The sequence below is a fragment of the Panthera uncia genome, assembly GCF_023721935.1.
Source record: "Panthera uncia isolate 11264 chromosome B3 unlocalized genomic scaffold, Puncia_PCG_1.0 HiC_scaffold_1, whole genome shotgun sequence".
NCBI lineage: Eukaryota > Metazoa > Chordata > Mammalia > Carnivora > Felidae > Panthera > Panthera uncia.
In genome coordinates this window covers 14,387,922-14,523,050 of record NW_026057582.1, presented here as the reverse complement: position 1 = coordinate 14,523,050, position 135,129 = coordinate 14,387,922, and the positions used below count along the sequence as shown (strand labels likewise).

Genomic DNA, 135,129 nt, shown 5'->3' with positions numbered 1-135,129 from the left:
AAGGAGAAAGGAGAAAGGAGAAAGGAGAAAGGAGAAAGGAGAAAGGAGAAAGGAGAAAGGAGAAAGGAGAAAGGAGAGGGAGGGAGACAGAGAGAGGGAGGGAGGGAAGGAGGCAAAGGGAGAGAATCCCAAGCAGGCTCCACACTAAGTATAGAGCCCAACACAGGGCTTGCTCTCACAACCTGTGAGATCCTGACCTGAGCCGACATCAAGAGTTGGATGTTTAACCAACTAAGCCACCCAGGTGCCCCTCTCATACTCCTTATCAAGTCACCCTCACTCTCTTACACAGTCTCTTTGGGGTTACAAATATTACCCTTTCCAAGTGCATGCCATCTGAATCTAACATCCAGGTTTCTGATAGTATTTCTTACCATGCTAGTAGTGCCACCTTTGCTAAATAACATTGTCCACAAGTTAACTAATAATTAGAAAAGTCACATTGCAACCAAGTAATGATGACTAATCTATAGAGTCTGTAGTTAGTCATCACCTATGTTACAAGACTTAGAATGGCCTTTCACTTTCCACTCCTGGTTGGGTATTATGCCTTGCACCCTGATCAACCACCTGTAAAAATATGGACACTGAGGTGGTTAGACTTGGTTACATCATCATCTTGTGGCTAATTTAAATAATATCACGAGCAACATCATTCCAAGCAAAAACTGCAAAATTCTTAAGAGCAACTGCCTGTGGCAATTTTAATTATGCTCCACAGACTGAAATAAATATGTAATGAGAGCTTCCCCACCAGAGGCAGTGGTGTCTAGTACTGTATCTCCTAAGAAAGTCAGTCTCCCACAGAATTGAAAAGAGATTCCAATGGATTTGAAGCAGAAAATGGTTGTCCTCTTTGTTGGAGGTGAACTAGGTACATGATTCACAGGAAGAGCAGGAGCATTTCCTTGACAAGGAAGCTGCGCAGCTCAGTTCTTCTGATTTGGGGAATAGGCTATGTACACTTCTCTTGCCAACAATTTATTTCTGGTTCTTTAATTTCAATTAGGTACTCTCTGTTATGCCTCATATTCCATGCTTTTAAGCATCCATGACAATGATCTCTCCCTTTTTTGGGCTCCGTCAAGATGTTGACACCATCCATCCATAGCAATGATATAATCCAGAATTCTCACTTCATGTCCCATCTGTCTCTCTGCTTTATCCCTATTTTCCCCAGCCTCTGGATTAAAGTAAAACCAGATATTCTCCCCCCAGTTGTGAATAACAAGGTAACTTTTAGAGTGAAATCTGACTTAACAACTCCTACAATCAGAACTTCCTGTTTGCCAATCCAACATTATGAGCTGTCCATCCCAGAAGAAAAATAAATTAAGAATTTTGTGGTGTTATAATGAATTGAGCCTGCGTATGGACTCCAATCTTTTGTCCCATGTCTATCCCCTCATTCTAGTACTCAAGCAACACCAAGAAGTTAGTGTTTTTCCCCTATGCTTACTACCTCAGATGGACATGCATGCCAGTGTCTTAAGACAGGCACTATATTTCACTTGACGTTTTAACAATCCAATTCACCTTTAAATTACACTGGCCAACAGATGGTAATACTTTAGATAGGAAATCCAGGAGCTATGAAGGCCTTTGTACCCATTCTTGCAGTCTTTGGCCAATATGGTGATGCCATGAGCTACCTGTAATTAGAACATTTACCACAGTAACCAACGCAGCTTGTTTAGGCTGGTTAGGTGTAACCCCTTGCGAGTGTGCTATGCTGTCTCAGAATACTGATCCATACTGAGACACAATGAAGAACTTGCTGGCCTTACAGACTGAAGCCAGTCTGACTGCTCTTTAGTGGCTGCTTTATGCTTGGTTAACAGCAACATGTGGTCTCAAGCCCTTCAAAACACAGCATCCCACTACTTTTCTGACTGGACATGTACCTATTGTGTTATCTGAACTGTCTATGCAAATACATCCACTTTAGAATTTCACAGGGTAGGGATGATCTGTCCTTTTGATGTATTTATACGTCCTATCAAATATTAACATATTTGGTTTATTTCTGAGTGCAGATTCTGGCTCCAAAATGGAATTTATTAATGGACAATCTTGGTCTTTCCGTGGCCCAAATTACTCAGGCAGACCCACTGCAACTGTTCCTGGAGTCTGTTGAAATCACCATCTGATACATCATCTTGATACATCCAGGATGCACATAACTTTGCCCATTAAGTAAAGCTTTCAGGTCCCCAGTGAGTGAGCATTTTTCTGGACTGATGATGTATGATATCTTCCTTTTAATGTTTTAAGTCCCTGATGATACTGACCAGATCCATCAATAAACAGAAAACCATACTGAGGACTGCTTCCCCCCCCCCCCTTTTTTTTTTTGGTAATCTCCAAACATAGAGATTTATGCTGTCCAGCATGGGAGGTCCTTAGGCAACAAGTCAGGAGGTTTTTTGTTTTCTTTTGTTTTTTAATTTAAATTTTGGTTAACATACAGTGCAATATTGGTTTCAGGAGAATTCAGTGGATTCATCACTTACGTACAACACCCAGTGCTCATCACAAGTGACCTCCTTAATAACCATCACCATCTAGTCCATCTCCCACCCAATTTTCTCCATCAACCGTCAGTTTGTTCTCTACTGTAGTCCTCTAAGGGTCTCTTGTGGTTTGTTTTCCTCTCTCCTCTTCCCCGCCTTCCCATTTGTTCATCTGTTGTTGTTTTTTTTTTAATGTTATTTATTTTTGAGAGACAGAGCATGAACAGGGGAGGGGGAGAGGGAGATACAGAAATCTGAAGCAGGCTCCAGGCTCTGAGCTGTCAGCACAGAGCCTGATGCGGGACTCAGACCCATGAGCCGTGAGATCATGACCTCAGTCGAAGTTGGACACTTAACCGACTGAGCCACCCAGGCACCCCTCATCAATTTTGTTTCTTAAATTACACATGACTTAAGTCGCATGTTATTTCTCTTTCTCTTATTTCACTTAGCATAATGCATTCTAGCTCCATATCATCGCAAATGGCAAGATTTCATTCTTTCAATGGCTGAGTAATATTCCATTTTATATATATGCCACATCTTCTTTATCCATCAGTCAGTGGACTCTTGGGCTCTCTCCATAGTTTGGCTATTGTTGATCATGCTGCTATAAACAATCGGGTGCAAATGCCCCTTCAAATATGTATTTTTGTATCCTTTGTATAAATACTTAATAGTGCAATTGCTGGATCATAGGGTAGTTCTATCTTTAACTTTGAGGAAACTCCACACTGTTCTCCAGAGGGTCTGCACCAGTTTGGATTTCTACCAACAGTGTAAGAGAGTTCCCCTTTCTTTTCATCCTCACCAACACCTGCTGTTTCTTGAGTTAATTTCAGCCACTCTTACAGGTATGAGGTGTATCTCCTTGTGGTTTTGATTTGTATTTCCCTGATGATGAGTGGTGTCGAGCATCTTTTCATGTGTCTATTGGCCATCTGGATGTCTTCTTTGGAAAATTGTCTATTGATGTCTTCTGCCCATTTCTTAACTGGGTTATTTGTTTTCTGGGTGTTGAATTTGGTAAGTTCTTTATAGGTCTTGGATGCTAAACCTTTATCCAATATGTCATTTACAAAGATCTTCTATTCCATAGGCTGCCTTTTGGTTTTGTTGACTGTTTCCTTTGCTGTGCAGAGGCTTTTTATCTTGAGGAAGTCCCAATGCTTCATGTTTGCTTTTGTTTCCCTTGACTTCAGTGACATGTCTAGTAAGAAGTTGTTCCAGACGAGGTTAAAGAGGTTGTTGCCTGTGTTCTCCTCTAGGGTTTTGGTAGTTTCTTTTCTCATACATAGGTCTTTCATCCATTTTCAATTTATTTTTGTATATGGTGTAAGACAGCGATCCATTTTCATTCCTCTGCACATTTCCATCCAGTTTTCCCTGACACCATTTGCTAAAGACACTGCCTTTTTCCATTGGATATTCTTTCCTGCTTTGTCAAAGATTAGTTGGCCATACATTTGTGGGTCCATTTCTGGGTTCTCTATTTTGTTCCATTGATCTATGTGTCTGTTTTTCTGCCAGTACCATACTGTGTTGATGATTACAGTTTTATAATACAGCTTTAAGTCCAGAATTGAGATGCCTCCAGCTTTGGTTTTCTTTTTAACATAATTTTGGCTATTCCGAGTCTTTTCTGGTTCCATACAAATTAAAAAAAATTTTGTTCTAGCTCTGTGAAGAATTCTGGTGAATTCTAGTGAAGAATGCTGGAGTTATTTTAATAGGAATTGCATTGGGTAGTATTGGCATATTAACAATATTTATTCTTCTAACCCATGAGCCTGGAATGTTTTTCCATTCCTTTGTGTCTTCTATTCTTTCATCAGCTTTCTTTATTTTTCAGCGTACAGATCTTTTATCTCTCTGGTTAAGTTTATTCCTAGGTATTTTATGGGTTTTGGTGCAACTGTAAATGGGATAAATTCCTTGATTTCTCTTCCTGCTGCTTCATTATTGATGTATAGAAATGCCACAGATTTCTGTACATTGAGTTTATATCCTGCGACTTTGCTGAATTCGGAGTACAGATCTTTTACCTCTTTAGTTAGGTTTATTCCTAGGTATTACTGTTTTTGGTGCAACTGCAAATGGGATCAATTCCTTGATTTCTTTTTCTGCTACTTTGTTATTGATTTATTGAAATGTAACAGATTTCTGCAAACTGATTTTATATCCTGCAACTTTGCTGAATTCAACTATTAGTTTTAGCAATTTTTTGATGGAGTCTTTTGGGTTTTCTATATAGAGTATCACGTTGTCTCCAAATAGTCAAAGTTTGACTCCTTCCCTGCCCAACTGGATGCTTTCTGTTTCTGTTGTCTGATTGCTGTGGCTAAGACTTCCAGCACTATGTTAAATAGTAATGGTAAGAGTGAAGAGGTCTGAAGTTTTTAAAGGGATTTCAATATCTAGCAAATTATCCACATTGTTATATGTAATAGTAAGTGAATAAATAATAGTAAGTGAATAAATCTGACCAGACCTTAAGTTTTTTTCAGGTTGACTTCCTAGCCCACCAGCTAAACATGGATTAGTACTATATTTAGAACAGTGGTTTTCAACTCTGGTTGCATTAGAATCATCTGGGAAGCTTAAAATTTTTAAACAGAAGCAAACAACAACAAAGAAACTATACTTCGGAGCTATCCTAAACAAATTAATCAGAATTTGCAGGGATGAGACTCAGTCATTGGTGGTTTTATTATGTTTGCTTTGTTTTTTGACTGTCCAAGTGATTCTAATATGTAGCCAGGGCTGAGAATCAGGAATCTAGAGCAGTGTTTTCAAACTTAAACTACATCAGTATCATCTGGACGTGACTAAAATGGACTGCTGAGTCTTACCTAAAGTTCCTGATTAGGTAAGAATGAAGCCTGAGAACTGTAGTTCTAACAAGTTTTCAGGTGAGGCTAATGCTGCTGGTTAAAGGAACACACTTTGAAAACCAATGATCTAGAGCATGCTTTTCAAATTTTAATATGTTCACATACTACCTGAGAATGTTAAAATACAGAGCCTAGGGGCACCTGGGTGGCTCAGTCGGTTAAATGTTTGACTTCTGCTCAGGTCATGATCTCATGGTTCCTGGGTTCAAGCCCCATGTTGGGCTCTTTGCTGACAGCTCAGAGCCTAGAGCCTGCTTCAGATTTTGTGTGTGTGTGTGTGTGTGTGTGTGTGTGTGTGTGTGTGCGCGCGCGCGCGCGCCCCTCCCCTGCTCGTGCTCTCTCTCTCAAAAATAATAAATAAACATTAAAAAAAAAAAAAGAATAGTCCCTGGCAAATAACAGGTACTCAATAAATATTTGCTGAAAGAATAAGTAAACCAAGAAATACCTATGTCTACACTAAGATGTGTCCCAAACGCCACTGAAGAAAGTGTCTTAAGAGGTGAGAGTGACCAACTGTGGCAAATGATGATAAATCAAAAGATGAGAACAGAGAACCAGCCACTGAATGTGGCAATGTGGACATCATTGGTGACCCTGACAAGAGCTGCTACGGTGAAACAGAGAAGAGCCAGGACTGAATGGCAGAAAAAGAACTGAAGATAGCGAGTACAAATACTCTTTCAAATATTCTCTCTTAACACAAGACCACTGCATATGATATTACCTATTTCCATAATGCTACACCTTCACTCATTTCTTCTGATGACATGTCCTCCTGTTTTCCTTAAAGACCCAGTTTAGGTAATATATTCACTAGGAAACATCACTGTGAACTGTTATGTCCCCATGTGCATCCCAGATTACATGTACACCAATGCTACCCCTAGTACACGTAGTATTTTAAGTAATTCTTTAATTGACTGTGTCTTTAAACTCTGACTATCTTAAGACAGGACCTTTACACAAAACTAATGCTCAATAAATACAGGTACTCCCGCTTTTTGAAAGTTCATATTACACCACCTCTCTCTCACAAAAGACCTACACTAGTACCTGTTTCCGCTAACTGAAGAAATCCGAAAAGGAGTTCAGCTTTTACAAAAAAGGCAAGAAGCAAAACAGCATTCAGTGTTTGTTTTACTGCAAGCTGTTACAGAGCATGTACCCCAACCAGGGAGAGTGGCTCCACCAAGCTCCTTGCTTGGAACTACATTCAGCATCCTAGCATCAAGCTGTCATAGTTCTGAACTGTGACTGGGAGCATTTGTGCTTTATATCTCAATTTATCTTGTGCATCCATTAGCAAGATGTGTCCCAAGCATAGAAAACCAAAGAGAAGTTATTCTCTTTGCTTCAGAAAAGAAAAGAGAAGTTATTTTTGGGATCTAGGAATGCACAAAAATTTTTCCATATAAATGAATGGTGACTGCTTCTTCACTTTATGTCATTCTGGCTTATAAAAGGTTTCATAGGAACATGCTACTTTCAGATAGCAGAGGAAACCTGTATTTCTTTGAGGTATGAAAAGGCCTTGAACAGTAAGTTCTTAATAGTTCTAAGAATTTATTATTCCATGTTTTCCTTAATTTATATCCAAAATATATTTTGTTAGTTCCCTGCATATTCAATGAGGCATTATAAAACAATAGTTATTATAATGCAAACCTAAAAATCTGACTTTTCCCTTAAGTAAACAATAAAGACATTTAATTTACATTTATGATATCTTGAACTGTTATTCCAGATAATTCTTTTTAATTTTTTTCATTTTTTTTTTAATTTTTGAGAGAGAGAGAGAGCGTGAGCAGGGGAGGGGCACAGAGACAGAGGGAGACACAGAACTCAAAAGCAAGATCCAGTCTCCGTGCTGTCAGCACAGAGCCCAATGCAGGGCTTGAACTCACGAACTGTGGGATCATGCCCTGAGCCAAAGTCAGACACTCAACTGACTGAGCCACCCAGGTGCCCCCAGATAATTTCACCTTTCTCTGAAAACATCTCTTAATGTTATCCCTTAAACTATGCAGTGTTTGTAAAACAACCATAAATATTTTTATATTCAGAGACATAACATGAAATCTTACAGAATAGAATTATACTGTCTGTGAAAGTTAAACTCACCAAATTCTAGTAACTTAAACACAGGGACATTTTATGTCCTGTATATATTCTAGTGTATATTCTGTATACATTCTAGTATTTTTGGAATTACTGCTTCTAAATATTACACAGTGCTTAAGAAAATTATGGTACCAGCTTTGAAGGGAGGGTTTATACTCATTTTTCAAATTGCTTTTTTGTTGAGAATTCTAGTCATGCATGTTTTAGGATACAGACTGGCAGTTTGCTTCGCAAACAGGATTATCTGGGGCACTTTAAAAAGATTTCCGGGCTCCAACTATATATAGAGGATTCTGACTTAGTGCACCTAAGGAAAAGTCTAGAAAATTGGCAAAAAGCTCTTTAAAGGATTCTGATAATCAGCCTGGTTTGAGAAATATTGACCATATATCTGAAAACACATAAGGAGACAACAGGTAGATTTGTAGTAATTCCTTCCTGACCTTAAAAAGTTGTATCTTAAACCCATGAAAAGGTACAAAAAAAAACCCTGATCCACCATAAAATGATCAGACATTCTGAACTGCTTTTCCAACAAGAATTTGACTTGTATTATTTAATTTCTTTTTTTTAATGTTTATTTATTTTGAGACAGAGAGAGAGAGGAGAGAGAGAATCCCAAGCAGGCTCTGCACTGTCAGCATTCAGCTCCATGTGGGGATCAATTTCACAAACCCTGAGATCGTGACCTGAGCTTAAGTCGAGAATCAAAAGCTTAACCAATTTAGCCATCCAGGCACCCCGAATGAATTCAATTTCTATACCATAAATACAGAGCTGTTAAAAACCACTTTTACTAGATTACGGTGAGGCTTGATCAGTTTTTCCTTTTCTCTCCCCTCCCCACCCCCCCTCCCCAATCCATCAGAGTCCACTGCTCAGCCACCATTTGGGAGGGAAAGCTTTAAGGCCAGGCTTCTCCTCACTCACCAGGTTCTTACTGGTCACAGGTGGTCAGTTTCCTTTCTTAAGGACACCACCTACCACAATTGAAGGAAAGAGCTACTACACCTTTCATTTTGTCTAAAGAAAAAAAAAGTCATACTAGAAGCAATGAATAATTATCATTCTAAACTGCAACCATGTAATATGGTACTCCCTTCAAAGTATTTCAGATGCATTATGTAATTTGGTCTCATCATCACCTTGTGAGATACTTTCACCATGTTTAGGAAAAAAAAAAAACTTCAATTCTGTACCTAGAAAATATACAAACAATGGGCATAGGCTGTTCAATGTGGAGGTTCATGTGCACAAGAAAACCAGAATCAAGTAACAAAATGCACCAAACTAACTATAGTCCATCAGTGAGTGGTCTTCACTGGTGATAAGTGATTTGAAAACTGTCAATAATATTCATTTCAAGAACAAACGTGACAAAAAGTGTTGGGAAGTAACTAGCAAAATAAAATTTTAAAGTCATTTCATCCTTTGGGAAGAAAACTGGGAAAAGTTTCAAAATATAGACCAAGCTATAGATGTGCTTCTTGTGCTAAAACTGGCAGTAGTCTAGAATATTTTATAATTATTTTATTTTATAATTTAAACCTGTAATAAACAGTTAACAGCTGGAGAATTTTATCATTATCATTTTAACTTGAGACACAGTAGGGAGGGAAAAAAAAGAAAAAGTGATCTTAAAATTCCTGTATTATTTTTTTAAGATTTTATTTTTAGATAATCTTTACACCCAGCGTGGGGCTCAAACTTACAACCCTGAGATCAAAAGTCGCATGTTCTTCTGCCTGAGCCAGTCAGGTGCCCCTCCTATATGATTTCTGACAGTGAAATGAATTTCTACATAAATCTGTAGTACTAAAATAAATATAACTAAAGAATAAATTACAAGAGAAGTATATACACAGATATGGCAAAAAGAAGACAACTACAAGCAACACAGATAAAATAAGACAAGTCACATGGCACCACCACTGGCCATACTAGATGTAGTAAAATGGTGAGAGAACTGGTTAGCACATGACAGACTGGTCATGAATCAGTCTTTACAATTACTATAGCACCTACGTTTTCAAAATCTAAGAAGAACAATCTGCTCATTCTGGAATAATCTTAGCCCCAGACTAAGTCCTAGTTGACCAAATTCTACACAAGTTTCAACCAAATATGGAAACTAAATATAGTAAAAACAGTATTGACTTTTTTATTACTAAACCTAACTTTGCAGGAACATTGTTTTCCACCATGTATCACGTTTATGAGTATTACATTTTCTGCTATGACATAATTGAAAAGTTACTGGAGTAGTTTCTATACTTCTGCTTCAAACATTGAATTGAAAACAAATTGAAAGGTTTGAAAATCTGTTGGATCTATTTCACAAGAATGATTTGTGTCATTATTGGCTGAAATAAAATTTCCAGAGCCCTTTCATTCACTGATGTTTATGTTATAATCTTGATACTGTATTAAATATATGCCACCAATTTCAAGATACTACATGATTCAGATTTTAGTACCCCACTGCAATTTTTGGGGAAACCTTCTTGTTAGAAATTATTTTAAGGATGAATCATTTGCATAAAATCATAAGCATGCATCCATTTATGGCAAAAATTAGTCAGATATATATATGTTTACTGAAACACAATTATAAAAACTCAAGCAGTGTGACATATAATATAGCTTTAATTGCTGCAGGATAAACACAACATCATTTATCACTGTCAAATACACCATATGTAGTTTCAGAAGGCCTTAGTACCATCCTGCTCTCAACTACCAAGAAGTAAAAACAATAGAAGTGCACCATGAGAAGACCTCCAAATCCTTCACACCCATCACACCTACCGAATTCAACCCAACAAACATACTATCCGGAAGAAGGCTTCAGCTGAGGCTGCTTCAGCTAACTAAAGCTACCCTCCCTGTATTGTGAGAGACCCAACACAAGAAAAAAGAGAAAAAGCGGAAACTATTAGGGAAAACGACAAAGAACTGGGGCACATTCTACTCTTGGGGTGAATCACAAGCAACGAACAAAAATACCACCTCATTCCCTATTCCAGAATGTCAATTTCTGCTGTCCTTATCTTTACTCCATCTTGCTCTACCTTTAGGCCCCCTTTTCCCGTTTACAAACCACACAGGCACAGACATGCAAACTAGCAGTACAACTCTGTTATTTACAGAATTCAAGTGCCAGAGCATCTTGCCTACAAAACACCAAACCAAGCTACTGGATTTCAAATGCCCGATTTAAATCCTGTGGAACATAAAGAAGGGAGTATAACTTAGTAATCAAGTCAAATCACAGAATCTCTTGTTAAAAAAAAAAAAAAAAAAAAAAAAAGGCAGCAGCCCACAAACACATTCCCAGAATGTTTTAAAAGGTATTCTCCTGTCAAGGACAAAAATGCTGTGCTTGAAGCATAACCGATGGCCTAGGAGAATTTCTGCAGCTTTTAACTTTGTCGGAAAAGTCCTGCGGAGACACTGATTGGAAATTACATTTCAAATATACCGGCTCACTAAAATGTAAACAAGCATTGAAAACAGAATTACAACGCAAAAAAAAAAAAAAAAAAAGTGATTTAAATAAAAAACGCTAAATCTATTTAGGAGTCCTTGAGAGGAAATGAGAATTGGAAATCAGTAGACTCACTTTCAGCTGCTTGTTCAGCTGAACCCCTACCAAAGTGCCCTTAGGTGTGCAGATTTTTAATTTCCAATGAATCACCTGAAGGCTGCCGGGGTTTCTCTTCTATCTGATAACAGGAGGCAGTGAAACCCGAACTAATCATTATGGCCAGGAGGTGAGTGCCCTCCAGGATGCTACTGGGGGCGCTTCCCAGGACCAGTATTTGAGAGCCCACAGCTTGCGGTGCCTTTATCAGTTTCCCATTAGGTAAAGGATTTCTCCCGGGCCCTCTCGGAATTCGTTTAATAAGAAATCTCTGACGGGATTTAAAGGAGTAAACCGCTACCAAAATAACCTTTTTGCAGTTTTCATAAATTCGAAGGAGGGAGAAGGGCACAAAGCCATAAAACCGAACGCCCGGTGGCTCCGCACCGACGCAAGGGAGAGACTCTAGAACACCGAGACGGAAAGGGGTTCGCCGGGTGTCACCAGGGTGGATCCGGGACAAGACACTGGTGGGTTTCCGTCCGGGGTGATGCTCCCTGCAGCAGCGGGTCACCGCACCCGGAATGACGCGCAAGTGCCAACTCCGCGAGCGGTTCGCACGGGCGACGGCCGCCCCCCTCCCCCGTACCTGATGATGTCGTCGCTGTGGCCCCGGTAGAACTTCTGCCGGTGCTCCCGCGGGCTGTACACCACGCCGACGCCGGCCACGAAGTACACGATCTCCTTGGCCGCCGTGTAGTAGAGGTTGTTGCGGCACTGGTGGCCCCGGTAGCCGTACACCCACTCGAGTCGCAGGTGGCAGTTCGGGGCGCTCCGGGCCGCCATGTCGGGGCGCCCACCCCGCCGCTCCGGCTTGGGCCCGCGGCAGCGGCAGGCGGCCGCGGCCCGGCCAAGAAAGCCCTCCCGCTGGCGGCCGGGACTTCCCGCCTGCCGCGACCTCTAAGCCGCGCCGGACAGGTGCATGTCGCTCCTTCTGGCCTCTGCCGCCGCCGCCGCCTCAGCCCACGGGCGGGAGGAGAACCCTCGCCTCGCGGAACATTCTGAGGGCCGCGGGCGCCGCCGGCCGTCAAGTGGGGTGTCTCGCGCCCCTTCTCCCGCCTCAGCTCGGCTCGTCTCCGCAGCCCGCAGCGCCCAGGCTGTGAGCGGAGCCGAGCGCGGTTCCGCCCCCCGCCTTCACTCCTCAGCAGCCGCCCGCGCAGCCTGCTCCCCGCCCGGGTCACCTGCGGCGTTCGCGCCCGGCCGCGGCCTCTTTCCCCAGCCCGGCGGGCCCGCGCCGCGCGACCCCGAGCTGAGAAAAGCGGCGGCGCGGCCTCGCGCGGCCCCGCCCCCCGCCGCCGCCGCCGTCGCCGCCCGCGCCCGTTTCGCCCCGCCCTTCTCAACTGGGGACCGTAAGGGCACCGCTAGCTCCGGGGGACCTCAGCCGGGTCGCTCTTCCCCAGAGACTAGCACCCGAGCTTCCCCAGCCTCCTTCACGCGCTGAGCCCTTGCGAAGCTGCCCAGACCCCGCGCGGACCGTCGGCGACCCTCCGCCTCCTACTACTGGGAGTAGGGGAAGCGCCTGTCTCGAAAGGCCCTGTCTGGGCTATGTCTTTGCCTGGGAGAATCAACCCCAGGATGCTAATCTCATTTTTTCCCTGGTACTTAGCGCGGGTACGCGCGCGCGCGTGTTGTTTCTTTCTTATTGCTTCATGCTGCTGACTATACCAGACATTGGAGATAAAACCTCACTTTCTAAGTGTACATTTTCTTATTTGTGCAGGTGACCTTAAAACTGATGTAGATCATAAAATGACACACTAGGTCCGATTTCTTAATAAATAGCTATGGTACCTGAATTTATTTTTTAGTTCCTATTTTGCATACCAATAAACTGTTGATATTTCTTGCATTGTAGCAATGGTGAAGTAAGATGGCTTGAGTATTGTGATAATGGAGAATGTGACTGAAACAAAAATACTGGAAGCAGTGAATTCCTCACTATGTCAGTTCCTCTCCTACTCAGTTTTCTAAGTGCCCCCCCGCCTTACAGGATTACAATACTTGTAAAAATAATTTGAAATCCATATTTATTTAAAGGTTTTAAGTGCAGGATGATAGCCACAAGGTTTATAACAAAAAAATACTAATATGAGTCCTCTATGTCTAAAAAATCAGTTTCGGTTTCCCTGGGAAATACCAAAACTTGAAAATCTGACAAGAACTATAATAAACTAGTATCCTTTCAAGAAATGTGTCTACACAAAGGTGTTTCCTATAGGGTACCTGTACCTTGGAATGGATGTTACCTGCTTCCTCCGCTTCTTCAAAGATGCAAATTACCAACTTGAGACAAGAGATACCTTTCCACCTTTTGGTTGTGACTTCTAGTATACAGGCAGGGAAACACCATCTCAGAGCAAGGAATTTACACAAAGTTCATGAAAAGTAAATTCTGAAGGTTGAGCAGATTTGTGAACTCCCCCAGAAAGGTTGGAAGTAAAAATCAAATGCCCTGTATTTCACGATATGTCTAGGGTAGTGAGGGAGTGTGATGCAGGAAAGAAACACTGTAAGGACTTCATAAAGTTTCTGAGCTTTCAGAAGTCCTCAAGCTTGTTATTTTTGTTATTCTCAGTGATTAGCTATAAAACTTTTGTAATGAAATGGGCCCTTGTCCTAATTTCCAGGAGCAGCCAAAAATTAAAAGGGGGTGGTGAGCAAGCTTGGGGGGAAATGGGCCTCACTTCACAGCTTGTTTTTGACTCAGATAACAACAATCTCAGCAGAAGGAGAAGAGGAATTCAGATTGAACACCTGCTGGAAAGAAAAGAGAACTCGGGCCTGAGAAGTGGCTCTGAAGCCATAAAAAGTCCTCTATGAGGTTCTCTGGACAAAGGCACATACAATTTCTCTTTATCACCTGTATTTGTTTTGTTTTTTGTCTTTTTCTTAGGAATATGTTTGCTAACTCACTAGTGAGTTCCCTGAAAACCCCTGTTGAGAAAAAGAAAAACTTGCTGATTATCTAAATTTAAGCAGTGAACTTAGAAGAGACGAAATATTTTCTCGCTCTATATTTGTGGTACATCAATTGCTAGTTCTATGTAATTTTTATGAGATGCAGCATGGTGAAGGATAAGAAGTACTTTGTTCCGATTCAGATTTTTCAGTACAATGTCTTATGGATCCCGTGTTACATATTTAAATACTCATATTAATAACAGATTTAAATAATTTATTTTTCCATTATCATATTTTCCATAACAATTTTTAATGACCCAAGGGTGGAGTGTGAAGCAAAAACATTCTTAATTAAAGCATCCTCAACTGACAACTGAAGACCAAAAGAGACAGTTGAGGCACAAAGATGGCTAAAAAAAAAAAAAAGAAACCTTCATGGATATTACAGGAAAAAACCCAAACCTGATTAGTTCTTACTCCTACAACTTTATATAATCTGTTTTCACTAATATCACATCATAAAACTTAATCAAGCTTGTATTACTAGATAAGATGCCACACCATCAGTAACTTTTGAAGGTACTACAAATAAGGATGCAAGAGAAAGACCGACCCCCAAAACTCTATACATCAACAAGTGGACATTTATTAAACATTTTAAATAAAAGCTCCCATGCCCTTTGGTAATCTATGTCACGAAACTTGAGTTCTTAGTATGGAGCTTTATATTCCAAATATTTGAAATATTTCTAAAATTAAAGTAAACAACAAATTACTTGCTGGCTAATGATTTGAACTACCCTCAGGTTTACAAAAGAAATATAAGGCAAAATATACAAAATACAGAAGTCAAAATTTATGTTAATCGTAGCTAGCTAATTCAGCCCATTTATGAATTATTTTCATATTTTAATAAGCTGTACATAAATATATTTCTGTAACTATACCTTTAATTAACCTGTATAATTAACCTTTAATTAACTTATAATTAACCTGTACGTATAGAGCCTAACACAGTGCCTGGCACTACAGTAGACATTCCATACATTTCAGCCACTAAATATAAAAGAGAACACTTGTGTAGTCACAATAGGATTCTTCTTAGTTTTATCTTGAATTGTTGAAACTTTTGAAAACTTGAACCTTCTTCTGATCCCCTATACCATATTTGTCAGCACTTCTGTGGCTGTATATGACAGAAACCCACTCAAAATGGCTTAAGAAAAGGAATTTTAATGCCACATAGGACCGAAACTGTAACTGGCATCAATGCATTTGGATCTTAGGGCTCAAGTGACGTGTTTGGAGCCAGGTCATCCATTCTGTTTTCCTTTGGGTTGACTCCATTACCAGACAAGCAAAATAGCTGCCAACAGCTCCAATTCTACAACATATTTCCTTAGCAGTCCCTATGTAAAGAGCTTTTTTTTTTTTTTTTTTTTTTTTCAGTTCCCCTGGAAACTCCTAGACTTCAGCCCCATTGTCTCCAATTGGCTGAGTTTAGATACGTGCCCAACGCCTGGATCCATAGAGTAGTGCCAAGTGTGCTAAAACCATAGAAGGGGAGAATGGGAGAGGGTTAATGCTCCCAAGGAAAATTGAAGTCATTATTACCAGAATAAGAAGGAATGGAAGCCAGCAGTGGCTACCCAGGGTTGACTTGTTGCTTTAGTATTACCCAACATCCACTTACCTAACTAAATACACATGCAATCTAAATGTTTGAAAAATAACAGGTGTCTGGTAAATAAATGCATCTTTGAGACAAAACTTTTTCTAACAGATTGCCACCCAAATACCCTCCTCTAAAACAATTCTACAGATAGGCCCAGATGCCAAAGCAACAGATTTTGTCCATCAGCAACCATATTTCAAATACTTGGCTAGATTTCACCTAAAGCCTCTAAAAACTGGTATATAATTCAAGTAAAAGTAGTCTCCAACCAAATTGTCTTCTACACTTGTACGCACCTTGCCATCTTCTTTTGTTTAATGTTTATTTTTTCCTGAGAGAGAGAGAGAAGGCAGGGCATGGGCAGAGAGAGAGAGGGACAGAGAGAGAATCCCAATCAGGTTCCGTGCTGTCAGCACAGAGCCCAATGCAAGGCTTGATCTCACAAACCGTGAGATCATGACCTAAGCAGAAAACAAGTCAGATGCTCAATTAATTGAGCAACCCAGCCCCCATATCCCTCTGCCATCTTCTTTTTCTGTTTTAACAACATTGGTATTCCTCCAGTTAGGTGGGTTGGAAAACTAGGCATTTGTCTTTAGTTCCTTGCCATTTCTCATCTTCCATACCCAGTTACCAACTCCTTTCTACTCTATTTTAGAAATATTTCTAAACTCCATTCCCATCTCTATATCCACACCCTCTCAATATCCATTGCCATAGTTCAGTTCGAATTCTAATTATCCATTCCCTAGATTCTGCAACCTTTGTTATCTGCAAAAATCATGGATCTGATCAGGCCACTCCCATGTCAAAAAATTTTTCTAGAAGCAACTTAGACATCTTAAGACTTGAAATGTCCTTATCCTATGACTCACTAATTTCTCACCTAGCTAATGGTCATAGCAAAATAATAATAATAATAATAATAATAATAATAATAATAAAATGCAGATCAAGATTCGTGCACCAAAATATTTCCTATGGCATAATTTAGAACAATAAAATTAAAGAAACCTAACTGTCCAACCATAGGGAAAACTTTAAGTAAAAAGATTCAGCCCATATGAAAAATATTATAAACCATTGAAAATTAGGTTTTCAAATAAATTTTGGTAACATTGGAAATTTCCTGTAATAGAATATTGAAAAAGATTTTTTAAATCAGGATTTAGAAAATGGAGAGAAAAGAAGAAAGAGGAAAGAGGGGTCATTTATTTGTCCAGCCCCCTCCTCTCCCACTGGTTGAGGCTTACCTCATGGTGGGTATGCCCACACTTCCATGTTGCATCACCCAGCTTCTTCTGTGATCTCTGGGCCATGGGCTCAGAGAGCCCCAGTTCCCACAGAGTATCACAAAGGGGGCCCGATAGTAATTGCACACACAATGAGTTGCATTAAGGAGAGGAATTTCAACCAAGGTCAGAGATCCTAAGTCTATTATAATGGGCAATAAGCCTCTTTAACCCTTGTCCACAAGGGAGATGTGATCTTTACTATACTGGACAATAAATAAACCTGCCCTTTGCTCCAGAGAGAGAGATGCTGTCTTTATCTTCCAAGGTTGTTTACCACACAGACATCCCTGAGAAGCTAGTCTGGGACAAAGGCAGTCAGTGCCTCTGCAAACAAGATGTGCAAAAGCACAGGAGAACCATGAAATATTGTCTCCTAACATAGGTCCACCTGGCAGCAGCCAAGTGCTTACTTCCTGAGTGCAAATGCTACCAAACCATGATCAACACATAAAATATATTTCTGCAGCAATTGCGAACATTGACTTAAGCAGGTTATGCAATATATTATTGTCAAAGACAAACTGGACACTAGTTAAAGCAGTGAGGACAGATTTTATCAATAATATTATTGCAGTAGGGAAGAGGGTTCAGTGTATACTGAACTCAACTTCCCTGAAATAAAAGGATAGAGAATTTTTTAATGTTTATTTATTTGAGAGAGAGAGAGAGAGAGAGAGGGAGAGAATGAGTGGGGGAGGGGCAGAAAGAGAGGGACAGAAGATCCAAAACGGGCCCTGTGATGACAACAGAGAGCCAGACGTGGGGCTTGAACTCATGAGATCATGAACTGAGACGATGTCGGACGCTTAACCGACTGAGCCACCCAGGTGCCCCAGGATAGCGATTTTTTAAAAGTGTGCGTGTGCTAAGGAAAAGGAATGGCAGGGTGTTAAGAGGCATTAGTCCATATAACTAGGACACCTGGCTTTGTCAAGTGGAGCTTATTTGGAGGAGAAATAAACTTCTATCTTAAAAAAAATTTTTTTTAAACCTTTACTTAGAGAGAGAGAGAGAGAGAGAGAGGCACAGCATGAGCAGGAGAGGGTCAGAGAAAAAGGGAGACACAGAATCCAAAGGAGGCTCCAGGCTCTGCGCTGTCAGCACAGAGCCTGATGCAGGGCTCAAACCCATAGACTATGAGATCACGACCTGAGCCAAAGTCGGACGCTTAACCGACTGAGCCACCCAGGTGCCCCATTAAACTTCTATCTTTATGACAGGAGGTATCGGTACAAGTTGAAGCAAGGCAGGCACCAAAGTTAGTCCCTTATCCTCCATTTAATATTTATCATATTGAATTTTAGGAAATTGTTTATTTATGCAGATGCAGGGACTGAGGGTGAGAGTTGTCTCCCAGAATGCTTGCATTTCAAAGAGACGACTCTCCAGTCCTTGAGGAAATAATTTGGGGTGGTAGATTTACATCTCAAAGGGCAGAGAATGGACATATAATTGCAAGCTTTCTAAAGTAACTGCTCTAAGAGGGAGTACATGGCCCTATTACCAGGTGTTGGCTGGAACAAACAGTAAATACTGCTGGCAGCATTGAGCTTTCTCGGTCAGGCGTTTTAAGGGGGATGAGTAATTCTACAATCATGGTCTTAAACTATTAAAGCCATGCTAGAGTTTGTCAAGTCTCTTAGTGCAAAGATTTGGACAGCATAGTTACATGCCAAGTGTCCTGTGGTCCTCAGCACAGCAGTTGTATAACTAGCTACGATTAGGAAGTAAGATGCACATCTTAACATCAATCTGATAAAGAAAACGTGAGACCATTTTGCTCAATGAACTTTTAATAGAACACCTTCAAGGCCATAGATGCTTGCACAAATACTGAAAGATATTATTATATACAGTAGTACTGATTACTCTCTTTATTGTTGACTTGTTTCAAGGCGCTTCATGTTTGTAATGCCTTCAAATAGATCACCAAAACTTCCATTGTTCAAAAGCATGCCACAGGAAGAAAAAGGTTAAGAACCACTGCCATAATCATGGCGAAACATAAATGGAGCACCCATGTGTGAATCACTATGGTACTATGGAGGAGCGATCAAGGAAAATGAACCCACAGTCTGTGCTTTGAAAAATTTATGTTCCAAAGAAGAAAACAAGATAAAGACAGAAGTACCTTTAAAAACAAGTGAAAATGTATGTTAATAAGTGAATTATATATAAATATATATATACATTTTTTAATGTTTTATTTTTGACAGAGAGAGAGAGAGAGAGAGAGAGAGAGAACGTGAGCAGGAGAGGGATAGTGAGAGAGGGAGACACAGAATCTGAAGCAGACTCCAGGCTCTGAGCTGTCAGCACAAAGCCCAATGCAGGGCTCAAACCCACAAACCATGAGACCATGACCTGAGCTGAAGTCAGATGCTTAACTGACTGAGCCACCCAGGTGCCCCTATATACATTTTTTTTTTTAATTTTTTTTTTCAACGTTTTTTATTTATTTTTGGGACAGAGAGAGACAGAGCATGAACGGGGGAGGGGCAGAGAGAGAGGGAAACACAGAATCGGAAACAGGCTCCAGGCTCCGAGCCATCAGCCCAGAGCCTGACGCGGGGCTCGAACTCACGGACCGCGAGATCGTGACCTGGCTGAAGTCGGACGCTTAACCGACTGCGCCATCCAGGTGCCCCTATACATTTTAATAGATCAAATACCGTACCTAAAAATTACAAAATAATCATAATCACGCTCTTATCAAAAGAGACTTTATTGAATTCTACTAATCAACACCTACTCTATTTTTTTATTTTTATTTTTAAATGCTTATTTATTTTTGAGACAGAGAGAGACAGAGCATGAACAGAGGAGGGTCAAAAAGAGGGAGACAGAATCCGAAGCAGGCTCCAGGCTCCGAGCTGTCAGCACAAACCCGGATATGGGGCTCAAACTCATGGACCATGGGATCATGACCTGAGCCAAAGTCTGATGCTCAACTGACTGAGCCACCCAGGCACCCCACCTACTCTAATTTTAAAAAGAGATGTAAGAAAGAGAAGAAACAAAAGTAGATTTACTATAGGTTGTACAAAAAAATAAACTTAGCTGCCAAGTATTTATGAAAAGATTAGCCTGAAGCTGATTTTGATGTAGGAGGACATTTCCTGCTAAGGCAGCCACAGTCTGGTTGTAGATACTACAGTTCCAGAAAGAAGAGATATGATAATTGGAGCTAAAAGGAGATAAAGCCAGGATGTATAAAAGACAGGAGTAAAATACCATATATATTTCAAAGCCACAGAGTTTCCTATAGCAGGAAAGTACTTTAATCAGCAAATAAAACACTATCTCTAAGCAGTATCTTTACATTTTACATTATTTTGTTCTATGCACCCTATGAGATTCAATAAATATTTGATTTACATATTATGTAGCCCTTTAAAACTATACCTTACTTTAAAACTAAACTAAATGTTTCTGAATATAGATTTGCTGGTAATTTATTTCACGATATAAGGCCACGTAATTAAATGTGACTAAATAAGCTAATGTAAAATTTCTTTTGAATTACAACTTACCTCCATCTAATACAGTGTAGAGAGGTCACTTTCCAGTGCCCATTCTATAACTAAATACAAAATACTGGCATATCACTGAGTAGTTCGAATCTTATTTACTCTCTTATTTGTGGTTCCTTCTAGTACATTCTGGTTTATCTTCAAGAACTCAAAGGCTTCAATATGCAGAATACAAACATTGTAGGATCTGAACTATATGTTGCTTAAATATTAGTTTTTGCAAATCTCATTAAAATTACTCCCCCTACCACCACCAACACGAACTTGAAATTCTCCAGAGGCTTCCTACTGTTTTATTTTTATTTTTATTTTTTTTAATTTTTTTTTCAACATTTTTTATTTATTTTTGGGACAGAGAGAGACAGAGCATGAACGGGGGAGGGGCAGAGAGAGAGGGAGACACAGAATCGGAAACAGGCTCCAGGCTCCGAGCCATCAGCCCAGAGCCTGACGCGGCTCGAACTCACGGACCGCGAGATCGTGACCTGGCTGAAGTTGGATGCTTAACCGACTGCACCACCCAGGCGCCCCCCTACTGTTTTAAAAGACAGACCAAATCCTTAACTAGGCCAGGAAGCCCACTAGGGACTGGCTCCTATTTCTCCACCTTCATTTCACACCCTCTCCCACTCTCTTGGCCCTCCTGCCACTCTAGACTTCTTGTTTTCTTTTGTTTCCTAGAACAAGTCATGTTACCTTGCCACAGGGCTTTTCTATATGCTGATCTTCCTCTAGGCCCTTCATCTGGTTGACTGGTACTCTGTAGTCATTCCTGAGTCAATTCCTGAATAGCCTGAAGACATCATTCCTCTTCTTATACACTCTTATAACACCAGTTATAATACTTTGATAATACTTATCAAAGTCATGGGCACCTGGGTGGCTCAGTCGGTTAAACATCTGACTTCAGCTCAGGTCATGATCTCACTGCTCATGAGTTCGGGCCCCGCGTCTGGCTCTGTGCTGACAGCTCAGAGCCTGGAACCTGCTTTGGATTCTGTGTCTCCCTCTCTCTCTGCACCTCCCGTGTGCCCACTCTGTGTGTGTGTGTCTCTCTCTCAAAAATAAATGTTAAAAAAGTTTTTTAAAGACTTATCAAAATTGTAATTTTATACCTACTTGCACAATTCATTAATGTTGGACTCCCCTAGCAGCTATAAACTCCTTGAGGGCTTTCATGAGGAAGAAATCAGAGCAGGGGGAGAGCACGAAAATGGACAGTGGCCCCCTTTGTGGTACAGGCACACAGGCCTGATAGGTGGTTGGCTGCTGTTAGGGAACAGGCAGACAACTCTGCCCACTAACCTGGACCATGGGCCTTAGACAAAGATCCACTGCTGATCGGGGAGGGGTAGTTACAAAATCTATCAACTTTCAGGGAGGTGCAGGAAATCCACTTGGGTCCAGGAATACCGTATAAATACCAACACAAAGCAGAGGTCTGATACTACTGGGCTGGGAACAGAAAACTCCCCCAAATAAGATCAGAGATACAAGGTAGCATTTGACTGTCCTGGGGAGAGGGCAGGAGTACTAAAAAAGTCTAACTGCCAGGCCAGACTCACAGGCCTGACGAAGCCCAAGAGGCTGGACAAAAAGGACCAGGAACATCTCCCCTATTTCCCACCACAAGTTTATGAGTGACAAGCATCAGTGGTCGGCTGGGGCAAGGGCAAGAACATAGAGAGAGACCCCGTTCTGTTACAATCCTTCAGAGATTACTAAAAACAGAGGGTGGCGCAGGAGCAAATGAACATTGATACATTACTGTTATTTAATCTATAAACGTTATTCGAATTTTGCCCATTGTCCAATTAATGTCCTTTATAGGAAAAATTTAAAAATTTTTCAGTAGGATCCAGGATCCTATTCACATGTTGCATTTTTATTTCCATGTCTCTTTTAATCTGGAAAAGTTTCTGGGTCTTTTTTATCTTCCAACATTTTGACATTTTGAAGAATGCAGATTATTTTGTTGAATGTTCCTCAGTTGGGTTTGTCTGATGTTTCCTCATTACTAGATCACATTATACATTTTTAGCAGTAATAAAAGCAGTGTGTGTCCATCTTAGTACGTCATATCCAGAGGCAGATGATTTCTATTTGTTCTGTTATTGGTTATATCAACTTTGGTCACTTGGCTAAGTTGGTGCCTACCAGGTTTCTCCACTATAAAGTTGCAATTAATTACTGTCTTGTGGGGAGCTAATCAGAAAATTATACTATAAAGCTTTGATTCAGAAGGGTTGAAAAATAAATTGATAATTAATATTTGCAGTTTGGTTCACATAATTTTTCAAGGCATGCTGTTCATGAGAGGTGTTTGAGGGGTAATAAAAAGATTATAAACTACTGATTTAGAATATGTTATTTTGATCTCTGACAAAAATGCATATGACGGTATCTTTAGTTTGTTCACGATGTTCATTGAAGTCTATAGAGAATTTTCCATGAATGCTTACGATAAAAATCTTTCTTTAGAATAATTGGCTTTGTTCGAAGGACAGTCAACTAGTTTATTATATACTGAAATTGCTTTTTTTTTTAAAGTTCACAATGAAGCATTTTGAGCATTAGCACATCTTTTTTTTGTAGCAAAATAAGTTTATTAAAATATTTTGTTGTATATAAAACAGAAATATATCAAGATTATATACTTTAAATTTTACAATTTCATACTCCTGGTAAGAATTACCAAACAGAAGGAGCATGTATAAGAATCAGTTATTTGTATTCTGGACTATGTTCATGCATACTATATAAAATTTATAAATAGTTTTTGTCTACTAAGAATGGGCAAGTTACAAAATGTTTATGTCAAACCTAAAATGTTCATAGGCATATGGTTCAATTTTTAGTTATAAATGATTCTTAGACATAAATTAGAAGCTTTAATTTAATAAAAATAAAACTATTGGCTTAAAGTTTTGATAGCATGAGAGCAAGAACTCAAAATAAAACACGGGTTCTCCCATATGCTGGCTTTTTGGCCTTGGGCAAATTACTTTAGGGTATGTTTCTTTATCTGTAAAAAGTAGAAGTTAATACCTACTTCAGTAAGTGCTTGACCCACAACAGCTAACAAATTTCAGTGCTTACTAATACACGTACTCAAAAAGTACATGGCATTTTTATGTTGTGACTAAAATTTAATGCAACTTCAGCCTAAAGTTATTATGCTGTGTTTATTTCCATACCTCAATATGTCTCTCCCCTCCACCTCCATTAATACCCTCCAAATATTCTTTGCCCACACGACTGTTAATTGTGCTAGATAATTCTGATTCTGATCATAAATTTGATTTAATACAGCCAGCCATCTTTGTGTTAAGATTTATTCTCAGTAGGGGCACCTGGGTGGTTCAGTCAGTTGAGCATCTGACTTCAGCTCAGGTCATGATCTCATAGCTAGAGAGTTCAAGCCCCATGTCAAGCTCTATGCTGACAGCTCAGAGCCTGGAGCCGGCTCATGCTCTGTCTCTCTCAAAAAAATAAACACTAAAAAATTTTTTTAAATTAAAAATTAGGAGTATTTTAGAACTATAGCCGTATTAATTCATTATATTTTATATGTAATCTAGGACCAGGAGCATTCCCTAATAGGGCCTGAAAGTCTTTGAGCTAGGTAGGGCTCCTAGGGAATGGATCCAAGAGCAACAGCCAATTTGGAATTTCTGGAAAGCAAATAACCTTATACTTATGGTTCCATGGACAGAAGAGCCAAAAGTCCCTGTTAACAATAAGGGAACTAATCAAAGGGATTTGACTTAATAGCTACACAGACTCCCATTTAAGCAAAATTGAAGAAAAGATTAAATTATTGGTACTTTGATATTCACATAAGCAAATGGCAGAGAACTTAAGACCATTTTTAAGACAAATATAGTTAACATGGTGCCACCTAAATCAAATGAGGATGGAATACATCAACAATTATTCTAGTAATGTGTTTTCAGAGTTTTTATCCAAAAATGGATTTGACTGGCAAGACTAAATAAAGCACTAACCAAAAGTCAAATTTACACAAACCATAAAGTAAGATCATTATTTGAAAAGGTCATTGTTCCCTAACACATTTCCAAAATCAATAACTTGTTAGGAATGAATGTTGATAGATTTAATGCAATGTTTATCTAAAATACATTAATGTATCATGTATGTTTGATCAGAAATATCCTTAATGTATGCAATCCCTTACTACTTTTAGACTGCTGTTTGAATTAAAACCTCTACTCACCCTCCTTGTTTTGCCCATTTAGAGGCTTCGGGCCACATCAAAATAAAGGTATATATGCATTTTAACAATTTTGCCATCTTTTAACCTAAAAGCTATGTATACATAAAGAACTGCAACAGTAACCAACCACTGCAGCATATAATGCTAAAAGAAATAATCATGCTGAAAGACAGTATCGGTACAGAAGTGTTTCAAGGTCACAGGGATAAAGTCAGCCTCAATCAAATAAAATGGGATAGTGTATTAAATTAAGTAGTTACTAGATAATTATTCTAGTTTAGACACATTCTGTATCATTTCTAGCTCTGACACATTTTCATCTAAGAGAAGTATGGATGGTTTAACATTTCTGTGTATTTGTATTTGTTGCAACTCTGATAGTTTAGTTTGCTGTTTATCCATGCTACCCTATTTCTCCCTTTAGCAATGGTTGTTAGTCTCTGCTGTACAGAATAAGCCTATTTAAACAATTCAGGTTTGAATTTTCAACGAGAAACTATTTTCCACATGAATTCCTTCAGCAAATATAAAGTGTGACATAGCATATTCTTTAAATCATGCAAATTGTTAGATAAACTTTGGTAAAAAGATAGACTTCAGGTGATTATGTGTTGGTTAAAAAAGAGGATCAACACCAGTATCACTGAAATTAATGTAACTACAACGATGTTTAAAATCTTAAAAAATTCGACTTATTTTTCATCCTTATCAGGCCAGAAACATGGCATCCTCTTTGAAGAAATTTTCATTTCAGGATTGAGAAGTTTCTTAATTTGTACAATTTCTGTTCTGCTCCAATCTTCTTTCAATATTTGGCTCACTCGAGGATAAATTTCAACAGGGTGAACATCAGGAAGTGGTCTTTGTTTCAAAATCTGTACGTGTTGGCAGATATCATCAACTTTTCCAAGAAATTTCAGTGGAGACTCTTCCTGTAAAGATGTTGTCAGTGTCATCAATTCAAGCTGCTGCTCTCATATTTCTTTCATTCTTTCAATTTGTGGAGTGTATTCTTGATTAATCAGATTGCTAACTTTACCAAGAGCAGCTAAGAAAAAAATTTTTTTCTGTTCTAATGTATCACTAACTCCTTAAAATACTGGAGAACAACTTCCTTATCACTTTGGACCATCTTCTCTGAATGAGATTTCTGTTCTTCCAGTTTTTGGATAAGATGAGTAAGATCTGTCCAGTGTGTGTCAGTTAACTGTTCAAGCAGTTTTTGGGGTGTATCCTTTTCTTTCAGATAGGCACCTTGAAGATCATCTATGGGATGACCATGACGTTAACCTACGGTAAGGCAATGACCACGAACTAATTTTTTATCTAGGAGACAGTAAACACTTAATATTGTCTGTAAAGTTCGGGACAGGTAACGATATCTGGACGGACTTCTTGCTGGTACTTTTCCATAATAGCCCTTAATGCAAAATTAACAGGTAAAGATTCAATACCAGTTAGAGGAATTTCAATAATACTTCTGCAATTGGGGCACTTGAGTGGAATTCGTAAAGGTCTCCATATAAAAAGCTCCCGGATGTCTGAAGAATGTTTTCCAAGCAATTTCTACAAAATGTATGAGAGCATGAGTACACGAGGGTCTTCAAAAATACTGTTAACAAATGGGACATGTTAACTCATCCTCAAAATTGTGCCTTTCCTACTTTGTTGATCTTCTGGCTTAGTGACTAAATATACTTTATCGTCTCCAACTTGTTCAGATTCTTTTATTAGTATTCATGGGGAGGAAGAGACAGAGTTCCTCCACAGGCTTGAAACAGCTCTACTGAACATTGGCACATCTTAAAACACATCCTTTCCTGAAGATTAACTTTGTTGTTGATTTTTTTTATCCTTTCCTATTAATTTTTAAATATCAGATAATACCCAGTCCTGTGAGTAAAAATCTAATTATGGAGAGCGAACTTTATGAATATCTTATAATTTATGTTGATCCACATTCTAATGGGGTTGATATAGTGACAGGACTCTTGGAAGACCACAAGAGAAATAGGCCCATTTAAGTCATTATTCAGTGAGTTATCTGAGTTATTTCTTCCTTTCTTTTGATCAGGACTGGGGAAAAAATTTAAAATTAAAACTTCAAAACAAATTTGAACAATAACTTAGAACTTTAGCTGAAAAGTAGAGACATAAGCAGAGACTGGAGTGGATGACTAGACTAGACAGAATGGGGAAAGCTGTTAACATCTTGAAATTAGATGATAAACTTTATATGTAAGAAAAGCAGTGTTAACATTCTAACTTTGCTGCAGAAGTAGTTAAGTAGTTAAGTAAGTTAAGTAGTTAAGTAGTCAATTAAGAAGGCATATATGTAATATGCTCATTTCACCAAAGAGTTGTGGAACATTCCCCAGAAAAGGAATCATTTGGCTAATTAATAATCCTTCTCAAAACAGGAATTAAATAGAAAAAAAAAGTGATTTAATTGAAATAATTCAATGGCATTGATTGATTTGTTTGTTAGACAATAAGTGAACTTGACCTGGAAGATCAAAAAGAAGGCCAGCATCTCAAAAAGGTTTTAGAAAATGCTTATTATTATGTTGTTGTGGTGGTTGTTCTCAGACGTGAAGAGTAAAGGTTGTTTCAAACAATGTCACACACACACTGGTAATACATCTACATGAAAACCTGTGCCATACAATGCGAGTCCAAGTTAGTTACACGTTATCATGAGATGGGCCTTCTGGAAAAATAATAACAAACAAATAAAAAATGAGATGGGTTAAGTACTGATTTCAGAAAAAGTGACAGAAATAAAACATTCTGTACTTGGAAGAAAACAGGATGGTTCTCAACTCAATAATCATAAATTGAGGGGTTTATAGCCTTTGAATATAATATACCTTTAAGAAAAGCTTAGTAAGTGTACTGTTAAATCATTGACATCATCTGATATAATTTTTGAGCACCATTAATTTTTCTTATGATCATTCCTTCATATCCTGTGAAATACTGTGTAGACAAATTATAAGAGATTGACACATGATCATAGAGAGTGTCTTACTGTATGTAACGGAAACAAAACTAGATTTATGTTGTGTTTATATTTTATGTAAATAAAAATTAGTTGTCTTCCTTCCTAATAAAATTAGTGGCTTAATGTACAAGTTGATAAGTGATAGAAAAATACATGTTAGCTTTGAACCTTTCCAAATGTTCAATATTATAATGCTCTGTTGTCTTGAAATTCCGAAAATGAAAAACCTTGCATTTTCATTTTGCACTGGGAAAGTTATGTGACTAATTTTGGTGGTCAGGGATGATCATTCTAATAAGATAGCATTAGATGTAGAACATGAAGGAGGGGATGAAGCAATTCACGTGGATATCTAGGAAAAGAGCATTCTTGGTAGAGAAAAGAGTAAGTGCAAATAACCTGTTATGGCACCATGTTTGATCCACTTAAGGATTAGCATAGAAGCTCGAGTGACTCCGGTATAAGCTAACGTAAGGCGGCATTCGATAAGATCAGATCTTATCTAATGGGGTGGAAGAGGGGGCAGATCGTTTAGGGACTTATGAGTTAGCATTAAGAACTTTGGCTTTCAAATCCAGGTGAGATGGCCAACACTGGAGGGGTTTTAAGGAAAGAAGTGACATGATCTGATTTAGGATATTTTGAAAGAGTCACTTTGGCTGCTGTGTTGAGTAGTGTCAAAGGTCCCAAGAGCCTAAAGCAGTAATTGATACAAGAGATAAGGATAGTTGGGGCAAAACGGTTTAGTAGAGGTAGATTCTAGATCTATTTTTGAGGTAGAACTAACAGGCTTGGCTAATGAATTTGGATGTGTGTGTTTAAGAAAGAGAAGATAAGCATATATGTAAGGCTTTTGGTCTAGGCAACTGGAAAGATGGATGTACCATTTTCTGAGATCGGAATGATTTCAGAAAGAACAGGTTGGGTAGTGTTGGGAGGAACTACCATGTTTATCATCTGTTAAATCATCACATATATGTAGCCATTTCTGGCTTTTCTATTCTATTCCATCCATCTACTTGTGAACCTGTTCTAGTACCATCTTATTTTGATTACTATAGCATCCGTGTACATTTTTTAATATCTTGTAGGGCAAGACGGTCATTAGTATCATTTCTCAAAAATTTTTTGGGGGGGACTGTTCTTCCTGATGAATGTCAGATTCAACTATTCTAGTTGTTGAAAACACCCTGAATTTATAGGTTAATTTGAAGAGAACTGAAACTTTTCACTGTGTAATCTACCTATCTAGGAACATGGTATTTTTTTTATTTGTTTATTTTTCTTTTCATATGCCCTTCAGTAAAATTAGTAGTGTTCTTCATGTGGGACTTCTTCACATCTTGTTAATTTTGTAGAAATGGATATTTGAATTCTAATCATGGGAGAAAAAAGAAGAGTATGAAGATATTAGCTTTGCTGCAGTAACAAATGATCCAAGCATCTCAGTAGTTTACAATAACCAACATTTCTTTCCTGTTCACATTGTGGGTCAGGGTAGTTGTGGGTCAGCTACAGTGATGTGGCCTGGCTATACTTTGCTTTACATCTCTTCTCATTCTGGGTCTCAGGCTGAAGGAGCAGAGGGAAAAGAGCAAAGCCAACCACGGAAAGGCTCTTAAAGTTTTAGAGCATGTAGTATACTTTTTCTGCCCATGACCCATTGGTCACAGCAAGTCACATGGCCAGGTCCAATGTCAATGGGGGCCAACTCAGTGTTGAATCACATGGCAACAATGGGTGAGGATGTTAAATCTTCTTGCAAGGGAGGAGTGAATAAGTGGGGATAATAATATAATCTGTCATAATATCCCGAAGGAAAAGGAGTCGTGTAATGTAATTCACCACCCTACAAATGCTTAGAACTTTAGAACTTCCGGAGTGAAGTGGATAATTTTTTAGGATATTGAGGGAAGCAAGGGGAATGCCAGTAAGCATAAATATGATACTTTCACAAGAAGACAAAATATGTTCCTCCATGCACCTCTAGCCATCCTCCTCTTCTCAAGGGTCAGTAGGGGTTCAAACTTCCTATAGGGGCTCCTGGGTGGCTCTGTTGATTAAGTATCTGACTTCGGCTCAGGTCATGATCTCGCAGTTGGTGAGTTCCAGCCCTGCATCAAGGCTCTGGGCTGACAGCTCAGAGGCTGGAGCCTGCTCCAGATTCTGTGTCTCCCTCTCTCTCTCCCACTCCCCTGTTCACACTCTCAAAAATAAATAACCATTAAAAAAAATTGTTTTTAAAAAAAAGGGCCAGTGGGGGTTCAGGGATGGGCAGTCAGGATGTAAGTGAGGGTAGGCAGTCTGCTGGGTAGATGACTCTTCATTTCTCTGCTAAATTTGTCTAGTAATGAATACCGTGAGGGGACTACTCTGCTATTGACCCTAACAGCAAAGAGAGGGCTAAGGCCAGAGATTATGAATAGAATGAGATAGAGTTGCAGAGGTTCTTGATTTGACAATTTTCTATGTGGTTTTATGAGAAGGCATAGACATTATATTCAATTAAATAATTCATACTGTCAAGTGCTAATGTTTATCAACATGCTAATTAATAATTGGATCTTTAAACCTAAATAGTGACCCACAACTTGTATTATTTAGCCTAACATTATTGGAAAGAAAGCAATTTATTCAGCAAATATTTTTTGAGGACATATTATATGCCAAGCATTACCTTAGGCACTGAGGATAGAGCAAAGTATCAACTCTTGGTGCTTGCATTCTGCAGAAGAGAGGGCAGAGACATAGATGATAATGTATATGTGCATACTTATGAAATATGCCAAGGGGTGTCAGGTACTATGGAGAAAAAAGTGGCGGGGAAATGAGATGGGGCTGGTTTGTAGGGAGGACCTCTTTAATGAAGTGACACATCAGTGGGGACCTTCATGAATTGACAGAGTGAAGGACCCCTTCATTAAGTGACTGAGAGGTTATCTGGGGGAAGAATGTGGCTGTCTACAAAGACTAAGTGCAACATTGCCCCGCTAAGCCCAGTCAAAGACCAGCAAGGGGGCCAGTGTCACATGAGTGGAGTAAGCAAGTCGATAAGGGGATGAGATATGGTCAGAGAAATAGCCAGGAGCTGTAGGACTTTTAGGTCTTGCTGGGGAGTTTGGATGGTGGTGTTAGAACATTCCAGAACTTAATTTTTTAAAAATGAGCAGCGTTCTAGCCACATCAAAGACACTTTCTCACTCTTTGCCCTCCTTTCATATATGTATATAATGTCCTTGTGGCTGGTCAGAGTAGAAAGCAGAGATGTAATAATACAGTGTATACTGCATTTAAAAAAAATCTGTTCTTTTGGGGTGCCTGGGTGGCTCAGTCGGTTAAGTGTCTGACTTTGGCTTGGGTCATGATCTCACAGTTTGTGGGTTCAAGTCCCACATCGGGCTCCATGCTGACAGCTCAAAGCCTGAAGCCTGCTTTGGATTCTGTGTCCCCCTCTCTCTCTGCTCCTCCCCAGCTTGCACTCTGTCTCTCTGGCTCTCAAAAATAAATAAACGTTAAAAAAAATTTTTTTTAAATCTGTTCTTCTATTTTGTATTTTTAAGATGTGAAGTTTATTGAAGTATAGTTGACAGACAATGTCGCACTGGTTTCAACTGTACAACATAGTGATTTGACATCTCTTTATGTTATGCTATGCTTACAAGATTAGTTACCATCTGTCCCCATACAACACTATTACAATATCGTTGACTTTATTTCCTATGCTGTACTTTTCATCCCTCTGACTTATTCATTCATTAACTAGAAGCCTGTATCTCCCACTCCCCTTCACCAATTTTACACATTCCCCTACTCCCTCCCCTCTGGCAACCATCAGTTTGTTCTCCGTATTTAGAGTCTATTTGTTTAGAGCTTTTGTTTATTTATTTGCTCGTTTTGTTTTTTTAGATTCCACATATAAGTGAAATCATAAGGTATTTGTCTTTCTCTGAGTTATTTCATTTGGTATAATACTTTCTAAGTCTATCCTATTGTAAATGGCAAGATTATCTTTTTTTACGGCTGAGTGATATTCCATTATATACATCTATATATATATTCGCCACATTTTCTTTATCCACTCATCTATAGATGGACACTTAGGGTGATTCCATATTTTGGCTAATATAAATAATGCTGCAGTAAACATAGGGGTGTACATATCTTTTCATATCAGTGTTTTTATTTTCTTTAGGTAAATATCCAGTAGTGGAATTACTGGATTACATGGTATTTCTATTTTTAATTTTTTGAGGAAACTCCATACTGTTTTCCATAGTGGCTGCACCAATTTACTGTGTTTATATTTTATATTTTAAATATTTATACTAGGATTCTCTATGTATAAATGTCATAGGATAGGTAGATTTTGCTTTGATCTTTGTCATTTTTTTTTTTAGTGAAAAGAATCTAGGTCTCTTTTTCCTTTTTTTTTAAAGTTTATTTATTTGTTTTCAGAGAGAGAGAGAGAGAGAGAGAACAAGCAGGGAAGGGGCAGAGAGAGAGTGGGGGACAGTGGAACGGAAGCAGGCTCTATGCTGACAGCAGTGAGCCCGATGTGGGGCTCCAACTCACGAACCACAAGATCACGACCTGAGCTTCAGTTGGAAGCTTAATCAACTGAGCCATCCAGGAGCTCCTGGGTTTATTTTCCTTTTTAAGTGATTTTTAAAGAATCTGTATGACCCCTTACCAATGACTGGAAAGAAGGTGCTCTTTCATATCATGTTCAACTGCATGAGGACAAGATGGAGGCAGAAGTGGTTGTCTGTCACATAAATAGAATTTATACCAACAGAGTTCTAAGCCTACTTCAATTGTTGAAAATTAATTCATTCTCAGACTTTAGAATCTGATTTTCAGAGTACAAGAAGCTTGATGGAAAAAGCAATTGAATGTAATCAGCCTCTCTTTATGTGCTTGGTTTAAAATCGTTTAGGCTGTCGTATGTGATACGAATCAAAGGGACTTGATAAATATTTCTAAGAACACCTAGATGGCTCACCTGAGCAGATGTGTAATTGCGTGTGAAATTCAGACTGAAACAAGCAAATTTAGAATAAAAGGGAATATTTAATAATTGTATTTTCACTTTCTTAAGACCTTTGCCAAAATAACAGGTAATAGCTTCATTCAAGAGCCACAAGAAGAAAATAGATTTTGGTAGATGGTCAGTAATTTGGGGTTAATGTAGTATAGCTCATGTGCAGAAATTGAGAAGCATTTTCTTTATTTTCAAGGAAGTCACTAGTTTTATAGAGCTTTTTTGATTTGGAGTTTACTATAGTAGGAGCAGAGTATTAAGAGACTATTTCCCAGTAGATTAGGAAAAATCATTATTCACGTACTTAAAATGCCAGTAATATTGGATTGTGACTAACTTCATAACTGAAAATAGTTTATCTATGAATAAAGCCTCACATAAATTCGAGGACTTGAAAAAAATGTAAAGATTTGTAAATAGAGCTACAGAAATTAAAACAGTGTTATACTTTCAAAAATATTGACCTTCATGTCAATGACCCTGAACACACAACCCAGAAACAATATTTATTCTATACTCGAATTTAGCATATAATGAAGGTAGCATTTCAAATCATTGAATCAGAGGGTCCAAGAAGTTATGGAGTATGAAATAAACATTAAAAAAAAAAAAGAACTTTCTAAATAACAAAGTTTCCTAGAAAGACAATTATCTACAACTGACAAACAATAATATCTTGGCTCTTCCTTTCTGATAGCCAAACTTCTTACTCTGTTTATTGCATTGCTATAATTTTCTGAACAGTATTAAATAGCAGTAGTGCTAGCATCGCTTATTCCAGATTTTACTGGGAATGCTTCTAAGGGTATATTGTTGAGTATGACGTTGGTTGTGGTTTAAGGTAGGTATATTACTAGTTTACCAATAGTCGTAATCTCTTCTCCCCATCCATGAGAGGAGAGAGTCTTTGCTCTAATAATCACTGTACCCATAGCTTAGAAAGTGCCTGGCACCGGTAGGCATTCAATAAATGCTTGGTGAATAACTAATTATCAAGAGGATTGATTGTATCAAGAAGATACGTGAAGTGTCCAAGAAATTATCTAAAAAAAAAAAAAAAGGCTTATTTGAGATCTTAAGAAACATTTACCTAGTAATATTGGAATTATAGAAAAGTATTAGAAAAAATATCCACTAGCTTAAAGCAAGTGAACTTTCTGATAACTTGTATAATATTTAAGCTATCTTTAAAAATGTATAAGATCTTTAAATGGATCATTTTAGAAAATAAAAACCAAGAATCAGTCTTTATAAAATCAGACTTTTATTCCCTTTAAGGATTATCCCTTTTTAATTCTTTTTGAAAAGAAATTTCAAATTGCTTTAGGTAGACTCTATTAATATAGACTGATCTCCAAAGGCTTTGGTATTTTAATGAAAACAAGTTATTTGACACTAAGTTTTGGCATGGTTAAATTGGTTCCCTAAGCCTTTAGATAGATGCCACAATGCATATTCAAAGATTAAGTTATTTATTTCAAAATGTAACCATCAATTTTGAATTTGGTATAGTAGTTATTGAACTTCATTTGGCCATTCATTCACCAAGAATCTATGAAATGTCTATGCCATGTGTGCACCGTATGCTAGGCTTCTGGGAAAGGGATGAATAACATTAAAGTCTACAAGGAGAAAGATATTATAGTGTAGCATAAGAAGTTTTATAAGAGGGGTACTGAGAGCATCTTGCAGATAGGTCTTTGGAGAATCAGTAGAGTTCAAAATAGGGTTGAAAGTTGGCTTGGATCTATGCCAACCAGACACAAGGCATGGGGGATGGAGATAAGACACTGCAGCTATGTGCAAAGGCACAGAATGCTTCAAGTACATCAAGTATAGAGGGAATAGGGAGAAATTCAGTGTGACTAGAGCATCTTGTACTTTTGAAAAAATACAAGTTGCTCATCTGGTAAAGGGTGTAGGATCTTGACTCCACATAAATTTAAATCCTCGTTGTGCACAGACTCACTGGATAACTGAGCAAACAACTAAGTTCAAGTCTTAGTTCTTCTTCTGTAGAATGGGGACAATAATAGTACCAAGCTTGCAGAGTTAGTGAGGAGACTTAAGAGCATGTGTAGAACCTAATACTGTGCCCAATCCACCCAGAATAAGAGCTCAATAAATGGTAGCCATTGTTATACTGGTAAATAGATAAATCTGTTAGTGACTCCTACTTTAATATTGAATGGCATTTGCTTGTATATTGCTGGGAATTATTCATTCAATGGCTTTAAAAAAAAAAAAGGCTTGAATAGTAGAATAAGTCCCATACTAGTACTAATAATGAGTTCACTTTTTCAGTAGAGTCCTGGAGTATAAAAGTACCACTTCTTCCTGAGCAAAAAGACTAAAAACATGCTACCTCAGATCACATCCATTTTAGAGAAAAGTTTCTACCCCAGAATCAGTGGTTTATGCAATTGTCAGTAGTAGAACCCTATAGCTTTTTTTTTTTTTTTAAGTTTATTTTTGAGAGAGAGAGTGAGAGAGCAGGGGAGGGACAGAGAGAGAGAAGGGGGACAGAGCATCTGAAGTGGGCTCTGGCTGAAAGCAGAAAGCCTGATGTGTGGCTCTAACTCACAAACCATGAGATCGTGACCTGAACTGAAGTTGGACACTTAACCGACTGAGCCACCCAGGCACCCCAGAGCCCTATAGCTTTAAAAAATTGAACACAGCATCTATTATATGGTGAACCACCACAAAGTATAAAACTTCTGTTAATTCAAACACATGCACGTGGCTTTGCAAATATTTTTAAGTCATTTGCTTGAGTGACTGTTCCTTGAAAGAATAACTTCTATTCGTGTGTCTATTTCTTAGGTCTGATTCTCACCTCAGCTAATTACACACAGATTTCTTTGCCTGTTCTCTCTTGACTCCACTGTAGTCAAATGGAGACAAATATTGTAGATGGGTGACTTATGGCCAAACCTGGTATTTTTATTTTTATTTATTTTTATTTTTTATTTTAGTTTTCATCGTATCTTTTCAGAATTTAACATGGTTGAACTGCTTCTTCTTTTTTGAAATTTTCTCTATAGTTTGGCTTCACGATCCCACACTCATCTGGTCTTCTTAGATCTGGTTTCTTACATGTCTGAGCATTTCTTCTTGGTATGTTTTATCTCTCCTCTTTTCATTACCTGTCTCTTAATGTTAGTAATCTGCATGGTTCTGTCTTTGGTTCTTTTCTTTTCTCATTCCACAAACTCTCCATGGGGGTAATCTCATTCTCTCCATTGCCTTTGATGAACAGATATATAATTATGTGAGTCTCAAATTTTATCTCCATCACTGAACTGTTTTCATGGCCTCTTCTGTGCATCTGTTTCCAGTAACCAACAGAACATCTCCATCCTGCTGTCCCAGAGGCAATAAAATCATTATGCCCCAGACTGAACTACTCTCATTTTTTCTCACTCCATTCCTTCTCCTTCATTCTGATCTTGGTGACTGGCCCCCCTATCCGTACACTCACCACTTGGAAACCTGAGAACTAGACTAGTTTTCTCTCTTTCCTTAGCCAAATGCCCTCCACATATCCAATCAGTGTCCAAGTTCTACTGATTTTATTTCTTCGACATTTGTTTGCCTCTTGCGTCCACGCCCATTACTTCCAGCATGTCGTACCTTAACTATGACAGGAGTATCCTAAGTGATCTTCCTACCTTCACTCTAAATCAGCCAAGTTGTTCTTATTCTCTGGTAAAATTTCCCTGGTGGTTTTTCATTGGATGTGCAAATTCCACTCTGTGATGTTCCATACTCTTGATGATCTGGCTTGAGCCCACCTTTGCTTCTTTCCTTCCACATCTTCTTTCCTGATCACATGATTTCATGTTGTGAAGCTTTCCCTGAGCTGCTGACCACAAAGCTCTTTACCAACCGTGGAGAAGATGTAAAATCACCCAGCCCCGTGCCTTCACTCGTACCCTTGTCCCTTCCTGGGTTTATCATGGCTCCCACCTCCTTCTATTGCACTTGTTTGTTCACCTCCATTATTCACTCTGTATTCCTGGCATCTCATACTATGTATTCAAAAGAATTTTTCGCTAAAATATCAATAGATATTTATTAAGCACTTTCTCAAGAATGGGTAAAAAAGAATGACTTCCAGTTTCTTTGGTATTGTCTCAAAATACTCTTTCTCTAGGATGTAATAAATGTGTCTGACTGAAAATTGAGGCAATCCCTGGTTGCATACATTGTTGGTTTCCATCCCAATGTGTTTCTGTGTTTTTTGAATAGACAATGTAATTATGCCTTGCCTAAATGAAATTGGCTTGATCTCTACAACCATCCCATAAAATAGTCATTCCATCATCATCATTGTTCTTGTAGTCATCATCCTCATTCCCATTTGATATGTAGTGGGGAAATGCTATGGTGGCTTCTAAGTACACTAACTAGTGGGCTTATCCTGGAAGTCCTGAAATTGAAAGGCTCATAGACCAAAATGGCTAGTTTGTTAACTCAACTTAAAATCTACAGTGAGATTGAATAGGTAAAGATATTTAGTGCAAATAGGTGAAAGGACCGCATGGCCTGTGGTTTGCTCAAAGTTCCTGTGTCCTGACTCTCTTTACATCACCTTTCTTTATCACAGATGGTGTTGTTACAAGGAGCAGAGTCAAGGGCAGGCAAGAAAGTTTAGAGATGGAAGATCTGTGGTGCCAGATGTTTGCTCTATTGGAGAGAAGAAGAGGCAAATATACACAGCTACAGTTATAGCTCTGTGATAACCTTATGAGCAACGGTATGTATTTTAAGCAGAGGGCAAGTGGGCTAGAACGGATGATACCAATGGGTGGCCAATTTGAGGTAGATAAAGCTGATCCATGCTTTATGAGTATTTAAGGCTTATTTTGCTTTCCATCTCTTTCTGTCTACAAGTAACACTCATTTTTTTCATTCTCTTAATGTGTTTAACACATAAATGTCTATTCTATTCTATATTTAGCATGTCCTATAGGTCTATGACATACTTACTATCTATAGTTAACATTTCTTATGAGTTTCATCCATCATGTGTGTTTTTCTAGTCCTTTAAGGCAGAATAAAAAATTCTTAAAGAACATTTACATTATGGATGAAGCACATATCTGAGGCATGGGACTATTAAGCCACTTGCCCACGATCCCCACATTTAGTGCATGGGAGAGTCAGGGGTTCAAATATAGGAAATGTAGCACCAGAGCCGACTTCTTAACTACCATCCTATATTGATTCCTAATTTGCCTGAGAAAACACAGCCAGTAAGTCTGACCTCAAATTCAGTGCTCTTTCCCCTAACTACTCTTTATTCTAAGTGTCTTTGTGTCGGGAGACCTCTCTTGTTCCTCTCTGCTGTTCTTATCACCAAGCACAGGGCCTACACAAATACTTGTTGACTAAGAGAAGATCCCAGTTTAACTGCTTTTCTTTTGGGTTAACGTTAAATGACCTGAATAATACCAATGTAACATTTAAGAAAAGTTAACTTTTGACAATTAAAGTTACATATCTATAGTATTTGACTTTAAACAGAATTAACCTAAAAGGATATGTAGTTGCTGGAGAGCAAAAGATAAGGATCCAGGAACTGAGATCTAGCTCTGATTGGGAAACTGACCCTTTCTTTCAAAGGGATTAAGTTGTTTCTCTGTGCTTCATTTTCCTCAGTTTGAAAATGACCCTAGTAAGTCCTATCTACCCTTTTCGCTAGGAGCTGTTACATTTAATATTCTTCCTGTTACTAGCATGCCATTTAAAAAAGTGGTTTCTGGAGTGCCTGGATGGCTTTAGTCAGTTAAGTGTCTGACTTCAGCTCAGGTCATGATCTCACAGGTTTGTGGGTTTGAGCCCTGAGTCGGGCTCTGTGCTCAAAGCTCAGAGCCCAGAGCTACTTCGGATTCTGTGTCTCCCTCTCTCTCTCTGCCCTTCCCCTACTTGTGCACGCGTTCTGTCTTTCTCTCTCAAAAATAAATAAGTAAACATTAAAAAACGGTTTCTGCATTATGGATTAGAAATTATAAAAAATGTAATAAAGTCTATCTGCACATTCACATAATCAATTAACATATTTACACAATTAAAAATTTACACAATTTATAATCTTTTTTTTTTTTTTAACATTTATTTATTTTTGAGACAGAGAGAGAGCATGAACAGGGGAGGGTCAGAGAGAGAGGGAGACACAGAATCTGAAACAGGCTCCAGGCTCTGAGCTGTCAGCACAGAGCCTGATGCGGGGCTCGAACTCACGGACTGTGAGATCATGACCTGAGCCGAAGTCAGACGTTCAACCGACTGAGCCACCCAGGCGCCCCGTATAATCTTTTAAAGGCTCAGTTTATGCTACATTTAGACGTGCTTCATATCCTGCAATTTGTTAAGTATTCTACAATTTTCCACAGCCGTTTGACTTTTCTTTTCTTAAAAATTTTAATGTTTATTTGTTTTTGAGAGAGAGAGAGAGAAAGAGAGAGCGCGCGTGCAAGCAGGGAGGGGCAGAGAGAGAGGGAGACACAGAATCCAAAGCAGGCTCTAGGCTCTGAGCTGTCTACAGAGTCTGACGTGGGGCTCAAACTCGCAAACTGAGACATCATGACCTGAGTCGTAGTCGGACACTTTAACTGACTGAGCCACCCAGGCGCCCCTCCATTTGACTTTTCTAAAAGGAAAAAAAAAAAATTAACAGCCTTCTGAAAGAAGCTAATATGAATTATTATGGTCCTAAAATATTTTTAATGCCTCTTTTTTGTTCCATACTTATATATTTATGTCTCTTTATTTTTACCACTTATAAAAATCTTGTTCTTGTCTAGGAAGTTGGCAATAATCTCAATATATGCAAGACCATGTGGAACTCAACATGATAGTTGTTCAACCCTGGCTGCCTAGTAGAATTAACTAGGAAACTTACAAAGAAAAACAAAAAAACTGACGTTTTAGCTCTACATCAAGCTATTTAAATCAGAATCTTGAAGGATGGAATTTGAGTATCTGTATTTTTAAAAGTTTTCGAGATATTCTACAAAATACTTGACTAGTACTCTTCAAAACTGTCAAGGTCATCATAAACAAGGAAAGCCTGAGAAACTGCCACAGATCAGAGAAAGGAGACATCCTGTTGCACCCACACGACTCCTGAAACAGAATGCTATGGGCACCAGTGACAGTCACAACAAAGTTTATTGCAATGAGAGGCGAGGCAGACCGATCAGGACTGACACTCTAGACCAGAGTGCGGCCGAACAGCCGGGGTACAGAGTTCTTATAGCCCACCACATCGTCTTATCGTCACCTGGGAACAGAACAAAGAAATAGTTTCCAGATGGGGGTGGAAACAGTTCTGACGTGCCCTTGCCCCAATCCAATCAAACACTAATCCAGTTGATTTTCCTTGAACTTTTGTTCCCTTGATTGATAGGATAAGGCTGGTATCTCTTAACCTACAGTGTTAAAACAAAGCTGTTATTTCTCAAGGCTACAGGTTAGCCCTAACACTACAATTTAACCCTTACATTACTAATTCAGTGTAATAAGGTATCCAAAGTGGGATCCTGGAATGGAAAAAGGATATCAGGGGAAAATTATTGAAATCCATATATACCGTGGAGTTAATAGCAACGTGTCAATATTGGTTCCTTCATTGTGACACATGTACTGTACTAACATAAAATGTTAACAATAGGAGAAAGTGGGTGAGGAGTATATAGGAACTCTCTGTACTCTACAACTTTTTCATAAATCTAAATCTGTTCTAAAATAAAAATTTTATTTAAAAATCTGTCTAATATGGAGCTGGAGTTGAGACTCACTTACATAGCAACATTGTATCAGAAAACAAAAAGTCTTTTGAAATATTGAGCCCAATTGCAATTGCCAGCATGTGTAGTCCTACAACCTGACTCTCAGAAACAACAGGCTATTGTCTTAGGACAGAATACATTTCTAGAAGCACTTTGAGGGAAACAAAAATGGACTAATTACAATAAACATAACTGTAATAATCAAAACCTGGATAGGGGCACCTGGGTGGCTCAGTTGGTTGAGCATCTGACTCTTGATTTTGGCTCTGGTCATGATCTCATGGTTAGTGGGATTGAGCCCTGCATAGGGCTCTGCTCTGACAGTACAAAGCTTGCTTGGAATTCTCTCTCTCCCTGTCTCTCTCTGTCCCTTCCTCACTCATGCTCTCTCTCTCTCCTTCTCAAAATAAATAAATAAACATTTTTTAAAAAAGAAAAAACCCTGATTACTATTCGCTTCTAAAAAGCAAAAATTCAAGAAATACAAGAAATACTGCTTAGTAAGGAGAAGAAAACTACTCCCAACCCATTAGTCAGGTTAGAAAGGTAGTTTCATTTTGATATTTATGAAATATATAAATATTGGGATTAAATATAATGTCTGCATTATGGTACCCTAGTGGTTTGAGAAAACTGTGAGTGATTTATTTTTGCTAAGAGTTGTTGTTTCTTATCTGTAAAAGGAGATTTAGACCTGACCAGAAATTTCTTCAGTATTATTTTTCCTCTCTTGCCTCTCCCACTGTGGTAGGAAAGAGGCAAGGAAAAAAGATACCCTTCCTAACGAAGTCTACCTAGATTTAGCCCAGTCACACTTCTTTTTTCGTATCTGTGTAAATCTCTAGAGAGAAGTCAGAATTGTGCCTAAAGAAATCATTCCGCACAAGTAAGCATTTGACAAACAGCAATTGGTTGGAGATGACATTTCAAAAAGCTCCTTTTTAAAATTTTGTGTTATGTCATTTTGTTTGTAAAAAAGTCACCAATGTGTAATCCGGAATCCTTATGCATTGTATAATAGCGGTATTAACAGCCTATCTGTAACAGCCTAATCTGTAGCCCAGATTACAGTCCCGCTCCCTAACTTCATGCGATTTGGGGTGAATAATTTCTCTTCTCTGAGCCGATCTCAGTTTTTCATCTGTAAAATGCCTCGATAGGACTAAGCAGTATCCAATACCCCTTTCTATTCGAACACTGAGATTTGTTGAGGGCTTTTAGAATGCTTGGGTTCTGGTGGGCAGTATGGTATTGAAGAAACTGGTCTCATGTTTGTGTTTCTAGAATTGGAAGGATAAATGATAGGGGCAGGAAAGCGTGCAAGGAAGAGTAGGACACCCGCTGTAGGGTCAACACCTGGGATTTTTTCTCAGACTGGCAGAGTAAGCAGAGCGTTTCGCTGCTAGGCAACCGGTCCTCCTTTGGGAGAGTGGAGGACCCCAGTCGGAGGTGTCTAAGTCACTACCTCTTAATTTAGCCATGGTGCCTTCTTCTCAAGGTTAATGAAATATGTATCTTTTAAAAGTACACACTTTCTGCAGCCAAGGTTTGACAAGCCTCGTAGCTGAGTTCGACTCGTGGTGGGTTTTCTTTTTCCTGTTCTCAGGCGCGATGCGGGCACCTCTCAGGCTAGGCCCCTGCCTCCGCGCGTTGCCGGGCAGAGCTGGACGCCTCTGGCTCCTCGACCCCGCCCTCCCAGGCCCCGGCCCAGGTCCTTCGCGGGCCGCCCTCGGCCGCCATGGGCTCGGAGATGGAGCCGCTGCTCCTGGCCTGGAGCTATTTTAGGCGCAGGAAGTTCCAGCTCTGCGCCGATCTGTGCACGCAGATGCTGGAGAAGTCCCCTTATGACCAGGTACCGGCCGGACCCCGTCAGCCCTGTGGATCCCGGCGAGAGGCAGACGGCCCTGGGGGGTCCCGGGGCCGCCCCGTGGGGGCTCCGGGGTGAAAGGCCCGGGGCGAAGTTGATTGTGTGGTCAGCAGAGGCATCTGGCGCGAGATCCCCTAGAGCCGTGACCGGCACCTCCCCGCCGGCGGCGTCCCCGCGTCCCCACGGAACCCCCGAGTGCTGTGCCAGAACCGCCCCCTCCTCAAACTTCAGCAGTCCCTTTCCTTTACGCGTCTCTTAAAGGAACACTTAAAAGTCCCGAATTTCACTTTGGTGCAGAACTTTGATGATTCGTTTATACTTTCATATGGATGGGCTCTTAAGTTCTCTGCGTGTGCGTTATTAATTTCTAAAACAATTATGTATAAAGATCTGTAACTTCTCACCTCTTGTTGAAATAGTTGCCTTGTTGTTGTTGTTGTTGTTGTTATTTGGATCAAACGTTGTGATCCTCCCACTTCATGTGAAGATTGTTGTCCGGGAGTGAAGGAGGCTTTGATTCTGGGACATGAGTGCAATTTGAGGCAGGAAATGCAAAGTTAGAGAAATGAGAATCTACGAGGGGAAGAGATACATTTACTATTAGGAGGGAGGGATGGGGAAAGAGTTTCCCTGAAAGAAGGAATGATGGCATTGATTAAAAGACCTTAAATAAACTACAGTGCTAGTTTAGTTTTGTTCTCTTAAATGAAGTGAGAGATTAAATCAAGAGAGTGAGGATGGCCATATACTGTGTGTGAGAGGAACAACACCGGTGGCAGGTAGTTCCTGGAGAAAAAGGGAGAAGAGGAGCAGAGCTGTGGCAGTTTGTCAGTGCTTCTAGTAAAAGCTGGTTTCCCAGCTTTTCCTTTAGTAGTGTTGCCTTGGAGATATTAGGGGGAAAAAAAAAAAAGAATTGAGGGGAGTTACATAAGTGGAGGCCTATGTGTGAATACTGTTATTAGGCTCTGCCTTGTTGCATGTGAGCAAGTGGATGACAGATAACCTGTTGAGGTGAACATACAGACTTTCAGATAGGTAGAACATCTTCCTGTAACAATCCATGTTAGTGAGAATGCTAAGCTCGATTCTTTTGGGTTAGTTCGTGTTCATTAATAGGACTGTGTTTCCACAGGGAAGCATTTTTCCAAGCGTGTTTCTTGGCACAGTTAGTCCCACAGGTGGTACTCAAAACAAAACAAACAAACAAGCAAAAAACAAGGTTCCGGATTCCACAATCAACTATGTCTGGGAACTGTTACAGTACCTTGACCCCTTTTCGTTTTGTACAACAAAAGTCTGTTAAAACCCTACGATGGACCGGGCACTGCTCTAAGCACAATGGTTTGCAAGAGCTTTACATGCTGTTTCTGTTTTTCCATTAATTTAGGGTAGTTTCCATTCTGTGTTCCACAGAGCTGTTGCCCAAGAGCTGCTTAGCGACAGAAAGTTTCCTCGCTAAATTCATCTGGGGACAGTATATTTCCTACTTGAAGATTCAAGATTCATACTAAAGCCTCTGGGTTCTGAAGAAAAGAAATGTAATTTTGTCAATACAATAGTTCTGAAACTTATTTGACCTCTGCTACTCTTTTGGCAGTGGGCAAGGGTTGGGTATCTTCATTGTTACCGTACTAGGGAGATGTAGTCTCATGGTGAAATGTTATAAGCAAAGGAGCAGTGTTTTTATTAATGGTTAAGATCCTATACTCTTAATAACATATAATCATAGCACATTCAGTACAATACTGTGCCTGTGAATTCAGATTTAGTTTGTGTTAGGCACTGTGAGCAGGATTTTATATGTGTTCAACCAAATGACCTTTGTTGAGTGCTTACTGCTTACTAAGTTGTGTAAATTATGGGTATTTCTATGCTTAGAATAACCTTGCAAAATAGGTAACAAAAATAGTAGCTAACATTTATTGAGTATTTACTCTATGTCAGGCTTGGTTCGGAGGGTTTTAGAAGTCATCTCATTTAATCCTCATCCCTCTTAGGAAATTGGTACTGTTTCACCCGTTTTACAGATTAAGTGCACTGGGGCACAGGGTTAAGTAATTTGTCCAAAGTTACAAAGCTGATAAATCCATTTACTTTGTCCATACTGTGCTCCCTCTTTGGCCCCGATGTAGCCTAATATTTCAAAGCTGTGTGTTTCTCAACTTTTCCCAGTACATTTTCCCATCTACTGTGCCTTTTTCAAGATTTTAGCTAAATGGTAAAGAATTTTAACATACTTGTGGATTAAAGGCTTTAGAAAGTCCTGAAGGAAGGTGACCTATCTAATTTTGATAAAGACAGTATTCTGAAACTTACTTGATCCCTGGTGCCTTCGGGGTGGGGGGCGGATGGGGGAGACAGAGATAGATTTCTCCCTTGTTATTTTGGAGAGATGCCATTTTGGAAAGTGCATGGTCAAGGCAGAAGTGTTTTCATTAATGGTGAAGATGGGGCCATAGAGGGACCTTGCTCCTTTTTATCTAGGAAGAGTAAGATAAACAGATTTAGGGCTTTGCAGTCTCCTGAATTAGCAGCTAAATAAGGTAAGGGCTTGTGTCTTTTTACTTGGTTTCTTGTACAGCTGTCATTAGGCCTTATTGGCCCTCTTGAAAGATTAAAGACTTATTACAAGACATGTTTGGTAGAACCGTGATTTTGATAATGATAATGAAGAAAAAAAGACACAGGTTTATATTGGGAAATACTGCTGTTGTCATTGGTTAACCATTTGACATGGTTAAGATCATTAGGGCAGTCAATTTTGTTAGGTCCTGGCCTATTCTATTGTCCTATTTGCTGTGGATTTGAAATAATCGTCCATAATGTGATACATAATGTCTACTGCCATAAACATTAAAAAATGTTATGCTTTATTACTATTTTCTTGTTATGAGCAGGGGTTGTTAATGGGTTTGATGTAAATATCAGAGTAGGCTTAGGAGAATGAGTACCAGATCTAGAAGAAATTTATGATACTCCTTTCCTTTCTAATCCTTTTTATTTGTTTTGCTGAGGTAGTTTATTTAAGTAGGAACTATATATATATATATATATATATATATATATATATATATATAGGCAGAACAATGAGCAGTATTTCATTGGGAATAGAAGTTTAACTTGATATTACCTTATCAAACTGGGCTTTAAAAATTTTTAAGTTTTATTTATTTATCTTGAGAGAGAGCATGAGCAGGGAAGAGGCAGAGAGAGGAAGAGAGAGAATCCCAAGCAGGCTCCACGAACTCATGAACCGTGAGATCATGACCCAAGCCAAAATCAAGAGTCCGAAGCTTTTAACCAACTGAGCCCCCCAGCCACCCCACCAAACTGGGCTTTTGATAGCTGGATAGGGCTGCTGAAAAGTTTGTAGGGTTCACTTATGTGTTAGTTATTTTTTGACCCAGCCTTTAAGCACTGTTTTTTCACTGTGTGCTTTTCCTTTTTAATTAGGTAATTTTTAATTTTTAAAATTTGAATATAGTTGACACCATGTTACCTTAGTTTCAGGTGTACAACATAGTGATTCAACTTCTCTATACTATGCGGTGGTCACCCCAAGTGTAGCTACCATCCGTCACCATACCATGCTATTACAATATCACTGATCATAAACCCTATGCTGTACCTTTTATTCCCATGACTTATTCATTTCATAACTGGAAGCCTGTATCTCTGGCTCCCCTTCGCCCATTTGCCCATCCCTCTCCAACCCTCCCCTCTGGCAACCATCCGTTTATTTTCTGTATTTGGGTCCATTTCTGCTTTTTGTTTTGTCTTTTAGATTCCACATATAACTGAAATCATATGGTATTTGTCTTTTTCTGTCTGACTTATTTCACTTAGCATAATACCCTCTAAGGTCCATCCATGTTGTTGCAAATGGCAAGATCTAATTTTTATGGCTGCATAATATTCCATTGTACATATATACCATATCTTCCTTTTCCATTCATCTATCTATATGGTTGCTTCCATATCATGGGTATTGTAAATAATGCTGCAGTAAATACAACAGTGCATCTGTCTTTTCAAATTAGTATTTTCATTTTCTCTGGGTAAAGACCTGGTAGTGGAATTACTGGATCATATGGTATTTCTATTTTTAATTTTTTGAGGAACCTCTATGCTGTTTTCCACAGTGGCTGCACCAACTTACATTCCTACCAACACTACATGAGAGTTGACCTTTGTGTCCCTCCACTCCCATCCTTAATTCTCAGCCCCATAGGTTCCTAAACATATATTTACCTTTTCAAATAAATGCAATTGCATTATGGACATTCTTAATTCATTTCTTGATTTGAGGGCCAGTTTTTTTTTTTTTTTTTAATCAATTAAGGAAATTCTTCCCAGATTCCTCCAGGAGAGTCTTCCTTCCTTCCTTCCTTCCTTCCTTCCTTCTTTCCTTCTTTCCTTTCTTTCTTTTTTCCTTTTTCCCACTGAGATTTCTTTATGCAGTTTATCAGAAATATATACATTGAATTCTTTCAGAATTAAAAGCTTTTAATTGATTTTAACAAATTGGGAAGAGATATGAGAAAAATGTATTTCTCATATTTATTTATTCTTTATCTGTTAGATGTTAAAAATGAACAATGAAATATTCTTCCCTTTATTTTTTTAATTTTTTAAAAAAATATTTATTTATTCTTGAGAGAGAGAGAGAGAGACAGAGAGACAGAGCATGAGCAGGGGAGAGTCAGAGAGAGGGAGACACAGAATCTGAAGCAGGCTCCAGGCTCTGAGCTGTCAGCGCAGAGCCCGACACGGGGCTCGAACCCACAAACCGTGAGATCATGACCTGAGCCGAAGTTGGACGCTTAACCAATTAAGCCACCCAGGTGCCCCTTCCCTTTATTTTTTAAAGTTGATTTATTTTGAGAGAGAGAGAGAGCAGTGGAGGGGCTGAGAGGGAGGGAGAGAGAGAATCCCAAGCAGGCTCTGCACTGTCAGCACAGAGCCCAACCTGGGGCTTGATCCCATGAACAGTAAGATCATGACCTGAGCCAAAATCAAGCCCAAACCACTGGGCCACCCAGGCGCCCCCAGAAGGGCGTTTCTGATAGTAATTTTGTTATTGGGATTTCTTGTGATGCTGTCTTTGTTTCAGTGGAGGAAGGTAATTGACGGAGAGACTACCAATCTATGAAAAGCTAACAGAAATGTGATCAGAGCAGAAGCAGATGGTCCTCAGCTCTGCAGTCAGATGGTTTATCTTCACATCCTCCTTTAACCTTTACAAATTTTTTGAGGCTTCAACATTTCAGAGTACTTTTCCCCCACAACTTCCGATTACCATTCCTGTGCCACCAAACTGATTTTAGTACAAATGAATGACTCTGAAGCAGTTCCTGGACACGTGGAAGAGCAAGGAAATTAAAATATTTTTTTCTGAGGGTCAAATGGATTCATTTTTGCTTTTTTTTTTTCCTGCCCCTAAAACAAAATAGCTTAAAAAAATTTTTTTTAATGTTTATTTATTTTTGAGAGAGAGAGACACTGAGTATGAGTGGGGGAGGGTCAGAGAGAGAGGGAGACACAGAATCGGAAGCAGGCTCCAGGCTCCGAGCTGTCAGCCCAGAGCCTGACGCGGGGCTTGACTCACTAATGCTAGATCATGGCCGGAGCCTAAGTCAGAAGCTTGATCTACTGAGCCACCCAGATGCCCCAAATAGCTTTTGTTTTAGATGTTGTTTTTCACTTTTGGTTTTGCTTATTTTTGTGCCAGGTGAGGAGAGCCTCTCTAAAGTGATTTGTTATTTGTTAATCTTTCTTTAAGTTGGTCCACAGAGCTTCCCAAAAAACCTCTTTTGGTTCTGATATATCAACCTTTTGGGATAAGTCCACCTCTGAGACTATGTCTTCTACATTTATTTCTCCTGTAAGAGATACAATTTTGGCATAGTATCTTCAAAAATACTTAGGTTGTGCTTTGTACTTTCCATTAGGACATCTGGATTTTATTTAATTTTGATTCTTGCCAAAGTCAGGGTAGTCAGGTTGGCCAGAGAGGTATGATATACAATGAAATAGCATGTTTCTTTAGAGTCATACATTTTTATTTGGACACAAAGAGACTTAAGGATAGGTTGTTGACTGTAATAATATGGTATTTGGTAATGTGGAAAGGTTCTTGAAGAAGATGGATTGTAAACTATTTTTCCCAGATTCAGAATAGTGAGACTTAAAAGGGCATGGTGTGTAACCATGAAGGACATTTAAGATTCTGATCTCTTGAGAATATAGAGAAAGAAAGATAACTGGTTAATTTATTGTAGCTTCCCTGTTTGATAAAATACAGCACGAACAAGAAGTTCATCGAGAGACATTGTCTTTTTTCAAAGTGTTCTTTAAATCACGATTGAAAAAGTGCTTATAAGTTGTAAGATATAAAAGGGAGAAAGGCAAAATGGTCTTCCACATGGCGGTGTGACCTAGAGGGAATGCTTGCTTTTACAGCTCATGTCCATCATCCTGATTAGTTGCTTAATCTGATTACTGTTCCTTGTGTTCCATATGTCAGATACATGGCTTTAAAACCAGCCCCAATTTTTTTTTAGCTCCATTATAATTAAACAGTTCATAAAACGTGCAGGTTTTTCAGGCAGTGAGGTTTTTAAGACAATATGCTTTTATTAATGGAGTAGATTTCTGATAGATTTTCAAGTTACGAAAATCAGTGATTCTGGGAGTGGGAAGGGGGGCTATATATCAGAACAGGAAGAATTCACATTCTCCTCCCCAGTCTCTACTTATAATGAGATATGTTACAGAGAGGAAGGGGTTATTATTGTAAATGACTTGAAGATGGAGAAAAGGCTGAAAGCCACTGGCTTAAGGGAAAGACATGGAACCAGGGGTCCCTAGTGAGCTCTGTGTTATTAGTTGATTGAGACAATGATCTGGTGCTCTAAGCAAAACAAACAAACAAACAAATCTTTCTGTGTGATTATCTAATTTAGTTCCTCTTTGGGGCCATGGAGACTAAGCCAGACTTAATCTTTTGATTCTATATGGAGTTCATTTTATGATTTTGTATTCCTGCTGAATTACACAGATGACATTCCTACTTGGCTGCTTGGTTGGTCCTTGGATTCTCCCTAAACCTTCTGATATCCATCAATTTCTGTGTTCTCTTTCATTGTTTTCCTTCGTGTGACTGCTAACTTCTGAATAATGTCTCAGAAGTTTCAGGGCCAAGCTGGGTCAGACTCACGAGCCAGCGTAAGTAATGGTGGCAATTAAGAAGTCGCATTCAGAATTATCTAGAGATTTGATACCCTGAAGTAATAGCAACGACCTAAGAGTAAGCCTTACCCTGGGGAGGAAGGAAGGAAGTAAACTGATGTGAATTGAAGTTGATGCTAATGAGCATTTGTTGGTTCCAGGCTGTGTCACTCCACTCTGTCCCCTTACTTGCTCTGAAGGAGAGTCAAAGGTAGTTTTAATTTGATGAGACACAAGTGGGAGTTAGTTCTGGGTTTGGGAAAGGGAAGTAATAGAGAGTGTGGGGCTTTTCTGGAAAAGAAATTGTGCAACTGATATTTCTTATTGAAAGTGCTACCACCTTACACTTCACTAATTATGATAGCATATGGGGAAGGCCTCAAAACTATGAAATATTCTTAAAAATACAAGGTTTATTTATTTTATTTATTTATTTTTTAAAGTTTATTTATTTTTGAGAGAGAGAGAGACAGAGCACTAGTGGGGGAGGGGCAGAGAAAGAGAAGGAGAGAGAGACATACACACACAGAATCCGAAGCAGGCTCCAGGCTCCTAGCTGTCAGCACAGAACCCAAACTCATGAGCCATGATATCATGACCTGAGCCGAAGTCAAACACTTAACTGACTGAGCCACCCAGGCGCCCCCCCCCAAGGTTTATTTTTAAAACTATGCTATGAAGTAGACACTATTTGCTCCAATTCGAGAGGAGCACTAGGTTATAGAGGTCATGTGACTCGTTCAAGGTCACGTAGCTAAGTGGCTCCCTGAGGATCAAGCCCAGCCCTTCTGACTCCAGGGTATTTTGTACCCAACAACTTTGTACTCAACTCTGTCGATACCCATGGAAATGATTTGCTAGACCAAATGAACCTAACTTGCCGTTCCCTATTTGGTTGGATTAATTTAAATAACAGACTATAGTTGAGAGACCCAAAGGTGAAAGTCTCAGTGCTTTAAAAAAAAAAAAAAAGTTTTGCCCTATCTCTAAATTAAAACATCCTAACTCTTCCTTCTTAATCCTGCTACTCTTGATGGATCTCCAGGCCAGTCATACGCAGCCTTGGTCTGGCACACCCTACAGCAGTCTGTTTTCATGCCTTGCTATGATCTCACATACTCAGCAAAGTGCGGGCTCTCGATGCAGAGTGTCTGGGTTCAAATACTGCCTGTACACTTTGACTTCAGAGTTTTCTCCTCTGTAAAATGGGAATGATAATACACCTACCTCAAAGGGTTGTTGTGAGGGTTAAGCTCATTAATGTATGGTAAGTGATAAAAAATGTTAGCTGCTATTGTCTCTGTATAGCTAGAGATATTTACATGTAGGATTCTGGCATTGATCTTTTTCTGAAAAGATTGTTGGTAATCTGGGAAGTGTTTGTGAGGAAAGTGTTCGGTGAAATTGATAAAATGATGCTGAACAGGGGCGTCTGGGTGGCTCAGTCGATTAAGCATCCGACTCTCGATTTCAGCTCAGGTCATGATCTCTCTGTTTGCCAGTTCGAGCCCTGCGTCACGGTCTGTGCTGACAGTGCAGAGCCTGCTTGGGATTCTCTCTCTCCCTGTCTTTCTACTCCTCCCCTGCTCAAGCTCTCTCTAAATAAACATTAAAAAAAAATGATGATGGGGGCGCCTGGGTGGCTCGGTCGGTTAAGTGTCCGACTTCGGCTCAGGTCATGATCTCGCGGTCTGTGAGTTCGAGCCCCGCGTCGGGCTCTGTGCTGACAGCTCAGAGCCTGGAGCCTGTTTCGGATTCTCTGTCTCCCTCTCTCTCTGCCCCTCCCCTGTTCACGCTCTCTCTCTCTCTGTCTCAAAAATAAATAAACGTTAAAAAAAAGAATTTGTTTTAAAAAAAAAAATGATGATGAATATAGTTCATAGATCACTGGCACTCAGTAATTTCCGGAATAATATCTTTCTTTTTCTCTGACACCCTTCTTATCTCCCTTATTGTTTTTCTCCTCTCCATCTAAGTCGTCTATAACTGTCTATAACTTGAATATAGCATTTCATACATTGTATTGGCATTTATTTAATTATGTGCATTCCCCACAGAATGTTTTCAGCACCTAGCAGGGTGCAGGAATGTCCGGGGAAGCTTGTGGAACTAACATGATCGTGATCTCGGCCTCACTTCCTGTTTGGGCCTTGTCTCCATCTTCCATCTGCACAACCTCACCGTCTTTACACTTGCCCATCTTCTCTGACCTTCTCACCTCACCTTCGTGGTGTGGCAAATCACAGATGTGTTCCTGTGGGGCAGAAGAACCAGATAGAGCACGAAGGCCTTCCTCAGTGATCAGAACACTGAGGCTGAGCTGCCATTTGACTTTGGGAAGCATCTTCCTGTCCTTGGCAGAATGACAGGCCTCTAGCTTTTCCTTCCTATTAGAGGCTTCCAGCCCTTGTGTGTTTTGTTTTCCTTTTCAAGTATTGTCTGCAGTCACCATGGGTAAACTTTTTTTTTCCCTGTGTGGAACTTATCTTCTATCTCTCCTACACTTGACGCTTCAATCCTGCCTTATTATCTTGAACTCATTTTTTAATCTCCTAGATGCACTGGCAAGGAAGAGCCTGGCTTCTTTGTGTGACCTTGAGCAAATTACATGACATCTCTGAATTTGTTTCCTTATCTGTCAAATGGATAACACCTGCCTCCCTCCGGTGGTTGTTATGAGACTCAAGTGAGATAATGGGTCATACAGACATGTATACAAATAAACAGAAGAAGGAATAGAAAGGGTTACTCCTCTGTCATCTCATTGCCTGTGTCGGTGTGTTTCTTTAATTATGGACTGTGGGTTCTAGGCAATCTGTGCTTTTCCAGATCTTCCTGATGCATGCTGGAATTGAAAACCTCCAACTGCCATGTATTCTTAGTTGCTGTTTTGTGTTCGGTTCAGCTGCTTGCCGAATATTCTCTAAATCCCACCCTCCAGGGCCTTTGCTTTTGTAGCCTAGCTTCATCTTTGCTTCTCGTGTTCCTACCGTGTATCGTGCTATAGAAATTGCTTACCCTTGCATGGTGACCAGATGGCTTCAACATTGCTTGCACACATAATATATTCTTTAAAAAATATTTTGAGTATTCTCCTTGGGTTTTAGAGCTGTAGAAAGCAAGGCTAGGAAGGATTTTTTTTTTTCCCTTTCTCTTTTTTCTTAGTAGCTTCCCTGATAAAACATGCTGCCAGTGAAGTGTTCAGCACAGATTGCTAACTGTAGATATAGAAGTATAGATTATTTCATAAATAAATTTGTTACAAGTCTGACTTTTCCCCAGTGGATTTCTATTTAATTTGGACAGGAAAAAACCCTGAGTTTGTTAGCACCTGACACTAATATGTATGACATAGTCTATTCATACACATTTCTCGGAGCACATTACAGTTGGAATTACTTTTTTATTTTTAGCTGCTAATCCCATTTATGTGGAGTAGAAAGATTTATAGTATGTTGTGGATTTTCTTCCTCCTCCCCAAGTGATTAAAGTCTGAATGCTTTAACCACCATGAATATAAGGAAGTGTTTCCTTGGTATAGCTGTAAAATTGTTTTTAATTTCTGAGATTTTGTGTCTTCATTAAACAAGTAGTTAAGATAACTTCTCTGTGCTTTAAATGAGGTTCGAGCAATTAGAATTTTCTGATCATAGCAAATTCAGCACTCTTCAGTGTATATTAGTTAACACACTAATACCAATATTAGTATTAGTATATGCAGAACTCTTGAGTACTTGTGGAGAAAGATTAAAGTTGATATTCGGATTTTTATTCAATGAGTTTGAGTCTGTCTACAAATACTTAATTCATCACTAAGACTTTTTATTTTAGAAACTGTATTTCCTAAAAATGTTTACTACCTTCTTAATGCTTTCCAGGAACCGGATCCTGAATTGCCAGTGACTCAGGTAAAGGGTTAGCTGCAACTGTTAGTTTAGAGAATACAATACTTCCTATTGCTTACTCGTTCCTATAGATTAGAAAACCTGCTGCATATCTATTAATGCTTTTATAAAATCAGCCTTCTCTACCATTCTGTAGAGTATTCTATTTCCAATATTTTTTTTGTAGAGTATTTTTTTTTTATGTAGAGTATTCTATTTCCAGTATTTTTGTGTCTATGGGTGAGTAGTCTTATAGTCTTAAGACTTGAAATGACCAATGTTGACCAGAAAGATGAGAAAAATAGAGAAGGAAGCAAGGGAAACCAGGAGCTTAGGAATGGGGCCAAGAAGTCAGCAGAGCCCCAAATGTCTGAAAAGATTGTGATGGACAGGATGATATATCTTGAGTAAAGAGTAGGCTCACCCTGCCTGGGAAGGGCTCGATTTTAGAGCGAGGTGCCTGCCACCGTGAAGAAGACAGGAGGAGACACTGGCCAGATAGCCTTGTCTACCAAACTATCTTGGTTAGAGATGGGAGGTGGCCAGAGAGACCTGCTAACTGGAGAAGACGCAGTGAATGAGTCTGGAGAGAGCCCAAGGAGAGGAAGTGTGGTTAGGGGGACATGCGGGCCGGTGAAGCTTTTAACACAAGGGAGTTTCCAGTAAGTCTGGGAATAAGAACGGATGAGAGTGCTATAAATCACCCTAAATATTGCCAGGTGTCGGCCCTGCCACATGAGAGAGAATGCTAACAGTGGTTTTCAGTAAATAAACAACTTGAACCTCATATGTGGTTCCTATGAGTAATCATTCAACCTTTTCCAAGAGAGCAGAATACAAAGTACTTTGATGGAGGCCTGTGTAGTATTATCAAGCAAGCACCGTAAAAGGTTAAAATGAAGCACTCTGTTCTTGAAAAGGATTTTAAAGGAATTTGTCTGCAGTGTTCGTAATTTTGATTTCCAAATTGATAGATGGTACTAAACTATTTTTTGCATAATATATGCACAATTCGTTTGAGAAGGACCTAAATTATAAATAGAGTAAGTAATGTGCCTTTTCTTTTCAGTGATTTTGGAAGGTTTTGTTAAAATTAACGTTTATTTATTTTTGAGAGAGAGAGAGAGAGAGTGTGTGAGTGAATGCAAGGGAGGCCCAGAGAGAGGAAGACACAGAAGCTGAAACAGGCTCCAGGCTCCAAGCTGTCAGCACAGAGCCCGATGCAGGACTCGAACTCACAAACTGTGAGATCATACCTGAGCTGAAGTCGAATGCTTAACCAACTAAGCCACCCAGGTGCCCTGGTTTTGTTAAAATTAAATTAAAATGTCAATAATTTACATTGTTGTTATGGTTTTAAAACTGTAAATGGCATTTGAAAGTTTCAAACCATGCAGGGACTTCATGAAGGACCTGTATTTAGTATTACTTTCTTGTTCTGTTACTGTAGACTTAATTATCTATCACTATCTGGATAGTGATCTAAAAGAATAAAAAGGGAACAAGGCTGATGGGATTCTTTTGAGCTCATTATTCATACATTTTGCCTTCCTCTTTTGCACAACTTCAAAATAAATGAGGCTTTACAATAACAATTCAATGTTTTGTGCTAAGTTTTCATTTTCGTAGAGTAGGCAGAGTGTCAGATGTTATACCGATTCTTATGATGGCTCGCTCAGGTTAGACAGACTGTTCCTTGGTAGCTTTATTCTAATAATCTAGCAAAATTGTTTCTTTTATGTCTTAAACTCTTGGCCTCCAATTTTGTATTAAAAGGAATGAGACAATTTCAACATGTTTCGCTCAGTCAGTAGACTTTTTCACTTTTCGTAAGGCATTATTTTCCTTTCCTTTCCGTCATTGCCTCAAGAATAATGTCCTGTAGACTACCTCAGTAGGTGAATGAGATGGGATTATGTTTTACAGATAAAGAACGATATAATTGACTCACATGCTTTTCCCTTTAAAAAAGTTCCTGCACTTCTGTGATTTTTGTTGATTTCACGGTACTTTCCAATACATAGGCATTCAAATATATTTACATAAACTGCATGACCCTGTCATGTAGTAACAACTTAAACATATTTAATAAAACCAATTTGTATTTTTTATTCAGATTCAAGGACCGGTTTGGGATCATCCCATTGTGCTTTGTTATGCATTTTAATGTAATCACTGATTAGTTTTGAACTTTTTGAAAAACTTAAACAGGATTTTAGGGCTGTAAAACATACTTGGCTTGTTTCCAAAATAAAATTAAAAAAAAATTTTTTTAAAGCCAAAGCCCCATCTGCTGTTTTCATTAAAATCTCAAGAATTGTTCACATTGCCAAGAGCAGTTCTTTGAATACAATCTGATGTTTAAGCAAGCAGTGATATGTGATTTTCAAGGTCATTTGTGTTAGGACAAGAGGAAAGTCAGGAAGATTAGTATTCTCAAAAAATGATGAAATTTAAAATTAAAAAATAGTTTAAGTAGACTTTATTATAGATCTTTAAATATAAAAGATTCCCACCACGATTTCTACTTCTGAAGAATTAAATTTTAGAAACTGAAATATAGATCCATTTACCTTTTTGAAAAAGTGAAATCTTATAGAATAACCTTTTAAAAAAGATGTTCCTATTTGGCTTCTGAAGCATTTATTCATTTGGTGGTGAGGGAAAAGTAGATTTACTTTCTTTTCTTTTACTTAGCCTAATATTAAAAAAATTTGCACCTCCGTAATATCTGAGAGGTTAGTAGGAGGCTAGATGTCAGGAAGAATGATGGAGTTAACTATGAGATAACGGTATGTACATGCTAATTATTAAAAAGATATGTGCAGGGATAATTAATACCCAGCCATATAGGTGATACGATAATAATAAAAAGTTGACTTTTAGAAGGTTGATTTAACTAGGATTCCAAGTTGGAGTTTTAAAGTTTCATTAGCTCATCATCAGGATAAAAGTCCCTACACCTCACTGGAGCATACAGGGTCCCTCAACTGCCCTTTGCCTTTTTTCTCTAGCTTCTTCTCTGACTGCTGCCTCAGCTGAACCTGATTCTTCAACCGTACTCAACTGTTTTGGAGTTGCCAAGCATGCCTTGAGCCCTCAAGCTAGCCTGCCCTTGTCCCGTTCTCTTTGCCTAATACATGCTTTCCTGTCTTTGCTACTAGCAAACTCTTTTCTCCTACCCTTCCTCTACTCCCAGACAGCTGGGTGCCTCTCTCTGTACTCCCGTAGCATGCTCCAGACTTTTATCACTGCGCTTTCCCTACAACACTGAAATTTGTGTAAGCTAGTTGAGCCGCGGCTTACTTCTCTCTGTCCCCAGGACCTGGCATGCCATAGGTGCTCCCTAGTAATATGGGAGTGAACCGTGGCGCCCATATCCTGCTTTACTGTTTCAAAGAAAATGCTGCAATCCTTCCTGTCCACCAGCATGCTGAGCAAGGAATGCCCTTTTGAGAAATGAAAGCTGTCAGATCCTTGCAGGGTAGTATGAGCTGTGGAGACTCAAGATAAATCAGGATTACTTATTTCCATCTTTGAAGTTAAATTAAACCATGAGTTGAAGCCAGAGATGACTTCCCTGACCCCTGAGCAGAGTTATAAAGATGTGCCGACCTTCCTGATCTTTGATGAATGAAAACCTCCAATTGTTTCCACACTTTAGTGGCTCTTACAGTTAGATGCAGTTACGACTGAAATTTATTTATTTATTTATTTATTTAACAAATGAATTCTTTGATTCCATATTCTGCTTATTCAATTGTGTTAAATCCACACAGTTGAAACATTTTAAGTTATCTGAATCCAGTAAATCTCACACAGGAAAGTAGAAGCTAAAAAACCCAATCATCTAGCCAAATATAATTCCATTTTAGGAACCTACGGCTATGAAGGCAGCCTTTTTTATTCCCATTAAAGTGAAAGCATGAAGAATTTTCCTTTTCCTTAAGAACTTTTGTCTAATGTATGCATTGCAGTTATTTTAGCCCACGAAAGGATCTCTACTTTTTAATTCCTATAAAACTATTGTCTATACCACACACCTGCCACCTATCATGCCCTGCTTTGCCTTGTCAATTAATTCAGTAGGTGATGTGTTCGGGAAATTAGGATCCAAGTTTTAAGCTTCTCATGCTTCCTCTTCAGAACCTAGCCCAATGCTATGTAACTAGGAAGTGCTCCATAGGTGTGGACCGACTGATTGAATGCATCTTGGGTTCTTTACGCAAGGACTTTTTGGAACTCTGTAGCTTTCGTCTGTTCCTCTCTCAGTCTGTTCCTCCTTTAGCCGGCTTCACAGCCGGTTCCCTAGTATGGTGAGCCCTACCCTGCCTCCCGCCAAACTTCCCTCGCTGCTGCTTCCTCTGCACTATAGAGTATCGGGTCTGTGCTGCTGCTCAAGGACACCGAGCTTACTTGTTCTCTGCTTCTGTTCTGTAGTGAAGCAGAAAGGTAAACATTTCTGATAAAGCTGTTTTAAATGTTGAGCAAGATATTTAATGGTGCACACCTTGACATCTAATTTCTCAAGGTAGAGTGAAGTTGATATTTTCCAGATTCCTTAATTACCTTTTCCATTCCCCGCCCCCCCCTCCCACTTTCTAGCAGGTTTTCTACTGCCCAGATCACAAAGCAGCCAAGACTGTGTTGATTAGCTTCTTGGGAATTGGGAGAAATTGACCTTAGTTCAATTCAACATTTTTGGAATACTTATTATGTGCAAAAACCATAGGTGTTATGGAAAATTCAGAACTGAACAAGGTAAAAAGGCTTGTGTTTTGGGGAAGGGAGCTAACCTATGCCTGATAATTACAGTGTTTCTTGAATATGTGAGTACATTTGATGGAAGTGTAAAGAGAATGCTCTGTGAGAAAGACAAGAGGAAAGTAGGTTTAGAACTAAACCATCAGGGAGGTCTTCATGAGGGACTTTGGTCCTGAAGGAGGAAGGCAGAAAGAGCACTGTGGTCAGAGCTTTCTTAATTGATTTTCGAATTATTATTCCAGTAAAATTTTCTCTGAAGTTCTTCTTTTACTTACAAAAAGGCATGTTAGAAGACTACTAGGTAATTGATCTAATGGGCATTTCTTGATTAGTAATGACCTTGCCTTGTATTAGTTTCTTGAAATAGCTCTTTAAATTAGCATAATGTATTAAACGGTAAACATGCCTAATAAAATTTAGACGATAATAAATCTTCTATAGGCTAGGCAGTACTTCTAATACTACTTAATGTGTGCTTTATTTTATCCATGTTTATAGGCAGCTTGGATTTTGAAGGCACGGGCACTCACTGAAATGGTATATGTAGATGAAATTGACGTAGATCAGGAAGGAATTGCAGAAATGTTGCTGGATGAAAATGCTATTGCTCAAGTTCCACGTAAGTATTGGTTTTTCACTTAAGTAAATGAAATGCCATTAGGAGGAAGAATACTACATGTGTATAAAATAAACACAAGACATTATATACATGAAAAAAACACTGCTTCAGGTTAATGGTCTCTATCCTGTCATATAGTACAAAGATTTTCCTTCCACAATTCAGTTACACTATCTTAAACTTAAGATGTGGGATTGCTGTATAAAACAATTTTTCAATACAAGCTATATTATGCATTTAAACAGATTTTATATTTAAAATGGATTCTAGCTGAACTGCTTATCTAATATAACAGAAAATTGTTTATCTGAGAGTCGAAACACAGGAAGCATCCAAACAACTCAAGTCTTCTAAAAGGATTAAAAAAAAAAAGCATCTTTGGACAACATCACTTCACTGTAATAATTGAAGGTGATTTGCTCTAATGCATGATATGAGGTGATGGGGTAATACACTGGCCTGTGAATGCCCACTGGGATTGCCGCAGAGGCCCAGCCCCCAGCTTGCAGATGTGTTGGAGCAAATGGTATTTAGTGATTACCATAATGTATGGTGGTCTTGCTGGTATTTATTAGTTATAACTGTTGTCAGTCATTTTTATGTTTTGAAAAATAATAAATTAAAAATATTTTTTAATGTTCATTTTTGAGAGAGAGAGAGACAAAATGCAAGTAGGGGAGGGGCTGAGAGAGAGGGAGACAGAGTCTGAAGCAGGTTCCAAGCTCTAAGCTGTTAGCACACAGCCCGATTCGGGGCCCAAACCCACAAACTGCGAGATCGTGACCTGAGCTGAAGTCGGACACTTCACTGCTTGAGCCACCCAGGTGCCCCAAGATAATAACTGTTTTAAAGCTTCAAATGGAAATTGAGGAAAAAAAATACATATGGTTCATGCTAAAATTCCTTTTCCCCCCCATCATTTTGTTCTTTTGGAGTTAAAATGTCTAAATTCTATATATTGTGGGTACATGATCTTTTGTTGGGAGAAGTTTGTATCAGAAATACACTATGAGCATAGAACCGTCTTTGGGTGCTCTGGAGTCTGCCAGCCTTGAGTTTGAAACCCACCTCTATTAATAGGTTGACCTGTTTACTAAACCCTCTAAGCTTTTGCTAAATGGGTGAATACAGCCTACCTTACAGACTTAGTGTGAAGATTAAATGTAAGAACATAAAATACCATGATTTTTTTTTTTCAACGTTTTTTATTTATTTTTGGGACAGAGAGAGACAGACAGAGCATGAACGGGGGAGGGGCAGAGAGAGGGAGACACAGAATCGGAAACAGGCTCCAGGCTCTGAGCCATCAGCCCAGAGCCCGACGCGGGGCTCGAACTCACGGACCGCGAGATCGTGACCTGGCTGAAGTCGGACGCTTAACCGACTGCGCCACCCAGGCGCCCCAATACCATGATTTTTAATAAATATCAGTCTCAAACACCTTTCCCTAATATATTTCCTGTTACTAACGTCTTTTTCACCAGGCCGGCACATTTCTGAAAATTACAACACCTGACAGTTTTTACAGATTAATAACTAATCTATAAATTGAATTTGCCATCTCATGTCGTAGGCCCGGGAACATCCTTGAAACTGCCTGGAACTAATCAGACAGGAGGGCCTAGTCCAGCCATCAGGTATGTACTTCTGTTTCATACCTTCTGCCATTAAATTCTGACCAGATTGTATGAGAATCTTCCCTTATTGATCTTCTTGGTATTTTCACAATGTACGCTCTTCACAGGCCAGTCACTCAAGCTGGAAGGCCCATTACAGGTTTCCTTAGACCCAGCACACAGAGCGGAAGGCCTGGCACTATGGAACAGGCCATCAGAACACCCAGAACTGCCTACACAGCTCGCCCAGTCACCAGCACAACTGGAAGATTTGTCAGGCTGGGAACGGTAAATTCTGTCAGCTTTACCCTATCTTTGTATTACCAGAGTAGCTTGGTGTTACGTTATATCTTTTTTTTGCTGTTGTTACAGTGGAAAGTCACATGGCAGATTTTTTGAAGGTGGTTCTTTTTACTTATGCTCATTACACTCAATTTATATTTCCAGAGGGAGTTTCAGATTTCTTGTTCTGTCATTTTTCCCCATAGGCTTCCATGCTTACAAGTCCTGATGGACCTTTTATAAATTTATCTAGACTGAATTTGACAAAATATGCCCAGAAACCGAAATTGGCAAAGGTATGTACTTAAAATGATTTTATGTTATGAAGTAGTAATGTTAGATATGTTATCCTGATAACATTGTAGGAAATAAAAAAAATTTCTTTTGTGAAGGAAAGGCCATATCTTGCTTGAAATGGAAATGTTTAATTACTGTGTAAAATTTCTCTTAGTCTTTTGAGTTAAGGAAAGTCAATCAGAAATAAAGTATACAATACCATTGCATAGGAAATTGTAGTCACTTATAACAAAAAATAGTAATTGATAACAAACAAAGCAGACAAGCAGCATCATCTTCATGGAATGAAATTTAGAAGGTCATCTGTGTGTGTGTGTGTGTGTTTTTTTTCCTTTTCCCTCTTGGACTATTCTCAGAAAAATAATTTTCTATCCTTGTAGAATTTTATGACTGTCAAAAAGAAGATGAAAAAAATATGTTCGTTTAATTACTAATTAGGCAAGCATCTCCATAAGCCATTGTCTGGCTTGAGTGATCCTCATTGAGAATTACCTTACTAATTCTAACTACTCAAAGATTAGATGCTCCTTTATGTTAAGGAGAAAGGGAGAGTGAAAGTAAGTGTGTGTATGTGTGAGAGTAAGAAAAAGAGAGACTGAGAGGGAAAGGTGGGGCCCGTGACCTTTCTAGTGTAAAAATAAACTTGAAGTTGAGCTTGGAATAATTCAGAGACATGAGCACTTAGCTGTTGCTGAAACTGGTCTAACCCTAGCTCAAGTTTTTAGCTGTAATGTCTGTGAATTCTGTGCATCAGTGCTGAGCTCATTCTGAATCTGAATTCTAATGGCATTTAACATATTTACTAAATGTCAAACACGAGGTTATATAAGAATGGACATGAGCCATACAGACTTGAAATTAAAAGCTGAAAAAGAAATGTCAGTTGATAGGAAATTAGCCTATAATAATGCCCATGATGTTTTAATTTCTCATTTGACAGCAATCCTGTCAACTTCATTTAGCAAAATTGTAAAGCTATGTGTATTTCCCTTACCTTCACGAGAGTGAAGTATTAACAGCAACTCATATGGAGTATCTGGCTCCCCTGCCCTTTTCAGCCATTTGTTTGAGGTGGCTGGATGGCTGGTTGGTACCATTGCTGTTTTCTATTCAGGGAGTGTAGCCCATGGAGGCATCTCCCTCAAACTATGATGCTTCCAGGACAGACCTGGTCTGTTACTAGATTTAAACTGAATCAGATTTTGTGCTTTTTTATAGAAGTAATGCCAGGTTTTTTTTCTGTCTTTGGTTTCCAATTTGCCTTTACTCATCAAGACTCATTTCTAGCATTGATTGCTTGAGTCTCTACTCCTTTCATAGCAACGGGGGTTGCTATGTACAAGCTGAGTACAAGCTGTACTCTTGTACAAGAGTACAAGCTGTACTCTTAACTTTTCTTCTTTATCACCGAGCAAATGGAGGGTCAGGTATAGTTTTTAAAAGAAGGGACTTGTCCTGATTTCTTTTTTCTTCCTTTGGTTGCCTCTTAAGTCTTCTTTGTTAATAATCTTGATACGCTAACCTCTTTGCAAGGGTGCATTGATGGTTTTATGGACAAACATGATAACACTAAGAGGTAATTCGGTCAATGCTTATTTATCCAGATGAGCTGGGGGAAGTATTAAAATAATGGTTCTCAGACCTAGCTGCACATTAGAGTCATGTACACATCCCACTTTACACCTAAGATCTACTTTGTTTCAGAAGGAATTTCCGGATTTTTCCCATGTCTAAAGTGTCATTATCATTATCATAATGACTGTATAACATGTGCGGAGTGTATAAAAAAATGGGCTGAATCTGTTTTAGGATAATGTCAGAGTTGGTCTTTTCATCTCTCTTTGTAGTAAAATAGTGTATATAATACGAAAAACCTTGTTCAGTTATTTCAGTTTTCCAGTTTGTAAAAACAAGAATCAAGTATAAATCACTGTATTTTAAAATGCTGATTATAACAAATGATGGATAGACCCTTTACTTATGAAGGCACGTTTAGTGTACCTGTTATTTTGGTTCAACCCAGCTGCTGTCAAAATGGTCTGAGTATATCCGTATCAGATATACCAATAGAGTGCTTTTGGTAAAATAAAATCTAATGTATTTTTGGCCTTTTTTTTTTCTTCATAGGCTTTGTTTGAATATATCTTTCATCATGAAAATGATGTTAAGACTGTAAGTTTTGAATTCATGCTCTTTTATTGTAATTTTTCTGACTTTGGGGATTTCAGTTCTGAAATGTTCTATTTCTGACCTTATAAACAGACGGAATTATTAAAAATTGGAGCATTACTAATACTTTCAAATCCACTGTTATTTTCAATAGGAAAAGTTGTATAAATATAGAAGAGGTAGGAACTGTGCCTGGTCCATAGACTACATAGATTTCCACTAAAAAGCAAGATATAGATAGTTGAGAATATTGTATAATGTGCTTTTGCTGCAGTTTATTTTTTATACTAATAGCGTTGTTGATCCATTTTTTTTCTGTAGTCCATATAGTGAATTATAGGTTTATTAATATGTGTATTTCTGGTTTTTTGTAGCGCGCCCCTTATCCCTCCTTTAACATTTTATGATAGAAAAATTCAAACACACAAGTGCAGAGAATAATATAATGAGCCAGTATCACCCATCACCCAGCTTCAATAATACTTAAATATCTTTGTAGTCTCTTAACAGACTTTTAAGGTTATATGCATAGGACTTCTTCATTTATAAAAAGTTTTTTTTTTTTTAACGTTTATTTAAGAGAGACAGAGCATGAGCAGGGAAGGGGCTGAGAGAGAGGAAGACAGAGAATCCGAAGCAGGCTCCATGGTCCAAGCTGTCAGCACAGAGCCCAATGTGGGGCTCATGAACCATGAGATCATGACCTAAGCTGAAGTTAGACACTTAACTGAATGAGGCACCCAGGCGCCCCCTCACTTTTTACATGCTAATATGCAAATGACCAGTAACTTCACAAATTTTGTCAAATTGAACGTAGTTAATTCTGCAGTGTCTAATGATAGTACTTTCCCTCATTTTCTTATTAGTTTAGGGAAAAAGCTTTATATGCATATGTTAAATATTCAGGGAAATAAAAACGTTTTCCTCAGTTGTGTTTTCTGTGTGTCAACCACAATGCCATATACTAGGAAAACTAATAAAAATATATTTTTTTCCTGACTCTATCAGGCATGCAGTCCAGCTGAGAAAATAAAATTGGCATAATGAGACAATTAAAGAGGTACTTGCCAAGCTGTGAAACTGTCACCAGGTAGCAAAGGGGAAAAAAAATTCAAAAGGGTGATATTAGTAAAGATCCACAAAGTAAGTCAGATTTTTGGGAAGGAGGGGAAATAAACGTAAAGAAAGGGTTAAAAACACGAGCAAGATAATGGGGTGAGAAATAAATAGGCCATATACTAAGAAGTGGGAGCATCAGAGAGACATTTTTAAAGAAAGCAGTGGCAGAACTTGATGATAGATTCGATGTGGAGGACAGAGGAAAGAAACATGTCAAATCTGCCTCCTAAAGATGCTACAAGAAGAATGATTGTTTTACTAACAGGAATGGGATAATTAGGGAAGGAAGTCAGTTTCCAAGGAAGCTGGGTAATTCACTTGAAGGCATTTGTAGTTTGAAACTATGACAGGCTATCCAAGTGCAGATACTTGCATGTCCTGGAAGATGTGGTACTAAATGTAGGTGAGAGCCTAGGCCCAATACACAGAATGTAGAAGTTGTCTGTGATGAGTGCTAGTGGACGTGGCCACGTAGGGAAGAGAGGAAACTAAGGTTGGAGCAGAAATCATGCACATTTCTGTAAATAAGTCAGGACACGCCTTTTTCACTTCATGTAAAGCTGGTCAGAGTCACAGTATGACACGTAAAATCATAGAGTTATACCGTCATTATAAAGAAACATCCAAACACCGTTCCTATTCATAAATGAGTCAGTCTCTACTCTACATAACATAAAGCTGTATCTTGACTTTTGGAGGATTTGTTTATTGAAGAGACCTTTGTTCTTTCATCCCCAGATTTCTGAGCCACCGTGGTGTGCCAGGCCCTGATCTAGCCCTGAGATTACAGAGTGAAGCAAGCAGACAAAAATCTCTGCTCTTTTGGAGGTTATATTCTGGTTGTGCAAGGAATAGAGATAATTAGCACATTTAGAAACACGTAACATGTCATGGGATAGTACGTACTACAGAAGTGAAAGAGCAGGGAAGCGAATACAGTGACGGGGAAGATGCCATTTTGGATGGGGTGGGAGGTGGTCAGTGAAATCCACTCTGAAGAGACACTTAATCGGAGACCTGATGGCGGGGGGCAGACCGTGCAGTTCTGTGTAGGAAGAATATGGAAGTCAGAGAGAATAACCGCAAAAACCCTAAGTGGGAGCATGCGTGGGTTGTTCGAGGAGCAAGAAGGAGGCAAGGGTGGCTGTAGTGAGGTCTGTGAGGGGAGGAGTTGTAGGCCATGGGTTCAGAAAGACAGATCGTATGCTGTTTGGAGATCACAGGGATGACGTCTTTATCAATACATTCATCTCAAGGATGTCATTCTACATCTTGGCATTGATATAATGGCGTTGAGGAATAGGAGCCACAGTGAAATAAAATAGGATTTATTCTCTGCACTAACTGAACTTCTCTTCTAAAGATCCTAAGGATCTTAAAGACTCTAAAGATTCTAACAGACTTTAACCTTTACGTATGATGTATTATAGAATGCTTTCACAGTTCTTCATATTCATTGATTAAAAACATTTGATCTTAAACAGAGCAGCGACTTTCAAATTTTTTATTTAAACAACACAAACCTTTCTCTTCAAACAAAATCTTATCCAGACCCTGCTGTAGAAAACAGACAAAAAGCAGGGCTGCAGGAGTTCAAGCAGAAGTAACAGACCAAGAATACACCCACTGGGCCACCTCCTTACTCCTCCCCTCTCTGAGCTCCTGCCCCTTAAATCCTAGGGCTCTTAAGTAGTTCCTAAATCCAGCTGTTTCTGAATCACCTGGTGAATTTTATTTATTAAAAAAGTTTTTTTTTTAACATTTATTTATTTTTGAGAGAGAGAGACAGAGTGTGAGTAGGGAAGGGGCAGAAGAGAAACGGAGACACAGAATCAGAAGCAAGCTCCAGGCTCTGAGCAGTCAGCATAGAGCCTGATGTGGGACTTAAACTCATGGACCACAAGGTCATCACCTGAGCTGAAGTCAGACGCTTAACCAGCTGACCCACCCAGGCACTGCTCACCTGGTGAATTTTAATGTCATGGATTTCTGGATCCCTGCTAGACTTCCTGAATCAGAATCCCCACGAGTATGTCTGGTCAATCTGTTGTTTGTAAAACCTCCACAGGCAATGCTAGTTTTCAGCCAGGATTGGGAACTACTGCTGAAGAATATAGCTTGAAAAGCGATGATTAATAGAAGGCTGGGGGGGCACCTGGGTGGCTCAGTCTGTTAAGCATCTGACATTGGCTCAGGTCATGATCTCGTGGTTTGTGAGTCCGAGCCCCGTGTTGGGCTCTGTGCTGACAGCTCAGAGCCTGGAGCCTGCTTTGGATTCTGTGTCTCCTCCTCTCTGTCTGTCCCTTGCTCATGCTGTGTGTGTGTCTCTCTCTCAAAAATAAATAAACATTTAAAAAATTAAAAATCGAAGGCTGGAATGCTAGGCCTCCTAATGTAGGCAAATAGAGCTGGGAGCATGAACAGGACTTGAGGACCAGAGCTTGATATAACAAACAAATAGGAGGGTGTGTGTCTCCTAGCTCAATGAAAGAAGTCCATAAATTAAGAGAAAAAGCACAGCAAAAATGACTCTCAAACAGATCTCAGTAGCAAGGAAGTGATACAAACTACTGTTGAGAGCTGGAGTCCCCATTTACAGATTTTATATTTTTATTCTTTTTAAAAATTTTTTTAAAAAAATATTTGTTTTTGAGAAAGAGAAAGAGCACAAACCAGGGACGGGCAGAGAGAGAGGAAAACTCAGAATCCGAAGCAGGCTCCAGGCTCTGGGCTGTCAGCGCAAAGCCCGATGTGGGGCTTTAACCCATGAGCTGGGAGATTATGACCTGAGCAGAAGTTGAACGCTTAACCGACTGAGCCACCCAGGTGCCCCTGTATTTTTATTCTTCAGAACAGCGAAAGACTCAATACTCTAGAAACAAGCAACATTGAGCACAATTTTTTACTTTTTTGGAAACAGATCCTTATGCTTCATTAAACAACACTGTTGAGAAAATTTGTTTAAAGACTTTCTTTTAGACATTTGATTAGTGAAGAATGAAAAATAATTTAAACTAGCAAACAATAGAGACTTATGGATTCATATATATCTGATTCATATATATCTCAGTATATATTCATATACTGACTTATATATATCTCTGCACAGTGAACAGAAACAAAACCAAACAAATGTAAAAGGACAACAGAAGGATGAAATATGTATATAGGGGCGCCTGGGTGGCGCAGTTGGTTAAGCGTCCGACTTCAGCCAGGTCACGATCTCGCGGTCCGTGAGTTCGAGCCCCGCATCAGGCTCTGGGCTGATGGCTCGGAGCCTGGAGCCTGTTTCCGATTCTGTGTCTCCCTCTCTCTGCCCCTCCCCAGTTCATGCTCTGTCTCTCTCTGTACCAAAAATAAAAAATAAAAAATAAAAAAAAAATATGTATATAAGCATGATTTAAAAATGTTAGTGTTTGTTAAATAGGAAAAAGCTTATCTAAATTTGTTAGGAAATTTTTTGTGGAAATGGAAATGATCCAGTGACAGAAAATTGACATTAGAGAAAATGCCAGTAAACGAGCACACTAGAGATGCACTTTCTAACACAAAAAAGTAAGTTAAAGAATTTGGACTTTCAATTTCACATTTCTGAAATTTGAAAAAAAAAAATGCTGGGAAAGAGTGGAGTAAATTGTTACCCTGATATAGATGATATTTTAAATGGTACAATAATTTGGAAAAGAGTATGGTAATATAAAACAGAATAAGATAACATATTCCTATTGTGTATGTAATTTTAACTTTTTTTTTTTTTGTAATTTTAACTTCTTAAGAAATTTCACAAGTGCTCTATTTGCAGATGTTCATTGTAGCATTAGCCGTAGTAACTAAGCAATCCGGATTAACAACCTAAGTTACACTACACTGCATTCTAGCGTTTTATGCAGCCATTAAAAAAATCATAATTACAAAACTCGGGCAGAAACAGAAAAGTGTTTATAATGTTAAGCCCACAGAATATAACATTTAGTACGTATGTTAAATAGTTATTAGTCTAAATATGTACTATAACATCTGCTAGAAGGTATTACCAAAAAAAAAAAAAGGAAATAAAAGTATTATAGAACTAAGGTGTGTTAATTCTACAGATATTTGTTAAATGCCTCCATGGTGCCAACGGTAAATTGAAAAGAGTACGACAGTAAATTGAAAAGCTATACCTTGTGGCAGTAATGGAAAGTATCCAGTTTTACCAAAACTTTATCCAATTTTTTCCAAAATTTTCAATAATGTTATAGCAACTTTTCATTTATAAGTTTAGCTATAAATTAGGGGCAGTAATAAAATAAAATATTTGTAATTAATTATATCCTGCTTGTTATTTTCATCTGCTTACCCTCAACACATGTATTTTATAGAACATGAAATTAAGAAATTTTTGTTTTTATTTTGTGAAAAGCACAAATTGTTGGTTCCTCTGTTTTCCTTTTTATTCATGAATTTATTGATTGGTTTATTTCTCGACTGGATTATTCTTGAAACAAATAATTATTGGGTACTGTGATGGATGTGAGGAGGATCGAGCAGGACAGATGCCCTGTTTCTGTTTTCTTACTCTGTTATGGACTCATTGCATTATAGTTCTGTTATGGATCAGATTGTCCCATTAAGTGTCATTTTAGATTTTTATCACAAATGTTATTTTCTGAAAGGAAGAAGGATTTAGGTAATGAGCAGAAAGCATGCATTTTCATGCCTTTTTTCCACAAACTCTGTTTTATGACATTATCTGGAAAAAGAAAAGAGGAATTTTTTTTTTTAACATTCTTAAGAAATCAGAGGTGCTTTTATACTGGTTACTTTGGGTGGCCTCCAGATTTCTTTTTAAATAAACCATTTCACACAAACACGAACATACAATAGACAAATGAGGATAATGTGAAGTGGTACTTAAGAAAGAATGAAATTGATCTTCCCATGGAAAACTATATTTGTGTCTTTCCATTCTTAATGCTTTTTCCATTTGTGGGGGCAGTGTTGACAAAACTTAAGTGCCATGTGGGTGGTTGATCCTGTGTTTATCTGCAGACAAATATGGAGGATACTGGAGGTAAATATAGAGAATGTTATGAAGTAATAGCTAAATGATAAGAAGAAGTAAAGCTGACTTATAGAAAACCGTATTTCTGCCTCTGAGTTCTTAATAACTCCCTTCCCTCCTCGCTTGTGCCTTTTGGGGTGATATTGGCAGTATTGGCAAAATTAAAGTGGCATGTGGGTTGATTCTGGAATCTTTATTTCCGTATGCTCTTTAATTTCATCATCCTGAAGTTGTTGCAACAATAACAATAGCTAAAGGATGACTGGTTTAAAAAATATTAATGGTTGGAGCACTGTCACTTAGAAATAAACTGGACGGGACACCTTGGGGGGCTTAGTTAAGTGTCCCAACTCTGGATTTTGTCTCAGGTCATGATCTCACGGTTGTGGGATCAAGCCCTGCCTCTGTGCTGACAGTGCAGAGCCTGCTTGGGATCCTCCCTTTCTCCCTTTACCCTACTCTCTCTCTCTCTCTCAAAATAAATAAACATTAAAAAAAAAAAAAAAGAAATACACTGTGATGCTCGGTTGGGTGTATTCACAAACATTATGCAGCCTAGATCTGCCAAGGTCCCCTCTCCTGTGGACTTTTATAAACTTATGGCTTTTATATGACATTCTAGGCCTTTATGAATATTTGGATATTAGATTGATTTTTCAAAGATTCTTAAATGTTACATAGTCATTTATTTTGAAAAATTGAGAAAGACTTTAAAGAAATAAAGATCTGTCATCACTTTAACATTTTAAAATGTTAGTTTCTTTTAATTATAAATCTTACTACTATGAGTTTTGTTTGGCTCTTAAGTTATTTTCAGTATAAGTCAGAAATAAGGAATAGAATTAATTCAATCAACACATCATCCTTGAGTGCCTCTTAACAGCATAGCAACATATCAGAACCACAGAGATGTGTAAGAAGGGGTGCCTGTTCTCAGGGAACTTAAAGCCCATTTGAAATAGTCATAAATAGTTTTGTCTAGTGCAGCCTCAGTGTTCATTTGAGGAATGATCATTAAAGTATATTTTTTTACATTTTTATTCCATATCAATAAGTCATATTAATTTCCTTAATCGGTTGAGAACAAACACAGAGGTCTTACATAGGAAGACTTGTTTTAGGACCATAAACAAAATCAGCAGCCTGTAACAAGCACTAAATCTAACCTTGGGAAATTAGAATATGTAGCAAATTGAGAAAGACATATTTTTCTGAAAAAATAGAAGGTCTTTTATAGTAAACATGAGAGTGTATATGATCTGCTGGAAAAGTTCTTTATAAAGATTAAAATTAACATGTTCAGGTATTTACAATGCAGTCCCGAATGGAGCTGATTGAAAATATGTTTTTCAAGTATTTTGGGAGATAACCTAACTGAAGTTATAATTTTCCCCCAGTTTTTGCTTCCACTTTTATTTCTGGCTTGGAGGAAAAAAGAAAAATAAGCATACGAGAGTAGCATGTGGCTTGTTTTGAATTCACATAGCTTTCAAATAGAGGTGTTGATTTTCAGGTGCATTAGAACCTCAGCATGGTGACACTGTTCTTTTATAAAGAGTATGCATCTTTAGAAGTCTCCCCTGGAGTAAGGGAAGATGAGGAAACACAAGGAAAAGTTATTAATTCTGTGGTGGGACATCAAAGGAACTCATCTGGCTTGCATTTCAGCAATGAGTTCACATTAAGACATGGACAGTAATATGGGATATATTCTGAGATCACAGAACTGAAAATCTGAGAGATACTTTAACTGTTGGATATAATGATTATACTAACACTGGCTAAAGAGTAAGAGTTTTCCAATCTTGAGAGAAAGACTTGTATCATAAAACGTGAGAATTCTCTTTTAACTAATAACTTGAGTTTTTATTCACTAAATCTTTACATGAGCTTCAAATTTGTGGAAAGATTGATTTGCTTTCCTTTTTGTCCAAATGGTTTCTACTTCTGTATAAAATCTGAATTCCTATTTAGTCATCTATAAACACTGGAAGGAACAAACTAGAAGATGTTGGAGAGAAAGGGATAAACCCATGTAAAATATGCAAGCATCTCAGATCTTTTTCAGTCTGCAGCAAAGGCAGGTCTGACCCTCAGCATCACTGGACGTGAGGCGGGGTCAGGATGATGGAACAATGGTGGTTGAAGACAGCAGATACCCAAGTGCCCTTGTCCTTTGACTCTTCTTCACGATCCTGTTTTCCAGGCCTTCTTCTGTCTGCTTACTTGACCTTTTTCTATTTCTCTACATCTGTCTGTAAAGTGGGGCCTGAAGTTGGACCTGGCTGACACACCAGAGACTTGACCACCACTGACTTTACAGGGATCATTGGATGGTAGATAAAGGGTGGGGGAGGGTACAACTTGGGGGATTTTTAAATATCCATTTTAAGCCTTGTATATTAGCATTGTATTCTAACATATTGTCCATCTGCTTTTCTTTGATCAGTTTTTACTATTCATCTGCTGTCAGCCCTCTGGTCTGGAACTGATTATTTAGGGAAAATTGGTGGAGCCATCTGGAAACATGAACAACTTGAGTTTCTGTCTGATTTCTAATGCATGTTTTGATTGATGCTAATTACACGGTTCATTTCATTATTTATTGTTTCTGTTTATTGTTAGAAAAGAAAATCCTAATCTAAAATGAGTTGTTTTCAAAGGCTTTGGACTTGGCTGCCCTCTCCACAGAGTACTCTCAGTACAAGGACTGGTGGTGGAAAGTGCAGATTGGAAAGTGTTACTACAGGTAAAATTTTGATGATTTGTGAAGGCCTTAGATGTAGTGACATATTTTAGAGTTTCAACTCTGATCATTATTTTTCTGGGTAGATTTCCTCAGGAAGAAATAAGAACTGGGCCTTTGACTTACCTGAGAAAGCACTTCCTGAACAATCACATGGTAACACCAAGAACTGATACTTTTAGAATAATAAAATTGTAGGGGCGCCTGGGTGGCTCAGTCTGTTGAGCCTCCGACTTCGGCTCAGGTCATGATCTCACGGCTCGTGGGTTCAAGCCCTGTGTTGGGCTCTATGTTGACAGCTCAGAGCCTGGAACCTGCTTCGGATTCTGTGTCTCCCTCTCTCTCTGCCCTTCCCCTGCTTGCATTGGGTCTCTGTCTCTCTCAAAAATAAACAAACATTAAAAAAAATTTAGAATAGTAAAATTGTAGTGCCAGGCCAGGGAAACTGTGAGACCATCAGATACAACAGCACTTTTTAAATGAGGAGGCTGAGGCCAGAGAGAGCCTGTGATTTGCATCAGGAACTAGTTAGTACGAGACCAGTCAGTAACAGAGCAGTTAGAGCTGAGGCTGTTGATTCCCATTCTTCTCCTCTTGCTCTCAAGTCTTTTTATTTCCCCCAATGCCTCACATCTGTAGTGTGCTTTACAGTTGGGAGATAGCTTGTCCATTTGTTACTTTACCTTAAACCTCACAGCACCTGGAGGTGGTTGCAATTATTAGCCCTTTGTCCAGATGGGAAAAATTGAGCCTCAGAAAAAGTGACTTGTCCAGATTCACACAGCTAGTAAGTGGCAGGACAAGAATTAGAGCTCAGTTTTCTGAGGCCAGTTCTCTTACTATTTGCACAATTCCATGGTGTTTCTCTAGGATCTGAATAATCTTCCATTAATTCACTTAATGTTTAAACATGTTTTTAAGCAAATTAACTGCGAGGTCAGACAAGTTGTAATTAGTTTTATGAATACTGTACAGCAACTAGTAAATGATCTAAAACTTGTTGCCTAGAATTGAAGTGCATTTGAAGCATTTGAAAAATAGAGACAAACAGGCAATTGTATTTTATAAAGATAAATATGCCTTTCATTATTCAAAACCAGGTAGACCGGTTACTCTGAGCATCCTTCAGATGAACTTATCAGTCCAACACTGTGAGGAAAAGGAAATATATAAATGGAATAAAAAGAATGCTTATTCTTTTTTGGTTGAAATTAAGACTACTTTCCGCTTAGGTATTTTTACATAGAACTTATGTGTTTTCTCTGCTGTTAGATTGAGGAAGTATTTTCTACTAAAAGGTAATTTTGTAGCATTATACCATTAAATTTTTATGAGTATAATTTCTGAAGGCAAGCTTGAAATCCTGAGCTTCTAAACAAAAGCTTAAGAAATCTTTAATAATTAAAGACAAGCACAATTTGGACTCCTTCTGCCGTCCGTGTAAGATGGCATTTAAATGAGTGCACCTTGCCGTATTAGTCAGAGTTCTTCTCTGTCCGTTAATAACCTCTCATCTTTGTTGTGCTCAGCACTCCTACATTCACTCACTAAGCTATGTAACGAGCTGCTACTCTGCCGGGTACAAGGGTTACCAATATTTATTAGACAGTCTTTCCTTTAAATGGTTTACAGTCGGGGCACCTGGGTGCCTCAGTCAATTGAGCATCTGACTTTGGCTCAGGGCATGATCTTGCATTCCGTGGGTTCGAACTCTGCATTGGGCTCTGTGCTGACAGCTCGGAGCCTGGAGCCTGCTTTGGATTCTGTGTCTCTCTCTCTCTGCCCGTCCCCCATGCACAGTCGCTCTCTCAAACATAAACAGAATAAATGATTTAAAAAAATCACAGGGGATTAGGGGAGGGAAGAGAGGACAGTAAACAATTATAAGCCTAGCTCCCACCATGATAGAAGCAAGCCCAGAAAAAGAGCTCCCAAGTTGGACTGGAGAGGTCAAGGGTGGATTACCAGAGGATGTAGCCCCAAATTTTGCTCTGATCAGTAAATTCTGCCAATTCTTGGTCTACAGGTAGCTCTCACAGCTCTTCCCTTACTACCCATTCTCATACCAGTGCCTGAATTCTGGCCTTTCACTTTGTTTGAATTGTTCCATTGGCTTCTAATCTGGATTCTCTGCCCCCATTTTCTTGCTCCATCAGCCCTTCTTAGAAACGACCGTCAGAACAGTGTTGTGAAAAAAACAGCTCTGGTTGGATTCTTCGGTTAATCTCCCTACCTGGAGGATGAAATCTGGATTTAAAATTTTTTTTTTTCAACGTTTTTTATTTATTTTTGGGACAGAGAGAGACAGAGCATGAACGGGGGAGGGGCAGAGAGAGAGGGAGACACAGAATCGGAAACAGGCTCCAGGCTCCGAGCCATCAGTCCAGAGCCTGACGCGGGGCTCGAACTCACGGACCGCGAGATCGTGACCTGGCTGAAGTCGGACGCTTAACCGACTGCGCCACCCAGGCGCCCCAGATGAAATCTGGATTTTAAATGGGGCACGCCTGATCTTGTCCAGTCCACACGCTTGCCCATCTCTCTCTCTTCCCCCATTACTTATTGTGTCCTTCCTTCCGGTTGCACCCTACCTACCTCCCTAGACAACCCAGCGTTCCCCTACACAGCTGTGCACTGTGCTCTCTGTGTGCCTGTGCTGACAGTTTAGTTTGTTTCCAGCAGAGATGTTACCCAACCCCCATCCCACCCTCTCTAGCCTTCAAAGGCTTGCCTGTCTCTTCCTCCCTGAATCTATCTTGGTTCACTCCTCCTCTGTGCTCTCAAAACACTTTTTTTTCTCTTATTGGCCATAATATGATTCCTTTTATTTGTGAATGTTTTGTTTCATGCTTATTTGTGCCTTTAGGACATTGTTGCGATCTTCTCTTTTGTGTTATGAAATGTGCATGCAGTTGGTGCTTGACAGTATTTATTGAATTAAATTGGAGAGAAAAGCTAAGCAGTTGGTGGGGTTATCTCTGGACTTTGACTCTCTGATATTGGCCGATTTTCCTGAACCTGATATTTTCATTATTCCTAGTCTTTCTTTATACATGGCCCAGTTAATTTCCTTTGCACAAGAACCCATGTGGTTATTCCTTTTTGATAGTACTAGAAGTTCTCTCTTGAGGGTGTGGTAATAAAAAAATGTGTATGATCCATCCTTCCTTTCTTTGGTTTCCAGGGGAGTTAAATGGCTCTGATTGCTTTTTTGTTTTTTAACTTGTTTATCGTTCCATCACCATTGTTTGAAAAAAATCTGTTTTCTCATTCTTGTTTTGCATGTGTTTTATAGGATTACATTGTAATCCCTTTTAAATCATTTTTGGGAAGAGACATCATATTAGATAAAAATATCCAGACTCTCGTGGATAATTAAGTGTTCACAGAATTCAGTGGCTGAACTTTAGCCATATGCTTGAGACTTGAATGTTCAGTCGAAGCTGTGTAGAGAGCTATGCCGTTTTTCAGAACTTTAGAGTTCTTTGGTAACATTTTATGAATACTCTTGTAAAAGTTATATGGGGGCTTCTGCCGTTTAACACATTCTCTCTAATTTTAGGGCAGTGTTTGGGGGGGGGGAGGTTGCTTTTAACCCCATTAATCTTATATCTTCCAACAGCTGTTAGGATACAGCTGTTTCATTCACTATGAATGGAAGTAGACTGAGGGAACATACTGTGTATTGTTCCAACTTTCACAAAGTAAAAGCATCGTAAGGTGCCCAAGTAGCTCTTGGCTGGCGAGCAATGAGTAGTTATGAGAAAGCCCGACAGATCTAGGACAGGCTCAAGTATGCTTCCACGATTGAGTTAGTGGTAATAGAACGTTCCCTGGGCTGATATCAGGACGGCTTCAGTGAGACAAGGAACAGATCTCAGATTTGTAGACTAGGACAATCTGTATTGGATACGAAGACAAAAAAGGAGAAGAAAATGTTTCTAGAATCACAACATGGTATACCTGTTTCCCTCAAGTAGCAATTACTACTTACGTCAAAACTGTTTAAGAATGGCTTTAAAAATGGCCTTTGTCCCAGAGCAGGTAATGTTTTCATAGAAATGCCATCAAGTTCTTCTAATAAAATGGAGACCTTAAGCACTTATTCAGGTCACTTGCCATATGTCCAGCTGATCATAAGCTCTTTGGGTGGTAAACTGGTATGACCTGGCTCACTGGCAGCTGTTAGCCCTGCTGTCCAGACAGACTTTCTACACACTGTTTGAGGGTTGTACGGACCGTGAACATGGGAAATAGGCAACTTTTTGCTAAACTCTATAAACATAATGCTAATATTAATTTATATGTGTGTTTGACATTACCTTCTTTGGTACACACTTACTCTTCGAGATAGAAATGTAACTTGTCTCTATTCATATCCTCAGTGTGTGAATAAGTGCTAGAGTATTTTTAAGTTGAATGTCTAATTTTTTAAATGACTGTTCTTAGGTTAGGAATGTATCGTGAAGCAGAAAAACAGTTTAAATCAGCCCTGAAGCAGCAGGAAATGGTAGATACATTTCTCTACTTGGCAAAAGTAAGTATTCTTAAACCGGAGTGAAATCTGTCTTCTCAAAATAAAGGTTCAAATTCTGTCCAGTATACACGGAGAGTTGCCAGTTTCTTCAGGAATATTTGGCAAGTTAATGTGCTCAGACATATTTTTCTTTATAGCAAGTGGAAAAGTGAGAACATATGGAGGCTAACGGTCTCAGGAGAAATTGATTGCCATGAAAAATAAGAAAACCCCTTTGAAAGATTGCCCATCAGAGTAGAAGAAGCTGCCACAGGCTTGTTACCACCCTCCTGGGTAACAGGCCCCAGAGAGGCCATAGTTCCTACAACCTGCCAGACTCCCACCTCAGCACACGGTAGAGAACGGGGACTGTTTTTACGTAGGTCCTTCATTTCCTGGCTTGGCCATAACAACAAAGATTTCCCCTTTATTGAACACCTATTCAGTACAAGGTATTATATCAGGTCTGTTCCACACACAGTTTAATGTAAGACTCATAGCAACCCTGCAAGGTAGGTTTCACATTTCCATTGTACTTTTATGGCCACAGAGACTTAAAGAAGCTCCAGTAGGGTTTTCAGGGTCACTTGGCTGTTTAGAGCCAGCACTGAAACGCAGGTCTTCCTACTCACTGTCCCCTGCTGCCCCCCCACAGCCACAAAAGAGGTGAAGGGCCACTTAGAATTTTCAGTCCTGGGAGAAAAGTTACATCTTGGCCCCTCACCAGGGCTTCTAGAAACATTTGATGAAGTGGCAGTTAGGACATCATCTTACTGTATCTTGAAGAATTTTTTTAAAATTAAAAAGTGCCGGGGCTCCTGGGTGGCTCAGTTGGTGAAGCGTCTGCCTTCGGCTCAGGTCATGTTCTATCTCATAGTTTGTGGGTTCGAGCCCTGCATCTGACTCTCTCTGTCAGTGCGGAGCCTGTCTCAGATCCTCTGTCCTCCCCTCTCTCTGCCCCTCCCCTGCTCTCTCAAAACAAAACAAAACAAAACAAAACAAAAACAAAAAACACTTTAAAATGAAAAAGTGTGGTAAAGGAGGTTGAAAAGAAGAGATATAAAAGGAAGAACTACTTCCTAAATACGGTTTTAAGAATTTGTATACTAAAAGGACACAATGAAAGTTACATCATATAATCTTATGGTGCCAAATAATCTCGATATATTTACTGTAGTTTTCAGAGATGTTTGAAACTAAGTCCACCTTTGGTACATTACATATTAAAATTCTTAAGGAAGCTTCTAAGCATCACAGTAGACTTTTAAACTTTTCTGACACCTTGAAATGAAAACTTAGGTCACGCTATTTGTCATTTTCTTAACTGATAATCACTTGCCCGGTGGTTAAAAAAATATGCTTTTTAACTATTGTTAAGTACATGGTTTGACATATTTTTCCATAAATTGATTTGCTTAAATCTATTGTTGCCTTCATGACTGTATAAAAGTAAAATTTTCTTATTTTCTTTAATATATAAAAGAGTAATTCCTAGGTAATAAACATCAATCTGATTTAGGAACAGTATTATTTCTGCAAATATTAGGTTGTTAATTTAAAAAATTATCAAACATTTTGTATTACTTAGTATATTAAATTATTTTATTTAAAAAAGCAGTTCAGTAGTGTATGAAGTAAATATTGAAAATTTTTCATCCATACCTCTCCTTTTAATCTCCTACGTAAGCATTAGACGCTATACACAGTTTTCCCATGAAGACCTTCTTCAAAACACAATTTGGAAAGAAACAGAGGATCCAAGATCATGAAGAAAAAATGTCATAATCTTATTTTTCCATCCCTAAAACTATAATTCTCTACTTTAGAAATTTCTATGAAGTGTGTGGTTTATCCACGCTACTGTTCTACTTGCTAATTAAGTGGAAGCCATCGAGTGATGACTTTCTCAGCTCCCTGACGCCATTCTTCACAAGTCTGTTCGTCCTCTATTTCTGGAGGCCCCTTTTGAAAACCAGCTTCTCCACAGAGTCTCTGCTGCTGCTCTCTTGCAGACCTTATCGTTCCTTGGGTCCTTCCTCTTTCTTCATCTTCAACTTCGGTCTCGAATTTGGTTCCTTAGTGCCCGCTTATAGACATACTTGTATCTGTCCTATCCGAAACAGATTTTCCCTTGTTCCTTTCTTGCTGAGTTACTGCTCAGTCTCTGTGGCAATACAAGCCCACAATGAGCATTTGTTGAAGGGATAAATGAATAAATGCTTCAGATATGACACGTGAAGGTAAAACTATAACATCACTATTGGAAATTAACTTCTTACTGTAACATCTAGGAGATCATGTATCACTAAGCAGTAATTATAAACTTGTCGTAACAAATACTGTTATTTTAAGTGCGAGTACTTTTATTGAAATGTATCTTGGTTTTAGGTTTACGTCTCATTGGATCAGCCAGTGACGGCTTTAAATCTTTTCAAACAAGGCTTAGATAAGTTTCCAGGAGAAGTAACCCTACTTTGTGGAATTGCCAGGATCTATGAGGTAAGGCTTATTCAAAAAGTTGGTGTATGGGGCGCCTGGGTGGCTCAGTCGGTTAAATGTCCGACTTCAGCTCAGGTCACGATCTCGTGGTCCATGAGTTTGAGCCCCGCATCGGGCTCTGGGCTGATGGCTCAGAGCCTGGAGCCTGCTTCGGATTCTGTGTCTCCCTCTCTCTCTGCCCCTCCCCCATTCATGCTCTGTCTCTCTCTGTCTCAAAAATAAATAAACGTTAAAAAAAAAATTAAAAAAAAACAAAAACAAAAAGTTGGTGTAAAATTGAAGTTAAACGCTACTTAAGAAGCTCATAGGCCCTTGGGGTCCTAGGAAGGAGAACAGTTTATAAAATTATGATCACTGGCCTGTGGTTTACTAACAGAGTCAGAGAGTTTTAGTGTATGTGTTTAGTCAACTAAGTTTTTCTTATGAAGTATTTAAAACATACAAAAGACTATAAAGTGTGGTAGGAGGTAGGGGTTTAAATGAGTTTCCCCCAATAGATAGCTTTTTGTCCAGCACATCTTTTGATCCTTCTCCAAAGTCTGTAATGTCAAATTATCAACTTTTTTTCTATACATGGTAGGTATGTTTCAGGGGCTGTCCTATTCTATTCTATTCTATTCTATTCTATTCTATTCTATTGGTCTGTTTGTCTATCCTTGTACCAATATTATACCACCTATGTATTGAAGCCTCAAATACCATTTGGCACAGCTCTGTGTTCATCTTTATCAGGAATGTTTTGTCCATTTTGGACTTTTGCTTATTCTTACAAATTTTGGAATCATGTTGTCAGATTCCATGGAAAGCCCCACTGAGATAGCTTCCTGTTGCCTAATTACTGTAGCTTTACAATAATTCCTCTACCAAGTTGGACAAATTCTACCACCTGTTCTTCTTCACAGATGGTTATTTTTGATCCTTTGTTTTTCCATGTTGATTTTAGGATTGACTTATTGAGAACCACCAATAATCAAAATAACTCCTGCAGGCATACTGATTGGAATTTCATTGAATATATGAATGATGGGGTGGGTGGGCTGCCTTTCTTCCCACTCTCCATCATGTATAATTCTCCATTTATTTAGGTCTTGTTTTGTGCTTCAGTGAATATTTTGTAATTCTCTCCAGGAAGATGTTATTTTGGTGGTTCCCAAAACCACCCTGAGGTTCAGTGCTTTATTAGAAGGACTCAGGATTCAGCATTCAGTGGCACTCACAGCTAAGACTTATTATACCAAAAGGCTATGAAGCAAACTCAGTAAAAGGAAAAGGCACACAGGTCAAAGTTCAGAGGAAATCAGGCACACAAGTTACTAGGAGTCTTCCACCAGTGGAGTCACACAGGACACATTTAATTCTTCTAGTAACAAGTTGTTACAACATGTGTGAAGCATTGTCTATCAGAGACTTGATACTCAATGTTATTACTGGGGGTTGGTCATATGGGCACCTTCTGCCCACCATGTACCAAAATCCCAGACTCCAAGAAATAAAGCAGGTATTCACACACCACATCAGATTTATGCACCACATTGTTTACACAGATAGTTTAGGTGTGTGAGCCCCTCTTATCATTTGAGGGAAGTTTTATATCAATATAAGAAACCCTTCAAGTTCTCAGGTGCCAGCCAAAGGCCAACCGTATAAGCAGGCCTTTTTTTTTTTTTTTTTTAATTGTTTAATTTACATCTAAGTTAGTTAGCATATGGTGCAACAATGATTTCAGGAGTAGATTCCTTAATGCCCCTTACCCATTTAGACCATCTCCCCTCCCACAACCCCTCCAGCAACTCTCTGTTTATTCTCTATATTTAAGAGTCTTTTATGTTTTGTCCCCCTCCCTGTTTTTATATTATTTTTGCTTCCCTTCCCTTGTGTTCATCTGTTTGGTATCTTAAAGTCCTCATATGAGTGAAGTCATATGATAGTTGTCTTTCTCTGACTAATTTTGCTTAGCATAATACCCTCTAGTTTCATCCACATAGTTGCAAATGGCAAGATTTTGTTCTTTTTGATTGCTGAGTAATACTCCATTGTGCATGTGTGTGTGTGTGTGTGTGTGTGTGTGTGTGTGTGTGTGTGTGACAGACACACCACATTTGGGCTCTTTCCATACTTTGACTATTGTCGATAGTGCTACTGTAAACATTGGGGTGCATGTGCTCCTTTGAAACAGCATACCTGTATCCCTTGGGTAAATACCTAGTTGTGCAGTTGCTGGGTCATATCGAAGTTCCATTTTTAATTTTTTGAAGAACCTCCATACTGCTTTCCAGAGTGGCTGCACCAGTTTACATTCCCACCAGCAGTGTAAAAAGGTTCCTCTTTCTCTGCATCCTCGCTAACATCTGTTGTTGCCTGAGTTGTTAATGTTAGCCATTCTGACAGGTGTAAGGTGGTATCTCATTGTAGTTTTGATTTGCATTTCCCTGATGATGAGTGATGCAGAGCATTTTTTCCATGTGCCTGTTTGCCATCTGGATATCTTCTTTGGAGAAGTGTCTGTTCATGTCTTTTGCCCATTTCTTCACTGGATTATTTGTTTTTTGGGTGTTGAGTTTGATTAAGTTCTTTACAACAAGCAGGCCTTTCTAAGAATAGCAGTTTCAGACCTATTATGCTCTTTCCTGCATAGATCTATTCCTAAGTATAACTGTGGATGGAATCCTTTTCTTTTTTTCTTTCTTTTTTTTTTTTTTTTGTTATTTTCTATTTGACTATTTCTGGTGAGTAGGAATACATTAATTTTTTAAAGTTGATTTGATACTAGAAAACAGGCCTAATACCTTTTTTATTTTTTTTATTTTTATTTATTTATTTTTTTTTTTTTAACGTTTTTTTTTTTTTTTATTTATTTTTGGGACAGAGAGAGACAGAGCATGAACGGGGGAGGGGCAGAGAGAGAGGGAGACACAGAATCGGAAACAGGCTCCAGGCTCCGAGCCATCAGCCCAGAGCCTGACGCGGGGCTCGAACTCACGGACCGCGAGATCGTGACCTGGCTGAAGTCGGACGCTTAACCGACTGCGCCACCCAGGCGCCCCCCTAATACCTTTTTTAAATTTTAATACCTTACCCATAGATTCTCTTAGATTTTCTAAATAAATAAAATAGTCATCATCTGCAAACACAGTTTCATCTCTTCACATCAATTATTTTGCCACTTAAAATTTTTTTTTACTGTTTAGTACTTCCAGTACAATACTGACAAGAAGCATCTCTGTTCTCTCTTAAATTGCTTGAAATGCTGGGACAATATTTTAAAATTATTTTGTTAGGAAAAGAGTGGAAGGTATTAATAGTTGCTGTATCTGAGTAGTAGTATGTGAATGATTTTTATTGTCTTTTTCATATTTTTGTATTTTCCAGATGTTCTGTCATGAACATGCTTTACTTTTAAAATTAAAAACAAATATCCAGGGGCATCTGGGTGGCCTAGTCGGTTAAGTGTCTGACTCTTGATTTCGGCTTAGGTCATGATCTCATGGTTCTTGAGATCAAGCCCCGCATCAGGTTCTGGGCTGATAGTGCGGAGCCTGCTTGGGATTCTCTTGGCTCTCCTCTCTCTGCCCCTCCCCCACACTCTTTCAAAATAAATAAATGAATATTTAAAAAAATAAAATGAAAAACAATTTTATTAAAAAAATTTTTTTTCAATGTTTACTTTTGAGAAACAGAGCCAAGGGAGGGGCAGAGACAGAGGGAGACACAGCATCCAAAGCAGGCTCCGGGCTCTGAGCTCTCAGCACAGAGTCTGACGCTGAGCTCGAACTCACAAACTGTGCAATCATGACCTGAAGTTGGACACTTTAACCAACTGTCACCCGGGCACCCCACAAATTTTATTTTTAAATTGTCTCAAAATATTGTTTCCCCTTTTGAGATGTAAATTTGATAAACACATAAGTAGGTGGCTTTGGTGATTCAATAAAAATGAAATACTGTATTAGTATCTCTGTATCTTTACTTGTGTAACCCTAAGTTGAACATGAACAAACTTTTGACCAAGAAGCTCAAGAAACAAAAGAGAATCAATTTTTGAGAGCAGTGGTATTCACGCATAGTGGGGACTGCCTCAATACAGTCGGAGCTCTCTGACCTTTAAGATCTGCCTTCTGAATATTTCAGTCCTTCTGCCCTTCTTAGGCAGGAGGTGCTGGCAGAAACAGCTAGACATACTATGGAATCTTTGACGCGTGTTTGCCGGTTGAAAGAATTCCTTCCGAGCCTCTGTTATAGTCACTGTTGCTATGGCTGGGACAGAGAATAGACCCTTTAATTAGCTCCCTTCATCCTTTCCAGCTCTGGGTCCAGCCAGGAGTTGGAGGGCCATATCCTTTCCTAAGTGTACAGGAAAAAGTTTGGGGAGGAAAGTGGAATTGGAGTTGGCACTCGAAGTGGAGAAGAAAGCATCCAAATCGTGGGGACGATCTGTCATCCGCAGGAAGCATGATCAGAGACTATGCGCAAACTTAAAATAGTCAGATGCAGTATTTCCCCTGGAATCTAACAGTTAATTTCCCTGGTGCCAAAGTTTACCATATAAAGACAGATTTCCATTGTATTCTTTTTCTCTTTATGTGACTGTAGATTCAGAGTTAATAAGTAAAGTTTGTTCCTTAGCACTGCAGCCTACATTACATACACCTTAGGGATTTTTGTATGTACATCAGGCTTTTCTCTGGAGGGATCCTCTTCCATCATGTTCTTTTTATCTCTTTCATTTTGATCCTGTGTCTTTCCAGTGTTTCCTATTTTAAAATGAACATGTTTATTGTTCATTGCTTATTTTGAGCAGAAAACTTGTTTAAAATAATGTATTCTTGCTAAATTTATTTGGCTGTGGTTTTAATTATTCTCAAGGAATTCTGTTTATCCACTTAACAGGCAGGTCTCTAATTTGAACTGTTCTTTGTTAAAGATGTTTGAAATTAGAAATGTTACTCTAGCAAATATTATTCTAGTGGTTTTTGAGGTTTACTGTGTTGAAAAACTGACTTTAGGAGAGGTTGAGCAGGACGGCCCACCTTCTGCCTCCTGAATCAGATGCCCTGAAAGGCGGGACTCAGGCATTTGTATGTTTGAGCTCACTGATGTAGAAATGGAGTTTGAGAATCACTGCAACATTCACCTCAAGTTATTAGCGACTTTATTTTAAATAACTAAAATCGAATTATAGTTCGTATTTTATAAATTAGTTCCAAAACAACCCCGATAAACGTCACTTAAATGATACCATGGCTATTCATAGACTTGAAGTGACATTTACATATTTGAAAATATTTTTTTAAATCTACATTAATAAGGGGCACCTGGGTGGCTCAGTCAGTTAAGCATCTGACTTTGGCTCAGGTCATATGTTACAGTTCCTGAATTCGAACCTGAGTTGGGCTCTGTGCTGACAGGTCAGAGCCTGGAGCCTGCTTAGGATTCAGTGTCTCCCTCTCTCTCTGCCCCAACCCCGCTTGCACTCTGTCTCTGTCTCTCAAAAATGAATAAATGTTAAAAAATTAAAAAAAAAAATCTACATTAACAAAAGTTATCCTAGAGTTACTGTAATGTAAACAATTCTGATGCAGGAATAGATTAAAGGAGCAAAATAGAGTCTATGTATGTTCATACATATGAAAATTTATAATATTATAAAGATTGCTTATTAAATCAGTTGGATTATCGGATTATTGAAAAAATAGAGCTGGATGAATAATGAATAATGATTATACTAAAAGAATCTATTACTGCCAGATGACTCAAAGATTTAAAACCATGAAAGTTCCAGGGGCACCTGGGTGGCTCAGTCATTTGAGAGTCCAACTCTTGATTTCGGCTCAAGTTATGATCTCATGGTTTGTGAGTCTGAGCCCTGCGTCAGGCTCTGTGCTGATGGTGTGGAGCCTGCTCGGGATTATCTCTCTCTACCTCTCCCCTACTCACGCTCTCTCTCTCTCTCTCTCAAAATAAATAAACTTAAAAATAAATAAAATCATGAAAGTTTCAGAACAAAAAGACACAGATGAATTAGTTGTATAGACTTGGAATGGGAAGACCTTTCTAAGCATGATAGAAAACTGAAAGCCATAATAGAAAAGATTAATAAATTTGAGAACATAAAAGTTAAATTTTCTAGATAGTTAAATAAGTTTTCTATATAGTTAAATATTCTATAAAAACTAAAAGAGAAATAAAACCAACCAAACAAAAAAAAAGTGTAAAAATACCCAACAGGGAAAATATTTGTCATACATGAGACAGACAAAAGACTACTTTTTTAAGTTTCCTCAGTCTGTATGTTGCTTAAAAATTGCTGAATTTCAGGTGGTGGCAGATTGGTGGGAGAATTAGACACATATGTGCGCACACACATACACACACAAATGTGCATGCATACAAACTTACAGGTTCGCATTTAGTCACGTAAGCCCCTATGGAAAGGAGGTATTTTCTCAGAGCAGTTGTGGGTCAAAATCATGGTGTGGCTGTTGCATAGGCCCTCATTTTCCTACTTGCCTGTATTGTGGCTGTGATGCTCTCCATGCAAATAAAGTCACCCTAGAGATGAGACAACAGCCAATTCCTGCTACATTTTGGCCACACCACCACCTTTCATACTGGGGCTTTGTAACACCCATCTGGGAAGAACTTAAATCATCTGTACTTTTCCTCTGAAGGAAATATTTATAAACACGGGGCTTTCCTGGTTTTGAACTTAAGTCCCATCAGCAGACTGGTCAAATCTGAAAGGAGAAAGCCGAGTCAGTGCCCAGGGATCCCCACAGATCCCTCAGAGCCACATCTCTGCCCTCGGCTCTCTTGTATCCAGGAGGGCAGTTTTCCACCCAAGCCCCACATAGCACAAGATAGGATAGGAAAATAGGCAGAAGACATGAATCGGCAGTTCACAGGAAAAGAAATATAAATATGTGGTGTACTAAATGCCTCACCTCAGTCATAATTAAGGAAAAAACAACTAAAACAAAAATGAGATGCCTTTGTCCCCTTAATCAGGTTGACAAAGATGGAGAAGTTCCATGGCATGTAGGGTTGTCAAGGTTGTGGAGGAACGAATCCCACACATGAACACTGATGCTGGGAGTGTACATTGTCACAATCCATTTGGAGGCAGTTCACAAGTACTGATGAAATTTCCAGTGTGTGTGTTCCTTGGCCCAGAAATTTCACTCGTAGGAATTTTCCTTAAGGCTTTTCATACAAGTTCAGAAAGATATGTACAAGGATGGTTTTATAGTGTTGTGTTTTGTTTTGTTTTTTGGCAAAAAAAAAAAAATTGAAACAAACTAATACTTCATCAAAAAGGGGCTGGTTAAATAAATTGTGGTCTATGTCTTGGTGGAAAACTGCAAAAATGAAAAAGTAATGGGGTAGAGCCCTTTGTATTGATATGGAAAGAGTCAAGACACTGAGTGAAAACAATGAACCATGTATAAGAATGTGTAGAATGATTCTGTTTATGGGTAAAAAATGCATGTGTGTATGTGTGCACATATATGAACAGAATTTTTTTTAATTTAATTTTTTTTTTTAATTTGCATCCCAACTAGTTAGCATATAGTGCAACACTGATTTCAGGAGATTTCCTTAGTGCCCCTTCCCCATTTAGCCCATCCCCCCTCCCACAACCCCTCCAGTAATCCTCAGTTTGTTCTCCATATTTATGAGTCTCTTCTGTTTTGTCCCCCTCCCTGTTTTTATATTATTTTTGTTTCCCTTCTCTTATGTTCATCTGTTTAGTCTCTTAAAGTCCTCATATGAGTGAAGTCATATGATTTTTGTGTTTCTCTGATGGACTAATTTCACTTAGCATAATACCCTCCTGTTCCATCCACATAGTTGCAAACGGCAAGATTTCATTCTTTTTGATTACTGAGTAATCCTCCATTGTGTGTGTGTGTGTGTGTGTGTATGTGTGTGTGTGTGTGTGTGTGTATACACCAACCACATCTTCTTTATCCATTCATCCGTCGATGGACATTTGGGTTCTTTCCATACTTTGGCTATTGTTAATAGTGCTGCTATAAACATGGGGGTTCATGTCCCCCTTCGAAACAGCACACCTGTATCCCGTGGATAAATTCCTAGTAGTGCAATTGCTGGGTCATAGGGTAGTTCTATTTTTAGTTTTTTGAGGAACCTCCATCCTGTTTTCCAGAGTGGCTGCACCAGCTTGCATTCCCACCAACAATGCAAAAGAGATCTTCTTTCTCTGCATCCTCGCCAACATCTGTTGTTGCCTGAATTGTTAATGTTAGCCATTCTGACAGGTGTGAGGTGGCATCTCATTGTGGTTTTGATTTGTATTTCCCTGATGATGAGTGATGTTGAGCATTTTCTCATGTGTCGGTTGGCCATCTGGATGTCTTCTTTGGAGAAGTGTCTGTTCATGTCTTTTGCCCATTTCTTCACTGGATTATTTGTTTTTTGGGTGTTGAGTTTGATAAGTTCTTTATAGATTTTGGATACTAACCCTTTATCTGATATGTCCTTTGCAAATATCTTCTCCCATTCTGTAGGTTGCCTTTTAGTTTTGCTGATTGTTTCCTTCGCCGTGCAGAAGCTTTTTAGTTTGATGAGGTCCCAGTAGTTCGTTTTTGCTTTTGTTTCCCTTGCCTCTGGAGACGTGTTGAATAAGAAGTTGCTGTGGACGGGGCGCCTGGGTGGCTCAGTCGGTTAAGCGTCCGACTTCAGCTCAGGTCACGATCTCGCGGTCCGTGAGTTCAAGCCCCGCGTCGGGCTCTGGGCTGATGGCTCAGAGCCTGGAGCCTGCTTCCGATTCTGTGTCTCCCTCTCTCTCTGCCCCTCCCCCATTCATGCTCTGTCTCTCTCTGTCTCAAAAATAAATAAACATTAAAAAAAAAATTAAAAAAAAAAAGAAGTTGCTGTGGCCAAGATCAGAGAGGTTTTTGCCTGCTTTCTCCTTGAGGATTTTGATGGCTTCCTGTCTTACATTGAGGTCTTTCATCCATTTTGAGTTTTTGTGTATGGTGTAAGAAAGTGGTCCAGGTTCATTCTTCTGCATGTCGCTGTCCAGTTTTCCCAGCACTACTTGCTAAAAAGACTGTCTTTATTCCATTGGATATTCTTTCCTGCTGTGTCAAAGATTAGTTGGCCATACGTTTGTGGGTCCATTTCTGGGTTCTCTATTCTATTCCATTGATCTGAGTGTCTGTTTTTGTGCCAGTACCATACTGTCTTGATGATGACGGCTTTGTAGTATAGCTTGAAGTCTGGGATTGTGATGCCTCCTGCTCTGGTTTTCTTTTTCAAGATTGCTTTGGCTATTCAGGGTCTTTTTCTGGTTCCATACAAATTTTAGGATTGTTTGTTCTAGCTCTGTGAAGATGCTGGTGTTATTTTGATAGGGATTGCATTGAATATGTAGATTGCTTTGGATAGTATCGACATTTTAACAATATTTGTTCTTCCTATCCAGGAGCATGGAATCTTTTTCCATTTTTTTGTGTGTCTTCAATTTCTTTCATAAGCTTTCTATCATTTTCAATGTATAGATTTTTCACCTCTTTGGTTAGATTTATTCCTAGGTATTGTATGGTTTTTTTGTGCAACTGTAAATGGGATCGATTCCTTGATTTCTCTTTCTGTTGCTTCATTGTTGGTGTATAGGAATGCAACCGATTTCTGTGCGTTGATTTTATATCCTGCAACTTTGCTGGATTTATGAATCAATTCTAGCAGTTTTTTGGTGGAATCTTTTGGGTTTTCCATATAGAGTATCATGTCATCTGCGAAGAGTGAAAGTTTGACTTCCTCCTGGCCGATTTGGATGCCTTTTGTTTCTTTGTGTTGTCTGACTGCAGAGGCTAAGATTTCCAATACTATGTTGAATAACAGTGGGGAGAGTGGACATCCCTGTCTTGTTCCTGACCTTAGGAGGAAAACTTTCAGTTTTTCCCCATTGAGGATGATATTAGCATTGGGTCATTCACATATGGCTTTTATGATCTCGAGGTAGTCTCCTTCTACCCCTACTTTCTTGAGGGTTTTTATCAGGAAAGGATGCTGTATTTTGCCAAATTCTTTCTCTGTGTCTATTAAGAGGATCTTATGGTTCTTGTCCTTTCTTTTATTGATGTGATGAATCATGTTAATTGTTTTGCAGATATTGAACCAGCCCTGCATCCCAGGTATAAATCCCACTTGGTCGTGGTGAATAATTTTTTTAATGTATTGTTGAATCCACTTGGCTAATATCTTGTTGAGGATTTTTGCATCCATGTTCATCAGGGATATTGGTCTGTAGTTCTCCTTTTTAGTGGGGTCTCTGTCTGGTTTTGGAATCAAGGTAATGCTGGCTTCATAGAAAGAGTTTGGAAGTTTTCCTTCCATTTCTATTTTTTGGAACATCTTCAAGAGAAAAGGTGTTAACTCTTCCTTAAATGTTTGGTAGAATTCCCCTGGAAAGCCATCTGGCCCTGGAGTCTGTTTTTTTGGGAGATTTTTGATTACTAACTCGATTTCTTACTGGTTATGGGTCTGTTCAAATTTTCTATTTCTTCCTGTTTCAATTTTGGTAGTGTATATGTTTCTAGGAATTTGTCTATTTCTTACAGATTGCCCATTTTATTGGCATATAATTGCTCATAATATTCTCTTGTTATTGTTTTTATTTCTGCTGTGTTGGTTGTGATCTCTCCTCTTTTATTCTTGGTTTTATTTATTTGGGTCCTTTCCTTTTTCTTTTTGATCAAACTGGCTAATGGTTTGTCAATTTTGTTAATTCTTTCAAAGAACCAGCTTCTGGTTTCATTGATCTGTTCTGTTTTTTTGGTTTCAATAGCATTAATTTCTGCTCTAATCTTTATTATTTCCTGTCTTTTGCTGGTGTTGGGTTTTATTTGTTCTTTTTCCAGCTCTTTAAGGCATAAGGTTAGGTTGTGTATCTTTCTTCCTTCTTTAGGAAGGCCTGGATTGCTATATACTTTCCTCTTATGACTGCCTTTACTGCGTCCCAGAGGTTTTGGGTTGTGGTGTTATCATTTTCATTGGCTTCCATATACTTTTTAATTTCCTCTTTAACTTCTTGGTTAGCCCATTCATTCTGTAGTAGGATGTTCTTCAGTCTCCAAGTATTTGTTACCTTTCCAAATTTTTTCTTGTGGTTGATTTCGAGTTTCATAGCGTTGTGGTCTGCAAATATGCATGGTATGATCTTGATCATTTTGTACTTACTTAGGGCTGATTTGTGTCTCAGTATATGGTCTATTCTGGAGAATGTTCCATGTGCACTGGAGAAGAATGTATATTCTGCTGCTTTAGAATGAAATGTTCTGAATATATCTGTTAAGTCCATCTGGTCCAGTGTGTCATTCAAAGCCATTGTTTCATTGTTGATTTAAAAAAAAATTTTTTTTAACATTTATTCATTTTTGAGAGTGAGAGAGACAGAGCATGAGTGGGGGGAGGGGCAGAGAGAGAGGGAGACACACAATCCAAAGCAGGCTCCAGGCTCTGAGCTGTCAGCACAGGGCCCGATGCAGAGCTCGAACTCACAGACTGTGAGATCATGACCTGAGCTGAAGTCAGACGCTCAACTGACTGAGCCACCCAGGCACCCCTCCTTGTTGATATTTTGATTAGATGATCTGTCCATTGCTGTGAGTGGGGTGTTGAGGTCTCCTACCATTATGGTATTACTATCGATGAGTTTCTTTATGTTTGTGATTGATTCATATTTTTGGCTGCTCCCACATACATATATGTGTGCACATATATGAACAGAATTTCTTGAAAAATACTCAAGAATCTATTCACAGAACCTCTGTGACTGTATTTGGGGAGGGGACTTTTACAACTTTTTGCAATGTTTACATTTATTTAGCATAAACACATATTTTACAATAACACATTTGAAAAACTACATATGAGACTGCCAAAAAAATTAGTTTCAGTCTAAAACTCCTCAAGATTACATAAATTAATTATGTGCCCATCAATCAAGTGTACAAACACTCCCAAATAATTTTATAGGACTAATTTTAGAGAACTGAAAGTCTTGAAACAATTATCCATTCAGGCTGGAGTCTTTTTGCATTGGACTGAATTGTGTCCCTCCCAAATTACTATGTTGAAGCTCTAACCCCTAGTGTGATGGCAGAGTTGAGGCCTTTTGAGATAATTAGGTTTAGAGGTGGTTGTGAGGGTGGGGCTCTGATGGTGGGATTAATGTCCTTGAATGAAGAGACACCAGAGTGTGCTGGTGGCTAGTTCTGTCTCCCTTCCTCTCTGTCATATGAGGACACAGTGAGAAGGTGACCCTCTATAAGCCAGTAAGAGAGTCCTCACTAGATTCCTGCCATACTGGCATCTTGATCTTGGACTTATAGCCTCCAAATCTGTGGGAAAATAAATTTCTGTTGATTAAGCCACTTAGTCTATGGTATTTTGTCATAGCAGCCCAAGCAGACTGATACACCAACTTTGGCAGCTGTAACACTGAAGCCATGCACTGTGGGATGTTGTTACCCCAGAAACCATAAAAGTCATGTTCATGGGGCCATTAAATTCAGTGGTCAGGTTGCTGCCTAGGTGTGGAGATTCTTCTTTGGAAGGATAGCATCTTAATCTGCTCAGGCTGTTGTAACAAAATACCATGAACTGGGTGGCTTAAAGAACATAAATTTATTTCTCACAATTCTGGAGGCTGGAACGTCTAAGATCAAGGTGCTGGCCAATTCATTTCCTGGGGAGGGCTCTTTTCCTGCTCTACAGACAAACTCCTTCTTTCTACATCCTTACATGGTGGGGAGAGAGATCATCTCTTTGATGTCTCTTCTTTAAGGGCTTCAGCCTTATGATCTAAATACCTCCCAAAGACTCTATTCCAAATACCATCGCCTTGGAGAATATGAATATGAATTTAGGGGGGACAGAAACATTCAGTCTGTAGGAAGGAAGGATTTGGTGTGTGTGCGGGGGTGGGGAGTGAGGTGCTTTCAATGTCATGTGTTCTTTCAAGTCTTACAAGGCTTTTGTTTTACCAAAAAGTAGAAAATACACTTCTAATGAAAGTCTTTATTATTCATGCTTTTCAATGGGTTCTTATATTCCTAAAATATTAAAGGATATTTGGAATAGCTGCACGTAAAAGCAGTGTAAAATACAGGAGAGAATGACCTCACAACTAATGAATATATCAGCCTTGTGTTTTGAAAAAAAAAATTTAGTTATTTTTTTAGCTACAAACAATGAATGAAAATGCCTCTTCTCTTAAAGAACTAAATCCTGGCAGGACTTTGAATAAGAATTTCAAATATAAAGTATGGGAACAGATATCCAGAATGAGTTTGGATCAACTCAGAAATGTTTTACTGGGGTTTTATGGAACCAATCAACATCACCCCCCTTCATCACTCCAGGTGATACAAGATTCAGAAAAATGGAAGATAAACCATTAACTTTATTACTGATAACAGCAGAATTGGAGCATGTGGCTTTAGATGTGTGACCAAAAGGACTTGATAGTCTCTGAGTTAGACAGGCTTATCCACCCAGACATGACTGTGCAACCTGCAGAACTTCTGTCCCTGGGAGAGCCCCTCCACCTGGCAGGGAAGAACAGGGGGGCATGTGACAGGCAGGTTGGCTTCCAAAGAGGTCCAGAAGGGGCTGAGACAAGCATGCTGAGTTTGCCTTCTGGGAATGAGCGAGTAGGAGTGGGAAGAAAGGCCTCAAATATTTTAATATCAATATTTCTCAAAGTGTGGCCCAGGGATTCCCAGGGATCCCCAAGACCCTGTCAGAGGGTCCACAAGGTCAAAACTGGTTTCATATTGCTAAATATTGATGATATTGGTGATAATGGATGTCATTTTTTGATACTGAATAACAAAATGCATTTAATCTCTGTACCGTCCCCTCAGCTGTGCTGTGAACCTGAAACTGCTCTAAAAATAATAAAGTCCTGAAATAAAAAACCATACTGAGGTCCACAGAGGTTAAAAAAAATTCTGTGTAATAAGAAAGCATTGTGTGGTGCTTGCTTCTCACAATAAAATATGTTATGATTAAAATCTAACAAAAGATAGGAGTTGTCATCTGGTAAGAATGAGTGAGAGGTTCCCACAATGAGTGTCATATAAATTGAGAGGCGGAAAGAGTTATGTGAAGTGAGGGCCTTAGGGATATCTTCATGAGGGCTGTGGAGCCTGCACTGGCCTTGAAGGTGGATTTGAGAGCTAAGACAGTAATAACATTAAATGCATTGATTTATGATTATCAGGAGGACTCCCGGTCTCTCTGCTACCGCTCTTCTCCCCTTTTGTGTCTCCTGTGTGTAGCCACCAAGTTATTCTTTAAAAATGTAAATACAACCATGCTGCTTCTTGGTTCCATCCTTCCTTCCCTCTCTCTTCACCTCTATTCACATCTGTTAGACTTGCCTGACATTATATTACCTACTTGTTCATTTGCTTCTCTTCCTACCCACTGTAACCTTGAGGATAGCAACTTTATCTTTTTGTTTGCATTGTGTCCTCAGGGCCTAGAACGGAGTCTGGCACATAATAGGCTCTCAATATTTGTTGAATCAAGTAAAATAAATCAGCCAGAAAAAAAAATTTTTTTTTCTCAGCAATAAAGTGTCACTCTTCTTCTTGATGGAGAATAGGAAATGAACAATATTTCATCAGCAGCTGAATACTACAAAGAAGTTTTGAAACAGGACAATACTCATGTGGAAGCCATTGCATGCATTGGAAGCAACCACTTTTATTCTGATCAACCAGAAATAGCTCTCCGGTTTTACAGGTGTGCTTTACAGTCTTTTTGTAGAACCCCTTTCCTGTGAAATACTGGTGAAACTATAATGGAATGAAAATGTAGACAGGTAATGCATAGACCACGTCTATAGGAGACTAAAAGTTCAAGCACCCAGATGTTTGATGAGCATTAAAGGGACATCTAATAATTTGAACATGCTCAGATATTGGCATCTTGCAGAAACATACCTGGATAATTGAGTTTTTAACACCATGGCATTGTATGAATCAGCCACCCACTGCTTCCATTAATCCCACCACATACAATATAAAGGCCCCGAAGCTGAAATAGTGACAAGATTTGCAAAGAGCAGTGGATGCCAGCTTCTGAGCTCTGATGAGGACCTGAAACAGGTTCCCCTCTTCTGTGAAGTGTTGTCAACTCTTGTCCAAATAATTTTTCAAAGTCTAAATATGTTCTTATCTCTGGTTCTCTTTTGAGAACATCCTTATTTCATCCTACAGATGGTTTCTGAGATTAATTTTTAAATTTTGATTTTCTCTTCCACCCCTAGGTAATATACCAGGAGATAACTGGCAGCTGATGAGAGTTCTTTCCAAATATATGTTAGAAGCATAAAATATAAAATGAATGCTGCCTTAGGCATATGCAGCTGACTCTACACCTCCATCCCCCAAATGGGTCATGGATTTTCCTCAGGGCATCTGGGGTGGATTTTCCTTGGCTTATTTGAACTCTATTGCCCATTGTCCTTTGGGATTAATGATGCATAGAAGCAAACGGGTTTTTTGAGCCCTAGCATGAAAGCTAAGTGAATAATGTAGGGATCCACTGATGGTCTTGTCTTCCTCGATGGAAGCTCATCAGAAGGTCCCTAGACACAGCTAAATGACGAAGTACAGATAACCAAAACCAAGATTCAATTCAGCTGAAAACTTGGGGGTAAATCCTAAACACAGCTCTTAGATTAGATTAGGGGTATTAGGGGTTTACTAATTGTCACCAAAACTTTATGAAGCAAAATGCTTTGGGTTTTCCTTTAGGTCACTCTTTTGTATTTTGGTTCTCTAACAGAGCTTTTGGAGGAAAAAACTCATGTATGTTGCTTCAGACTTTGTCCTCTGGACATATTTCCCGTGACTAGTAACATTAAAAAAGACACACTTTTGTATTTGCGGAATGTTTTTTCATTTACTATAATACTTTCTATTTCTATTCCTTGGGCATGTTAAAAATTGTAAAACCTTCATTTCTAACTTTGTAAAAAAAAAAAATAGGTCTTAATATTTATCAAGTTGGTCTGACACCAATATATGCTCTTTTTCAAAAAGGCGGCTCCTGCAGATGGGTGTCTATAACTGCCAGCTTTTTAACAATCTGGGACTCTGCTGCTTCTATGCCCAGCAGTATGATATGACTCTGACCTCATTTGAACGTGCCCTTGCTCTGGCTGAAAACGAAGAAGAGGCAGCTGATGTCTGGTACAACTTGGGACATGTGGCTGTGGTAGGTTTTTTCTCTCTCATATTATTTCCGGTGTAGAAAAGGTAGCCATAAATTAGTTTGAAGACATTTTCAGATCCCATCAATCCAGGTTTGGTTATGGGCTTGTGTAGCAATGTAGCGATTTCTAAGGGTCACCAGAACTCATTTTATTTTCTCGAGTTAAATCCTCTTACCTACAATTCACGCTTGATTGTGATCTGTACTTGTTGCTTGGTAGCAGCAAAGACTCACGTGAGGAAAGAAGGGAGGAAGGGTGTGGATCCGCGGGTGCGAATGCAAGCTTTTTTTTCTTCCTTTTTTTTTTTATATGAAATTTATTGTCAAATTGGTTTCCATACAACACCCAGTGCTCCTCCCAACGGGTATGCTTTTCTTTTCAAGGGCATCGGAGATACGAATTTGGCCCATCAGTGCTTCAGGCTCGCTCTGGTCAACAACAATAACCACGCTGAGGCCTACAACAACCTGGCCGTGCTGGAGATGCGGAAGGGCCACGTGGAGCAGGTCAGTGAACTACAGTGGCTCAGTGGCTAATCCGGTTTCTCCACAGAAACGTCGTCAGGGGTAGCTATCTTTACATGCTATCGTTTATAAAAATGAGCTCTAGAGGCTCACTGGCCTGGGTTTGAATCCCAGCTCTGTCACATTAGTGGTGTGACCTTGGACAAGTTACTTAACCTTTCTGGTTTTTTCTTAACCTTTGGTTTTGTCAGGACAAACCTGCATCGCCCCAAGTCTTCCCTGCGTTAGTGGACTGTGACACAATTGGTGAATTGTGAACTGTGACCAGCTGGGTGCTCGAACCAAAATCCTAAGAGCCAGCCTTGAAAGCACTCAGTTCCTCCACCTCACCCCATCATGTCTGACAAGCCCTGTCAGTTCTTTCTCCAGGTCACATTCCAGATGTGGCCACTTTTCTCCACCACTGCCACCCTTCTCCAAACTGTACTCCTCTCCCGCCTGAACTCGACTACAGGAGTCTCCTAGCTGCTCTTTTGGCCTCCGCTTGCATCAGCAAGTAATTGTACCCTATAACACATCCTCCTCACAACGGCCGAAGGGATTTTTGTTTTTAAACAAGAAAGATTTGGGGGCACCTGGGTGGCTCCGTCAGTTAAGCGTCCGACTTTTGATGTCCGCTCAGGTCTTGATCTCAGGGTTGTGAGCTCAAGCCCCGTGTTGGGCTCCGCACTGGGCGTGAAGCCTACTTAAAAAAAAAAAATCAAATCAAACAATAATTTTCTACTGCTTTGCTCAGCATCCTCCGAATGCTTTCCTTTTTGCTTGGAATGAAATATGGATTCAAACCTTGGCCTACAGGGCCCGCATCATCTGGCCTCTGGCTCTCTGTCAGACCACACGTTTTGTTACTTCTCCCTTCCTGCCAACTCTCAGACTTCTGGACACATCCAGAAGTCTGCTCTGCACATACGCTGTGCCTGTTCTTACTTTACGGCCTTTGGAATGTTCTTCTTTCAGATCCTGCGGCGACTTCTTCTTCTTTTTGTCATTTGAGTCTTAGCTTAATTGCCACCTCCCTACAAAGGTCATTTCAAACATCGGTTTAAAGGAGCCCTCCGCCACTGTCACATCTCCTATTTTTTCCTTCACAGTACTTATTTTATCAAATATGTTCATACGTGTATGTAATGTGGCATGGCAGCCACATGAAAATAGGGACCTTGTTTCTCTTCCAGCTGCCGGATGTTCAACATCAAAAACAGTGTCTGGCAGGTGGTAGGTGCTGGGCCAGTATTTGTGAAATGAATGAACAGTATATAAAATGGGGTTAATAACAGAACCTGCAGGTGTTTGGGGAGGATTCGCCGATTATGCACGTAAAGCACTTGGCTTGGTAGCATAGTATTGAGCACGGGGCAGACGCTTAAAAAATCACTTTATCATAAAAAAGAAGTTTAAAAGGCTAAATACACTTATACAGTATTAGTGACAATCGAGGATAGATAAGTATTGCATTCCGAACTTTAGAGATGAAGAAACAGGGACTCCAGGAGGTAAGTGACATAGTGAACACCATGGCAGGAATGTTAACCTCTAACCTGGTCTCCTAAGCACAGCGATAAACTTGTAACAGAACAAGGAAATGAACATCCTTGGACATTACCTTTATGCCATCAGTTCCCCCAAATAAGACAGATTTGTATTTTATAAACAAAAACTAACTACAGGTGACTCTTGAACAACACAGGATTAGGGCTGCTGACCCCTTCATGTAGTTGAAAATTCAAGTTTTACTTTTGACCTTCCCCCAAAACTTAATTAAGAACCCACTGTTGACTAGAAGCCTTACCAAGAACGTACGCAGTCCATCAACACATTGTCTTGTATGTTATATGTACTATATGTTATCTTGTGTGTTATATGTACATATAGTTTGTATGTTACATGTAGTCTACCGTAGAGTAAGCTAGAGAAAAGAAAATGTTATTCAGAAAATCATAAGGGAGAGAACACACATTAATAGTACTGTCCTGTATGTATTGGAAAAATCCACATGCAAGTGGACCCATGCAGTTCAAACCCGTGTTGTTCCAGGGTCAACTGTACTCCAAATGGGAACTTATTCTGCCATGGAACTTGACCTATCTCCATATGAAGCAAGTGCTTTTGTGATTTTTCTCTGTCCCCATGTCAGTGATCTTTGTTTCCTACTTATTACAGTTTCTCCAGTATTCAACCAATTTGAAATGTTTTGGTGAAAGATTTCATGCTACTAACCCCTATTTCATTATTAAAAATTATACATCAATTGAAAGAAAAATAGCTAATCATAAAACAAACAAACAAATCAATATCTACCATCCCATATGTTACTTTCCATTAAAAAAAAAAAAGATGCACAATTTGTCCACAGGTCATGGATGGAGGTTTTGGGTTTAGTTACACGTTGGAGGGATAGTCAGCAGTGTGGAATGGGGAGTCTGTGGTCCTAACAATGAATGTGTGAGCATCTCTTGTCTATCAGTGGTCCCTGCAATGCATGATCGTTTGAGCCTGTAGGGGATGAAAAATGATGCGAATTTTGCTTCTTGAGTACATGAGATGACAGAGAGCTTGTCATTTTCAGTTGCACTCACTTGTTATTGTGAGGTCAACAGTGTATTAAATGCTCATCACCATTCTCCAGCACAGAACTTGGGGCTTAGAAATTTACTATTTTTAATTGTTTTCTGTAGCATCAGAGAACGAGTCATTAGAAGCCTAAGAAATCAATCAACAGCAATAAAACTAGAATAAGCCTTTTTTTTGCATTGAGAAGATTGTATTTTGATTTGTCGTATTAAAATATAAACTTTACAAGAACAATGATTCTTGACTTTATAACTACTCTTAATTTTCTTCATATTTTGAAGCAATTTTATTATTAATATAATTTTGGCAAGATATAAGTATTGTATTTCGGTAAGTTGTGTTTCATGAGGCGTGTCATCTGTATTTATCACAGGATCATGTTTATTAAGGTCCTATCTTGGATAAAAGACTCTTTTACCAAAAACAAAAACAAAAAACAAAAAAACCCATAATTACAAATATACTGCTGATAGATGTTCATATATCCTTGGTTTTCTTTTCTTTCCTTTTTTTCTTTTTTTAAATACAGGCAAGAGCACTGTTACAAACTGCCTCATCCTTAGCACCCCATATGTACGAGCCACATTTTAATTTTGCAGCGGTCTCTGATAAGGTATTTTCTTTCTTTATCAATTCCTCATCTGATCTGTTTCTTTTTCTTGGTTTTTAAAATACAGATAAGAAATTCTAACGTTTTGAAAGAAGCGATTTTTTTAAACATTACATACACATGTCTTTCACTTGAAGGGATAGTTTGATACACTGTAAAGAAATTTATCACTGGATATGGACTAAACTTAATATTATAGATTGCATTATAGATTATCTGTTATAGATTACAGAATTATTTTATTTTTAAAATATGATATTTAGTCATGAAAAAATACTCCTTAAGTAACGCCTGGTTGAGGAGGGATTTAGTAATTGGCTTTTATTGCAAAGAAATCCTGTCTGTCATTATTGCTATAAAATTAGGGATATGGGTGAACAATGTGGGGAAAATACAACTGTTAATACTGTGTTACAAGTCAGTTAATGACCAAGAGCTAAAAGGAGTGCCGTTTTCAATAACAAGAGGAAAAACAGATAAAAAGTATCTGATAACTTTTACTTGGAAATCTTTCTTTTTAACAAGGTGAGTTTCAAGGGTAAGGAAATGGCTAAAAATATTTGCTGTGTAAAGACTCTTTATAGACCAGAAGACATTATAAAAATGTCATTTTTTATAGCACGAACATCAAGCTATCCTAACTTGCATTTCTGCTGGGAAATAAGTTGTCATTTTCTTAAACATTATTTTTTAAAGTTTATTTATTTTGAGAGGGAGGGAGGGGCAGAGAGAGAGAGAGAGGGAAAGAGAGAATCCTGAGCATGCTCTGTGCTTGAACTTACGAACCGTGAGATCAAGACCTGAGCCGAGATCCAGAGTCAGATGCTTAACCGACTGAGCCACCCAGGCGCCCCATAGAAGTAGTCATTTTTGAGTGTTCGTAAGTGCTATATAGTTCCAGGTGCTCCTATACACCATCTCGAGTTCTCCCAACAACCCTGCCACGTACATTTCCCTCACCTTCCTGACTCGTGTTTTTATACAACTGTTGGTTCATTTACTGAACTTCTGCTACGTATCAGGCACTGTTGTAGGCAAAGGATGTTAGTGAATAAAACAAAACGTCTACTTCATGCAGCTTACATTCTAACGGAACCCAGGGCTGCTTGAGCTTAAAAGACTCCCCTGGAGTCACATGGCCATGGCAGGTTCAGAATTTGTATCCAGACCCCAACGATGCCCAGGTGTTTTCCACTGCACTGTGCTGCCACTTAGTTAAACCACAAAGGGTTGATACCTTCCTTTCCCATATCACATTTTAATAATCTAAAACTCAAATGAGAGATTTCTTTACACAGAAGGCTATACTTTCTGTAAGAGAAAATGGTATGTTAAAAAGAAATGCTATGATTTTTTAAAAAAAGAAACTCATGTTTTTAATATGCGTTATATGTTTAAAAAAAAAAAAACAACCCTGCCAGATTTGAATTATCTAGGTTTGGGTGTGCACACACTAAAAAATTCTCACTTTTTTATGAGCGCATGCATGAATCTAGATCTATTCAGATGGATCCAGATACTGTGTGTGCTTTTCTTTGGGACTGGACTTTAACACAAAAGTTTATTGAAAATCAGAGACAACTGATTACTTAAAAACTTCTAAAACCCCCACATTACTGGCACCCTTTAAAACCTCCCTGAGCATGTTATTGTATCTTTTTTTAAGGCTTATTTATTTTGAGAGAGAGAGAGAGAGAGAGAGAGAGAGAATGAATGCAGGTGCACATGGGGGAGGGGCAGGGAGAGAAGGAGAGAGAAAGAATCCCAAGCAGGCTCCATGCCATCAGTGCACAGACCAGGGCGGAGCTCCGACCCAGGAACTGTTGAGATCACGAGCTAAGTGAAATCAAGAGTCTCACACTTAACTGACTGAGCCACCCTAGTGCCCATTATCGTATCTTATATATAATAGTTTTTGCTTGAATTTTCTGTCTAAAAGATTATGCCCGAGGGGCGCCTGGGTAGCTCAGTCAGGGGAGCATCCAACTCTTGATTTCAGCTCAGGTCATGATGTCACAGTTTGTGAGTTCCAGCAGCCCCCGGTCAGGCTCTGCACGGATGGTGTGGGGCCTGCTTAGTATTCTCTCTCCTTCTTGCTCTGCCCCTCCCCTGCTCACACGGTCTCTCTCTCTCTCTGAAAATAAATAAACTTAAAAAAAAGAAGATAATGCCCTAGCCAAAACTTGTCTTTGAGGCACATTACAAATCGTTGTCCTAAGACATTCTGAAACTATATAGAGCTGGGTGTTGTAGTATGCAAATGTTATTTTATTTTTATAACACTGTCTGTGATAGGAAACGAAAGCACAGGCTTATGAATTCATAACTAGACCGCTGTAATGGAGCAGAATTTATATGATTGGTTATTTTATATTTCTCATATTTTACAAGACTGAATTGTAATCTAGGTGAAAGGATTCTAGAATCAAAGAGCATAATCAAGCGATTTACCCTTAAGAACCCTTTGATTTTCTACAGTGTACAGATAGTACATCTTTTTTTTGACTTTCTTACTCATTTTTTTCTGGTCTTATTCTGGTATTTCTTACAGATTGGAGATCTCCAGAGAAGCTATGTTGCTGCTCAGAAATCTGAAGCAGCATTTCCAGATCATGTGGATACCCAACATTTAATTAAACAGTTAAAGCAGCATTTTGCTATGCTCTGATTGTCCCTGAGACCAAGTATATTCTTACGATGGGGCATTGCACAAGGGAAAAAGTAGTGTGCTTGTATGTATAGGATATACACACAATGCTTGATATTAGTGAAGATGGCCTAAGGGAGTTTGCACAAGAATGCGTAATGAACACTTTATAATAACAACTTTCTAAGACAGGATGTGCTATTTGTAAGTAGATCGTGAAAACTTCTCCCACATTATATGGTACGTGTTTGTTTATAATGTTTCTGAAACATTTTCATGAATTTCCTCAAATTTTTATTAATGCACATTTTTAATGTCCCTGACCTGGCCATTAGCTAGCATGTAGCTTTAGAGGTCCGAAACCTGCCATAAAAATTCCACTTTTATGGCTAAAAATGTGTATATATATTCCAGTTAGAGAGTTTACTTAGAGCTTAAAATTGTATTTAAAACTCTTTATCAAATGCTTTGTGAGACACTATGCATTTTATGTATTATGCTTTAAAATAAATCAGTGTGTAAAACACCATCATTCTGTCATTTTCCATGATTTTTTATTTTAGTTATCTCAGAAAAAACAAGTTTTTTCCAAAGTCCAGTAATCTTAGAAATCAAGTCATTATTTTAATTTTACTTGAGATGATGTACCACCAATTTTGTATTTTCCTCAGAAGCTATTTATGGGATATCACACTTTCAATAGAAGAGTATCAGGATTAGAAATGGAGTCACAGGCCTGGAGTCCCATGGGCGGTGAGCCCCGAGAGGGTTAGGCCAGATCACTGGACCACGTATTGCAAAATCCTGCAAAGGCTCTTGAACTTGTCTCTCCTACATTTAGTGGAATTCTCATTAACGTGTTCACACAAGGAAATGTGTCAAAGGAACAAAGCCACCCAAATTTGTAGTTTGGACGTTGGGACCCATCCATGTGATTTTTCAAAAAGGTCTTAATTCCGTGAAAACTAACTTACAGATACCTATTTGTTTCTGTTCAGATTTGTATGAGTAGGATTGCTTAGCTGACAGAACAAAAAGATGTGAATTGGAGGCATTATGGAGTATGAGAGGCTGGGAGGAGTTTTAGAGAAGACATAGATGAATCATGGCGGCCCAGATGAAGGAAGCAAAGCCCAGTGGGCTGGTGGTATGGCCATGACTAGAACCCAAGATTTCACTCTTGTGCTTTTACTCTTCTTGGTTCCCCAGGATATATGCTAGCGGTTGTTTCTTAGCTCATGAGAATTTCCTCAAGCACGATCACATGTCTTAATACTGTATTCAATATCTAGGCTGAAACCTTACAACGTGAGTCATTTTCTTAGTTAATCGAAAATAAAAGTAATCGCAAAGGCTTGCATTTACCGTGGATGTTGTATGCACCCAGCCCTATTCTAAGTACTTGATGTGGATTAATCCTTTCCTTCCCACTGTAGTCCTAGAAGGTGCCGTTACTCTCATTTTACTTATCAGAAAAATGAAGCACAGAGAAGTTAACATGCTCAGGGTTATAAAGCTAATAAGCGGCAGAGCTGGGATTCAAATGCAGGCAGCGTGGCCCTTGAGGATGTGCTCTTACCCCTTATATGAAATCACCTAGTGTTTCTTCTATAAATAAAGCTACTACTGCTTTTTAAGTTTATTTATTTTAAGAGAGAGAGCATGCGTGCAAGTGTGAGGGAGGGAGGGGTAGGAGAGGGAGAGATAGAATCCCAACCAGGCTCCACACCATCAGCACAGAGCCCAACACGGGGCTCAAACTCACAAACCATGAGGTCATGACCTGAGCCAAGATCAAGAGTCAGATGCTCAACCAACTAAGCCACCCAGGTGCCCCTAAAGCTACTACTGTTTAAAATGAATGACATATGCGTTAGTAAAATTGGGTAATAAGCTAATATTAACAGCAAAAAATAAATGAGTCAGTATTCCTAAGGTAATATGAAGATATTTTCGTCTTGAATTTATGTTAATTCGATGTGAACACCAATGCAAAGAATGAGTCAGGATGGCTCCAGGCAGAATGATGGCATAAGAGAACACTGCGTCAAGAGCTACATATATCTTCGCAACAAAAATTACTTCTGGACTGCATAACTGGCTTCTGTGCCAACATTATTTTTAATGTTTATTTATTTTTGAGAGAGAGAGAGGGAGAGAGAGCATGAGTGAGCAGGGTAGGGGCAGAGAGAGGGAGACACAGAATCTGAAGCAGGCTCTAGCCTCTGAGTTGTCCAGTACAGAGCTCGATGCGGGGGCTTGAACTCACTAGGCACAAGATCATGACCTGAGCCAAAGTCGGACACTTAACCGACTGAGCCACCTAGGCACCTGTGCCAACATCTCTATAGAAGGCTAACAATTGTTTTCTACCCTGGCTAAAAAGGTGTTCAGTCCATTTACAAATTGTCTGACCAAAGTTAACTTCAGCTTCCCACTGATGAAGATAGGATCTGGCAAGACCATTGCCTGCACAATAATTGCTGAGGTTGGAAGTTCCTTCCCAAATATGTCACATCCTAACCTACTCATTGTTCTGTTACATTTCCGAATAGTATGTCCCAGCATCGGAGCACCCAACGTACTTTATGGCCTCGAGATGAGAAAATTAATAAAGATAGCATATCACTACATCTTTAATGTGGTTTCCACCACTAACTTTTATCAACATGAGGGATTTCTATCAAGAGCTTTCAGCTGGGATTGAGTTTAAGCATTCAGAAAAACAAGCTTTCCAAACTTCTGTGGTAGGACTCAACATTGGAAAATAACCCAGAAATCGAATTTTGTTAAAGGCCATTACTGGATAGTTTTAAGTTCTAGGGAACATATAAATTGGAATGGTCCATGGATATGTTCCAGAGTTCCAAAGTAGTTACCTAGGCTCAGATATTAGGGGGAAAGTTTTATTTAGCAATTTGAAAACAGTTGTACATCTTTTCATATACATGGCATTAGTCCTATGTTTGGCTGACCAGAAGCAACATTTTTGAGAGATGCTATGATTTTATGTCCTTGATATTAAAGCCAAATTCTTGAGATGAAAGAACAGGGATTAATAAAAGTTAAATTATAATCCTTAGGGACTATAATATTTCCTGCACTGTGATCCTTCCCCCTCCCTGCATCCTGACTAGTAAGGAGTAGTTTGCTGGTGAAACGTAAATGACAGAAACTTCTGGAGACGGCAACCATATTATCCTAGGGAAGGAAAAGCCAAACCTAGACAGATTTAGGAAGAATTTTTTTTTTTTTTGTATTTAAATAAAGTGGACCCTTTTCCAGTGTTTGAAACTCAAGTTTCTATGGGCTCCAGCACTTTATAATGGTCACGGCCACGGCCTCTCACCTGCTCTGATCTGATAGCTTCAATTTCTTTCTCTATAGAATTTTTTTCTCTCTTTCTCTTAAAGTTTATTTATTTTAGGGGTGCCTGGGTGAGTCAGTCAGTTAACCACCTGACTCTTGGTCTCAGCTCATGTCATGATCTTGTGGTTCGTGAGTTTGAGCCCCGCATTGGGCTGCACACTTACAATGCAGGGCCTGTTTGGGATTCTATCTCCCCTGCTATATGACCCTCCCCCACTCACTCTGTTTTTCTCAAATAAATGAATTAATTTTCAAAAATTTAAAGTGTATTTATTTTGAGAGAAAGAGTGTGAATGGGAGAGGGGCAGAGAGAATCCCAAGCAGTCTCCTCACCCTCAGTGCAGAGCTTGATGTGGGGTTTGAATTCACGAACTGTGAGATCATGACTCAAACCACAATAAAAAGTCGAACACTCAACCCACTGAACTACCCAGGTGCCCTGTCTCTCTCTGTCTTTAAAATCATGGTCCCTTTAAATCTCTTCCTTTCTAGCACAACCCTAGCTCCTTTGTCATAACATCATGAAAGGGCAGGTGATGTTTGTTGCTTACTTCCTCATCTCATTTATTCTTTGACCCTCTTCAGTCTGGCTTCAAATCCAGCCACTACTGGGAACCCTTCCATTGAGGTCACTAATTACTCCCATTTAGCAAATCCAGAGTTGTTTGTTTTTTTAACATAACAGCTTTTTATTCATATTATTTATATACCATACAATTCTCTCTTTTAAAATGTACCATTTGGTGATTTTTAATATGATTACAGTTGAACGGCCATCACTATAATCAATTTTATTTTATTTTTTTAATGTTTGTTTTTGAGAGAAAGAGAGAGAGAGAGTGAGTGTGTAAGTGGGGGAGACACTGAATCTGAAACAGGCTCCAGGCTCTGAACTGTCAGCACAGAGCCCAATGTGGGGCTCGAACTCACAAATCATGATATCATGACCTGAGTTGAAGTAGGACGCTTAACCGACTGAGCCACCCAGACGCACCAACTATAATCAGTTTTAAAAGACCTGTACACTGGAACTATAAGAAAACTATAAGACATTCACAAAAAACACAGAAGACATAAGTAAATGGAAAGATATTATACTCATGAATTGGAATACTGTTAAAATGTCCATACTATCCAAAGCAATCTACAAATTCATTTGCAATCCCTATCAAATGTTCAATGACATTTTTCACAGAAATAGATATTGAAACGTTTTTCACAATCCTAAAATTTGTATGGAACTACAAAAAAATATCAAAAAGCTAAATCAATCTTGAGAAAGAATAACAAAACTGGAGGTATCACACATCCTGATTGCAAACTATATTACAAAGCTATAATCAAAACAGTGTGTGGTGTTGGCATAAAAACATATATACAGATCAATGGAAAAAGATAAGGAGCCTAGAAATAACCCACACATATATGATCAATTTAGGACAAAGGAGCCAACTATGTGCAATGGGAAAAGACAGTCTCTTCAATAAATGGGGTTAGGAAAACTGGACAGTCACATGCATGAATGAAACCGGACCACTATCAAACCCCTGCACAAAAATCAAGTCCAAACAAAGTAAGTACTTGAATGTAATATCTGAAGCCATAAAACTCCTAGAAGGAAACCGACGGTAAGCTCCTTGACATTGGTTTTCGCAAATTTTTGGACTGGACACCAAAAGCATAGGCAACAAAAGCAAAAATAAACCATTTGGACTACATCAAACCAAAAGGCTTCTGCACGGCAAAGAAAACCATCAACAAAATGAAAAGGCAACATATCGAACAGGAGAAAATATTTGAGAATCATATATCCAATAAGGGGTTAATATCCAAAATATATAAAGAATTCATACAACACAATGGCAAAAAAAAAAAATCTTATTAAAAAACGGGCAAAGGATCTGAATAGACATTTTTGCGCGGAAGACACCCAGATGGCCAACAGGTACGTGAAAAGGTGTTGAACATCACTAACCATCAGGGAAATGCAAATCAAAAGCACAGTAAGATATCACCCCATACCTGTTAGAATGGCTATCATCAAATTACAAGAAATAAGCGTTGGTGAGAATGTGGAGAAAAGGGAACCCTTGTGCACTGATGGTGGGAGTGTACCTTGGTGCAGCCCCTGTGGAAAATGGTATGGAGGTTGTTAAAAGAATTAAAAACAGAGTGGTCCTATGATCCAGTAGTTCCAGTTCTGGGTATTTGACTGAAGGAAGCAAAAATAACAACTCAAAAAGGGATCTGTAGCCCCATGTTCACTGCAGCATTATTGATAATAGCCAAGATATGGAAGCAAGGTTAAGTGTCCACTGAATGGATAAAGAAAATGTGGGCTATGTATACAATGGAACATTACTCAGCTTTAAAAAAGAAGGAAATCCTGCTAGTTGCAACAACACAGATGAGCCTTGAGTGAATTGTGCTAAGTGAAATAAGTCAGAGAAAGACAAATACCCATATGGTATCATTTATATGTGGAATCTTACCCCTCCCTCTAAAAAAACCCTGAACCGATAGATTAAAAAAAAAATCAGTCTGGGGGGGGTTTACCAGAAATGGGGATGGAAGGTGGGCAAAATGGGTAAACATGAACAAAAGGTACAAACTTCCAATTATAAAATAAGTCCTGGGCATATAATGTACAGCATGGTGACTACAGTTAATAATGCTGTGTTGTATATTTGAGAGTGAATAAGAGAGCGGATCTTAAAAGTCTTCATCACTGAAAAAAAATTGTTACTATGTGAGGTGATAAATGTTAACTCCTTATTGCGGTGATCATTTTGCAATATACACATATATCAGATCGTCGTATTGTACGTCTGAAACTAACATGTACAATGTCATTTATATCTCAATATTTTTAAAAAAATTAATGGAAGTTTTAATGTTTCATATCATGAAATGATGACCTTTTGCATGTTAAAAGCCTATCCTAGCAGATCAAACACACTTGTAGATTTTTCCTATAGGAATTACTCAGTTATTCTTGCTAGTTTTATATCTAAGAGCTACCTACTATATTGTATTTTGACTTACACTTTCTCTTTTCTGAGGAAAACAGGTGTAGGTAAAACCCAGGTGCAAGTAAGACTTTTGGGTGGCATTGGCAGAGTAAATAAAGGAAAAGTTAGAGAAGCGCATTTTCTTCCGATGAAAAGGCTTTCACGGTTATGTGTTGGCCGAGGAATCTCTAGGCAAGTTACTAATTTTCAAAAATTTCAAGAAATATACATAGAACTTAAAGGCAAATAGTTTGTTATAAATTGAACTCTCTCAACTATTTGCATCCCCCTGGCATCAGGTTCAAACCTACTTTGAATTCTGCACTTTTCATGCCTTCCCTTTATGCCACCTGTACTTCAGCCAAACATAATTATTAGTTTTCAACATATTTAGTGCATTAAGGTTTTGAGGTGTGGTTTTCTCTCAGCCTTGAATGCTCCTAACCTCAGCTGTGTGTCCAAGGCTTAGGACGCCTTCAGATCCAGCTCCCTCAGGCAGTGCGCCCTAATTGTCCCCTGCCGCTGAAATCCCACAACAGTGTGCTTGTACCATGCAGAGAACAAAGGAAAGCAGAAAAGAGAAGAAAGGGAACAGAGAAGAGACACACAAACTATAAACAAACAGTATGGTAGATTTAAAGTTAACCGTATCAATAATTGTATTAAATGTAAATGGCTGTCATAACAAGCCCACCACAGACCGGGTGGCTTAAACAACAGAAATTTATGTTCTTACCGTTCTGGAGCCTGGGAAGTCCAAGAGCAAGGAGCCAGCCAATTCCCTTCCCGGTGAGAGCTTTCCTCCTGACTTGTGAGTGGCTGCCTTCTTGCTGTGTCCTCACGTGGCAGAGAGAAAGAGAGTTCTGGTGTGTCTTTCTCGTTTTCCAAGGGTACCGGCTGTATTGAATTAATGTCCCACCCTTAAAAGCTCATTTAACTTTAATTACCTCCTTGAAGCCCTATCTGGAAGGTAGTCTTGTCAGGGGTTAAATTTGGGAGGGCACAATTTGGTCCATAGCATGGTCTAAATTAAACGCAATTTTCTCGGCTAAAAGGCAGAGATTTTCAGATTGGACAATCTACCTGCCAAATCACAAAACCAACTCTCTGGAAAAACCACACATTAAAATGTGAAGACATGAGTAGGTTACAAGTATAAGAAAAGATACACCATACTATATTAATGTCAGGTGGAGTAGTACTGTGAGCAGTCAGAGGAGAGAGGGGCTAGGGAGAGGCCAGGGAATGCTAGTGGGTGAACATATTTGGGGGGCACTAGAATATAAATTTGTCTGAATGGGAGTTGGGCAGTAGCAGCAGGAGTAGGCTGGGAAGGAGAACAAAATTTGGAGGCACAGAAAGAAATGGAACATAGAAGGTTTTTTTTTTAATTTTTAACATAGAATTTTATTTTATTTTATTTTATTTTATTTTAATTTTATTTTATTATTTTTTAAAATTTACATCCAAATTAGTTAGCATCTAGTGAAACAATGATTTCAGGAGTAGATTCCTTAATGCCCCTTACCCATTTAGCCCATCCCCCCCTCCCAAAACCCCTCCAGCAACCCTCAGTTTGTTCTCCATATTAATGAGTCTCTTCTGTTTTGTCCCCCTCCCTGTTTTTATATTATTTTTGTTTGCCTTCCCTTATGTTCATCTGTTTTGTCTCTTAAAGTCCCCATATGAGTGAAGTCATATGATTTTTGTCTTTCTCTGACTAATTTCACTTAGCATAATACCCTCCAGTTCCATCCACATAGTTGCAAATGGCAAGATTTCATTCTTTTTGATTGCTGAGTAATATTCCGTTATATATATATATATATATATATATATATATATATCACATTTTCTTTATCCATTCATCCGTCGATGGACATTTGGGCTCTTTCCATGCTTTGGCTGTTGTTGATAGTGCTCCTATAAACATGGGGGTGCATGTGTCCCTTCGAAATAGTACACCTGTATCCCATGGATAAATGCTTAGTAGTGCAATTGCTGGGTCACAGGGTAGTTCTATTTTTAGTTTTTTGAGGAACCTCCATCCTGTTTTCCAGAGTGGCTGCACCAGCTTGCATTCCCACCAACAATGCAAAAGAGATCCTCTCTCTCTCCACATCCTTGCCAACATCTGTTGTTGCCTGAATTGTTAATGTTAGCCATTCTGACAGGTGTAAGGTGGCATCTCATTGTGGTTTTGATTTGTATTTCCCTGATGATGAGTGATGTTGAGCATGTTCTCATGTGTCGGTTGGCCATCTGGATGTCTTCTTTGGAGAAGTGTCTGTTCATGTCTTTCACCCATTTCTTCACTGGATTATTTGTTTTTTGGGTGTTGAGTTTGATAAGTTCTTTATAGATTTTGGATACTAACCCTTTATCTGATATGTCCTTTGCAAATATCTTCTCCCATTCTGTAGGTTGCCTTTTAGTTTTGCTGATTGTTTCCTTCACCGTGCAGAAGCTTTTTATTTTGATGAGGTCCCAGTAGTTCATTTTTGCTTTTGTTTCCCTTGCCTCCAGAGACGTGTTGAGTAAGAAGTTACTGTGGGCAAGATCAAAGAGGTTTTTGTCTGCTTTCTCCTTGAGGGTTTTGATGGTTTCCTGTCTTACATTGAGGTCTTTCATCCATTTTGAGTTTATTTTTGCGTATAGTGCAAGAAAGTGGTCCAGGTTCATTCTTCTGCATGTCACTGTCCAGTTTTCCCAGCACCACTTGTTGAAGAGACTGTCTTTATTCCATTGGATATTCTTTCCTGCTTTGTCAAAGATTAGTTGGCCATACGTTTGTGCATCCATTTCTGGGTTCTCTATTCTATTCCATTGATCTGAGTGTCTGTTCTTGTGCCAGAATATAGAAGGTTTTGATTCCCTAGTTAAGGAGTTCAAGCTTTACCTGAGTTCAGGTTGAAGAGGAGGCAGGTGTTTTGTAAGAATTGATCTGGAGGCAATGTTGAGGATCAGTTGGAGAAGATAAAGTAAGACAGAGATTTTAAATTAAGTTTTCTAGGAAGGGTGTGAAAATGAATATATTTACATTAGATAATAAATAAAAATTTCCCAACTGCACAGTACATGCATCTGATCGGACAGTATATGCCACATCTCTGCTTGGTTTCACCCTTTTCTTTTTCCCATTTGCACTCAAATGCATAAAAATTTGCCTAGATAGTCCCAACTCATGAAAAGAACACTGACTGTCACAGATGGTGCTTCACTAATCATGGCTTGCAACAAACAGTTTTAACAAGATTGCTGTCTTAAAAAAAAAACAACAAACGCAGGGCTACTAGTTATGTGATATTTGTATTTCATGAAACAGGAATTTGGGGAAAATAAAAACAGTAATACTTACCCAGGTGACAGTTTTTTTCCATTATAATATTTGTTACAACATTAGAATTAGAGTCTAGGGGGAGGCTGTGGGTAGCCTGATGTATCTAAAGTTTGAGAACCAATTTTCCAGGTGGTTTCTTTCTTTCTTTCTTTCTTTCTTTCTTTCTAATATGGAATGCTTCACAGATTTGTGTGTCATCCTTGCGCAGTGGCCATGCTAATCTTCTCTGTATTGTTCCAATTTTAGTATATGTGCTGCCGAAGCCAGCACGCCAGGTGGTTTCTAAGAGCAACTTTACCTTTAAATTCCTCAAAAGACACAAACTATTGGGGCATCTGGGTGGCTCAGTTGGTTAAGTATCTGATTCCCGATTTCAGCTCAGGTCATGATCTCACAGTCATAAGATCAAGCCTCGCCTCTGGCTACACACTGAGCATAGAGCCTGCTTAAGATTCTCTCCCCACCCCCCACCCCCAACCTGAATGCTCTCCCTCTCTTTCTCTCTCTCCAAAAAAAAAAAAAAAAAAAGACACAAACTATTGAAGCACCTTCAAGAATAGATAATCCAAATAGACCTGTAGCTATTAAAGAATCCACGTAGGGGTGGCTTGGTGGCTCTGTCGGTTAAGCCTCTGACTTTGGCTCAGGTCATGATCTCATGGTTCGTGGGTTCAAGCCCCACACTGGGTTCCGTGCAGCCTGGAGACTGCTTGGGATTCTGAGTCTCCCTCTCTGTCTCTGCCCTTCCTCTGCTCACTCTCTCTATCTCTCTCTCAAAAATAAACAAACATTTAAAAAATTAAAAAAAAATCCACCTATTACTACCACTCAAATGGGAGGTGTCCAGTAAAGCTCCATTGGGAAGGGTCCCAGCTTTCTTTAGAGAGAGGCCTTCAAACTGAAGGATCCAGATTACCTTTTGAGACCCTCATGAAATACTTGTGAACAGAGGTGGGGAGAGAGGACATCATAATGATAGGTAATGACTATGTATTAAGTGCTCATTGCTTGTAATCTTTACAACTCCCCAAGTTAACAGTCACGATTCCTATTTTCCTGGCGATAACCTCAGGGGTGTTGCATACTGTGTCCAAGGGCACTCGATAGTAAAAGGCAGAGCTGGGAATCTCAGCCTCTTGGTGTGCTGTCTCCTTTCAGCCAGTTAAGAACAGATAAGGTGGCAAAAGTAGAAGACAAGGTGGCAGCTCTCCACGAACGCGATAAACATCAAGATGTGAGGCAACAAATGGTCCACACGCAATGAGAGGTCTCCCATCAGACTGTGTCCTGATAGTTCCATGAGTTCTATGAGTCACAATGTGCTTTCATGATCTTCTCTGACACTCTCAGCAACCCTGTGGGGCTAGCAGTCCAGCAGTTTGGATCTCTATCTTACAGATGAGAAACACAAAGTTCAGAGACATATAATGCACCCCCACCCCTGCCATAGCGACACCTTTATAAGACAGAGTTTGAGGACTTAAATACCTCTGCTCCCCACTATACCAATACATTTCCACTTTCCCAACCATGCAGCCTGCTAATAGCATAGACACTAACTGAAAGGCAAAGCTGAATATTTTAAACTTCCCAGGCTAGGGAGTCCTGTGACCGGAAGTCGTCGCCTCAACCAGCGTTGAGCACGTCTTAGTTTCCTTACACCGAATAAGCATGGAAGATGTTCATTCGTTGGAAAGGAAGCAAGAAAAAAATCCCAAATGGCTGCAACAGAGACAGGAGGCATTACATCCCTTCCATTCTGACCTGCCAGGTTTATAGAGGGCTTATTTTGGTTTTATGCCCCTTTATAATGGATTTCCAATCAGAAAAAAATTTCTCAGCGACTTCCATTGAAAAGAACATGTATTCTCAGGGCTGTACTGATTCTCAGGAAATCTTGATACTGATTTCCCAGGACAAACCTCCTTAGTTTCATATCCTTGAAGATTTTCAGCAAGCAGCTTTTCCAGGTGCACAGTGACACAGGGGCAGGCAAGATGACAAGAGCTGAGAAAGTTCTAGTCTAGGTCACCCCAAGAGTTCATGGTGAGCATGGCATTTGAAGCTGGAGCCTTCTCGTTTGTTGTCTTTAAAATAGCTATGTGGATCTTGCAACTAACTCCAAAGCATATCTGTATTTGTTTTAATACAAAAATAATATATCCCTCACATCTTCACACAAAGTAGTTGTTCCAGGATGAAGGTCTATAATTTAGCCTGTGGTTTCCTCAGCAGTACCCACACCATCCTTCTATTTTCTCAGCTCTAGGGAGAAGAATTAAGTGGATGAAGTTTGCCTTGTTTAGTGCCTCCCCTCCCGCTCTGGCTCACCTTGCCTCCTTTCCCAGCAGTCAGGTCTTGGGGTCCTGCCCTGCCCCGCCCGGCAGTATCTCCTATTCTAGACCTTTGTGTCCCTTCACCAATACTTGCCAGTTCTGTCTTCCCTCAAGGTGATGTCAGATTTCTCTTTAATGTTGGAGGTTTATATGTTTCTCCCTCCTAAGTAAAATACATGTAATTTTACATGGGATTTCAGGCGTTATGGCAGAATTACCTGAGAGATATCTGGGGGCAAGAGGAGCTCCATGGCATCCCTAAGCTCATACCATAAAAGCAGCCACTTTGGCAGGGGCATTGCTCTTGCCGATCCCCAAACCGTGAGTGTGGCTGGTGAAGTTATCACAGCAAAGAGACAGAAAGCTTTATATCCCATTTATTCAAATAGTTTTTCTGGGCTTTCATCATGGTATGCTTGGAGCTGTACTCGGTGGAGTTTAATTTTCAAATGTGATACAGGGATATGACAACAATGACAGCAGGATTCAAAGAAAGGTTGACCTAAGCCCATGATGGTATCCAGGTTCCTAGGAGCCCAGAAAATGGTGGCTATACTTGGTTTATCCTTCAGGTCAACCATTGCTCATTGAGATCTGAATCTGTTTCTAGTACATCCTGTTAAAATTCTTAGGGCCTACTCTCCCATGAATAAAAGTGTTAATTACATTTTCAAAGCTGTAAACTCAACACAATGTGTTTGGAAGGGGGTGGGAGGATGAATAAGTGTTTCGAGACACTTTCTGTGCTGGCTTTGTTCACACATCCACTTCTGCCCACATGGTGCCACACACATTACACCTTTGGGGTTCTGCGGAGTGTTTTCTTGGGGTGTGTGTGTGTGTGTGTAGGTGTATATATGGTGGGGGGATCATATTCTTTTTTTTAATTGCAAATTAATCTGAAGATCCTAAAAGTTGCTATGTAGATACCATTTGGGAAGTCAATATCTTCTATTTGCTTTAAAATACAGAAACAGGGGTGCCTGGGTGGCTCAGTCGGTTAAGCGGCCGACTTCGGCTCAGGTCATGATCTCGTGGTCTGTGAGTTCGAGCCCCGCGTCGGGCTCTGTGCTGACAGCTCAGAGCCTGTAGCCTGTTTCAGATTCTGTGTCTCCCTCTCTCTGACCCTCCCCCGTTCATGCTCTGTCTCTCTCTGTCTCAAAAATAAATAAACATTAAAAAAAATTAAAAAATAAAATACAGAAACAATATTTATACTCATGGGGCCTCATGTAAGCTGCATCAATCAACTACATGAATAGACATATTGTTATGGTTCCAGCAGGACCCATGATCTCTCTTGGACATATCTGCTCCCTATCTGCAGACAGGTTTAAACAACATATCCCCATCCCCTCCCCTCCCCTCGGCCTCTCCCCTCCTTGCAATTGGGAGCAGAGTAGCCAATTCCTTGGCCAGGCAGGACTGGTCTGGCTTTCTCACATGGTGATGGCACTAGAACTGAAAGGCAGAGAGGAGTTGAGGCGTCCCGGAGGAGAGTCAGAGAACATTCCCTTTAGCTTCTTTCTACTGATTTGGGAGTTTTACAAGTTCTATCTGTGTCTTTTTCGTAGTTATTCTTAATATTTAGAGGCATCCTCAATTTAAGTCTCTAATGTTTTCCAGACTTTGCCTGTGTAATTTGAAACCCTTCAGTCTTAACGTGGTAACATCTAGCTCAGTTAGCCAGTGTGTGCCATCTTTTCTGTCCTTCTCTCGATCCACACCAACCCCCATAAAGGTCCAAGCCTTTGTTGACCTACAATGGCATGGCACAAAATCTAGAACCATGTTGTCTTATCTTAATATGCTTTCATTTGGGGGATCCCACAGGGCAGGAAGACATCCAAAATCAAGCTGTCAGCAAGGCTCTGCTGCCTCTGAAGTCTTCCTCAAAGGCAGTCAATCCTTGGTATTCCTTGGCTGGTAGTTGTGTCACTCCAGGCTCCACCTTTACTGTCACGTGGTTTCCTTCCCTTCAGGTCTGTACGTGTCCTCTCCTCTTCTTATAAGGACATCAGTAATTGGATTTAGGCCCCACTTTAATACAACATGACCTTGTCTTAACCAATTACATCTGCAAAAGACCCTTTTCTACATAGGCAGTATTCTGAGGTTCTGGGTGGGCATGAATATTTGGAAGACACTAGTCATCCCACCACAGAGGATGATGCAGATGGGGTATAATGGTCTAATTCTCCGAATGAAGTCTGTCATTTCCCATCACCTTTGCTGGGGCCAGCCTTCTCTGGAAGGGGATTTTCGGGTAATCTTCGGAGCAACTATCTTGATAGGATATGGAGGGTAGAGTGCTGCTCTGGGCACAGCAGGTCATGACGGGTAAGTGTATTAATAAAAGAGAGACTGAAGTTCCCTTCTGCGAATTGGAAAGTCACCGGCTGCACACCCCGCAGGGCCTGGAAAAATGAACCTCCTCCTCACCCTCTTTTTTGTGTTCTTGATAAAGGGCTCTGACTCAGAGGAAAAATACACAGGCAGCCCGGGGCCATGTTTACAGTTAAGTCCACATGGCAGTAACAGAAGCCTGCTGGGAGGAATTAGGGCTATTATGTATGTGGCAGAATCTGTGTGAATAGTGGCCCATGCCTTTGTGGTGAACTGGGGCAGGAATGGCTGGCAGGTGAAGGGACATTAGTGGACAGTGGGGAAAGGTTTGTCTTGGGATGAATATTTAGACGGCAGTTATTTATTCAACAAACCCTTACTATGCCAGGCGCTGTATTGTATTGTATTGTATTGTATCCCTTCTTCAGTATAACTCAAATATGAAGTATAGGCATATTTCCTATGGTTAAATCCTCAAAATGTGTGGAAAATCTCATCTGAAGTAGACATAGCTTTGCTTAAAGCTGAGTTAACCAAAGCATAGGATGTTGACCTAAAATTACTAGGAATTGGGCTGAGAGTTAAATGGGAAATGTCAGAGTTTGTAGGAGACTCCAAAAGGCAGATGAAATCAACATGGGGTCCAGAGCAGATGCCCCTGAAATCTACGAACCTAAGATGGTTTCTTACAGGGTTACATTAGGCTTTGTGGAAAAGCCTAGAAAAAAGAAACCATAAACTTTATCATATATTCCGGAAAATGTGTTGCCTTTTGAGTTTATGTAAAGAGAATTGCTAAAAGGAAAAAGTTGAAACATCTTCCTCTAAAACAACCTTGCACATAAACCTTAACAATGTGCTCCTCAGCTGGATAATGTCTTTTGCCTTTAAAAGTGTGACTGTTGATCCAGGCTCTGGAAGCTTGTAGAGGTGAGGGGATTTCTTTCTCTTTATGGGCACCTAATCCAAGTAATCACTCATTCAGACATGTTTCTGGAGTGATTACCAGGAGCCAGGCACTAGTTGCTCATGAAGTCATAGCATTTGGGAGTCAGAAGAGCTTGCACAAAGTGTTTGGCCCCTCCCCTTCATGTCTCAGATGAGGACACTGCTCAGGATGTTGAAGGCCTGGCTCAACACCACCACAGCCAGAGGGACCAGGTGTTCTGAGCCATGTTGAATGCTTTCTGTGCAAGGCCATTGTTACGGACCGAATGTGCTCCCCACCAAATTCATATGTGGAAGCCCTAACCACCCAGTATGATGGTATTGGGAGGTGGGGCCTCTGGGAGATGATTAGGTTTCGATGGGGTCATGAGGATGAGAAGAGCAAAAGACCACCACTCTCTCTCTCAACCATGTGAGCACACAGTGGTAAGGCATACTTATGTGAGCCAGGAGGAGGGACCTCGCCAGTAATGGAATCTGCTGGCACCTTAAATTAGGACTTCCCAACCTCAAGAACTGTAAATAAATGTCTGTTCTTTAAGCCACCTAGTGCATGGTATTTTGTTACAACAGTAGAGCTAAGACAGCCTTATTATCCCTTATTATTATTGTGGTTTTTTTGTTTTTTTTTTTTTTTGCTAAAGTCTTGGTATCGGCTTGTTTTTCCATTATTTCAAACAACTCCCTCCATCTGACCCCATTCTCAAAAGCAAAACAAAACAAGCAAAAAAGCAAAACAGAATTTGAAATGTACTTGTAGAAGTCAAATCCAAATAATGAAAAATGAAGAAACAACAAACAACTAAAACCTAAATGACAAAGATACTTGAATTCAAGCGAACCTATCTGAAGTTATCATCAGCACGATAAAGCTCTAATGCAATGCTACAACCCAGGTGTGCTGCGAATTTTGCCCAGGTGTGAAGATCAAAATCTGTGAGTGTAGATAATAGGAATGCAGCATCTCTAAGGGCTTTTCCAAACTAAAATTCCATGATCCAATTTTTTCTTTTTCCTTTTTTTGCCTTTTGAAACCCATAATTTTGCTCACATGGTATAACTGACCCACAAGTTTTCTCTTTTCCAAGGGATAATTAGCAAAAGGTTTGATTAAATTCTAACAATTAATTCAATTCCATCCACTGTCCTGCAGCCCAGTATAACCATATATGTAACGATTTTATGTCTTTCACACCAAAATGTGTGTGTATATACCCTTAAGGCAAAGTAACAAAAGTTTCCATAAAACTTATATGACTCCTTATCTCAACAGCTACGGAGACTTGAAAATATAAAATCCATTTTTTAATGCAATCTTAACATCAAGCTAGGAGATTGGGCTTTCCTTCTATATGAGAATGGGAATCTTCTCGCCCAAATCATTATTATAAGGTTTTTGAAATAGTAATATCTATTTTCATATGAACCAATCTGGAATTAACTTTTCTTTGCCTGTCTGTGCGTATGTTTGACATTCAGGGGTTAGTCATTTTGTATCAGGTGCTCACTCATAAGCAGATACCAGATATCCCTTGTATAAAGGAAATATGGATAAGAAAATTGAGGGCTTGGAAGTGGCTCAAGAACACATACTTAAGTAGCTGACCCTACTGTAGCCATGTTGTTCTACCCCAAAGTCAGCTGAGACTCATTAGCATGTTGCCAAACCTGTACTAATACAGCTTAATCTTACTCATGGGAAAGGCTTTTGAGTGTGCTGTGTTTCTTACAATGTTGTGTGAAGACCATCTGAATGAGAATCTCCTTGGGAAGCGTTTTTTTTTGGCTTTATTTTTAATGTTTGTTCAGTTTTGCGAGTAACAGTGTGAGCAGGGGAGGGGCAGAGAGAGGGGGGTACAGAGGATCCGAGGCAGGCTCTGTGCTAACAGCAGCAAGCCCGATGTGGGACTCGAAATCAAAACCATGAGATCATGACCTGAGCTGAAGTCGGATGCTCAACTGCCTGAGCCACCCAGGTGCCCTGGGAAGGGTGTCCTTTTTAAAAACACAAATTGCTAGGCCGTCTATCCATCCCTACTAAATCAGATTGTGGGGAAGGGTCCCAGGCATAAACATCGTAGACGTGTTCTGTGGTTGATGCTTAGGCTTATTAAGGCGTTAGAACTGTTTTTAGAAAGGACATTGATTCATAGCAGAGTAATCACCATAGTAACCTAGGGACCCATCACCTGAACTGTATTCCCCGTGATTTCATGTTTACTGTCTCCTACTTTAAGTGATAGATCAGAGAGAAATAAAACCCACGAGGATCTGGGCAAGCCATCACTTATTCATTAACACAGCTCCACGTCCAGAAACAGCCTGACATGACAACTTTTCTATCTTGGTTATGGTCGCCTCCAGACAACAGAATGACAGGGTCGTGGATCCCCTTCAACAGACCAGAGATATGCTTGCTCCCGAGTGGCCTCTTCAGGGACACATCGTCATTCTGCCAGCCTTGCCCACGTGTGACATGGCAGGTGACCCCTGAGGGAAATGCTGTGTGCTAATTCTATCCCAATCCCTCACCTCATCAAGTGCAAGGATCCATGAATCAGACAACAACTCAGAGATGGAAGTAAAAAGGCATTCAGAATAATTTTAGGAAGAGACGGGATGGGCCACTTTTAGAACTCTAGTACCAAAACGTGAGAAAAGAAGAGAAAATGAGACAGAATATGAATTTTCCACCTTCCATTTTCTGAGCTGGTCTGCAAATCCCTCCTGATAAAGCAGTTTGACTAAAGCTCAGGTGATGGGCCTTTGGTTGCCATGGCAATCACTCAGCTGTGTGCAGCACCTAATGCGTCTCTAATTTTCCTGCAGAAGTGCACCCAAGGTCAGCAGAGGACACACAATGCCTGTCCCAGACTCCTGGGGACAAAGTTGGGCTCTGCCTGGCACACGACCAAAACGTCTTTGAAATTCATTCCATTCCTTCAAATATTAGTGATCGTTTTGACATGATACAAAATGAGGCAGGTTGGAATGTTGGCATGAAGGAAACAGAATTTTATTTTTACGTAACTCAACTCGGTTATGATTTCTATCTTTATCCCAATGAGATAGTGTGAAAATCCCATCAGTCTTTAGGGATCACCATGCTTTCTCAGGGTTTGTGAAGGTGTTGGTTGGAGGTGGGGGGCAGGGGTTGGTTACAGGCTACCGGGTTTGGGGAGGGAACATCTAGACACACAGGTTGCCACTGAGACCTCCCTCCTTCCTGTCCACGTGGCTGTCCTCGGTCCTGCAGAACTCATCAAACTCAGCTTTCATCAGTTTCCTTCAGTCCCCTCAAATATTTTCTAGTATCTGAGTAGGAAGGAACCTCTCCCTTTCAAGGGTCTCCCATGCATTTTGTCTACACCCTATCCTTTCTCCTGACCATGGGCTTAGAGTTTTAGAAACTCAGAAAGACTATTTTCTGCCCGGCTCTATTTCTCCTTTGAGACATTTAGTCAATAACTATTTATTGAGCGGCTACTAAATGCTAAGTACTGTTCTAAGCTATGGAGACACAGTAGGAGAAAAAATACACAAAAAATCCTTGTGATTATGGGGCTTATGCTCTACCAGGGGAGACAGACAACAGTCAGCAAATGTAACAACAAATAAAGGAGAAGATACACGCTAGGGAAAAATAGAACAAGAGCAGGGGGACCAGGAGGGTGGAGGGAAAGCAGCGAGTTGCAATTTTAGAGAGAGGATGGGGTAAGCCTTGTGGAGGTGACATTTGAGCGCAGACATAAGGAAAGTTGAGGAAATAAGCTAAGTGGGTATCTTAGGGAAGAGTGTTCCAGGCAGACGGAACAGCTCAAGCCAAGGCCTTAGGACGGGAACATGTTTGGTATTGTTCGAGAGCTGCAAACAGACCAGTATGGCTGCAGGGTGTGAGGGGGAGAGGAGCAAAGGTAAGGTCAGAGGTGTGTGTGTGTGTGTGTGTGTGTGCATCCATGTGTGCACACGCGCATACGTGTGTGGAGGGGTGTTCTGAGAGATCATTAGGGTCTCGTAAGCCCCTGCTAGGGCTTTTCTGAGTGAGGTGGGGCATCACTGCTAAATTCTGATTAGGAATATAATCTGGATTTAGGTTTTAAAAGGAACCCTGGCTGCTGTGATAAGAATAGACCCTAAAGAGTGAAAATAAGAACATAAGTTCTTGTGTAAGAACACTGCAGAAGCCCAGACGGGAGCTGGGCAAATGAGAAGTGGTCAGGTTCTAGGGTTACGACCCTCCTCCACCTCCACCTCCACCTCCACCGGATTTTTTTTTTTTATCATGTCCTCTAAGTTTCTCCTTTACCCCCACTGCTAGAGGCGGTCATCATAAAGCCATATTTTGTATAGAATGTGTGATCGGTTTTCCAGCAGTTTTGCTTCCTGACAAGCAGAACGCCCTTCAGGGATAAGGCAGGCAATCACTTGTGCCCTGGCAGTTCCTGGTAACATGAGTCATTCAAAAAAAAAAAAAAAAAAGCCATCTAGTAACTTGATTTGCAAATGACCTCACAATTTGAGTCATGCGATCTAAACTTCATTAAATCTGGGAGGACGTGTCCTATCACATGCTGTACCAATTAAGCACTTCTTTAAAAAAATACTTTACTTCTGTGTTCTGTAGCAATCTGTCTCTTCTGAACTGCTATATAACAGCCCAGCTTCTATCTCTGAGGGCCTCTTATGACTTTTGAACGAAATCTCAGCTGTTTTCGGGGCATATATGGGTATCCATTCTACACAAGACTTGGAGATTGCTGCTCTGGTTTAAAACACAACAATATCGGGGGTGTTGGAGCAGAAGCGGATGGCATCTTGGGATTATTTCAGCTGCTTTTTGTTAACATTCGTTCTGAATGCAGCGGTTTCTGCTTGGGAGCCATTTAAACTGTAGTTACAGGAGTGCCCGGGTGGCTCATTCGGGTAAGCGTCTCTTAATCTCCTCTCAGGTCATGATCTCATGGTTCATGGGACTGAGTACCGAGCCGGGCTCTATGCTGACAGTGTGCTTGGGATTCTCTCTCCCTTTCTCTCTGCCCCTCCCCACTCATGCTCTCTCTCTCTCTCAAGATAAATAAATAAACGTTAAAAAAAAAAGTGTAGTTGAAACTACTGTATACGCAGAAGAAAGTTTATCTATTTTCACTGCTTTAAAATCTTCAAGTTTTGTTTGTTTTTGTTTTGGATCTCCTTTTGTAAGTCTCTTCGGTTTATTAGGTGCTGAGCCGGTCAGGATTCCTGGTTGTGAACCACAGAAATCAAGTATGGCTAACTCGAGTGGAGTGGAGAGTGAGTCAGAAGACATGAGACAGAGCCCAGAAATGACGAGATGGCTGGAGAATCAACCTCGAAGGACAGGCAGGGGACAGGGGAGGAGAGGGACAGCCAAGGCCACTGTGATGGACCGGATGCTTGTGTTCCTTCCAAATTCATATGTTGAATTCCAGTGTGATAGTATTAGGACATGGGATATTTGGGAGGTAATGAGTCATGAGAATGGGGCCCTCATGAATCAGATTAGTGCCCTTATAAAACGGACCCCACAGAGCTCCGTAGCTTTCTTCTTGCCCTATGAGGATACAACCCAGAGTCTGCAGTCTGCAGTCTAAAAAAGGGCTCTCACTGGAATCCAACCATTTTCTTTGACCCCAATAGCCAAGTTCTATTGATTCTTTAAAATGTCTCTTGGCTCCTTATTAGTCATTGTTAATTTTACCATCTTTGTTTAGGCCCTAGTGACATGTTGCCTGAGATCCATAAAGCTCCTAAGCATTCTTCTTGACTCTAGTTTCTCCCTGCCCTGACTCATCCACCCCATCGGACATGGTGTTTGCCAAACCCAATAACAACCTGGCTTTCTTAAAATTTCTGTGGCAGACCCAACACAAGGTCTTTAGCCTGGTGGTAAGTGTCTCTCCTTCCCTTGTCTTCATCTCTGCAAGTTCGCGTGCACACATCATGCTCCCATCTCAGTACATTTTCACCTTTGGTTGGAATCTTTCCATTGCCCCTCACTCCCCGCAGGAATAAGTTCCCCGATGGAGCATGCGGTACACTAGGCTTTCTGCACCTGTGCCTGCCTACAGTCGGCCTGTTCCACACAGTCTAAAGCTGTTTTATTCCTCAGTGCCAATAACGTATGCTTTTGTGTTCTCCCAGACTAGAATGCCTGCCCATATCTTTCTTCTTTACAAACTCTTATTTACCCTTAAAGATTTACCTTATTTACCCTTAAATGATTTACCATTCATTTAGCCCATAATTACTGAGTCCCTAATGTGTGTCACATACTCTCCTGGGGGGAGTAAGCTCGTCAGACAGGATTCCTGCTCATGGATCCGATGTTTCAGAAGAAGAGACCCAACAATTAATTGGAAACAAGTGAATGAGGTAACAGCTGATAACAGTAAGCATGCTTAAAGAAATAAAACAACGTGTGCTGGAGAGCTGGGGGCAGGGTGGCTATTTACCCTTGTGTTTAGAGAAGGCTTTCTTGGAGAAAGTGCTGTTTTCTCTGAGACCTGAATGAGAGAAGGAACTAGCGTGCAAAGATCAGGGAAGAAGATCATCCCACGTAGAGGGAAGAGCGAGTGCTAAGGCCCCGAGGCAAGAAAGCCTGTTACGTTGGACGAACAGAGAGGCGGCCAGGGGGCCAACGTCTAGTGAGTGAAGGGGAGAATAACAGAGATGAGCCCGGAGAGTAAGAGCCGGATCAGACCATGTGTTAAGTATCAAAGGAGTTTTGGATTTTCGCTTTCTCTGATGAACCTTCACTGACCTTCTTCCACTAATTCTTTAGGCACAATTTTGCTTAAGTGACGCTTAATCCTAAGTGACGTCTCAGTCCTAAGTGATGCTACTACTGAGAACACTAGCTGGCCATAAAGCACTCTCATCTCAACTTTCTTTGTGGATCTCTGGCCATCGTTGCATATATTTTTAGCAAACGAGACAAACTGTTGCTTTGTTTTAAAATGGCACTAAATTAAGAGAGAATATAAGTGAACATTGAAAAGGCAGTGAGGATACACACAGGAAACGTGTTCAAACAGGATTCTCAGCAAACACATTATCCATATTTGCAAATTTAGACACCCCAAAGTCTCCAGATATGGTCCTCCTGAATGGTTAAAGGTCTACTCTGCCATGATTTACCAACCTGGGTTATAATCTGGTTGTCTGTTTTTTCAACTAAATTATAAAATCCTTCAAATGTAGGTTCTGTATACAGAATCGCTATGCACATAAACTTCCACACAGCATAAAACTGGTTTCATTGTTGAAACTTATTGAATCTCTAAATAATTCTACTTCAAAAATCTTTGCTTACACTGACAGGGATGGTGTAAAGATAGTGCGCAGTAAAGGATGGTCCCCCAGCATTTGGGGGAGAATGTCCCAAAATATAAATCCTCCCCCTCCCCCCCCCCCCACTAACCAAGGTAGAAGCTGGCCTTCCTTTGGCAGCTAGGGTACAGACACATGACCTTGTCTTCTCCAATCAGATGCACCCATGTGACGCTTTAATTTGGAAGAAAGCAGTGAGGAAACGGCTGTTCCCCAGAATGCAATTCTCAGATGATAGGGCAGTGAAGGAATCCAGCTTTCAATAAGCTGGGGAGAGGAGGAGGGAGAGCCTGGCATCCAGCCCCTGGGGTAAGAGGTGGCAGTCATAGTATCTGCATCTAGCGATAGGGACCATGACCTTGTCTGAGCTGCCCTGCAGCCTGGGCTCCCATGTTCATTGACTCTTAGCCTGACTCTAGCCCTCCAGGAATTTCTGTAGGCAATCTCATATCTTTTAATAAATTCCCTTTCTGTGTAAATGGCTGGTATGCCTTCTATTTTTCTCAACTGAGACCTCTGGTGCAGGCAGGCTGCAGATGGCAGGGAGACTTTCATTTAAGTGTTAGGGTTGAAAATGAATCAGGAATTAAAAACAAAACCTCTGCAAGTTATAATTTAAGCCAGTGGGGGCATGATAGCTGGTTTATAAAAATTCAATTTGCTCATTGCCTCTTGGAGAGCAAAACTATGGAAATAGCATTGCTTTAAGACGGAAGGTGGGTATTTGGCAACATGAAACTTGTGAAGACATTTTGACTGTTAAAGTACCCCAGTGGGATAAGGCACAGAATGAGGCTACTCTGTCACTTACGCTTATGCTGGCATGCTGCTTGATGGTATTACATCCTTTTCCAGCATGAGCTGTTTCTCTTTGCCTGCAGACCCCTGAGCATGTATAAAGCCATGGTGAGTGTTTCTACGTTGAATTCCTGGCAACTGAAGGGGAGGTGTTGAACCACTTGGCAGAGCTTGTATTCTTGTGTTATAAACAGCTCAGGTTTTTTTCTCCCCTGGACTGCGTTCATGGCCTGTTCTTCGCTTTTAATGTAATCATTGTACCAGGTATGATTAGCTCTGCTGATCGGGTTCCAAGGATAAAAGCCAGCATCAACCTTGGGCTACACCCTGAGCTGGAATCAGTCCTTGCTTAATTCTACCAATAACTCTATAAAGGAGGAGTTATTTCCCTACTTTTCAGGTGGGAAACAAAGACTCAGGAAACTGGTGTTACTTGCCCAAGTACTTGGATTGTGAAATCAAGGTAGTAGTAGGTCACTGCTGAAGTCTGTTGGGGCTGCTAGAACAAATTAGCCAATCCTGGGTGGCTTAAACAACAGACATTTATTTCTGGTGGCCGGAAGTCTGAAATCAGGGTGCCTGCACAGTGGGGTTCTGGTGAGGCTCTTCTATGGGGTTGCAGACTGCTGACTTTCTGTTGTGTCCTCACACAGTGCAAAGGCAGTGAGAGAACTCACGGGGATCTTTTTATAAAAGCACTCACCCTGTTCATGAGAGCTCCACGCATGTGATAGAATCACCACCCCCAAACCCCACCTCCAAATACCATCACACTGGGGGTTAGGATTTCAACATATGAATTTGGGGGGAACACATTCAGTCCATAATAACTACCAAGAGCATTTAAAAGAATTAATGGAAAAATAGAATGACATCAGAGTACATTGTGCTTCTCAGGGGTCCTATTTCATGAAACTAGTCTTTTTTTAGAGAGAGAGAATGTGAGTAGGGGAGAGGGGCGGAGGGAGAGAGAGAGAATCTTAAGCAGGCTCCTCTCTCAGCGTGGAGCCCAACATGGAGCTCGATCCCACACTTCTGGGATCATGACCTGAGCTGAAATCAAGAGCCTGAGGCTCAACTGACTGAGCCACACAGACACCTTGAAACTCTAGTCTTAGGTTTTTTACATGCATGCAGATGTAAGTACTGGGCAGTATGTAAAATATATTTCTTAGAGTTGCAGGAGAAACTGTTTGAAGGCTAATGATTGTAGTCTCAAGCCTTCATGTTATAGGTGAAGGAACTGAGGCATAGAAAGAGGAAGCAAATTGGCCAAAATTACTCACTCAGCTGTTAAGAAAAGAGCGAGCAGGGAGGCTCCTGCTACTCTCTTTTTCTATCCCCGTATAAAAAATGGCCACTAAAATTCCTGTCTTTTCCACCTTACAGAACTGTTGTAGAATTAGATTTATTTTTAAACCATAAACCATCAGGCAAACACAAGGTACATGTTGGTATCAGTCAGGGTTATCAGTGCGAAGACAGAAACTACGCTTTTTTAAAAAATGTTTATTTATTTTTGAGAGAGACACAGTATGAGTGGGGGAGGGGCAGAGAGAGAGACACAGAATATGAAGGAGGCTCCAGGCTCTGAGCTGTCAGCACGGAGCCCGACGCGGGGCTGGAACTCACGGACCACGACGAGATCGAGACGGGAGCCAAAGTTGGACACTCAACCAACTGGAAACTGCTCTAGGTCTTTAGGCTGAGAGGAATTTAACCCGGGATTTAGGTCACAGAATTATTGGAAGGGCTGGGGGAGTAGGAAGCAGGGAAGGGTGATGTGATCCAGAGCCCAGAAAATGCAGAAGCCAACACGCCACGGCCACAGCAGGGGCCCGTGGTCTCTGTACTCGCCGGTTAACAGCTGATAACCCGGCAGAAGAAGAATGGTCTCTGCTTTCTTCCTCCCTTCTGACCTTGGTCAGCGCTTCTTGTCAGCAGCACCTAAATAGAATTTTTCTGCTTGGCTGGGGACAGCATCCCAAGTCGGGAGTGTGGTTAAGGGCCACAAATGATGCCCAGTATAATGTTTAATCCAAGTTTTCTCAGTCTGTCCCCTTCACCAAACCAGACAGTATTTCTCTGGCTCTGCCCCCTCCACAATTATGGGGGCTTCAGCTCTCACTGAGACACCCTCCTGCTCTTCCTGTGGGTCTTCTGAGTGTCTCTAAGGGCCGGTGGCCACACCGCTCTTGGGTACCACGTGTCGCTAACCTGGTCTTCTCTGGAGCCCCGGCGGGGGTTCTGTGCTGCCGGCCAATTCTGAGGCTGCTGCTGCTGTGGCTTTTCCGCTGGCTCTGCTACCACAGGGTCTGCACCCCGTAAAGCTCAGGTTCTGCCATCTATGGTTGCACCTGTCACCCTGGGGTGCCGCTGCCACCATCTACAGGAGGTGTCAGTGCCACCGCGATATGCCAGCTGAAAACAACAGTATCGGCTACTGAGGCTGTCTGTCTCACGGCTCTGCCCTCGCATGGCACTGCTGTCGCCATCTGCTAAGTCTGCGCATCATCACGGGGCCAGGTCACCACCCAGCCCTGCCACCTGCTGCTGGTTCCAGCAGCACACTCTGGGGATGTTGCTGAAGTGGCCTTGCACCCATACGGCACATCTGGAGATGGCTGTTTTCATTGCCCCAAATTTATGGCCACATGTAACCCCACTACCATATGTCACAGTTTTTGTTTGAAACGTGACCTTTTGGTACTCTTCGTTTTTTAAGTTCATTGCTGAGTTTTCTCTAAGAACAGGATGATAGGAGCCTGGGGCCCAGAACAGTACACCCATTCCTTTGGTCAACAAATGTGTGTTGAGACCTGGCATTGCCAGTCCCATTCTAGGCTCTGGAGGTAAAGTCGTGACCAGAGCAAAGTTCTGGCTCTTGTGGAGCTTATAAGTCAGGTTGGAGGTTGATAATAAAGGCAGATCATAAACAATCTTACAATATATCAGGGGTAATGAATGTCATGTATCCCAATGGGGGAGGGAGGGAGGGAAAGAGAGACAGACACATCCATTGATTTTAGCAGTGGTTAGGGAATACCTCCATGATAAAGTGACATTTGACTTCTACTTTTACTATGGACTGAATGTTTGTGTCCCCACCTCCACTCCCCCCCACCCCACAACAAATTCATATGTTGAAATCTAATCCCTGATTCCCAATATGATGGTGTTAGGAGGTGGGGCCTTTGGAGGTGATTAGATCATAAGAATGGAGCCCTCATGAGCAGGATTAATGCCCTTATAAAATTGACCTTCAGAGAGATTCTCTCTTTCTCTTTCAGCCATAAGAGGACACATCAAGAGAGTAGCTGTCTGCAAACCAGAGAAGGGGCTCTCATCAGACACTGAATCTGCAGTATCTTGATCTTGGACTTCCCAGCCTCTAGAACTATGAGAAAGAAATGTTTGCTGTGTAAGCCACCTGGTCTGTGGAGGTTTTGTGATAGCAGCCAAAGTCAACTGAGACAGCTCTCTATATACTGGCTGTTGCTATTTATGCTGTTTCTGTCTGCATCCAATCATCTCAGTGACCCTCCAGCAGCCAGTCCTCAGGGATGCTCCAGGCACAATATCTGTTCATCAAATAGAATACAGTAACACCTTGGATTGCGAGTAACTTGTTCTGCAAGTGTTCTGCAAGATGAACAAATGCTTCTAATAAATTTTATCTTGATCATTTTTTGACATTTATTCATTTTTGAGAGAGAGACACACACACAGAGTGTGAGTGGGGGAGGGGCAGAGAGAGAGGGACACACAGAATTCGAAGCAGGCTCTAGGCTCTGAGCTGTCAGCATAGAGCCCAATGCGGGGCTTGAACTCATGAATTGTGAGATCATGACCTGAGCCAAAGTCGGACAACCAACTGAGCCACCCAGGTGCGCCAAGTTTTATTTTGATAAATGAGTGATGTCTTGCAATATGAGTAGTATGTGACACTGAACGTCACATGATCACAACTGAGCCAATGGTTCTTCTCCTTCTCTCTCTCTCTTTGTCTGTCTCTCGCACTGTGGGATTGTGGGTGATCATCTCCCATGCTCAGATGCTCAGTCTCAGGCTGCAGTGTTTGGCAGAAATCAGTGATTTTTCAGAAGTCTGGAAGGTACCCCCAACTGGCACTAGTGTATTTTTGGTCATGTCATCAAAGCATCTATGGACAGTCCTTTGCTTTTCAATATAAGAATAAGCTCAGGAATGCTTTGCTTCATTCTAGTTCAGGCTGCCTGCAGATATAGACCCTGTCCTCTGATGCCTTATTTCCAGGTACATGAAATACAGTATATGATAAGAGTTTATTAATACTGTACTGTAGTCAACATCCATGCAAGTGTATACAATGGTCCCCATGCAGAAACAGGTTGAAAACAAAGGTGGTAAAGAGATGATTACAGTGGAAGTTAAGAAGGAAATCATCAAGAATTATGAACGGGGTATCCAAGTGGCTGAAATTGCAAGATTTTATAAGAAATTTACATTGACAATTTATACAATATTAAAGAATAAAGAAGAAATAAGGGGGCCAGATTAATTGTGGAATGAATCATCTGAGTTTCCATTATTTCTTATGGGGAAATTCACTTTGATATACAAATGATTTGGATTATAAGCATGTTTCTGCAATGAATTATGCTCACAAACCAAGGTTTAACTGTATTAGACAACCACGGTCACAACTCCAATGGCTAAAATATTTCAAGCATCTCTTATGTGCCAGACACTGCTCTAAGTGCTTTGGATATAGGATCTAATTTATGTTTATTTCAGTTATATGAAGAAAGTACCATTATTATTTCCATTTCATGATGGGAAAATAGAAATAGAGAGAGATGGAGTTCCTCACTTAAAGTCACATACAGACAGTCTGGCTCCAGAGCCTATGATTTTAAGGGTTATGCCATACGTCATGAAGATAGAATGAGCAAGGGAATGAGCAAGGGTGAAGGATGTTCAGATAAAGAGAAGAGCAAAAAACCTGGGAGATAAGGCTTGGCACATCGGAGAAACAATTGGATGCCAGTGTGGCTGGAGTGAAATGACAGGGACTTTACGGGCTGAGTTATGCTACCCCCTACTCCATGTTGAAGCCCTATCTCCCAGTACCTCAGAATGTAACTGTGTTTGGAGAGAAAGTCTTCAAACAGGTAGTTAAGTTTAAATGAGGTGCATAGGGTGGACCCTGATCCAATACGATTTTGTAAGAAGAGGTGTCTTTGTAAGAAGAGGACATTTGGACACAGACATGTGCATGTACAGAGAGACAATCATGTGAAGACACAGGGGGAAGGTGCCATTTGCAAGCCAAGGAAAGAGGCCTCAGCAGAACCAACCCTACTGACAGCTTGATGTTGGACTTGCAGCCTCCAAAACTATGAGAAGATAAATGTCTGTTGTTTAAGCTGCCATAGTCTGTGGTATTCTGTTAAAGCAGTGCATGCTGACTGAGGCAGGAGGGGGAGAGTGGGATGAAGTGCGGACAGGGAGGTTCCAGGGCACACTCTGCATGGCCTTGGTGGCCATGGTATAGACTTTAGATTTATCTGAGAGAGACAGAAGGTGATCTGAAGGTTCTGAGAAGAGGAATGACACAATCCATCCTGAGTTAAAGTCTCATCCTAGCTGTCAGAGGCCAAGAAGGGAATCACAGGATGGGGGCAACGATCAGGTGAGAGATGGTGGTGGCTGGGATCAGGGCGGTAGCCATGGAATGTGGGAGGAGTGAGCAGATTCTGGATATATTTTTGGAAGTGGAGCTGCCAGGGATTTGCTGGTGGATTGGATGTAGAAGAGTGAGTGAGAGAAAGGAGGTACAGACACTTCCATGGCTTTTTAGTCTCAGCAATTGAGACACCTGATGGAGGGGAGAAATCAGGAGTGGAAATTAAGCTCAAAATTTCTATCAGTCATCCAAATGGAGCTGTTGAGGAGACAGCTGGGTACAAGAGTTGGGTTGGAACTTTTGGGGGTCGTTAGTGGATAGGTGGTGCTTAAAGCCATCAGGTTGAGGTTTCCTAGGAAATACATAATAGAGATGAGAAGATGTCTGGTGACTGTACCCTCCAAACTCTGGGGATGGGACCACCATGCAGATGCAGCAAAAGAGGCTGAGGAGTTGCCAGTGAGTAAGAAGGAAACAAGAGAGTGAGCAGTGGAAACTAGTGAAGTGTGTCTCAGCAGTGAAGGTGCTCGGCGGCATAAAAATGAGTCTTCTCCTAAAGTAACCGGAGAGCTGAAACTGACCATTGGATTTACAGCTCTCTCACCGAACAGGTAGTGATGAAAGTCTGACCTGAGGGGATTCACTAAAGACGGGAAGGAGAGGTAGGAGAGCCCACAAGAGTAAATAACCTTTTCAAGGTATTTTTAGGTAAAGGAGAGAAAGAGAGGGAGAGTATTAGGAGTGGAGATAGGAGGTCAGGGGTGGTTTTTGTTTCTACATTTTATTTTGCTTTGCTTGTATTTCATGTCTGTACACTGACTGGCAGGGAGGAGAGAGACCACTGCAGGTGAGAGGGGAAGCATTCCAGGGAAGGGTTTGGCTTTAGATGAAGTGTAGACAGTTCCAACCACAGTAACTTCCAGAGGGAAGACAGAGCGTAAGGGCCCAGGCACCGCCATCTGGACAGGTGTGTTTGTGGGAGCATGTGACTTTCTCTTCTAATTGCTCCCATTGTTTCTGGGAAATGTTTATTTCCCTTTCAGGGTCCTCAGCTGAGAGTAAGGAGAAGCAAGGAGATACTGGAGGTTTGAGGAAAAAGGAGAAAGTGCGAAGTGACTCTTCAGGTGAACGCAAGATGGGACTGCTAACTGGCAGCAAGAGCCCCACTGGGGACTGATGCGGACTTGAGTGTGAGAACAGACAGCGTGGCCATGGGCTTCTCTCTGGCCACAGTCAGTGGTTTGGGTGCAGGTGCAGAGTACGTAGAGGGGCAGGCTTTTGCGAGAAAAGCACATTGGAGAAAGAGAAAATGGCAGAGGCAAGGCAGTGATGATGATGCACTGTTGGAATTAAGCCTAGAAGGGGTAGAGTGACAATAGGAGGTAAGGAACAGTGGAAGAGAGGTAGGACCAATGGGTTGGGGGTGCCAATGAGGTGAAAGTGAGGGAATAGCAACATTTAAGTCATCCTCCATCCATCAGTGGGGTCAGGTTACTGGACCAACCTTATGATCCAGGTTTTTGTTATTGTTCTTGTTCACAGAAGAGTTATTTTTTTTCAAGAGAGTGAGACCCCCTCATACAAACAGGATTCTAACACTCCCTCCCCACTGCACATGGGGCGCATGTGGGATATCTGCTCCATATTTTGAACTCTGCATATCCAACTTGGAATTTCTGATTGACATGCTACGTCTGGATCTACCTTTAAGTGGGCCACTTATAAAGACTTTTTCTTCTGTAGCCCTAAATACCTCCTTCCAAGCAAGCTGATTCACCTGAGTTGGCTATCTTACTTAATCAAGCTATTAAAAACCAAACTGCAGTGTGAAAAAGAACAGGCTCATTTTAGGTGCCAACTCATTGAAAACTTGGCCTTTGTAGACTATAATTAGGAGAGAAAGAGCCCACAGTTGATCCAAATGGAATAAAGGAGCAGGAGAGTGAACTGAAGGCCAAGGAGACAAGGAAGTGTCATCATGGATGCTACCCTCTGCTGAAACATTAGGGTGTGGTGGGGGGTAGGGAAGAACCTAACATCCAGTGCTGGTGTGAGTGGGTGAGTCTGAGGCGCTGCTGAAACCACAGGATAAATCACTGGAGAGTCTCCTACTCTCTGTCCCTCTGCTTCCAGGACTTTGATCCAAAGCAAAAGAGGCTTTGCTGAGTGTCAGAGTCAACCTTCGAAAGAAACAGAAAAGGGAAGAATAAAAACAACAGGGATGGAGGTAGGAGTTTCCTATGAGGCACTGCCCACTGCAGTCCCGCAGAGCTGGCTTTACCAACAATCACTGACCCAAGAAAGAGAAAAGAGGAGCTTAAGAGAAGCTTGCCCAGGAGCTGCCTTACTCAGAGCTTCTTTCAAGTCCTCCAAATGATTTTTCTCATCATTGGACTTAATTTCCCACCGCAGCCCCAGCACTGGGCAAAAGTGCCTATCACCTAGTTCTTGGTGTTCCATAACTTCCAGAGTGTTTCCATGGTGGTTACAGCCCACTAAGGATGGTTGTGAGATACAAAAAGCAAGCCCACTTTTCCTTTATCACTTCTGCACATCTTTGGTTCTTAATTTAATAGTCACAGAGGAAAATGAAATCAGCTGGTTTGATCACCAAACTGAAGGAAGCACACCAAAGGAAGTGAGTGTCAGGTGCAGCCTGCCAATAGGTGTGGGGTGTGTGTGTGTGTGGGGGGGGTGTTGGCTCATGTCTCATTGTCTCTCTGATGTCTCTCTTATGCTGGGGACCACTCTGTCTTAAGCCATGGAATGGTGTCTTTGAATTGCCAAAGTGGCCACTTGTCCTGTGTATTGCCAGGGAATCTCTGCTCTGAGAAATGAAACAACTTTCAGACCTCATAGGAGAAAACAGAGGGGAAGAAGCATCTGGGTTGAAAAATAACAGAGTCCTCCAAATAAATTCTAAATTATGTTGAGCACCACATCCTCTCCCCACAATTCCTGTATCTGATGGTATGCTAATAAATGTCTAACCATTGGCTCTCTGGGAGTTGGGGAGAGGATTTATAGTCTATGCCAATTGCTGTGGTATAAATACTCCCACTATGGCCACTTCCAAGCCTTCCAATGTGAATTCACTGAATGAAAAATTGAGAAGAGATGTGTATTGTTGGCTCCTGAGAGTCACGGTGAGCAGGCTCCAGCACACTGTCAGTGTTTCATTGTCAACAATGCAAGAGCAGGCAGACTTCATCTCTCACTCTTCTTAAAGTTGTGGTAGGACCCAGAGAAGTAAAAGCTATAGCTGGATGTAAGGCTGGGGAAGTTGGGCCATAAGGTGATTCTGAACCCAATTCCATCGTGGGATGGGAGGGTGTCCTCACACCTCCAAGAAATGCTCCAGACGCAAGCTGGGTGTCCTACAATCGAACTCAATCCTGATGCTATCTATCCAGAGATAGCATCGGGTTACATAGGTTCAGGGCTTAGTCTCAAAGACTGTCCCATGCTCCAACTTCAGATGTTAGTTGCAAGCCCAGGTTGTCACCTGTACTTCTGACAGAATGGCTATTATAAACCAGAAGTTCCCACGATCCCCTCCTTGGGTTTGATTAGTTTGCTAGAGCGGTTCCCAGAGCTTAGAAAACCTATTTACTCACTGGATTACTGGTTTGTTACAAAATGATATAATTCAGGAGCTGCCAGAAGTCATGTGGCAAGGTATGACGAAAAGGCATAGAGCTCCCATGAATGGTGCTCAGTACACACAGTTTGAGTGTTGTAGAGTGGCTCTATAACATCTCTACAGTGCTCTAACCTAGCACAGCCCAATAGTATTTTCTATAATGATGGAAATGGTCTATATATGTGCTGTCTGGTACAGTAGCCATTAGCCCCAGGTGGCTACTGAACACTTGAAACGTGGCAACTGCAATCAATGAAGTGGATTTTAAGTTTAATTTAATTTTGTTTTATTTTAATAATTTAAATCTAAGTGGCCTCACATGACTGGTGGCTACCATAATGGACAGCACAGCAAAGAGCTTATAACTCAAGTTATGATCTGTGGACAAGCAGCTCTGGCATT

At 39.9% G+C, this 135,129-nt stretch overlaps 2 protein-coding genes, 1 non-coding gene and 1 pseudogene across 9 annotated transcripts in view; 1 reads left to right on the top strand and 3 right to left on the bottom strand.

Moving 5' to 3' along the window:
- The window catches only part of EML5 (EMAP like 5), a 181,368-nt gene extending 169,307 nt beyond the window's left edge, over positions 1 to 12,061 (bottom strand). For both annotated transcript variants that reach the window (XM_049612358.1, XM_049612360.1), the window contains exon 1: positions 11,764 to 12,061. In XM_049612358.1, the coding sequence (XP_049468315.1) occupies positions 11,764 to 11,960 (197 nt within the window). In that variant the 5' untranslated portion in view covers positions 11,961 to 12,061. The remainder of the gene's footprint in view (positions 1 to 11,763) is intronic.
- A 13,239-nt stretch (positions 12,062 to 25,300) lies between these two features.
- LOC125909077 (tripartite motif-containing protein 59-like) lies at positions 25,301 to 42,399 on the bottom strand (annotated as a pseudogene).
- Positions 42,322 to 102,450, top strand: TTC8 (tetratricopeptide repeat domain 8). Of its 6 annotated transcripts, XM_049612357.1 has the most exons (15): positions 42,322 to 42,511; positions 53,635 to 53,664; positions 58,903 to 59,023; positions 60,597 to 60,660; positions 60,768 to 60,927; positions 61,128 to 61,217; positions 63,346 to 63,390; positions 72,214 to 72,299; positions 76,746 to 76,833; positions 79,201 to 79,311; positions 93,953 to 94,092; positions 95,397 to 95,571; positions 95,953 to 96,075; positions 99,194 to 99,277; positions 101,826 to 102,450. In XM_049612357.1, exons 1-15 carry the CDS (start codon positions 42,398 to 42,400, stop codon positions 101,940 to 101,942), a joined length of 1,548 nt encoding a protein of 515 aa, XP_049468314.1. In that variant the 5' UTR covers positions 42,322 to 42,397; the 3' UTR covers positions 101,943 to 102,450. The 6 variants fall into 6 exon arrangements, with proteins under 6 accessions (XP_049468314.1, XP_049468308.1, XP_049468309.1 ...); XM_049612351.1 differs by lacking the exon at positions 53,635 to 53,664; XM_049612352.1 differs by lacking the exons at positions 53,635 to 53,664; positions 99,194 to 99,277.
- Positions 102,451 to 111,804: 9,354 nt separating this feature from the next.
- LOC125910449 (U6 spliceosomal RNA) lies at positions 111,805 to 111,911 on the bottom strand. Its single transcript, XR_007453960.1, has one exon. It is a non-coding gene; the product is annotated as a U6 spliceosomal RNA (small nuclear RNA).
- Between the last annotated feature and the right edge of the window lie 23,218 nt (positions 111,912 to 135,129).

Excerpts from the sequence above, each read along its gene's own strand:
- TTC8 (XM_049612357.1), top strand. The coding sequence starts at position 42,398 with ATGGGCTCGGAGATGGAGCCGCTGCTCCTGGCCTGGAGCTATTTTAGG. Across the intron at positions 61,218-63,345 it reads AGAAACCGAAATTGGCAAAG|GCTTTGTTTGAATATATCTT; the intron begins GTATGTACTTAA and ends TTTTCTTCATAG. Across the intron at positions 99,278-101,825 it reads TTGCAGCGGTCTCTGATAAG|ATTGGAGATCTCCAGAGAAG; the intron begins GTATTTTCTTTC and ends TATTTCTTACAG.